Genomic DNA, 144,179 nt, shown 5'->3' with positions numbered 1-144,179 from the left:
TACACAAAAAGGGCATGTAGCTCATGCAAATCTTTATAACAGTTTGGCAGCACACCCAATACTGGCATGTGATATTATTGTTTCCCAGTACTCTCTCAGTTATCTTGCGGTTTGAGGCTTTTTGGTTAGTCTTTGCCATTGCTCTGCTTCAGGCTTCATCTTTTGTGGTAGGTATTGTGGAAACTTCAAACAATTGATTCTGGTTCATACCCAAGGCTCTGAGGTAATATTATAATTAAAATTAATGAGAAAGGGATGCAGTTCTAGCAATGGATTGATTCTGTGGTCTTTGTTTCACAAAGCAGGACCCCAAGAGTAAAAACTGTAAGTAATACCCTGTTCCAAATGTATCCTACTCGTACTCATCTATTACAGTTCTTATTACCCTGTTCAATGGTACTTTCTTGGGGAAAGAACCATTAGTGCACTTCCATCTGCAGCTTTCAGGATAATATCCTTTTGGAAAAGCAAAGGAATTCAGTCTTTTCCTTACCCTTTGTTTCCATCTACACAATTTAGCCTTAAAAAGCAGCTAAGATTCTATTGTTTTTCCATACTCTGATTACTTGCTATACCTAAAGAGTGAAGTCATTTCACATTTTGAAACCATTTTGTAGAGGTAAGAGGGCTCTGAACATCAGGTCTAACAAAAAGAAGTTACTTAAATCCATGACATTCTTCACCTCATCTAAGGTGAGAGAAGCTGCAGAGCACACAAAGCTTTTGCAACAGTAGATATCCCTGGTAGAGTCATAAGTTTAAAGCAAAAATTGGACATGTCCATGCTCCTCAGAATAACATACAGCACCAGTACATTCTCATACTGGTTCTGAGTTGTATGCAGGATAGAACTAAATATTACTGAAGCAAAACAGCTCCTTTACAGTCTTGGCTCCTTTGGGACCATCCTTTGCACAGTTCCATAGATTTAGCTCCAGGATGAGAGGCAGTGGCTGCTGACTTGTTTTCCCAAGGAGCTTCTCTTTGTTCACCCTCCAATACGGAAAGGGAAAAGTAGAATATCTGTCTCACAGGCATAAATACCAATCTCTGAATCAAGACTTCACATATTTACCATACGATTCTAACACCAACTCAGTACCCACTAAAATACTTTAAGAAATAATGACCGGTATTTAAATTCCTAACACTCTCACGGAATTAATTCATATAGTAAAGGAATAGCCTCTGCTAAAAAAAGGGAAAAAAAGTAGTAGTTTGTATTTGAGTAGTTTGAGCACAAATTTCACTTGACAAGAAAAAAATAATTAAGCAATTTTCCAGCTATTTAAGCACAAAGCACAGCTTCAAGCTAATTAATGCTTTACCAGACTAGCCAAACTCTAATAAATTTGTACGGTAGAGTGGAAGTAGCTTCCATAAAAACCACCACCAAGCTATTATGTGAACCTGTGCTGTAAAGTATAGCTTTATGAGGGAATCAGAACAAAATAAACCATCCAACAGTTTTACACTAATAGACAGGAAGCTCTGTTTCAGATGGAATATGGACATAGCTCATTACTCACATGTGAAAATTAACTTCAGTAAATTCCAGTGTCAGTAGCACAATAAGACTGTCCAACATGAATTATACACATGAAGAAAGGGTGCATTCATTGTAAAAGTAAGGAATTACGTCCCACAGAACAAAGAATTGCCAAAGCCCTTCTTTAAAATGGAACTTAACTGATACCATTATTCACTCTGACTATTTTATAGGTAATAGTACTATTCTCTAGAATGCCAAATTAAACTAATTTTATAGGCTTATAAAATCATAGAATGGCTTGTGTTGGAAGGGACCTCAAAGACCATCTAGTTCCAACCTCCCTACCACATACAGGGTTGCCAACCACTAAATTAGGCACTAGATCAGATTGCCCAGGACTTGAACACCTCCAGGGATGGGGCATCCACAGTTTCTCTGGGCAGCCTGTGCCAGCACCTCACCACTCTCTTCAGTGAAGAATTTCCCCCTAACATATAATCTACATCTTCCCTGTTTTAGTTTAAAACCATCCCTCCTTGTCCTGTCACAATCAGACCATGTAAAAAAGATGATCTCCTTCCTGTTTATAAGCTTCCTTAAAGCACTGGAAGGCCACAATGAGATCTCCTCAGAGTCTTCTCCTTTCTAGGCTAAACAAGCCCAGCTTCTTCAGCCTGTCTTCATAAGGGAGGTGCCCCAGCCCTCTGATCATCTTCGTGGCCCTCCACCAAACCCTCTCCAAAAGCACCACATCTTTCACGTGCTGGTGGGCCCAGACCTTGGTACACAGTAGTCCAGAGAGAGCCTCAAAAAGTAAGAGTAGAGAGGGACAATCACCTCCCTCACTCTGCTGACCACCCTTCTTCTGATGCAGCCCAGGGTAACTCTTGGCCTTCCAGGCTGCAAGCGTGCACTGCTGATTCATGTTGAGATTTTCATCTATCAAAACCCCAAGTTCTTCTTGGCAGGGCTGCTCTCTATGACTTGCTGAATTTATTTCTCAGTTTAATTCATTCTTTTGAAACAGCTGGCAATGACTGGCACCCAAGGCTATGAAAATCCACATTAACATCAGTGACACTTGCTTCTCAATGAGCAAATGAATCAAATAAGCCCAATACACAGTTTTTAAACAGATGTTGATTAACATCATTCTTTCCTTCTGGCAATCAATTTTCCCCACCAACACCACCCTGACTGATACATTTCTAACACCACCTTGGAATTCATAACATGGATCTTAAGACCAGTTTCCTTTCCATTTTGCTAAAACTGTGGTCCTAAACCCAAAGGACCCTTACTCACATAGGCAATCCCATATTCCAGTTTTCCCTTTGATCATCTTCATGTTGTTTTTCCCCTCTGCTTTTTATGAAGGAGGATTATCAAGTACACCCTCTTCTCAAAACTTCTGCATAAGAAGCTTTCCTTTGCTATGATATCTAAAGAACGCAAGTGAACAGTAATTGAACACTACTCAGAAGATCCGCTCCTTTGATGGCAACCTTATTCAGCATTACCCCTTTCTTCCTTTCACAAATTTGTGTTCTTCTGATCCTTTCATTACATCCTGACTCTGTAAGTCCTCTCATTCTGCGCTAAAGATGAAAACAGTAAGAAGTAACAAATTCTGTTACAACTTTAAATTGGCTCCCCAGCAGCTATATGACCATGTACTAGCTCACAAGTTTGCCTGAGGCACCCTGAGGCCAAGGAAACATGGAAGCAACAAGAAAACCACAGTTGTTTGCCTTTTATTTGCTTTGAACACAGCAAAAATCTGCACTTTTGACTTTACAGATAAAAACACCAGCTCAGTTATGCCTGCACACTAGTTAAATGCTTTCAGGCCTTCTACATCTTCATGTTTTATACTAAGAGCTACTGTCGACAAACATGAAAACAAATCCACTTCAGGCCGCAAGCACTTAAGATGCCAATGGACAAGGGAAAAAAATCTTTTTTCTCCTCTCTTGTTTCACTCTATTTGAATCAACCACCCCTGCTAAGCCACAGCTACAGCATTAGGCTCTGAAAGGTTGTCTACATTTATTCTACTCCATGACTGAAGGGAACTTCATTTATCATGTATTCCTTTGTAGAGAAAAGTTGGAGAGTTGACTTTACTATAAAGGTGAAAATATCCACTGACAAAACTTATAGAAGTGGGCACCACAGATCTTGTCATGTATGACTGACTAAACCACCATAGTTATTTTTCAACGTGCAAGTTCACAAGAAGGAGCAGAAGTGGCCTTTGAGAACTATGGCTATGAACAGAGGGCTTAAAAAACAAAAAGGGAAAACTCAGACACTGTCTTCAAGAGGGAAATAAGCAGCAAGGCAAGTATATTTCAAGGCACAATGTAAGAAATTCAAAGTCCTAGTTATACAACTGATGATCCTTTCTCCATCTGTAAGTACAATACCATTACCTACCCTCAAAAGATTTAACAGATTAAACAAACACTGACTCAAACAAAACTTTACAATTCCAGTTCTTATTGCTCACCTTCTACTAGCTGGTCCAAGGAGGAAATCTTCTTGGAGCCATCGATTGTGTAGATTGTTCTCACTCCCTGGGGCAGATTCACATTGTCAGACAGAGTTCGGGTCAGATCAGCCAGCAGAGCTTCAAAAGATCTAAAGCGGTCAGGGGAGATGGCGTATACAATCCCTTTGAAATACCGGTCTCCATTACGATAGAAACGAACTTTTTTGGCTTTCTTCTCAGAACTCAGGGTCTGTAGAGTACGGGTTCGGTAAAAGCTGCAGTGGGCACTGTGGGTAGGGCTGGGCAAACCATTTACCCGAGACCCTCGGCCATACCGCTGCGCTTTATCACGCTCATCAAAATGTTCCAGCTCCATATCTCTCCCAAACGACATCTTGAAGTTCAATCTAAGGGATATACAAGTAAAGAGGTTGAACAACTTACACATCTTAGGGGAGCTCACCTTTATACATCATGTTATATACAAGACAGATATAGATGACTACTTTCCCGACTGAGAAAAATGCTTGAATGGAGCCATGCTACATTCACATGTTCCTTTTACAGCCCTCCTGACATGCCATAAAAACTGGTTTATAAGTTAGGCTTTTATTTGCCACAGAAACACCACTCCGGAAACCAATTTCTGGGCATACACAAACGTTAAAGTTTATTCAGTAAGAGCACTGAAAATGAGGTGACAAAGCACAGCTACTGGAAAAAGAACAAACGGGTCAGCTTTCTACCTTTTCCTCATCTTATATTCAGGTGATATTTGAGTCCACTCTACCTTCTAGACCATTCGAGCCCACTATAATGTTTGTTCCACCCATGATCTCAAAAGGCGTCACTTAAAAACAGTAATTGCTCCCTGCTTGGCAACAAGTAAGAGCTCCTCAGAGGAAGACGTTGCAGGTTAGTGATTAGAATCAGAACTATCAATACTAGTAATGTGACTTGGTGGGTCAAGCCTGCTGTTAAAATGCTTTTGCTTATTCCAACCACTTATTTCAGTTGTTTTTGTACAAACACTTTGCACACTCTGAACCAACAGAAGTGCTCAGACATCATGAAATAAGGAAGAAAACTAATAAAAGATAGAAGGTAAAGAAGGAGTCACAAAGCTAGTATTATTCAAAGGGCAAGCTGCTTCTGTGCTGAACCATACTTGAAAGTTTTGTCTAAGTCCTAGCACCAGCATTCAAGCTCCTTGCTGGCAAGAAGTTCTTTTGCCACAGAGACTATCAATGGAGTGATAAATTCAGTGTTGATGAGCAAACCAGCAATTAGCATCACCCATGCTTGACAGTGGCAACGAGCTTTCTATCCTGGCCAAAATGGTCCCAGTAGTTCAATGTAAGTTCACTTTTTCAGAAGTGAAATCAAGGTTGCATTTACTTGCTTTCTTTTTTTTTATTATTTTAATAAGTGACACAATACAATATACTACAGATTGCACATTAATCTTCATAAAGAATTTTTAAGTATGAACAAAATTTAGAACAACCAAAAGATTATTAGGTTTGAAACACATCTATTTGAGTCACCTAATTTTACAGTTCCCTGCAGAACAGCAAAGCGCACCAAGTGTATTTATAGTGCAGATACAGAGACCTAATTTAGAAGTGGTCACTCTCATTGATTTCCAGTAAAAACAAAGCAAACTAACAAAAAAACCTCCAAGCCCAAGCTTTGTTTAAACCACTCGTAACTGTGTGTCCTTTAAAAAAATAAGGTAACATCCACAGAATCACTGAATGACCCGGGTTGGAAGGGACCTCAAGAATCATGTAATTCCAACCCCCCTGCCTGGCAGGGCCACCAAACATACACATTTACTAGATCAGGTTTCCCAGGGCCCCGTCTAACCTGGCCTTGAACACCTCCAAGGACGGGGCATCCACAACCTCCCTGGGCAGCCTGTTCCAGGGCCTAACCACTCTCTTAGTCCAGACCTGATGCAAAGCAGTAGGAGCAAACAGTGGGAGCAAACACAGACAGAATTACAGATGCTCTGAGCTTACACAAGCTTGCAATAAAACAGTGATTACAGACCTGGACTTTGATGCTGAAAAACTGTAGGAAATGTGCTCCATAACTTCTCTGAGCTGTTCACATGCATGACCAGAGCCAGTACCTAAAACAACCACTGTGAGCACAGGGTCTTGAAAACAACTTATCCTGGCTGGAGACAGCTTACTACTTACTCTGCTATGTACACACTGAATCATGTGCTCAGGCAAGATTCATATCTGCAACACTTTGAAAGCTACTGATAGTGCATGCGTGTGGGGGGGGGGGGGGGGGGGGGGGGGGGAGTAAACTCTTTGAAAGGGCTGACAATAGCAGGACAAGGGGAAATGGTTTTAAGTTAAAAGAGGGAAGATTTAGGTTGGATGTTAGGGGGAAGTTCTTCACTAGGAGAGTGGTTAGGTCCTGGAACAGGCTGCCCAGGGAGGTTGTGGATGCCCCGTCCTTGGAGGTGTTCAAGACCAGGTTGGACGGGGCCCTGGGCAACCTGATCTAGTAAAGGTGTATGTTTGGTGGCCCTGCCAGGCAGGGGGGTTGGAACTACATGATCCTTGAGGTCCCTTCCAACCCGGGTCATTCTGTGATTCTGTGATATACACACACTATAAATATATAGTGCATGTGTATATATACACAAATAAATCATCGCATGTATTGTATGTGCATGTAAATATGTGTGCATATATGTGCATACACAAAACCATACAGATATAAATAAGAATATACACATAGGCAGGAAAATAATCTACCTTTCCCCTCATCAGTATATACACACCAACCCACAGGGTAAGAAATTCACCATGGTATTTCATGGGCAGTTCCCTGAGCTAAATACTAAATTTAATGGACACAGTTTAGGATTGAGACCATTTGCCACAACGTTCAGATGTTAAATAAATAAATAAATAAACGAAAAGTTGTTTCACTCTATTTTTAATGTCAGAAAGAAACTGGTCAGGCAGATGTACACGATCTCAGAACTCGCAGTTCAAAACCTGTATCTAAGGAAGCAATGGCAGTGATGGGAGAAACAGGTTTTCCTTAGGGCTGCTGTTTCCATTCATCTCACACATGCACAAAATAGAAGGAAAAATAAGTTACACCAAGATATAGTTTTTTAAAAGACTCTCGGCTCTAATAATTATGGAGTATGGGGGAGAGAAGCGTGAGCCGCTGCCCTTCCTTCCACACGCTTATGCTTCAATCGATAATGGCTGTAATTCCCAATTACGTCCTTTAGAACAGAAATCGAGCTCCTGGAACGACACTGTGCTGCTAATTACGGCCAAGCGTGTGCAAGCCGCAAGGTCGGAGCAGACAAAGAAATTCTAAATAATCGGATCCGATGTCTCAGCGTGTGCACACACATCTACTGACACACGGAGATATAGGAATAGAGGGACACACCCGAGCACACCGCCGTGCCCAGCACTCACAGCATTGAGATCTACTAGCGAACCGCTTATGGAGCATCCAATGCAGGTGTGGGCGCTTCCATCCGTGCACACACACGGCGGAACACACACCGACGTGACAAGGACCGGCCAACCATCACCTCAAAGATGAGAGACCGACCTCTCAGTCGCCGCAAAAAGGATAGATATCGATAGATACAAACGGCAGCAGCTTAACAAATACAGATGCCCCGCAGCGCTGAGGAAACGCGTGTGAAACGCACTGAGGAAACCTCGTGAGAGACACGGAGCACGCAGCCCTGCCGCAACGTCAACCCCCGCTGACAGAATGGCACCGGGCAGCACCTGACGCGTTACCCAGCGCCGCTGCCCCGAGCCCCGCAGCGGGAAGCGCCGCTGCCCGCGATGCCGCCCAGCTCCGCGCCGCAGCCAGCGGAGGCCGCCGCCCCACACAATGGGCACAGGTGCACCGCGCCGCATAGGCAGCCCGACCAACGGCCGCGCCCCAGCGGCCGCCACTCCGCAGCCCCCGGGCCCCTACCTGCTGTGTGCAGCCCCCGGGCCCCTACCTGCTGTGTGCAGCCCCCGGGCTCTTACCTGCTGTCCGCAGCCCGGCGAGAGCTTCTCTCCCTCGAAGCTGGCGAGCTGGGAAGGCGGCGGCGGTGGGGCGAGCTGGGAAGCGGCTGAGGAGCGTCGGCGGCGGCTCCCTCCCTCCCCCCCCGGCGACCACCCGGCTGCGATGGCAGGAGCTGCCGCAGAAAGCGGCTCGGATGCCTTTGTTACGCCTCCCCCGGCTGGAGAGAGCTGCTGGGGAGCCCGGGATGCAGCTGCTTCGCCTTTCTGCTGCTGCTGCCGATTGCAGTGATTTGCATTAGCCCGGCCCTCATTGAAATGCGGCTCTTCACACCAGCCTCTCCCGGCTCTCTCTCCAGAGGGCGGCACCGCCGTCCTCTCCCCCCCTTTCTCTCTCACTCACTCCCTTCCTCCTGTTCTGCAGGGCTGGTCGGCAAGGGAGCTCGCTGAGCCGTTCGCTTTCGCTGCCCACCATCTGCCTCCCTTGCCCCCGGTGAGCTCGAGGGGTGAGCGCTGTGTCCCTGAGGCCCCGCACCCCAGAATGCCTTTAGGAAACATTTTATTCCATACATTTCAGTAGGTGTCTCCAAAGGGATCGCTTGATCCCAAAGTGCTGAGAGCCCAGGCAGTCACTGGAGCCCTGTGACCAGGACCTGTGTGCTCCAGGGGCAGGTTGGTGTGGAATGTGGGCACTAACGTTGGAGTTAGGTTTCCTCACGCTACCCACGTCTTTGCTGGCTGATCCCAGAGGTGATGGATCTCCACAGATCCTACAGTTCTAATGTTTAAGTTTCCCAGAGGATGTTTTTGCCCAAAGGTGTCTTAGACTTCATCTGACTGACTCTTCCTCTTATGCCCGATCCCCTCAGGTCTTGGGCTGCACAGCAAAATCAATTCACACAAAAATTCAGTTATAATTGATGCTTTCCCCACTAAGACTTGGGTATTCTTGGTGTTCATATGGAATAGTCTCATAGAATATCCTGAGCTGGAAGGGACGTGCAAGGTTCGTGGGGTCCAATACCTGACTTCACACAGGGCTACCTAGAAATTAAGCTCTATTTTTGACAGTGCTCTCCAAACTTCTTGAACTCTGTCAGTCTGGGGCCATGACCACTGCCTGGTGGAGCCTGTTCCTTGCCCACTGCTCTCTGGTGAGAAGCCTTTTCCTAACATCCAGCCTGACCCTGCCAGGTTGAAGCATTCATAAGGTGAAGAAGTCTATAAATATCTGATGTTTTGGGGGGCAAAGTGGCGAGGCCAGACTCTTTTCAGCAGTGTGTGGAGAAAGGACAAGGGGAAACAGCCAGAAACTGGAGCATAGGAAGTTCCACACGAATGTGTGTAAGAACTTCTTTACAGTGAGGGTGACAGAGCCCTGGAACAGGCTGCCCAGGGAGGTGGTGGAGTCTCCTTCTCTGGAGATATTCAAGACCCACCTGGATGCCTACCTGTGCGACCTGGTGTAGGAAGCCTGCTTTGGCAGGGGGTTGGACTCGATGATCTTTGGAGGTCCCTATCAACCCCTATGATTCTGTGATTCTGTGAAGGGCCTAGTTTGCCTTCCTCTATGCAACAATGAATTTAATTCTCTTCTGCTTGCCAGGTAAACAACACATAGTCCAGGGGGACATGGAAGGAAACAAAACACTGTCTGTCCCTTCTGTTTGAGCTGCTCCACTTTGCACTCTGAAAGAATTAAAAATGCATTAGAACGGAGAGAGGGAATTGGTCTGCAACCTAGTGGTTATGGCACTTGGTTAGGAAGGACAAAAGATGTCTTTGTGTGCTTGTATTGGGGACCTTTGTTGTGTCTTATATCTGTACATCCAGAAAAAAAAACAGTGGGTGGGGACTTCAGCCCAGGGTGCCTTCTCCCAGTGAAGGTCTTTGATCACAGCAGAGGCTCCTGCTTCACTTTTCTCTTTGGGTCAGCACTGGCAGGCTCTTGGGAGACAGGAGATTGCCTGATGGAGAAAAACTCATTGGTGTTCTGTCTTCATCTTGGAGGAGTTCTTTAATAACAAAAATAAAGCAGAGAGCAGAAGTAGCAGTGCCCTGGCTACACTTCCAGTTCCCCTAGTTTTTGAAAGATAGACGAGCACCTAAAACCTTCCGCAACACCTTTTCTTGAAGGAATATGAGCCACTAAATTCCTGAACATCAAAGCAGTTCGGAGCTGATTGTAGCACTCTGTCCTCAGCACTCTCCTACCACCTTGCTTTGTTTTAGTGCATCCTGGCACTTGACCCTCCCCATGCAGCCCACGGGGCACTATGACACTTAACTATGGACTGTCATTTTTCAGACACAAGTTCCCAAAAGCTGAGCACCCCAACGCTACATATTTCACCAACTATATTGCTTTCTTGTCTGTTGTTCTGAAGCTCTCCTGATCTGTGTTTCAATGTAAAAGGTTCAGTGATACCGGTAAACATTAGCGTACTTGATTGGAAAATATTTTTTAAAGTATTCTAGTAATCTCACATTAAAATTATATCCTTAAAACCCCACTTTTGTAGGTCAACAAATAAAATATTCATGGTGTTCTTAAATGATAAGAAGAAACAGGAGGTTGCAAAGATTACTGATGGCAAAGATGATCACGGTCCTGACAAAGGGCTGTTCTTTAACATTGTTCAGTGCTGATTTGTCTGACACTGTGGCTTCCCAAAGGAGACATCTCTTCTAAGTGGAATTCCTTCAATTATAAGGTTATTTATTTATTTATTTATTTCTGACAATCAGGTTAATGGAAAATTTCTTATGTTTCAGTTCATTACTTCCAGCTATTGTGCCCCGTGTTCACCGTACATCATTTATTTATCCCGTTGGTGTTTACTTCTCTCTGGCATGTATTATTTACGCCTAACCTAAGTGTGCAAAACACTTTGCAGATGTTCAAGAAAGATCCTCACTCTGATTACATTACACCTTAATATAAATTTAAACAAATACACAAAGGTTCAAATAACTCAGTATAAGTAACTGTTAACGTATAAGTCTAATAGGGAAATGAAATTAAAATGTGTTATATTTCATCCATTTTCAGTGTCATGTTTAACATAAAGATACAATACAATACCTTGTGGTCTGCTTCCCCTTGTTGCAGGTGTGTGTGTGTTTTGTGTTTTGAGAGATGCTTCTGCTTTGCACTTTTTGTCCACAGCTTGCATGAACCAACGCAATTGTAAATAGAAGCAAAGATGACACAGATTGTTTCACTGTCATTCTGTTAAATAAATGCACTCTTTTTTCTAACATGGAATTGTCTTCTTAACTTTCCTTTGGATAGAGTTAACCCGAGACTTCCTATCTCTGTCATTGTTAGTCAGGTTTTTCAGATCCAGTGGCATTCTTGTAGTGCTCTTCTGAGCTTTTCTAATTTTAAAGCCCTGCTTTGAAGGAACTGGATACCGTGGAATTGGATACAGTTATGTCACCACCCAACGTGTCTGTCTCTTCAGGCCCTGCCAACTGCCTTGGAACATTGTTCTGGGAGCTTCTCTTATCTGGCTAACCACTGTGACTCCTAAATCCCAGTTAGAGCCACTGCTTTCCAAGACACAGTCTCCAGACTTCTAAACGTGACCTACATTCTTTGTTCCTTCTGAATGACCTTTCATACAGCTGTCTCAAAAAGCGCATTCAAATAATCCTGCCTTACTAAAGGATGTCAAATTCCCTATAGAAAAAGTGTTTTTTCTTTGCATTATTTAGTGCTCTATGCATTTTAAGTCATCTGCAATTTTACTAGTCATGCCGTTAAATATTCCTTCAGATCACTCATAAATTTATGTAGTAGTAGAGGACAGCATTTTCCGATATATGGGGCTTGATTCCCTGAGGTAAGAGTGCCAAGGGTGTGTTTGGAAGTCATTCTACTTCATGTCAGAGTGGCACCTGGCTCTTGGGATGCCGACGCAGGCTGAGAGCTCGGCGTGGTTGTATGTGTTCTGTCAGCAATCAGCCTGTGCCAGCTCCCAGCAGGGACCCAAGCAGCTGGAGCAGCACCGGACAGCTTCCAAAGGGTTCTGAGGTGGGCAGCATGATCCTTGAGACTCCTGAGATATTTTGGAAAATAAAATAAAGATCAGAGTTCTACAAAGTGCTTGTGATTTACCCAAGGGAGAAGTATTTGCTCTTTATAGTCACTTTTGGAGACCTATCATTCAGCTGGTTTTTAAGTAATTATTATCTATTACACTGATTTTGTGTAACACTAATCACTTAATTAGATTGATGAGCTGCTGAGAGTCTGTTGCTTTACAGGAGCGTATGTCAATACAGTTACCTCCATCAATCATATCAATCACAGGCTCACCCAGAAGGCTAACAAATTTGATATGCTCATTGACACTAATTACACAATCATTATTTGTATTGATTATATCACATATCAGGCTTTCAGTTATCTTACCTGCTAATGATTCCAGGATAGATAGAATTTTATTCTGAATGTTATTTTGTATGTTATTTAAACACTAGCACAACCTTAGCTCTGAACGCATATTTAATACTTCCTTAATATTATTTATTTTCTTAAACAGTGACATTAATTGCTCAGACACTCCAGTCATAAATTATTTTTAGACTTAAAGTGCATTAGAAGTTATTTACATATTATAAAGCAGCTGCATATTATAAAGCATGCCACATTCATAACAAGAATGTGACTACGTTATTCAGAAACATCCATTGAATACTTCAGCCTGTTCTGCACTGGTTTCGACAATCTCAGCTGGTTCTAATAACAAACATATGATATTGCTAGTACTTATTTCATTCACAACAGAGGCTTTTTTAAATTTCTCTGTCATTAGTATGACTGACCGTCGAATTTCTTTCTGCTGATGTATAATGTTTATTGCTGAATGAGTAAAGAGAAGACTTATACCATGTTTTCTGTCCTTCCATATTTCCTCTCCAGTAAGGATATTTAGAACAAAGGATGACATCCTCTCTCACTACACAATTCAATTTTTTGTTTCTAGTAAAATTATTCACAGTTAAGAACCTTTTATCTTGTTTATTCTGCCACTAACTAATTTTATCAAGAAATTCATTCTTTTGAAACAGATTATAGATCAGGTCTAAACTTGGTTAGCTTACAACAGATGTAATTACATGCTGGTAATTGTGTAAGACATTCTTAAAGCTATTTATACCAATAAATATATACCATAAATTTATACCATACACATCCATTGGAAAGGAATCCCACTCTAAAGTGAATCTGTCTTGGATGTAACATTATTTTCTTTTGTCTCAGAAAATTTTGGTGCTTTGCTTTTTGATACTATATGGATATTTTAACTACATCAACAAAAGACCTCCAGTATGGTTTGTCACAATTCTGTCTCCTGTCTTTTTTCTTTCAGACACTGCTCAGATATTTTAGATGTTACAAAATACGTGCTTAAAGAGCTGCCTACCTGATTTTGTTTGCCTGTACCAGTTAACAGGTTGGTCCCCAAACCTTGTCATCTGGCATTACCCAGTAGAAACTGTCTACGCAGGTGGCAGACCAAGTCCTACCTGTGAAACAGCTCCATATATCTCCATAGCATGCTGTGCCATCATGTACTACAGCAAGATAATTATCTAAGTAAACTGCTACTATAATAATCATTCTCCTATCTACATTGCCAAGAAGCTGAATTAGAATGATTCTGAAATGCAGGATTTGAATTTTTGCTGGGCTTTGGTTCAATCTAATTAAAGCAAATTGATATTCTTTGCTGACTGCTCACATTTGGCAGAAGCATTTTTAATAATTTAGAATATGTACATTCACAATAAACCCCAGTCTCGGTAGTATTCACATGCTCTGAGAATATGGCAACTTTTTCTTTACGAGTGAAACCTGGAATGTTTTCTGAGTATAAATGCACAAATTATACACAGACCTTTTGGAACGACCCAAGAACAACATACGTGGTAGCCCAGCCTTAGAAAAATAAATTAGACAGGTTAGGATTGGGAGACATTTTCTATAAGTGCTATTTTTATAAAAATATTTTCTGTCTGGATGAGGTTTTGAATGCCATTCTCTTCCCTGTTTTTCACTCACAGATTGGGGGTGTTGCTTCGACTGAACTGCCATTTCTTTCCTCATGCAGCTGTAGAGGGTTCCTGATCTAATATAGTCTGAAGAGGCGCCTTTACAGGGTCTTTCTACTCATCCACTGCATGGATAAGCACAACACCCACTGGAGGTGATTTCAGAATGTTTAATTAAATAATAATCATTGAGATTAAATAAACTGCTAATAAGCAAAGAAGGTAAGTAATCATAATTGGCAGCTTTCTCCCCTTCCTCCAGAGAAAGAACTTAAATGCCTAAAACTGTATTCAGGCTTTAGATGTCCCAGTACAACTTGAAATCTGCCCAACACGCTTCCCTTCTAGATAGTTCTGGATACCTGCAATTCTACCACACCAAGCTAGGATTACACCAAAGTACATTAAAACCATGATCCTGAAAGCTCTCCAGATGTCTTTTAAAACTTTGAAATGACATTGATCTTGGACGATTCAAAATGAAACATCTTCGAGAGCTGCTGCTTAGCATTACTCTTTAGAAAAAGTGATGCAAAAGCTCTGAGCCGCAGTAGATGTCTTTTGGATTTTTAAAGCTTTGGAGACTGACAGCTCAATCATCCGATGAGAAATAGAGTATTTCCTGTCTCTACATGGCAATGATTTTGTGAGAGAACTTATGATGAAGAGAACTACAAGAACTAGAGGAGAACAAGGTAAAAAGCAGTTTTTCATCACTAAATAACTGCTTTTCTGCTTGTCCACATGGTTATATTTTCAAAGCACAGGTGCAGTCAAATGAAACATACTCCTATATAGCTTCAAACATGAATTTTTATCATAAAAACCTGTTATTGGTAATAACCAGGAAGAACTCAAATGTAAATCTTAAGATTACATTCAGACCATTGTTGATAGGAAGGAAAGTCGTATTAAGAAAGTTAATCCGCACGCACTTAGATATAACAAAGCAAAACTTAATTTGCCATGAAAGTGGGATTCAGAGTCTTGTGTCTTGACGAACTCATTAATTTGGATTTAGTATAGGAAAGTTTAGTGTAACAAATCCCTTCAAAATTCATGAACAGCTGTTTCACAGAGTTTTATATAGACCTTATGGAGTTACATCTCTTTATATCTTTAAAGAAAGTAACCTTAAATATACATGGTTTAAGTCTGGGAAGCTTTGGTAGTGCTTATCCTTGTGGATAAACTGCATTGTTTGAATTTAATAATTAACTGATGATATGGCACTAGATAGTGACATTAAAATCTCCCTTTTCATTCTTCCCTTTCGGTTGATTAAAGCCTAGAGGAGACTGCCTCCAAACTGTATTTATGTCTTCTTTCCTCAGTTCAATTTTACCAGGGTTATTATATTTAGAATGATCTGAACATCAGAAAACCCAATTGTCAAATGGCACAAATGCCTGGGATTTTTTATTCTCTGAAATGCCGCTGTGGAAGGAATCAGAGGTTAAATAGATGCAGAGCCAGCATGGGCTCAGAAGCTCTTGTGGAAGCCATTTTTCAATCTTGTTAGTTGCACAGGTATCAGAGAAGAGCAAGATCTTTTCTGTTCTTTCACATGTCAAGTTTCTTTTCAAGTCTAGTCCTTGCATAGAATTTCTTTTTCAGAGATCTTTCACACTGATGTCAGCATTTCCACAGTAAATCAAGGTTCCCCTGTAAGGCAAGGTGACAAACTTAAACACTCATTTCTCACTCCTTAACACTGCTGTAGTGTGATGTTAACACCTCATCTTTCCAAGTGGTAAGTTATTTTAGAGTTCAAAGAGCGACCAGTATGGTTACAGAGAAATCTTCAGCAAATATTATTATTATTATTTTGGTCACTCCAAGTCTGCCTCTATTTATCCTCTTTGGAGCCTTGCATTTCTCCTATCCCTCAAACAGTCTCAGAATTGAACTACTCCATTTATCACCCACAGTTTACCCAAGAAGCTGGTTGAATTGGTGTGCCTTTGGGATTCTGTATGCAGCAGAACCATCAAGTGTCACTTACTGAAACAAATCCTGCCTCTCCCCTTTAGCTCTGCCTGTACCTCATGCATTCATGCAGCACAGCACGTTGCTTTCCTCGTGCTCCTGAGATGGTGTCCTACCTCTGCAGTCCCTCCCTTCCTCCTCCTCACAAGCACATGCCATAAGGTGCCAGACACATCCCACACCATAGACCAGCCTGCAGTGCTCTCTCATGCACAGAAGAAAAAGATAATTAAGGAAAGAACAAAGATGTGAATGCTTTTTAAAAGCCAAGTATGGCTTACTTTGCAGAAGGAACAAAGCTTTTAGAGAAAATTACTTTAAAATGATCTAAAATGTGTTTGTATTACCTAAAGCCCTACAACATTTTCATGGCCAACTACAAAGTAGCAGTTTTAATGAAGTATCCCAGAAGTGCTCTCCATGCCTCAGTTTGGTTCTTGTTCCTTCTGTCTCATGAGGTCCTTTTCTGCCCTGCTATAATTCTTTTAGTCTATGTATTCACAGACCCTTTTGGTTTTGCCTGCTCAGCAGGAGCCTTTGGAGCCTATGGCTCTGGCTGTTGACCCTTAGCAGCATATATGTTTGTTAGAGTAGCTATATTGAGCAAATTTCTTCTTTACTGCCTGTTTCCTCTGGCATAGTACTGCCAGATCAGTCCTAATATAGCAAGCATCCCATACACATAATCTCTCTCAGAACAGCACTAAATTTAACACGGTCATTAAAAAAATGCTGTTAGGGATTCATCTCATAGACCTGTTACTATTCTGCTGCCTGCAAAATAAAAGACTAGCATGCCATCTTCATTGTGCCAAATATTTATGAGTTGCAATCAGAGACTCTTAAGATAAATTTACCTCAGCGACTGGGGGGAGTGCATGAAAAGGGGAAGGAATTAAAATGAAGTTGCTAATAAAGCTGAGAATTTCTGTGCTACAAGCGTTGCCATGTCAACCCCAGTTATGCAGCATCACATTTCAGTTCTATTCAAGCCCTCTTCAAAGGCTTAGCAACTAACCAGGATGTTATAGATGGATTTTTAGCTGATTATGGCATCTTTGCGTGATAAATCTTGCTTAACCACATTCTTTCTTTTCTGGGTAATATCAAATGAAACTGAGTGACAGAGTACATCCACGCAGATGGTTTATTATATAAGAGATAATTGTTTGTCCCACTTTTAAAGTACTACATCCTGCAGAAAACATGAGGCTCAATCGCTTTAAGATGGCAAGTAATTTAATATAAATTACTATTTCTTACACATAGCAGTGAGAAGCATGCAACCTCAGTATCCTGTGTTATGTATTAGTTTCAGATGCCATCCTTTTAAGCTAGTATGTAAATATTTCCTCTGCTCTAGCGACCCTCTTGAAGTCAGCATAGACTTCCACTGCTGTCTGGCAGAAGTCTAAAGGTCTTTATTGAAAACTGAAACAATGTAAAGTTTGTTAGATGAATTCTCAAAAGAAACTTGACTTTATTCTTAAACACTGACATACTATGGACTTTTGAATTATTAGTTTACCATTTAAAACTTTATAAAGAGTATTAATTCCACTTTCAGCATCATGTTTTTGAGGATTATATGCTGCTACTCAACAGAATCTGGTGAATAGCAGCTATTAAGGAGTTCCATTTTTACCACTTCTCATTTCAATTGAGTTTATAGCATTCCCATTTAAATATATTTCCAAGAACAAAAAAAAAGATGCTGGAAAAAATAATAATAATAAGACTCTGAAGCAAAACAAAAGTATCAGCAAACAATGACTTAAAATTGCATTCTTAGTAAAGATCTTAGGTGCTTTATTTTTCTTTTATTTTTGAGTAAAACTGTCCTAGATTGGTTAAGGGAAAAATGATAAATGAATTGCACGATACCATGGTAATTACTTAGCCAGCTGAAAGTCACCAATAATTTAAAAGTGATTAGAAACAATTTATTATAAGGTGCAGAAAGTTCCCATGCAGAGATGCTGCAAACATTATTCTTACAGCAGCAGAATGCACAGGGTTCACTCAGTAGCTCCTCTTGCCTGCACAGATCTTTTGAAGTCTGATGGTGAATGAGCTCTGTCTTTAGCCTGGATGAAAACACCCCGGCTTCACTAATTTCTCTCCTCTCCACCACTGAATTTCTTGACATTTTAAAGAATTCAGTACTTGAACCCAGTGTTTGAGCTCTTTTCTTTTGTCCAGTCCAAGCTGCCAGAGAGTGTTGAGGTAGCTGATAGACATGTCTTGCTCCTTGTTCGTTGTGCAGCCCAGCACATTCCTCAAACATCTGTAACCCATAGCAGGAAATCTTGTCTTCTAAGGTTAAGTTGCATTGCAGAACAAAAGCAGATAGATTAGAAAGAAAGCAAAGATAGTAATAATAGTAACCGAAGAATATAACTTAAGAAGAATAATTAGTTTTCAGGTACAGGAGTAGTATTGAAAAACATACTCAGAGAAAAATATCTGCTTTTAGCAGACTTAAAGGAATAAATAATGCTGATAGAAGTTGGTAGCTGTATTTCTGTGAGGGGTGAAGTGTGCCTGAGCAAGCTAAGGCAGAACTCCAAGAGATACTTGAGAACCCAGGTTAAAAAATGCTTCTTCCTCCTTTCTCATTAAATAGATATCGCCTCATTGTAGCTGGGGGTACTGTCAGCCCAGCTGAAGTCCTTCTGTTTCCCCACTGACATGTACTGTATAGTGCAAAGCCAGAAGATTTGCCCCAGATTCATCATCTTTTCTGTTCTGTCTGTGTGAGAAACCACAAAAAAAACCTGCAGGAAAGAAGATGTAATAGAGATTTTCCTGAACTCCCTGCTGAGTTTGTGCTCATTCTTTTTCATTCTGAGAATAGGCAGGAGACACAAAATTTCTGGATGAGAAAGGACAAAGCAAGCACCAAGCTGGGCAAAAAAAGAAGATGCAAGGCTAATACAGACCTTCACAAAGGATGCTGCATATTATAATATGGTATATATTATATAATTATATAATATGGTATATATAATATAATATTATGGTTGTCTAATGACAATATGCACATACAAAGTCACTGGTGTTATTAGTGGGAATACTCCCACATAGATCATCTATCAAATATCTATCAAATGCTCTTACAGTTAATGTGCAAGATGAAAGTTAACATTAAATGTTTTAAAAGGCACTAATTGCTTCCCACGTTTGGTCAGACTCACTTGTATTCCAGTGTGCTGACTGAAAACAGTGAAGTGTGGTACATCTTCCAGGCTGTAAGCAAAGCAAGCTTTTGTGGGGATACTCTCTACAAATAACGTGGCTGATTTTTTATTGTAAGACAACACAGCTTTATTTAGTGGCTACTTTTTCTTAGGCATATAAGGATTCCCAGCATACCCTCACCCAGCAGAACAAAAGCAGGATGGATATGTTCCTGAGTTTAAGAAAAGCTCTGTGAGTGTATATTCTGAGAACTGAAGGACTGCACATCCATATAGCAGAGAGGGATGATTGCCATGTGGGAGCTGAGTGGAAGAATCTGAGAAACAGGCTTCTGGGTGGAAAGCTGAGGGGGAGACTGGTTGCGTAACAACTAAGAGGAAGGATGAGGCACTGGCTACAAGCCAGATAGAAGATGATATTCTTTGAGGAGAATCAGTGGTAATCAAAGACAAACAGGAATAGGATATGTACATACCCATATACCCACATGAAACAGATGGCAAAACTGGATGAGAGAGGGTAACTTTCTAGATTGCACAGGCCCTCTTGTATTATATATCCTACCTTCTCTGTCCTCTTTTACCTGAATCTTAAGTATATACATTCTTTTTTAATTATTTTTTTCCTGAGATACAAGAATGAGCTAATCTGCAGGTAATCTAATTGCCTTGCTTTTAAAAAGTCAGAAATGTGTGTCACTGCTCTTGAAGGGAATTCAGCCTAGCCCAAACAATCATAAATCTGGCTCTCAGAAATCCAGGCATAAGCCTTTAATGTCTATAACACACCTGCTCTTTGAGAGGTGCATCCATTGGTTTCTAGGCCTTTCATTTGAAAACGCTTGTCATGGTGTGATCTCTGCAATGCTGGCACACGTGTCCTTCCTATCTTAGTGCTGCTAAAGAAAAGACTGCCATTTGTTTTATGAATCAGCACAGTGCATAGAGAGAAGGTCAGGTGGTGGCCATTTACATGTGACTGTAACACAGATGGTGCATAAGTAATCCTTAAATGTTGATGGGGAAAATAACGGGCCACTGGGTGTAAGATACCCCTTTTCTACTTAGTACCAATTTAGATCATAACCAAGAGTTTAATCTTGCAATTGTTAGATTACACATAGAATGTGAATGCGTTTAGAAATTTAACTATTCTGCTGTACAAACAATTAGAAACTGTTGGTAGTTGTCAATTAGACCAGAAGCCTGTAGAAATTTATACTGTGTAACAGTGGGAAAAAGAAGGTATATCTGCATATCTATCTATTCCTCTCCTTAGCAAGTACTTAGGGAATGCTGTGGAGACAAAACACTAAGTTTTTAGCACAGTTGTGTTTAGTGGAAGGCAAACCCATTGCCCTTCCAGTAATGCAGCTTGTATAGGGCTCCATGCAGAACTGTGATACCAGGTATGTCTTAAACAGAAGCAGACAACATGCTCAGCTTACGTTCTACCCTGCACCCTCATAAAGCCTTAATCCTTCAGTTTGTCCATCACCCTGCAGCACCTCTATGGTCCTTAGGCACTATCTAGACTCCTCTCTTCTGCCATACAGGTGCAACATGTCAGTGCAGGATTCCTTTGTTTCCTTGAATTTTCTAGTTGTTTTCTGAGGCTGATTTTAAAAGAGAGGTGAGGAGATACATTTTAATACTTCATGTTTAATCTTGACTGCAGCAGCAAAAAGGTATCAGGCTGAGAGCATCTGCAAATTAATTTTGCCACTGATGTGGTTTGTCATGATATATGTGATATATCATATAATCATGCTCATAAAAATTCAACTCAGTTCTTTTTAGATTTGAAGCATCTTCATCAGTAAGTACAGATGCTGATGTTTCAAATATATCTTGTGAAAACTTAGGTGAGACTTCTGTATCATCAGTAGATGAGGTTTTATTGTTGTTCTCTTAAAGAAAACGAAGTGATTCCTAAATCCCCAAAATAAAAATAGAAAAAAAAAAAATACCAAAGGGATGATATCACAGAATCATGGAATTGAAAGGCTTGGAAGGGGCCTCAATGGGTCATCGGGTCCAATCCCCATGTAAGAGATTATATGAAATTGAGCTGAGTGTAGGTGACCTGTGCTGAGAGATATAGGTCAGATAATGCAACTCCTATCAAACAAACCAAAACTATGCATGTGTTAATTGACATCCGCACATAACTTAACCTGTAAGAAATCAATAAACTTAAATACTCAGTGAAATCCCTTCCTTTTGATGGAAATTTTTATTTTGAAATAACACAAAATACTGTGCATGCCTGATATTTTTAAGGAAAAGGCTGGGGAATGAATTAAAACGTTATTACGTAGGAAAGATTACATCTCCACAAAGCTGTGAGAACAGCTCTCACAAATAAGAATGTGAAAAAAGCTCTCACCTTAGGTTTACATGTTGTTTGGGTCTAAAGAGAACCTCAAAGAACCTCAACCTGATTCAGTACATTGTTAACAGAGGAGGCAAAAACCTTCATCATTTCAAGGGCTGCAGGAGCAGTAGAACCCTGGGATGTGAATGAACGTTGGGGGTGGATTTAACAAAACTTAGTTTATGACTGGACATACTTTCCCGAGGTCAACAGAGCATCTGTTTTTTTTATGAATCATAGAATCATAGAATTACCCAGGTTGGAAAAGACCTTGAAGATCATTGAGTCCAACCGCAGCCTAACCATAGTACCCTAACTCTAACAACCCTCTGTTAAATAATATCCCTGAGCACCACATCCAAACGGCTCTTAAACACATCCAGGGATGGCGATTCAACCACCTCCCTGGGCAGCCTATTCCAGTACTTAACTATTTTTTCTGTAAGGAATTGTTTCCTAATATCCAACCTAATCTTGCCCTGGCGCAACTTGAGGCCATTTCCCCTCATCCTGTCACTTGTCACCAGAACATGAAGAGGTATAATGTACCCAAAGAGCTGACCTGTGGTCTTCCATGTCATTGGGCTACAGACATTTTTCTTCAGAAGACACAGCAAACAAGGTCTGTACAAAGTGGTATTGCTTGCTTAAACTCTGAGTACAGTTTGGGACCCTGCGCACACACTGAAGTGGGAGCCGAAGTCGGGTACACAGACTTATCTGAATGTTTTTTTGGAGTGATATATACTAATGTGTTTGGATGGCTCAAATTAAAATAAATAAATTAATTAATTACATGAAAGAAGTATAGGAACAATGCATGCATGTGCACATACTGGAGCCAGGATGCTGAGTGAGAGTTCTGATGGTTTAGTTTGTTGCTGCTAATGCAGCTGTGAGTTTGGCCATTGATTAGCTTGAATAAGTGTTTGTATCTTTGGCTGTACCTCCATTGCTAAATGCACTCACTCCAGAGGCACAGTTGCCTTGTGCCATGTGATGCAGAACAGCACATGTTCTCAGTGTCTGGGGCTTCCTCCTCCCAAACAGGTTGGCTGCATCCATGCCGCTGCCCAGCTCTGAATTTCCCCAGGGTCCTGTATGCTGTCCTGCTGCTTGGAGACATGATTAATTTGTTGTATGCTACAATTTTTCAAGTTGAAAATCCCTGAAAAACATAAGGAACTTGTTTTGCTCTCTCAAGATAAATATTTTTTCCGCATGAATCAGAAAGTATGTAGTACCTGGCCAGGGAAACATGTATGTTCCTTGAGGCTGTACAGTCTTCTGAGAGTGGGCTGGAGGAATGTAATGCAGGAGTTTAAAATGGAGCACACTCCTACAGATATCTTTGGAAAACTTTTCCTGGACTCAATGACCCCCAGAATGGTACCTCGATTTTGCTGGGAACCAAATATTTCAGTGTAAATTCTTCTGTCTGAACCACCATGGAAACTATTGATAGAGGAGACGAGACCCAGAGGACAGCTGGGAGGCCAAGATATCTGATAGTTCTGAAGTGCTTTTTGAGAGTAGATTATAAATACATTATTCCCCAGCTATTAATTTTAGTCTAATAACTCTCTGTAAAAATATAAACAAGTCAGTTGTTAAAAATGACAGGGTGAACCTTATTGCTCATTCCTTATTTCCTCTGACATTCACCTCCTGCCATACAAATTCCAAAGGTTTTACAATGTCTCAAATTCTTAAAATAAATGTATTCAGAATTATTTTTACTATCTCCAGTTATCAGTGGGCATGGCTGACTTTTAATAAGAAATATCATTTCATTCAATGGTTTGCTCTAAATTAATTATCCCTCAGGCTCAGCAACACATATACATTGATGTTTATGATAAAACTGATCTTATTAAAGTCGTTCTTAATTGTATAATAAGGATTATACATAGGTGAAAGTTTTGTGAATCAAGTCCATACAAAACAATCGCAGTTCACATATTTCAAAGTGTCAGAGTAATTCTTTCCTAATATAGGCTCTTGTTTTTCCAGTTGATTATTTAAGCAGAACGTCCCTCGGAGAATAAAAAACATTTTGTTCATAAAGCACAGCTCTGCTCCAGCTACTCCAGAAATCTTCAGCTACTATAAGAGGACTACAAGAAATCACCTATTTTAGAAACTAAAATGTATGTTATAAATGTATAAAACTATGCTGCATAGTGGGAAAAAAATACAAGAGATAATTGCTTTGTTCCAGTAGAAATCTAAAAAAAGTTCAATTTAATTGAGAAATATTTATGGTGAACAATATTTACAGAAATCCCAGTTTTAAGGTAAAAATGATTACACATTAAGTTGCACCCTGTGAACTGCCATGCTATTATCAACTGTTTGAACATTGTGGTTTCTGAAGATTAAACCTACAATAAGTGAGGCTGTGCTTTCATCGAGCTTGAAAAATAACTTCAAGATTTGAATACTGATGCTGTTTGAATATAATTTGGCCAGAAAATGAGATAAAGGTTTCTTTACTGAGTTATTGAATACCTTTGGGGGCTACAGTGGTCTCAAAGTCAGGAAGCTCAGGAAGAATATTGGGTAATAACATTTACGTTGTATATGATAGTACTCGTTGCCTAACCTTGTAACTAGATGTGACACCAGCAAAATAGCCCTATTTCAGACTGTTTCAGAACTGCGATAAAATGGCAAAGGTGCTAGCTCCACTGTAACTTTCCTTATGAAAAGCTTAGCATTGTTTCCCAATAACTCCTATCTATGCTCATGAGAACCCCACAGAGAGAAGAAAATTTTCATGTTTGAAAAGCAAGGTCTCTAAAAAAATGAAGAGTAGCATTTTTAAATGAGACATTTTATGCTTTGGACTGTAAAACGTACAGAACCATATACAACAATCCAGCTGAGCTTCATCAGTCTGAATTTGCCCTGCTGCTTTTATTTAATAATCTGAACATGTCTGGCTCTTTAACACACATTTTGGAGCTTATGGTCTAACAGGGACAGAAAAATAATGTGGCAACTAATTAACATTTGGAAAACATTTGGGCATTCCAAATGCTTTTGCTGTGAAGACCAATTAAAAAATTAATATTTCATGTAACAGGTTATTTGTCTGAATTAGGCATAAAATCACAAAAATCTTGATATCTCAGTAAATCTTGCACCACAGCAGTAATTGTGTATAGCATTTCCTCCACATAAATCTTTGAAAAGGAATGAAAATTAGGGAAAAGGCCTTGTGAAGGAGGACAAGTTCTCAGCCACGTTCTCTGAAGACAAAAAATTAATACAAAATAAATTTCAATGAAACTGCTCACTCAGTAATATGTGAGGTAACAGAGAACACGTCCTTTCTGTTATCTCAGGTTGGCAGCTGATTCAGAAGTAGTTTTTTAGATCATCCTCCTAATGCTGCTTTCTGATAGGGACTCCATGTAGCAGACATCAAACCAAATCTTGATATCTTTGACTGCAATATTGCAGCAATAAAAGATTAAAAAAAAAAAACAAAACTAAAAAAACCAAGAAAATGTCATAAGGCATAGATTTACTAAATGGTATTCAACCCATACAGCCTGGAATATGATAGATGCATATGCATGCTGTATATATGAGACTCCCACATTGCCTCTTTGACTGGTGCTGTCATACTGCATTGGTTACGTATCTTAAAAAAAGGAAAAAGAAAAGAAAAAGAAAAAAATAAATTTGCCCATCTGACTGTATTCATGACTTCAATGAACTGACTTTGAAATGCATGCAATGTTTGGAGCTTTCCATTCTGCATTCCAAACAGATTGCCTTCTGTGCTTTTCTAGCTTACGTGCCGATTTCCACAGAATTCACTGGTGACAATGCTGTATGTATTTGCAGACTGTTTTCATATTGTGCTTTAGTGAATCTACATCAGCCTATGCACGAAGCTGCAAAGACCTTACATCAGACTGACGGCCCACAGTCAACCTGCAAAGTCAAACTAGCTAGGAAAAGTGTTGTCCCAAAAATTCTTCACTTGGTTACTAAGTCTTTTTCAATACCTGATTGCCCAAGGCAGTTCACAATGTTCTCAGACAAAACATTTCTAACCAAATATTTGTCAGACATATAACTCTGCACGATTCACTTCATTCCATACACTTTCATCCGTTAACTGTGTTAGCCTCTTTATTAACCATACTTCCCACTTTGGCGATGCACAAGGACAACATGAAATTGTTTCAAATCAATACTGGGCTCAGTGTGTTGAACCGCTTATTGGTTTCCGGCACTGTGAGCTCAGTTGTTTTCCACTACATTATATGCATTATTTTACAGCAAGGCTTCAGAGGCTTTTCTGCTGCTGGAATCCTCTTGCAAATGCATTCTCTTTTGACCAGATGACAGGGTCTCAGCAAGGGATGAGTAAGAACAAGCAATAACCAAAAAAACCCTTTCACTCTAGGAGACCCAAACTCAGCTGGAATACAGCCTTCTTGTTGGATGGGAAGGAATTTTTAATTATGTAGAAAGCATAGCTGGATAAAGGAGAAAATGTAAATAATTAACAGCTGATTTCACCCAACAGCGGCAGGAATTTCTTTTGATTGTTTTTTTTAAAAGAATTATTTTAACATTTCAGAGTTTGAGAAAGGAACTACTTTTTCAGGTACTCTTTTCTGTTTCCTAAAACTCCCCAATGTGACTGCGTCACTCAAACATTTCTAAAGGGAAGAAAATCCTCTCTGTCTCTTTATGCATATTCTGATTAGCTCATGAAAATGTCAGTCTTCACATGCATAACTGGAGTGTGAAAGTTTTCAGCAGCTAGAGGAAGAGGGGGGAAAAAACCTACGTAGTCTGCCTTCATTGTAATTGAATAGATTTTGCAATCAAATAGTATCCTGATTTAGAGAAGTCAAAGTCCAGATTAGAAGCCGAGAGTAGAAACAGGTCAGTAGCTGTTAGAACTGAAGGAGTACTGAAGAACAGAACTAGATTATTACCACTGTACAACAAATTAACAGTGGAAAGCAATGCTGAACTTTGTCCTGGGCTAGCATGTGGTAGTAGGATTCCTTCAAGATAAATCAAACTGGGTAGACCACTGAGTAATCCAAAAAGTCCAAACTCAACAGCAAGAAAACCCTCCTCAGTGAGAACTAAGGATGCTTGGTACAAGGATGTGGCTGACACCTGAATTCCACGCTCCTGACATTAAGGATAGAGAAAGTGCAATAAATTCCATCGTACAGGATTCCTCTTTTCTCTGGGTCTGATATGCCCGTGTCCTTGTATTGAGGAGATGAAAACTCAACACAGTACTTTAGATATGGTCTCACAAGTGCCACCCACACTCAAGGGAAGAATTGCTGCTCTGGACAGGTTGGCTGATGCAGCCCAGGAAAGCTGTTGGTCTTCACTGATCAACGGGTGCACTGCTGGCAACATGTTCTCCGCCAGGACCCCACCATCCTTCTCTCCAAATCTGTTTTGCAGATGTTGTCCCCAGTCTGGGCTGGTGCATGAGGTTTTGTATTCCAGAGGCTGGAGTTTGTATTGGCTTTTGTTGAACATCATGAGATTCCTGGGGTTCTTTTAAATCCCTAAGTTCATTTACATTAAACTCTGAATGAACTGAATAATTCATAGATTAAAATAAAAAAAATGAAAATAAAAGCAATGAAAACAGCTTTTCATTCAGATGGTTCTTGGAAGTATTGCAAACCTTCAGGGCTGAATTCCATGTCCCACTATGTAATGTGTCGGTGAATCCAGTAAATAGGCAAATAACCTGTGGTGCTCTCCATGTAAGAAGTGTTTTCAACTATTAAAAGTTTGGTATCTCAGATAAAATTCTTCAGTTTATCTTCGGGCATGCTGCTTCACTTTGGCATGGCAGCAACATAAAGTTATTTTATCGTAGAGGGAGATATAGGACTGAACAAATCTCAGTTATTGTTTGAAACCTCAGGCTTCTCAGATCTGACATTTTCATACTGGACAAAGACATTCTTATTTATGAGCCTGATGTTTGTTTTACTTAGAGCTTTATATATTGTTTGTAGTCACAGGTAGCTAAAATTACTCCAGGAAGACAAGGTGTTAGCAGTATTTTTATTCAAATTTTGCAGTTATTGCCAGTGGAATATATTGCCTGTGAGTTCTCCATTGGCCACAAATGATGACAAAAGATGGCATGAATTTCATTCCTCTGCAAACTGGCAAAGCTCTGCTTGGGAAAAAAGAAAGGAAAAAAAAAAAAAAAAGAGGAAACGATCTTATTATTGCTATTATTACCTTCAGCAGTTTCTCCTGCTGACAGCAAGGGTAATCAAGGTGATGGAAACCCACACACTTAATTCTCTCTCAGTACATTAAAAAATGCCAAGAGACAAGACCTGAGCTCCTTAACATAGAAAAGCCTCCACAAAAAATCCAGTTGTATGAATGGTAATTTACACTTCAGAAATTCAGGCAGCCAATTGCCATTGCTTTAAGAAAAAATCAGTCTAATTTTTCATCTGTCTCTTGGTCTACGTTCAGGTTGGTAATGCCATGTATAAGCTGACTAAAATAAAGAAGGTAATATTTTACCCTACCCGGATAGCTACACATTTAAGGTGATGTATTTTTATGGTGAATCTAAAGATTTAATTCAGCAAATTGTAATATTTGCTTTGCCCTGACAAATTATCTGCATATACATACAAATATGTTTCAAGCTGTGTGGTAGGGTGCTTCAAAATGTTAACTGGGGAAAGACCCTTTAAATCTCAGTGAGAGGAAATATTCCCTGAGGAGAGCAAAGGGCCTTTCTGCACACACCCCAGCATGGCACAGACTGTAGCAGAGGTGTTATAACCCATCCAGAACATCATCTCACTTTCTCCTGAGAAACCCATCCCTTACATAAGACCATATATGTGGATTTTCTGCTACATCTACATCTGGGCTGTAGCCACTGGACAGGAGCTGAATCTGGTGGACCTCAGGGCTGAGGCCCCCTGCACCACAGGGCCTGTCCCATATGGCCTGTCCACTTCAGGCCCTGACCTGAGGCCCAGTGCAGGCACACTATGAAGATGCCACAAACAGCTTCCACATATGCAGGAAGAAAATAGATAATCAAATCCTGTTACTTGACAGATTAACTAGGCCCAAAGTTTGCTAGAAGCCCAGACTCCCACAGGTACAAACCTGCAGTACAGAGAGCATCCCCAGACAAGAAAATAGTTATGAGCGCTGTTTAAAAAGGACAGAGAGCAGCTTAGCCAGACCACCAGCTTATTTAGACATAGATGGCTCTTTTACTCACCCCTCCTCTTTTTCATGTGCTTGCTCCTTCTACATCCATTCCGGCCTCTCCTGAGATTACCTCGAATATCCTATAGTGTTACAGACTCACCAAGGTTGGAAAAGACCTACAAGATCATCCAGTCCAACCATCCACCCATCAACAATAGTTCTCACTAAACCATGTCCCTCAACACAGTGTCCAAACGTTCCTTGAACATCTCCAGGGTCAGTGACTCCATCACCTCCCTGGGCAGCCCATTCCACTGCCTGACCACCCTTTCTGAAAAGTTGTATTTCCTAACGTCCAGCCTGAACCTTCCCTGTCACAGCTTGAAGCCATTCCCTCTAGTCCTGTCACTAATGACACAAGAGGAGGCCAAGCCTCAGCTCACTACAACCTCCCTTCAGGAAGTTATAGAGAGCAATATGGTTTCCCCTGAGCCTCCTCTTCTCCGGACTGAACAATCCCAGCTCCTTCAGCCTCTCCTCATAAGGCCTGTGCTCCAGACCACTCACCAGCTTTGTACCCCTCCTTTGAACATGCTCCAGAGCCTCAATACCTTTCTTGCAGTGAGGGGCCCAAAACTGAACACAGTACTGGAGGTGCAGCCTCGCCAGAGCTGAGTACAGAGGGGCAATCACTGCGTTGTTCCTGCTGGCAACACTGTCTCTGATGCAAGCCAGGATGCCACTGGCCTTCTTGGCCACCTGGGCACACTGCTGGCTCATGTTCAGCTGAGCACCAATCAATACTCCCAGATCCATTTCCTCTACACAGTCTTCCAGCCACTCTGCCCCAAGCCTGTAGCGCTGCCTGAGTTTGCTGTGGCCAAAGTGCAGGACCCAGCATTTGGTCTTGTTGAACCTCATCCCATTGGCTTTAGTCCAGCTTTCCAGACTGTCCAGATCCCTCTGTAGGACCTCGCTACTCCTGCACTCAGTGCCCTTGTCTCGGTCATCAATAAAGATATTGAAGAGCACAGGCCCCAGCACTGACCCCTGGGGAACACCACTCGTGGCTGGTTGCCAGTTGGATTTATCTCCATTCACCACCACCACCATCATTCACCTCCAGCCAGTTCCTTACCCAGCCAAGAGTGTACCCGTCCAAACCACAGGCTACCAGCTTTCAGGAGAATACCGTGGGAGACAGTGTCAAAGGCTTTGCTGAAGTCTAGGTAAACCACATCAACAGCCTTTCCCTCATCCACCATTTGAGTCACACAATCATGGGAAGAGATCAGGTTGGTCAAGCAGGATCTGCCTCTTGTGAACCTGGCTGAGTTCGTGAATCAGGCTGGCTAAGCCTGATGCCCCAGTTGTCCCACACATGCTGAGTAGTCTCTCTCAAGACAATCTGCTCCATAACCTTCCTGGCACTGAGGTCAGTCTAACAGGCCTGTAGTTCTCTGTGTCCTCCTTACAACTCTTCTTGTAGACGGGAGTCACACTGGCAAGCCTCCAATCTTCTGGAGCGCTGATAGAAGATGGAAAGCAGCTCAGCTGTCACTTCCACCAGTTCACTCAGCACTCTCGGGTGAATCTCATCCAGCCCCATGGACTTGTGTCAGTCCAATTGATGCAGTAGGTCTCTGACTGTTTCCTCCTGAATCGTGGGGGGTTTTGTCTGCTTCTCAGCCGAAACTACCAGGTCAGAGAGTGGAGTACCCTGAGGATAACTGGCCTGACCTTTAAAGACAGGCGTAAAGAAGGCGTTCAGAACCTCTGCCTTTTCCTTACCCTCAGTGGACACATTCCCAGCCTCATCCAGTAAAGAATGGAGATTTTCCTTAGTCGTCCTCTCATGTATTTGTAATAGAGTTTCTTGTTCCTTTTGCCCCAGAGGCCAGGTTACATTCAAGCCGGGCTTTTGCCTTTCTGATTTTCTCTCTACACATCTTAACAACTTCTTTGTACTCTTTCTGAGTTGCCCATGCCTTCTTCCACAAGAGGTAGATCCTCTTTTTCTCCCAGAGCCTCAAGAATAGCTCCCTATTCATCCATGATGGTCTTCTTCCCCACCAGCTCATTTTGCAGCTCAGAGGGACAGCCTGCTCCTGCACCTTTAAGGCTTTTTTCTTGAAGAATGACCAGCAGTCTTGGACCCCTTTACTCTCTAAGACTGAATCCCAGGGGACTCCCCCTATTAGTCTTCTGAACAATTCAAAGCCTGCCCTCCAGAAGTCCAAGGTAGCAGCTTTGGTATTCCCCCTCCTGGCTCTACCAAGTGTCGAGTCAAAGGTGTCAGGGAAATTTCAGTGAAAAAATGCTCTTGCCTCAATACTGAATCAAATCCCAGGAGGAGCTCACTATCTTTCTGGTACTGAGAGGGAATTTTAAGACTATTGTCCCAAACTGAGGACTGTTTGCATCCTACATTTGAGATGATAAATTGGATTAATTGGATTATTTACTGAATATGGGAAAATTAAATCAATAAAATAAATTTCTACGTCTTTCGAAGCCTTCTGGAGATTCCCAAAGTAACATGTTATAAATAGTTTAACATAACAGGATTTAGTCAGAAAAGTTGACCAGATGGCAAAATGCTGAACAGATATCTTCCCTGTTTGGTATTTGTAGTGTCGGTCACTAAAGCCTGGCAGCTGGAAATTTCACAGTCCATTAATGCTCTTGATCCAGAATGCTTCTGCTCTTCTTGTATGTGCTCAAACAGTTTTTCTTCCATATTTTTTGCAACTCCACTCCTTCAAGATGTGTATCTCAAGCAGTCTTTCTCCTTTCTGACTCACATTGCAGCAGAAACCTATCAAGAGTTGGAAGCCAGTAGATTCAGACCAGGAAAACAGCCACCTTTGAGTGCTGAGCAGGCTTTGTGGCAGTGGGAAGTAGCATTCCCTCCACATTATGAAACAAACATTGACTCCAAACCCAATGGTACATACCTTCTTACAGAATTAATAAAGAAGAAACAAATCCTGAGCATTCAGATGTCGGCATTTTCTTGATGATTATGTCATCTTGCAGTCATACAATTCTTTCAGTCATGAAATCTTGTCTTAGTAAGGCTCAGCTTACAAATACAGAGAAATAAGATTCTGCTTTGTACTTCTGCATCCTGAATTTGAAACCTGTCAAGCAGGAGCAAGGGAAGTTAAGGACAGTCATTGAGGAGAATGAAATTCTGGCATGAAGAACAGGATCACAGCAACATGCGCTTGCCCACCACCAGAGGAAAGAGCAACTTGTGGTCTTTTTAACTGCAACTTCTCTTTGTTCTCAGGGAGCTCGGCTGCAGGCTTTCTGAGCTGACAAGGAAGGGATGATCGACACTCAAGTAAAGAAAGCACGACAGCAGTCCGCTGCCTCTAAACCAGCTCTGCCAAGGGCCTCAGAAAGATCCTCAGGACAACTGACAGCACAGACTAATGCTCAAAGCATCTTTACATTTGATTATACCTGCTTGTTCATGAATGAAAAGCTAAAGGTCACCTAAGTCAGATCTGGTTTAAGTCTCATGAAGTAACGTTGCAAACTACCTGCATTTCTTTGACTAGGACATTGATGCTACCTCACACTGCCTCTTGTGTTGGCACATAGATCCTTTGGCAGCTGGAATGGCGGAAAAAACAACAAGTTCAAACCCCTGGCCATGGGCAGGGCTGATCCACACCAGCTCAGGATGCCAGAGCCCCATCCAACCCAAGCACCTCCAGGGATGAGGCATCCACAGCTTCTCTGGGCATCACTGACTGTGCCTCACCGCCCTCTGAGTGAAAACTTTCCCCTTGACACATAATCTAAATCTCTCCCTTTTTAGTTGAAACCATTCCCCTTTGTCCTATTACTATCAGACCATATAATTCTGTCTCTCTCTTGATTATGAGTTCCATTTGAGTACTGAATGATGGATGACCCTGAGGCAGCAGTCTGGCCTGGCTTCCTGGAGAGAAAGCTCCATGCACACATAAATTCATGACTATCAGGACTACTCATGGGACAGCCTCCAGGTTACTCATAGCAAGATGCCAAGGAACTTAAAGAGCATCTGTGAGGGATCTACCTGTACCTGGTACCTTCACAATGGAATGTCATCTATAGATGTACAAGCAGCATGCAGAAAACCTGTTACCAAGGCATTGTAAGACTTAGAAAAAGTTTCTCTTGACAAGGAACAAGTTGTACATATGCCAAGATCACCTTCTTGCGCATGCTATGTACAGACAGTGTATTCACACTCATCTGCAAAGACAAATGACTGAAATACTGGTCCTGAAGGGAGCACTGTGTTGTGACAGGGGCTGGTGGTGACAGATGCTCAAACGTAGGCGCCTCTTATAAGACCTCCCATTGCTTTCAAAGGTTTATTCAGTGTAAATATGATAGAAGAAATCATTTAATCACATTTAAGTAGTCTTTTTAGGCAGGGTGTACAATACTACAAAACATCCTAGAAGGAGATCAGAGTACCCTAGAAATCCAGTCTTGAGAATAGCTCATATAATAAGTCTGAGAAGTGACTCTAACATAATTTCCCCTTTTATTTGCTGCAGATCAAAGAACTGCTCATGCTAATAACTTAATTTGTTCTCCAATTAAAATAATTAGGAGAATGGATGCTCCCCTTGCAAGCAAGCTGTACGAGAGTGGTTGCTTAATGCATTAACACTATAGCACTCACCCTCTTGGCTGCTTGCATTAGGAGAAAAGCAGTGCAAGATCTTCCCAAAGAACACAAGACCCATGTCAATGTGTGAGGGATGGCTTTGTACCATGGCAGAGGAGTGCATAGGGAAAACTGTTGTGTTCCTTGAAAACTAATGCTCAATTCTAACAATTTCTAATTGATCAGTCAGGGATCTTACCCTGTGATAATTCTTTTCTACAAGTCTTACTTACTGGAAGTTATTCAAGGTGCATTATCTCTTTCCCTGCCACAGTGAGGTCAAGTTTCAAACCATCACTGAGGGGTAACTATCCACATTGCAGTGGATAGTTATGGGGTTTTGCTCACAGGGATTTCTGCTTTCTGTCCTTCCAGAAGTAGGGAGAGAAAGAGTGTGCAACCATTAGGGTTATGCCAATTTTGTTTGCATCCAGGTGAATGTCAGCATTTTAAAATTGAGCACAAAGACCCACACGAACAGACTGTCAATGGCAGACTCTCAGGTGAGCAGAGGGCTGTGGGAAAGCAGATACTGACATAGAACCATAGAACTGTTAGAGTTGGAAGGGACCTTTGAAGGCCATCTGGTCCAACTTCTGCTTTTAGCAGGGACAGCCACAGCTCCATCAGGTGCTCAGAGCTCCATTCAGCCTGACTTTAGGTGTCTGCAGGGATGGGGCATCCACCACCTTTCTGGGCAACCTGTGCCAGTGCCTCGCCACCCTTATTGAGAAAAACTTCTTCCTTATATACAATCTAATCTCTTTTAGTTTAAATCCATTTCCCCTCGTCCTGTCACAACAGTCCCTGCTGAAGTGTCTGTCCCCTTCTTTCTTGTGGCCCCTTCTTTCTGTTTCCTTCTTTTTTATAGTTGCAAGCAGTGCCTTACAGACATGTTCATGCAGACAGCAGGAAGTTTGAAAACATCCTTCTGTGTCCACCACAACTAAAGTTCAAGAAAAGTTTAATCCCTCGTTTGTACTTTTGGTCTATTTTTGTCCTGGAATGAGGGGAAAGCTGGTTTCACCTTTCAGTTCTTATGTAACAGAGCAAATTTAGAAAAATGTTTACATTTCTTCCGACAGGCTTTGCTCTGACTGGGGCTATTATGAAAGCGCTGTATCAACAAGAGCTCAGAAGAAAATGTCTCATTTCTCTGATGCGCAAATGACAGCTCTGCGTGTTTACCCAGACTGTACTCAGCACAATTTAGAGAGTTATAAGCTGAACAACAGCCCCTTACAACTCATTGGGTTCTCCTTGTTTAATAATTGTGTTGTTCTAAAACTACAAGATAACAACAACAACATAATAATAATTCAAAGGGCCAAAGAGAAGGAAGGAGATAGAGGGTGCTGTGTACCACAGATAAGTTAAGTTCTTGTACCTTTAAGGAAGGATGCAGAAGGCTGCAATAGCACACCTGTGCCATAGAACTCATTACGTTTGCTTTGCTGTGGCTATTTGACCTCTAACAGACAGGAGCCTTAGTCATGTTTCAGCAAGTGACTTGTATGTATGAGTCTTTACTTTTAGGACTTTATTCCACAGTACATGGCAAGTGAAACTCTCCCTACTGAATTTCAAAACCACCTGACAAGGAGAACAGCAAGCTTCGTTCTCCTAAATTCTCTTTCTGAGGCTCTTCCACACATCATCTTTGTTGTGATCATGCCCTCTCGATGCATGTTGGTGCTTCTTGACCTTTAAATGTCAAAATCCATTTGACTGGTGTTAACTGTGAACTCTGCCACCATACACCTCCCGTGAATGGCTGATCTGCGTAAGAATCAAGAGATGCATTTCATCGTGCACAACTCAGTTTATGGATTCATTTTATTATTCCTATCACCTCCCCACTCCCATGGAAATAAATTTTCAACTAGCTATTGCTATTTAAAGAGGAGAGGAGGGGGAACACACACAGGCGAGCTGACTGACAGAAGTCAGCTAACTCTTCCAGCGAGAGGTCTGAGCCTGCAAGCTGTTTCTTGTGGGTGGATCTCTTGCTTAGACTGAGAAGCCTGCAGAATTTAAATTGAAATCAGCTACAGCTCAGCTATGAGGCATAAACTCTTATTTTAAAGGTTCAAAAGGAAAACCACTGAAAAACTGAAATCACTTTACAAGTTATTATTACCACTTTCCATTTGCTGCCGTCACTTTTAACATAGAAATAGTCTTTCTTTTAATGTTTTATATTTCCCTCACATTGGGCAACAAGAAGAGGTTTCTGTCACTACATCTGCTTGGGTGAAATCTGAAATCTGTACTGAATATCTCATCTTCTGCCTTCCAAAGAGATGAGCTGGTCAATAAGAGGAACTGAAAATAATCCCACTGCAGCCAACAGTTTCATTCAGGCTCATCTCTCTAACCCCAAACTGTTTTGGCAGTGATTCAGTCTTATTAGATGTTCCAAACCCATTTCAACTAAGACAGAACAGCATATTTTGTTCAGTTCTCATGTCAGTAAAAAAGGAAGATAAAGGGTCCCTATCCAGTTGGATGTCTGAACACAACAGATTCCAAGCCATTTATTCAAAATCATGCCCATTGCATGCTTAAGAAGACTGCATTTCCACTCGTCGCTGTCCTTCTGACTGCAAAGGTGGACCGTCCTGTTCTACTCATTTCTGCCTACACAAAAGAGATCTAATCTTCAGGAAGGGAGAATGAAGAATACTGATCAACTTACCACTGTTTCTCCCACTCTGTGAAACCCATTTGGTCTGTACCGTAAGAAATTCCTTTGAGAAGGAGATCAGGGCTCCGCTGTGCTGCAGAAACAGCCCACAGCCTAACAGCCCACAGGAAATCATTGTAAAAAACTTGGGGATTGCATCCCGCTGGATGACCAGACAATAAAGTCCAACAGCCTCACTTCTCTGGTGTACAAAATATGTGGGCACACACAGTTTCCACCACTCATTCAATTTTCTTGTTTCATCTGCTTGAGTTGGAAGGCACTGACTCATTTGCAGGCATTCACCAGTGATGCCTGTCACTTTGAGATGGAGACACCTCTAAGACATGACAGAGCTACAGTTCCTGCAACACCCACAGGAAACAGTTGTTATCCCACAGGCAAGTGAGAAATTGAGTCACCACACCACCGTTATCTCCCACAGTCTAGTGTCCTAATTATAATAGCATTCCCTATTCAGAATCATTGAAGTAAAATGAAGTCTTCAAGGTCAAGTGCCTCAGAGGTGATGCCAAGTCTCACTGCCATAACTGGCTGTTTCACACATGAATTACAGGCCAAAACCTATGTGATGACTTTGGGAATACGGTAGCTCCAAGCAAGGGATGCTCAGTGTTCAACTAGTGCCTTCTCCTACCTAAGAACTTTCTGCCCAGCTCCCTCCTGCTCATTCATCAGCACACATTGCTGTGTAGGTTTAAGAGCCTTCTTCCCAATCAGAGGAGCTAATTTGATTACTTAATAGCATTTAAAAGGCAAATTTAAAAGTGATAATCTATTTTTAGCTGAGCTATTCCTCCTTTCAAAGATGCTTTCCCCAGAGCTCAGGCCAGATGAATGGGATGATGCTCAGTGCTGTGCAGCCTTCCTGCAGCTTCCACTGACCACTCATCATTGTAATATGAGAAAATCCTCAGATTATTAACCCAAGAATCCTCCTCTGGTTAGATAGCAACCACACAACAATGACATTACAAGTACTGCAGTTTTTTGTGGTTTTGTCATATATTAGACTCAAGTCTTCTCATGCTGTTCAAGTCCCCTCCATGTGGGTCAGCATCCTGAATGCGCATTCCCACTGGGAATCACAGAATCACAGAATGACCCGGGTTGGAAGGGACCTCAAGGATCATGTAGTTCCAACCCCCCTGCCTGGCAGGGCCACCAAACATACACATTTACTAGATCAGGTTGCCCAGGGCCCCGTCCAACCTGGTCTTGAACACCTCCAAGGACGGGGCATCCACAACCTCCCTGGGCAGCCTGTTCCAGGGCCTAACCACTCTCCTAGTGAAGAACTTCCCCCTAACATCCAACCGAAATCTTTCTTCTTTTAACTTAAAACCATTTCCCCTAGTCCTGCTATTGTCAGCCCTTTCGAAGAGTTTACTCCCCTCCTGGGAGTAAGTTCCCTTCAGGTATTGAAAGGCTGCAGTGAGGTCACCCCGCAGCCTTCTCTTCTCTAGGCTGAACAAGCCCAACTCCCTCAGCCTGTCCTCATAGGGGAGGTGATCCAGCCCCCTGATCATCTTTGTGGCCCTCTTCTGGACCCTTTCCAAAATCTCCACGTTGTTACCTCTGATGGTAACAACTGTAGGAAACAAGACCTGTATTGCTAGTACTGACAACATTGCCTTCAGCACCTGAAATGGGGCCTTCCCCCTGAAAATTCCCCCTCAAAACCCACCTGCATTTTGTAGCTTTGTGAACAACCTGTGAAGATACAGGTGCATGAAAGTAACTTCAGCATTCAGCTTTAATACTGGCACCTTTAATGACACCAGAGTCTTAGTTTAAATATCATAGGATCACAGGATCAAAGAATGGCTTACTTTGGAAGGGACATTAAAGATCACTGAGCTCCATCCTCCTGCTATGGGCAGAGCTGCCACTCACCAATTCAGGCTGCCCAGGGCCCCATACAGAAACCTCCAGGAATGGGGCATCCCAGCTTCTCTGGGCAGCCTGTGCCACTGCCTCACTGCCCTCTAAGTAAAGAATTTATTCCTAACATCCAACCTAATCTCCCTTTCTTTAGTTTAAAGTCATTCCCCATTGTTTTATCACTGTTAGATCAGGTAAAAAGTCACTCCCACTTGCTTATAATCTCCCTTCAAATACTGGAAGGCAGCAGTGAGGTCTCTCTGGAGCCTCCTCTACTCCAAGCTAAACAAGCCCAACTCTCTCAGCCTTTCTTCTTCGGAGAGGTGCTCCAGCCCTCTGATCAACTTTGTGACCCTCCTTTGAACACACTCCAACAGTTCCACATCCCTCCTGTACTGGGCCCCCCAGGCCCAGATACAGCACTCCAGATGGGGCTTCATGAAGGCAGAGCAGAGTCACACCTGACTGATTGGCTCACAGACAGAATAATTTTGCTATCACCTGATAAAATCATCAAAATTGCAACTTCAGACTCTTTAAGTTGTGTTTAAGGTTAGTGAAAAAGCAGAATAGGGAGACTGACCTGTTCCATTTAAACAAATGCTGCATGAGCAGCAGCAAAGAAAAAAATGAACATGGATAGAGCATCGCTCCCAGGGACAAACATGTTAGAAACACTGACTGGCCACAGAGAGGGTAAAAAGGTTACAACAAATCCTCTGTGACGTTCCTTATTAAGGAGACCTTTTCATTCCACTCGACTATGATTACTCTCATATTTTTTTCTGTACAGATCTATCTCATAACATAAGGTAACATTCAACCCCCCCTCCTATTCTATTGAAACATTCTTGAAGAGCTTTCTGCGTTTGTGAAACCCCGTGGAATTCTAGATGGCAGCAGAAAGCACGCTCATGGCAATGGTACAGGTGATGACATCAGCATGGGCTTATTTCTGTATCGCGGATAACACCGTTAACAAGAAATCAGCCAAATTATGAAATGTTTGTAGGCTTTTGTGGGATTGGAAATGGAGCATGTCAAAGAATTTCTGGTTAAGCTGCACCTCATAACAAAGTAGTCAATCACTGAAAGTGGAGCTCTCCCCACAAATAACTTGCCTGCTTGATTTGGAAGATTAAGCAGATTTGAAGGGAGTTCTCCACCATTCCTGAATACAGTCCCAATAACTGCATTACTGAGTGGCTGCTTTCAGCTTTTCCCCTGTCAGCATCCGAGTGCTGCAAATCTCATCCTCTCATTTCTGACTTTTCCAAATCACTACACAGAGGACATTCAGCACCACAAATTCACATTCTGGGATTTAACTTTTAATCCTCGTATGATTTATTTCCTCTTTGAGTCTAATCTGTGAACTCCTTTGAAAATGTGGCTCACTGCAAACCTCAACAGAACATTGTGTACTACTGCTGCTGGAAACCTCTCTGGGAACCCACTGGAAGCTGATGGACATTCATTGCACGGATAGATCAGGCAAGCATCTCAGCTATGTTTACACTACCTCTCAACAGGAACACCAAAATCTTACAGATTTACTGGAGGACACCATCACTCTCTATTTTGTTTAAGCAAAAATTCAACCCATCCATTAAGTTTGTTGGCTTCATCTTTCTGAGTAAATACATAATGCCCTCAGAGAGCATCTTTTCTTCCATAGCAGAAAGATCTTCCTTGCCTCTGAGCACACTTCTAGGTTTAAAATAGTCCCTCAAAGGTATTTCTTCAGTAAACCTTCTAAAGGGTTTTATAGGGTGAGTTTCCTCCTCTTCCCCCGCTTTGTTACTGGTGCTTGTTTTAAATTGAAGTTGATATTGAGTTTAATACTACAGTGTTTTTATAAAAATGGCCCATTTTCCCTTAAAATACCTCAAGCTGAAGCTTTTATGGATCTATTTCATCTTCCATGGCATAAATCTATTGTTGAGATAGATTTGCACAATACAAATACAGGGTGCAGTTACACAAACCAGCCCGGAAGACGTGAAAGGCAACTTTTCAATTGCAGCCGCTTATAACTTTTATTTACATTGCTTCTCTACTTCTGCTATTGGATTTTTTTCCTTCTTTTCCCCCTCCTTTTTTTTTCCTAATGTTATTTTGCACATCACCAGAGCTCTGGATGGGAAGGAAGCAGGATCTGTCTGTTCTATGGAATGTCTAAGTGTTCTTTTCCTAATGTTCTGGTCTTTGGGCACAGACATCTCCTTATTTCATCCTTGGCAATTGATAATTATTGTGGGCACTTACTGCTGTTCCTTGATGTTCACTCCTTGACCAGACAAGTAGTCCACAGAGCTGTATTAAGTAGTACAATTCAAAGCACTTTTGGTTAATGCTTTGCTGGTTAGACCAGGGGAGGAGAGGCAGCTCCAGTGGGGCACAGCAGTGACCAGAGCTGGTGTCAGACAACAGATGGTGCCAGGAAGCCACCGGGCCAGCTCAGAGCAGCTGAGCTCTCCTGTGACTCAGGCTTCCATGTGGCCAGCTTTAATGTAATGCGATGAAGGAATGAGTTTGTGGTACTATGAAATGTTACGGTGAGAAATCACATGCTGCAGATAGCAGAGAACACAAGAGCAAGCATCCATGAGAAGGGAACTGGTAGGAATGTGCTGCATGCTGAAATGGTCGGCACTGGGCCGCCAGTAACAATCTGGGGCATGGTAATCTCTTAATGAGTAACAGCAGGTGCTAAAGTGCTTAAAGTAAATCACTCCTGCATTTTAGGGATCTGTTATTTGTGTCATTGTTATCAACAAGTGCAAATCTGACAGGACAGGCAGCAGCTGGAGACCTCCACTACTGAGGCAGTGCTGGTTGCTGGGTGCCCAGTGCTGTGGGGTTCTCTCCAGGGCCAGGACCAGAGGCCTTGAGCACAGAGTGGAGCACAGGAGGTTCCCTCCAAACACCAGGAGCATTTCTGTGTTGTATCGATGATGGAGCACAGGTTGCCCAGAGGTTGTGAGGTCTCTTCCTCAGGGATCTCCCAGAGCGGCCTGGACAAGGCCCTGGGCACCCCTCAGTGGTGTCCCTGCTGGGGCTGGGTTGGGCCAGGTGGCCTCCAGAAGTCCTTGCCATCTCCAACCATTCTGTGATCAGCACACGAGTGGCATTTGTCCCTTATTTTCATGTACCAATCAGAGACAAAAGGCTTGGCCTAAGGAAGGATCAATGACTTCTGATGGCAGATGATTTCATCCAAACACTTTAAGTGTATTTGGGCAAATTTTCTTTGGTGCAGAAATACATTATACTAATTAAGTTATGCTGCCAGCCACTGCAGGCCTGGCAGGACCTGCACAATATTTTAATCCTTCCAGAACAACTTTGCCCGGCCAATAATCTGACCTGTCATTAGTAAATTCCTAGCTCAGCTTTTTAAGAGACAGGAACACAAAAAATATTGATCTCTATGTTATTGATTCCTACCAAATGATTGCACCACATTTCTTCTGAGGCCTGTAGTGCATTGATCTATGGGCTGTACTTCCCCACCTGTGTCCTGGGGTTCCATACATTTTAGAAGGGCGTTTTAGAATAATGCACATGTTTGTTGCTTTCAATTCCAAATTGCACAGAGCTTGCCAAACCTCTTCAAAAGTAAGAAAAAAACGAGGTAATTTGCCCTTGTAAGTGCCAATGTAACTTGAGAATAGATCACCTCACACTGTAAATACAGCGTTTGAAGAACAGGACTTGTTGTGAGCTGACTTGTTGTTGTTCTTGATAGAACAAGAGAAACTTCTCTCTCGAAGTTTCTGTTCTTTCCATTGCCTACACATGGAACATACAAGGATTAGCTCAGACATAGATGTTTGACTTCTAAGCACTGGATTGGGCCACACAATTCCCAAATTTGTATTTCCTTCTTCTCTTTCTTTCAGGACATATCAGTATTCTATTCCTAACCAGCATGCCATGAGTCAAGGGGCACACCCTTCTTGCTTCATCCAGCTCCCCAAAATAACTCTTCAGCTGTGCATGACTCCTCTGCTCCCCAGCTCACAGTGCTCAGTCAAACCACATCATTCCTGAGCAGATTCTCCAAGAGAAACGTGTGAGAGGGCTCGGATCGCTGCAGGAGGCATCTGGTGCTGTGCTGCAGGGCAGTGGGGAACAAAGAATATGACCAGCCACACCTCAAGGTGAGCCCTTCTTTCCATCATTGAGGTTTTCCCTCAAAAACTGGAGTGTCACTGCTGGGCTCTGCTCATTGGAGAATAACATGACATGGATATTCACCAGTAATTATTTTCAATCAGATGTGGCGGCTGCAGCTGTTAAGAGTCTGCACCAACATAGCTGCAATGTCATCCTTCATCCCTGTAAGATAAAAGAAAATACCCATTTGAGTTAGGTTAGGCTTGTCTAGGCTCGCTGTATTTTTACCAGTGTGCTTGCTTTCATCACTGGTGTATTTATCTTCACATCACTTTTCAGCACCAGAAACATACTGTTCTCCTCGCTATAGAGCTGGGATGCTGAAGCAGGGTTGTCTTGATACAGACAAAAATAAAAGGGGTTAAAAAGTTACATGGGACCCAGTATGTAGGAATTTTACCAGCCTGGAAATGAAGTTCATCTCTGTCTGTATGATAAAAAGTGCACCAAGGAACCTAGTGATATTAAATCACAAAACCACAGGAAGGTGTGTGTTGGAACCTTAAAGCCCATCCAGTTCCAACTCCCTGCTGTGGGCTGATTGCCACCCACCAAATCAGGTTGCCCAGGGTCCCATTGACTGTCTCCAGGGATGGGGCACCCACAGCTTCTCTGTGCAGCCTGTGCCATTGCCTCACCACCCTCTGAATTAAGAATTTATTCCTAATAGCTAATCTGAATTTCCCATTTTAGTTTAAAGCCATTAGCCCTTGTCCTGTCACTAGTAGACCATATAAAAAGTTGCTCCACAACTAAGTCATCTCATCATCTGTGTCACTGATAAAGATGTTGAGGAGCATCAGCCACAAGACAGACCCTCAAGGAAATCCCTTATCACTGACCTCCAACTAGATAGAGAGCCACTGACCACAAGCCTCTGTCTGCGACCATCCACCCAGTTCCTTATCCACTTAACAGTCCACCCTTCAAATCAGTACCTTTCCAATTCAGAAAAGAAAGTGCTGTGGGACCACATCAAGGGCCTTGCGCAAGTCTAGGTAGATGACATCAGTTGCCCTTCCTTTGTCCACTGATGTCATCACTCCATTGTAGAAGGCCACCACATTGGTCAGGCACGATCTACACCTGGTGAAGCTGTGTACAAATGTAGTCCGGGAGAACGGGGTTCCAGGCTGTAACCTGTAAGAAACCACATAAGATGTTTGTATCCTTGGACAAAAGGGTTGAAGTATAATATACCGCCACCTTTGAAAAGCTTCCTTACCCAATCTAGAGATGTCTGCCATTTGTGCAACACTTGCTTGTACAGAGATAAAACTGTTGCAATTAGATGTGATTTTCATCTGTGTAGTTTACTTTGTTTCCAACCAAATTGCTGCTTGACACTGTTTGACACTGCTCTGGTGGTAACAGCAGAAGCTTTAATAGCACAGGGGTTCATTTCATTATTTATTTATTGGTTAGTTGTTGTGTCCATATCACATTTTCTAATAATGCCTGTGCAGCATCTTCCACTGCTGGAAATGTTTTAAGAGGAAACCATGCATCTCATCTGTACCAGTAGAAATCACCAGTAGGTATTACCAGTGGAAATGGAGTATCGTAGGCATCAGGGAAGCTGTGAACTGCACCACCTAATCAGTTATCTATATGAGGAAATCATTAAACAAAGCATTTAGGCAATAAAACACTCTTTTACTGTTAATGATGAGGAAACCTATCACCCAAGTTCTCTGGAGACCATGGTTATGCTGACTAAATCATCCACACATTCAATGTCTATCCAGTAAGCATTTTCATTTCATTCTGCCACAGATGAATACCATGCCATTATACTGAAAACAAAAATCATGTTTTAATACCATCTACATCATGAGAATTAAAAACTTTGGTCATTTGTGAAATACTGTTTGCTTATCAGCGCTTGAGTTTGTAGTTCATATTTTCCAGCAGCAACAGGCTTCAGTACTTCAAAAGACACAGTTCCTTCAAAGTCAGAGTCATGACTTGCCTGAAATCAGTGCAGTTACATGAGCAACCACGTAAGGTAAGTGTACCCTCAAGTCTCAAGAGTTTGGAGATCAAATTTATTGGTCCATCCATTATAGACACACTACAACCAGTACGCTCAAATTCTAATTACATTCTGCACTGCAGCAATGAGTTTGGCCAGATTAAAACCCCCACATCTAATCCTATCTTCCTCTGACGTTTAGCTCCATTCACTCACTGACCGCAACTATCAGCAATTCAATTTTCCACTTTTGTATTCAGATTCATCCACTGTTTAGAAGAGAGATAAAACTTACCTTACAGTGACTTAGCAAAGCTAACAAAGGTCACCCTGTCAGGAAAACAGGAGAAAAAATAGACTTCACTAGACTCCCGTTTACTTTAAGTTCAGTCTCCTAGGCCTAAAATGAGAATAACAGTACATACTGTTCATTGAAGGATTAATGACTCCAAAGTGTGCTGAAATCTTTCATGTAGAAGATATTGTGTAAAGATATGGAATTGTTCATCATTGGAAAGTAAACACGAACCATTTCACATTGCAGCAGAATAATGAGAAAAGTCCTTGAAGGATAAATGCACGTATTTTAAAACACCTTTCCTCCTCCAAAGCCCAACACAAGTACCTAAAAACTCCTACATGGTTTTCAAAAGCTCTTAGAAAACAAACAAACAAACAAGTAGAAAAGTAACAGTGTAGATGTTTTATTTGGGTCCAAAGATGTAACAAAACACTTCTGAGACCAAGGATTACCTTTTTCCTGTTGCAAAGAATCTCAACTCATCAAAGTCATCAGCCTACCATTATGTTCAGAAAGACAGGAGGGAAATGAAGTGCCAAGTAATTTCTACAGTAAAGAGCACTATAACCACACTGCAAGGCAAATGGTACAGCTGGACACATAATTAGAATGGTGAAACACATGTTTCAGGGCTTAATTACCATACTGCTGAGTTTCAAATCCTGATCTTGCTCCTGGCATGCTGAAACAGAGACTAAGAGGACACAGACTGCTCCTGTCCTCAGGTCATTATTGCACCAACAATATCAACAAATGTCTCCAGTTAAGCTTCAGAATTCTTACCTCAGTAAGAACTACCCGTGAGGGGAGTAATTCCCTCTCCAGCTGTGAACAAAAGCTGTTGTGTCATGCTGGTGCAAAGTTTCCAATCCTTGTGGAACGTTACAAGTACCACAGTCAACAGCACTGACTAACATTTGATTTAGAGACAGCAGTAATGTCTGCTGCGTGAATCCAAGAACTGGATATTCTTTGCTACTGCAGATGTCCTTGTCTCTTATGCCAACAGAACCATTATGGTGATTTTTTCCCTCTTTCCCCAATGACAAAATCTGGAAACTTTCCATGTAAAAACAGGAACAGAAGAGTGCTACCCTCATCAGCTGTGCTATGCAGACAAGCCTGCTTAGGACAGAATTACACCAGGTGCGTCAGACTAACATTAGCAATACCTGTAATAAATCTCACACAATGTAAGAGAAAAACGAGTTCTGCATACTGAATATGCTGTGCAATACTGTAGGTCTTCTTCCCCTGGATATTATAATGGCATCATTGATCTTTTTGTAAGAGTTTAATTACAGCCTCGCTTTAATGCTGCCAGTAAAAAGGAACTATTTGTACTGCTCTTAGAGAGGCAAAAAGCTTTTCTAGATACTGCGAAGAGCTGGGGATGCTCTTAAAAATCATAAAGGGCAGTCAATCAATCATACTTGCTTTGCCAAGAACTTTTATGATGTAACCCAGAAGCTTGAAGCTTCATTACAGAAACATTTTTTTTTTGTTGCTTCTTAAAAGAATTCTGCCAAAGTTTAATGACTAAAATGCTGTAGGTAATGAAACTACAACAATTGCATTCCTAAGAATGAAGAGACAAAGTAGTCCTACTGTTCATTGAAGAGATCATTTTAAAGACTGGAATGATTTTGTGCCCTAAGCATATATGGATCAGCGCCACTGAGCAATACATAAACAATAGAGTCAGGCACTGGAATAGCCTGCCCAGGGAGGTGGTGGAGTCGCCATCCCTGGCAGTGTTCAAGAAGCGTCTGGATAGGGAGCTAGGAAATACAGTTTAGTGGTTTTCTGTAGATATGGAAGAGGGAGGATGGTTGAACTAGATGGTCCTTTTCAACCTCATGATTCTATGATTCTATGCTAAAGATTTTTATGGAACCCACGGTGGATAAAAACTTACGCAGAATTCAAACTGCAAATAGCAACATACCAATATCAGGAAATGTAATGTGTGTATAACGTTTAAAAGAAACAGCCCCCCTCTCAAGAACACGTTCTGAAGTCTCCCTAATTAAAAACGCTGACTTTTCCTTTCATTTCTCTCTGTAATAGCGCTGACAATAGCTGAGCATGACAGTGTGCTTCTAAACCATGCAAACAAAATGCTCTACAGCAAGCCCACTTTTAAAAAAGTTGAAATTGAAGGTGTTTTGTCTTTCTGCTGGAATAATAAAGGTCATGGGAAAAAGAACTTTATGTTGGAAAGGAACAGAACTCTGTTGTAAGGTATTGGCCATGTGCTGGTCTTCTTAGAAGTGAAATGAAAGTCACGTTCAGATGTACGAACATCAGACAACTTGGATGTTTTCTTTGCTGCTGTACCAGATGCTTTTGGATGGAATTTCTGCAGAGATTTACTGTTTTGGGTAGAGAGATTACATTTCAGGTTATATCACTCTGCATTTGTTTTTGTCCTTGGTTGAGATGTCAAAAATAGTACAGACTCAACAGTACTACCTACCAGTTCCACCAGATCGACTAAATGCTCTCCAAAGCTCCCAACTCCCAGATCCCCAGAATAACTGATGAGAACCAGAATGAAAGCAGTCAGAGATCACCAGAACAAAAATGGCTACTACCTTAAAACTACCATAAAACTACCATAACAATTTCACCAGGCAGAAAGAAACTTACACTACGGCTGCCAGGAAGATGTGCTGGTCTGGGTTTGGTGCAGTAAAGCATAAATACGTTCATTTTCAATTCAGAAAATTTCAGTTAAACAGAAAGTATAATAAATCAGGGGTTTAGTTTTGGAAGCTGCTTCACTCCTGCAGTCTTTTTAATTGGTCCTTTTTGGGGATTAACCATCTTCAAGCTATGCGGAATGTTGCATCTCCCTCTGAAATAAAATGGATGAAGTTAGTCATCAAATGTCACATTTCCTGTAAGCTTCCACTGCTCAAAATTTGCATGCTTTTTATATTAACATAACTGATTATTATGGTGAATTAATAACCCTGAGAGGAAAAAGCAAGTACATTTCTAGGTTGGAGGGTTAGCAGAGCATTTAATTATTCTGCATTCTAAAACAATCCTCATCTCATGATTCCTGACTACTTCCTGTTATCTAAATGATGGCATTCAAAGAACATGAACGGAATACTAAACATCTGCACAAGGAGAAAGCTAATGAGACATCTTCATCAGTTACATAATCCCAGTCAAGAAATGGAAAACCACTCCATGGAGGCACAGTTTCAGCTCTCCGCAGGTGTGTCAGTCTGTTGATCATTCTCTTGAGCGCATGATCTTACATAGAAAATGCTGTTAGCAGACTTCTGAAGTGTTCTTGTCATGGATACATACACCGCCTACATGAAGCCTACTGGAGCTGTTCTCATTTGATCTAAGAGAAGTTGGTGAGAATGTAAACAAACCTCCAGGGGGGAAATGGTGAATCCACAAACTGGAAGGCTCATTCTCCCCATCAAGCAGCATCTCTACACTTACACAGAGTATCTTTGTTCTTCTCCCTGTTCATCACTACACCAGGTAGACAGCACTGTATATCTGCCCTAATTGCCAGAATGGTTTCAGTGTCTCTCTCAAATAATAAGCATTCGGAAGGAAAACATGTCACAAAGCCATATTTTAACATTCATGACAGCCAAAGAAGTGTTTTGTTATGTGGTAGGAGTTGCGATGGCATGATCTGCACAAGCTTCAAATCTCTGGGCAAACAGCCAGTAAAGCTCTCCCGAAGATTCCTTAGTCTTCTTGAGACTGACGCATCCACATAAAGGGAGAGCTGGTCCCACAGGAACATGGAGCTGTATCCATTTAGAACTTGGATGATCAGAACCATTGGCCTCAGCATGCAAAGTAACCAACTGGTTACTCAAATTCAGATTACTTACAATCAAAGAGCCACTGCAGAACTGGACCAAGCAGACAGCATATGTCTGTGTGGAATTCTGCACACAGCTCGACCTACGCCAGATGCAAACTAATAACTAGGCAGTTGCAGCCAGTGCAGTGCTGAAACTGCTAATAAGCCCTGCTATATGCCTCAGTACAGCAGTGAGGGCTCAGAATGACATTAAATTGGCTCCTCAGACTACATCAGAGACATGAGTCATCAACACATCCATGCTTTTTTCCCCAGTTGTCAGCTACTCTATTTTTTTTTTGTGTGCTGTGAAATAACACAGAAAAGGATCTCTACTGAACTTGTCCTCTGTGTTTAGATAGCCAGGAATGGGAACATGACAAAAGTTAGTATTCATAATTACAACACAAAAATGTCACAGTATTCTTTTAATAGATGGATTGGGCTTCTACTGTGTCTCTACCTAAGGTTAAAACAAACATGAAACACTGTTTTATAGTATGGTTTCAAATCCAGTGACTGCAGGTGGTTTTTGAAAGGCTAACAGAACAACCCTGGACAGGAAAAAAAAAGAAATTATTCTCAAGAACAATTGATTTTCAATCACACAGGTCTCCTCTTAACTGGAGTGAAATTGTTTCTCATTAATGTCAGATTGAATGAACAACCTTCAGGTAGTAAATCAAAACATAATGAAAAGTAAATAACAAAACAGCAGCTGTGATAAATTTGTCATGATCAAGGGACATTTGCCTGTCTCTAGTACTTAAAATACAAACTATAGAGAAGTCTCATTCTTATCTCCACGTTGTCTACCAACACCAAAATTTGAGGTGAAAACTGTAAGCTGCTGGTAATAAAAGCCAATGCTTTGAGAACCAGGTCCCTTGCTACTAAGGACAACTAAAAGAAAAAAATCCTTTGAGGTGAAGTGGGTAGAAAGGGGTATTTCGTTACAATGCCTACTTTGTGAGACTGGTGGTTTAACATTGACATGCACTAACACAGCGCCATACTACTCTCTCACTCCCAGGGAACATGGGAAGAAAATATGATGCTGTTTTTCTATATTGGGAAACTTCAGTTAGAGACACTAATTCATATTCTATTAAAATCCTCTGGAGCATCCCAGTTTCTGAAATCCTATGATTTGATGCTTACACAGAGCAAAAGGATAAAGCAGGTAAGCAAATGTGTACACATTTCCTGTTTATAAATTATTCATTATGTTTGTGGATGTTCCTAGTATGTATTATGGATGCTAGTATTAATAATATAGGTAAGTGGATTCATAGAAGAGTATTTATTGTGAGATACTGAACACACAGAAACCGTATTAGCTCAGGAAGTATCCAAATACTTGGGAGAGTCCCAAAAGCAAACACTGTATCTGTCTGCCCTTTTGTAGGCACCTACTTATCTCAACTGGAGGCGGGATACTGGGTTCAACACAAATTTTTGTGTGATCCCCTATATTCTTTCTATATTATATTATTAACATTTTTGGTTCAGTTAAAAAATACATCTCCAGTTTCAAGCAATTTCACATGCACTTCAATCAGAAATTAATTGTATTTCTCTGTAGTTTGGAACAGGTGGGCTCTTCTCACATTTAAGTTTCTAACCCATGTAATTAAACAGAAATGCATTGAATAATGAAGACCTTCTGTGTTGCTAGCTAGGAGTTGGACTCAACAGTCCTTATGGGTCCCTTTAAGCTTGCGGTATTCTATGGTCCTATGATCTAAAATCACTCACATTGTCATTCTAAGAATCCTTACAATCTCTACTCAATGAAAAGTATCAAGCTAAGCAATTATTTAAAATAATTACTCTTAATGGGCCAAAGGGGACATTTGTTGCCCCCAACTCCACAGTAAAACAGAAGAAAAGATCCCTCTTTAACAAAACACATTGAAAAGGAAGAACACAGAGAGATGGTAGATTTCAAAAAGGCTGCTTAAAACATTTGTATTTCTAACCATGCAATTTGCTAATAATCAAGCAAAACTGATTGAAAAGCAGTATAAAAAATGATGTTATTAGCATGTTTCCATAGGATTGTGTTTAGTGATATTTAACATGAACAGAGAGTTGCAGTATTCAAAAAAAAAAAAAAACAAAACAAAAAACAAAAAACAAAAACAAAACAAAACAAAAAAAAACCCAAAAAACATATATAGTTAAAGAGTAAACCAGAAAAAAAAGGAATATAAACAAAAACATACCTCAGCCTCAGTGTCTGATTTTCTCCCTTGCTTGTCAGAGCATCTGGTTTTTGCCTTTCAGCAGTTTTAAGCATAGCTGAGGTCTGCAACAGCAGAAATTTTACATTTGACAGAATTTGGACAGGATCAAACCAGTTGCTTCTGCTGTACCTTAGTTTGCAGTGCTCACTCCTCACCCAGCACTTGCTTGCTCATCTAGATGTTTTTACTAGCACGACCTTTCAGAGGGTCAGCTATGCCATGGACAGAAAACCAGAAAATGAATCAGGTGTAGGGCTTGTCTGGCTGTTGTGTCATTCAGGGAACTCCAGTGAAGACAGTGGTTACTATCATTTACTACCTTTCCGAGCAGTGTTGCTGTGACAAAACCACAGAGTCCTAGAATCATAGAATGGCCTGGGCTGAAAAGGACCTCAGTGATCATCTCATTTCAATCCCCCTGCTATGCGCAGGGTTGCCAACCACCAGACCAGGCTGCCCAGAGCCACATCCAGCCTGGCCTTGAAGCCTCCAGGGATGGGGCATCCACAACCTCCTTGGGCAACATGTTCCAGAGATAACAATCAAGTGCTGATCGTTTTTCAAGTTGCTTTTTATTTATATGAATACAGACTGTTAGTGTATAAGATTACTGTTCCTAGCACTTTTTTTGCTGGCACAGTTTACTCCAGGCTCATCCTAACTAAACTGAGCCCGAGCTGTGCAAGCAGCTTTCCAGCTGTTCCTATCTATTATATTGACTTTTTAATGCAAAGAGATTCCAATCACAAGTCAGCTTGTTATATGTTACTATAAGTTTGCAGTAAAAATCTGGCCTGAGAGAATGGTTTTTATGAAGATTCACAATTGTTCATCCTTGCTCACTTCTCTAACAGATTTCTGAATACTACCAGAAAGCACTTTGGTATTTGAGGAATCCAAATCAAAATCCAACATTTTGTCAGATTGGAATAAAACATAAAAAAGAAAACCAGAACACACTGCAGAACAGCAGTGCTTTTAGCTTGAATTCTACAATTGGCGAAGTCTTCAACTTTTTCAATAATATAATTTTAAATCAACTGTATGCTTATGGATTCAGCCAACTCAAACAACAAAGGCAGTCAGATAACACGTGCTTAAAAAAAACCCCAAAACAGTAGAAAAGCCAATGATAATAAAAGGCAAATTAAAGAAATTGCTGCTCAGAAGCACTTCTCTCTTTTGTTTCTGCTGAAGGCTGCAGGAGGGATCCAAAACAAAGCAGAAAGGAAACCAAAGCTTTCAGCATCTTCTCATTTTTAGTATCTATCAGTAAAACCTCCATTGTATTTGTGTTGTTTTGTTGGTTTTTTTCTTTCTTTTTTTTTTTTTTTCATTTATTTTTGCTGTTAGCTAAAGAAAAGCATTAAAATAATGAGGAAAGAAGGCCTAATGAGAAATTATATCCATTCTCTGTAATCAAGTGTGTGTTACTGGAATATGCTGTAGTCACAAGATAACAATGTCTTGTGGTATATTGTTATCCTTCTAACTGTACTGCTGCCAGCATTGCAGCACAGACTCAAACAGGGAGATCTTCATACAACTGAAAAAGTCTAGGCTGAATGCAAATTTGCTTCTGTCTCTGATGATAAAATGAACTGTTAACTAGGAGTGCAAGCCTACACTGATTTGAAAACAGTCTAAGAGCAACAATGAAATTAAGGTCATGGCAGTGAAGTGTCGGAAAGAACCAGACGAGCCAGTAATTATTTTGCATCCATGATGAGGACGACTATCCTGTTCAGATTACCAATGTAAAATGTCCAATCTAAACTGCTCACTAGGCTCCCCTTATAGCGCGAATATACAGACAGGGAAGTGCCCAGGACATCCACTTCATACAAAACAAACGTGATGTTCTGCACTTTAAATATCCTTCTAGCTCCACAGATTACAGAGGATCCCTCTACAATTATTTAAGACAATGTTTGACTGCCAGAAAATTGGAGATTGGCAGATTAATAAAAAAAAATGATTATTTTGCCCCCAAATTATTCTGAAATCAGGCAACTGACTACTGAAAATATAGTACACACTAGTCCTCAGTGTCCTGCTTAAGCAATGTGCCAGTGCAGACACCTCACTTCGAACAATATTCTATGTAGGTTTAAGTGCTTTTCTAGGCAACCAAACATAGGTATTGCTCCTGCTAGTAGTATAGTAATGTATATGTAATAGTATGTATAGTAATGTATAGTAAAGAAATCACCTTTTTATGTCCTAACATCTTCCTCCAACAGTTCGCAGCTTCAGTGTTTAATATAAAGATACTAATTGTTATTATTCACATTTCCTGGGCTATTTATGTCTTTAATGCCGGAAGGCTAGCTTGAGAAATTCTTATAGATTTCCCAAAGCAGCAATGAACCACATCACTTGCCCACTGAGCAAACACATGGAAACACTGCTAATTACAGCCCTTCACTCTATTTACATATGACATCGAGTATGTGACAATCATTCTTGAGTACAATACTAAGCTGTTTTACGTTATTCAGGAATCAAAAGTTCTTTCGCAACAAGAAGTAAGAAAAATCTTTACAGGTTCCCTTCAGTTTATACTATCAACCTTTATGTGTTACATAATTTTCAGTAATAAAGTTTAACCTCCGAGTTCATAAAAACAAGGTACCTTGTCCCTTATCTTGTAAATTTAATTGTATTGCCAATTTCAGCTGACTGGCTCCCTTGTCTTTAAAAGACAAAAAGTGGGAAATGTAAAAAAGATGAATTTTCTTAAGGTGTCGATGCCATTAATAATTTGGTTCTGCTCTTTTCAGCTGAAACATTGAACTGCAGCACAGTAGTCTTGTCACTACTGGACAGGCCAGCAAGCATCAGAAAACTGCTTCAGCTTTCCTCAGTTAAGGGTACTGACCATCTTGGTGAGCAATGAAATTCCAACTGATACAAAAACAGCCTGTTCCAGTGCTCTGTGACTCTCAAAGTAAAGATTTTTTTCCTCGTGTTGCATGGAACTTCCCATATTTCAGTTTCTGCCCACTGCCCTTTTTCTGTCACTGGGTACTGCTGAGTAGAGCCTGAGAAGAATCCATCCACTTGACTCTCGTCCTTTAGATATTTGTAAGCAGTGACAAGATCCTCTTCCAGTCTTTGCTTCCCCAGGCTGAGCAGTCCCAGGTCCTATAGCCATTCCTCACAAGAGAGATGCTCCAGCTCCTATCGAGTCACACAAGTTTTTTCTTACCTGCAAAATCTCTGAAAGGTACATGCGCCGCTCATCGTTAGCTTTGTGGTAAGCCTGTGTTTAAAATAAATAGCACAGGATACCATTAAGCAAACTATTCTATTGTGTGTCCTACACACCTTGTCTGTCTGTCAGACAATGTAACAGCTTTTATAGATGAGATGCATACAGTGATTTACAAACCTTTGCCTCTTGTTCCAGTCTTAGTTCATAATCTTTTAGCTGATTCTGGAGACTTTTCTTCTCTTCTTTTAGTTGTTCGAGAACCTCCTTTAAGGAGCCCTGTGGTTACAGTAAATAAAACAAATATTTCCATTCTGAACAAAGACATCACTACCACATTCCTTTTCCCTTCAGGCACTGATGTGTTTGTCACTCTGTTTGCTTCTTGTGCACGTTTTGTTTACAAGGTTCAGGCTGGCACACCATGGAGACAAAAGCAATTAAACACATGCTAGAAGTATCAGTTGTGAACTACACATTTCCACTGTGTTAATATGATACAAATACAGTCTTCCATACTCACGTGACTTGTTAGATAAGCAAAGTCACTTTGTTGTGACCAGACAGAACTGCTCCTTACTTCTAAAAAAAATTCACTCTCCCTGCTGCTTGTTATTTTTTTGTAGGAAGATTTCAGATCCCATCTGCGCATCCATTTTCAAATCTCTTGGAAAGGGAGCTGCTGGACTTGCTAATGAGGCACATGGGCACAGTGGCAAAGCCTAAGAACTTGGCTAGAACACAGTACTTTGGGGCGATCTGTTTTACATCTGAAGCCATTTACTTTGTGTACAACTGAGCTGAGATAAAGTAACCACTGCAGAGTCCATTTTTGGCTGCTAGTGCTGGCCAGTTCTTTGCAGTGCAATCAGAACATACATCCAAGTACCAGAGGAAACTGCTTCTCGTAATCCCTTTCACAAATTGATCCCCTCTGTCTAGTAGATACATTCTTATTAGGAAGCTCTAATAGCAGACTATATGATGTAATTCCCTGCCTCAGATTATTTAAAGTCAGTTTTGACCTGCTTGTTATTGTATTTAAGATAACTGCTCTTCTTCTTCCCTGGTGTTACATACAGAAGCCAGGAATGTCTTTTTTCAACATTCATTTTACTAGGATAAACAATCTGAGCTTTTAACAACAGCCTCTCACAGAGTAGGCTGTCCTTTCACCTAACCATCTTGGTAGCCCATTTATAACCCACCCGGAGCCCATTCCCACAGCTGGAGAGCAGAACTATACTGGAGCATGAAGTACTTCAGAAGCTATCACACTGCCTTGACCAATGTCAGTAAAGTTCTTTCACAGCTGCATGGCGATGGCTCACAGTCAACATGGAACCAAACAGAATTCCAGGAGATCAGCTCTCAATTTGTAACGATTTTTTAACTTCTTCCTCAATATTTTGGTCTGTGTTACTATATTTTAATGCCATTTTTAGTAATCTCATCTTCAGTGTAATTCTTTTTCTGAACATCCAAATCTCTATTTTATTATGTAATCAACGTAAGGAGAAAAAACCATAATCTATTTCTACATTGTGTATAAAGATTATGCATAACATGTTAAGATTAGTTCTAAACCTGGTCCTGGAAGAACTCTGCTTGTACTCTCCCAGCAATCTCCTATTCAGTCTTACATTTCATTTGCCAGCTATTTTCTCCTTCAGCAAATCTACTAGCTTTCATTCTCTATGAACTATCAGCTACTTCTCTTGTGACATGGTATCTTTATTAGAAGTTACATACAGAATTACTGTACTCATCCTGGCAACAAAAACTATCACTTAATCACAGAAATCAACATATTTGCCTATCATGAACAACTTTTAATAAATTAATATTTCAGAAATGTTAGCAGTAATCATCTAATAGCATAACTTTCAAATTCATATCCATTAAAATATCATACAAATATTTGACAGTATGGATGAGATTCACTCTGAGGTGAGAATCTCTACATTTGAGTGTCCATGTGTGAACTAAGCTCCTACTAAGAGTCATAGTCAATGCCATCAACGATGCTTAGAGTCATTCAACTGAACAGCCACAGAGGGCTCAATTCAGCTGTCATCTGAAACACTCCAGGACGTCTAAGACATCTTACGTGGCAGATATTTCACATGGGGTACAGGAGACACATATACTTCAGGAGCAGAAGCAGGTTATTCTGTACCGAAATGTCTGCAAGTCTCTGTTGACACAACTGTTCTACCAAAGATGCATACTGAGATGAATTTAGATATGAATCTATACGCTCAGCAGACAGTATTGACAAGGTTTCCACTGCCTGTAGTAAGAATCAAAGATTCAGCTAAGAGGTAAACAATACATACAAACAAGAAAAACTACTCAATATTATTGTGATAAATTTTTTTTCTATCCTTCCTCACCATGATTTCACCCAAGCAGATGATAAAGAAATAACTTTAAAGCATGTAAAGTCCCTTTTATCTGCTGTGCACCACATCTATCTCTGTTTTGATTGCTTCTGCAAATTTTCTATCTTTAATACTCATTATCCAACCATTTCAGTCTCGTCAGGCTCGTCAGGCTCTTTCCATTTGCCTGCTTAGGCCCTCAGAGTAAAAAAAGAAGTATCTGTTTCAGTATTTTATTTTTTTATTTCTAAATCAAGCATCTTCTTACCCAGAATAATCAAATTCTTTCAGTTTCAGAACCATCTGACCACCTTCCTAGCAACACCAGTTAATTTTTCTCAGTGACTGTAAGCCCATGCAAAGCTGCAGACATAGAATAGAGCAGCCGCCCAGTGGAAAAGAACCTGGAGATAATGGCTGATAGTTGGCTGAATATGAGCCAGCAGTGTGCTCAGATGGCCAAGAAGGCATTCCAATGGCATCCTGGCTTGTATCAGAAAACTTGTCAGCAGGTGTGGGGAAATGATTGCCCTCCTCACACCTCAAGTACTTTGTTCAGTTCTGGGCTCCTCACTTCAAAAACGACATCAAGATGTTGGAACATGTGTGAAGAAGGAAAACAAAGATGAATGGTCTATAAAGAACAAGTCTTACAAGGAACAGCTAAGGGAACCCTGATTGTTTAGCCTAGTAAAAAAGAAGCTCAGGGGACATGTTATCACCCTCTATAACTACCTGAAAGGAGTTGGTCACTCCTTCCAAGCAACATGTAAGAGGACAAGAAAAAGTGGTCTCAAGAAGCAGCAGGGGAAGTTTAGGTTTCCAACCTATCAGGAAAAAAAATATTCTTCAAAGAGAGGGTTGAGAAGCATTAGAGCAGGCTGCCCAGGGAAGCAGTTGAGTCACCATTCCTGGAGGTCTTTAAAAGAGATAGAATCATCGAATTACCAAGGTTGGAAAAGACCTAAAAGATCATCCAGTCCAACCGTTCCCCTATTACCAATAGCTCCCACTAAATCACGTCCCTCAACACAACACCTAGTCGTTCCTTGGACACTCCTAGGGTCAGTGACTCCACCACCTCCCTGGGCAGTCCATTCTAGTGCCTCACCACCCTTTCTGAAAAGTAATATTTCCTAATGTCCAGCCTGAATCTCCCCTGCACAGCTTGAAACCATTCCCTCTAGTCCTATCACTAATGACACTATATCTACACATGTAGATATAAAGCTTAGGGACAAGTTTAAGGACTTGGCAGTGCTAGGTTAATGGTTTCACCTGATGACCATAGAGGTCTTTTCCAAAAATAAATGATTTTATGATTCTGTTAACTAGATTCCTATGCATTAAATATTGAAAAAAAGATAATAGGAATCTCTCCAAATGTTGACCTCTCTCCTAATAATTTTTCCCTATTGATCATAGAATGGTTTGGTTTGGAAGGTACCTCAAAGATCACCTAATTCCAATCCTCCTGCAATGGCCAGAGCTGCAAGCATTGTATAAGTATTAGATTCAGAAAGCCAGTATCTGTGTATAGCCCAGGTCCATAGCTTACATCCTCATCTTTGGACATTAAAACATCCTATTTCTAGATCTACAAAGTGATATATCTACTAATGGCTTCTAGCAGATACCCACCAAACATGTGAATCTGTCTCTTGCATCTGCCTGCTCCAAATCTCCAGTCTTCTTTCTAGTATGTGCAGATCATTCCATCTTTTATTCTCTTTCACACATTTTTCTGTACATTATGTTATTTATTCATCTCTACACTTTATTTTTCACAAAATCACTTCTGCTGTTACTGATTTCCCTAGGAGTGATTTCCATTAAATTCAAGATTTTGCAGGAGCATGGCAGAAGACACAGTGCCTTTAAAATACATTGCCAAGAGAATAACTCCTCACACTGTCCAAAAGGAAAAAAAAAATAAAAAAATAAAAAGAAAAAAAGAAAAAAAGAAAAAAGGAAAAAAAAAGAAAGTAAGTCATACAGAAGAGCTGTATCTTTCAAGAATGTTTCACACATGACTGAACTGTTACTATCTTTAATCTGTTATAACAGACACACTGGAGACATGAAAAGAATTGAGTTTTTGGTTTTTCCCTAATTAAAGCTGAAGGATCTTGGATGCAGATGAAACCTTTGTCCTAATACAGAAAGCTCCTATATTCAATGCAGTTCATGTTCTCCAATTCAAGGACAGAAAGAAAAACCAGTAAACCACAGATTAAAGATCTGGCTAAATTCCACTTGGATCATGTGCTCTTTCACTGCTTCAGTGTCTGTACAGTATAAAAAGTCAGATAAAGAAGGTTTCTAATTTTTGACCTGATTACATTGAAGATCACAATCATATGACTACTTATTTTGTGCCACCACAGTAAGCTGAAACACAGTAAACACAAAAATTCATGCTGTTCTCAAGATTTCTTCTGTTAATTCTGCACTCTGCTACTTATTTACCCTTATTTACTGTCCACCAGTTCTTGAAGACAGCAAGTCCTGGTGCTGCAGCTGTTAATCACAACAGAGCAATTGGATATATCCTCACTGATGGTTTAATTTCTTCTAGTTCTTTCACCTCAAGAGCAGACTACTTTCAGGTCTTTTTTAAAATTATTATTATTTTCCTTTCACCTTTTCAGAAGTGTTGTCTATATTTTGCTGCCAACGCAGCTGGTGTTGTGCAGATGTCTGGGCAGTGATTCAGCTCTGGATCAAGAATGATATCCAGCTGTAAGCAAATGTACTGCACACTACACCACCGCTTTTGATGAGCAAGCAGACAGAAATAAGTTGATAATATGGTAATAAAATATCATCTGTGTGCCTCCAGAGAAGTAAGAAATTGAAATCACTCCCAATGTATAGATTGGGAGAACATCCAAAAAAATCAAAATTAAATGAATAAATAAATTAATTTAAAAAAATCAGAAAGAGACCAGAGTCTAAATGACACTTCAAGCAAAATTCAACACCCTGAAGTGAATTATGCAGTATCTTTCATTCTTCACATTGGTTTTTGCTGTAAAACTTAGATAGGCATCTGATTTTTTTTTTCTTTGACCTTCCATAAGAACACGCTTAGTCAACTTGCTTGATCTTCTGCAGAAAGCCCTTATGGAGCTTGAAAGAAAAGCAGTCATGGTGGTCCTGGTTGTGCATTGATGAAACACAACCAGATAAGCATATTCTAGCCATATTATACTAGAAATTCAATCTCTTCTGCCTAGCAGACTAAAACTTAACTAACAAATTATATTTCATTTTAGTCCTCTGCCACTGAACAAGCTTTAATTCACAGTATATCACATCTTGAGATTGCCCTTACTCTCTAACGCTGAAATAATTCTTGAGGTCAGACAAGAAAACAAAATATAAAGGGATGAAGAAAACAAAATATAAAGGGATGGAGAAGGAAGAAGTCACAGTTGCTGCCAGGTCATGTATACTTCTGGAAAGGAGAGAGGATTTCAGACAATTCTTTGTACCTTTCTCACCAATTTCCCAATGGTTTTCTATCACTATTATGCACTCTGTTGTGAATTTCAGTTTAGCTTTTCTTCTCCCACTGAATACCCAGGAAATTCACACAGCAAACTCAGTTTCTAATTTCTGCTTCTGGGTTCAGGCATCTAACAGATGCTGCAGAGCTCAGAATAGGAATGCTGAAGTTCTGATGTGAATCCTGCCAGACAGATGTTCCTACTTAACTAACAAAATTTTCCAAGTCCCCACACTTTACAGAAGGCAAATCCAAAAACAGAATGAGAAAATTCCCAGTGGTAAAACTTCAGAGAGGTCCTAGAGACCCACGTTAGTAAAGACTGGTTATAAGTTACCTCTCATCCCTACTGTCAAAGCAATGACTGAAGAACTAGCTGAGACCTTCTATATATATACCTTCTATATATACCTTCTATAACTGAAGTCTTGCTGAAAAACAATACAAATCCAGAAGAGGGAAACACCAGCATATGAGCTCAGCTGAACCATTAAGGACTAGGTTTGCCCTTCCTGAATTCTACGGGAAGCAAGCAGAGAAAAAACTCTCTGAATGAGATTCAGTTATTGATGCTCATAGTTCCACAATCAGCTTGGCGCTTAAAAGAGCAAAATAACACAAATAAATGGCTTACATTAAAAAAAATACTTAAAACATATAGTAACCCTGTATAGTAGCAGAGCTCCAGGAGCTCAGAAACAAAATGTACAAAGCAAGGACCAGTGAGAGATCAAGAAAAACAGGAGACCTTCAAGCAATGCAGCAATCACCCAGGAGAAACTGTCAACAAGACTTCAAGATGAGCCAGTTAGATACATTCTGAAAATGATTTTTAGAAGCCAAATGAATTTATTAATGCTATTGGCTTAGCTGGATACTGAAATATAGTCTAGGTCAGGTTTATAGCAGGTTCTTCTACTAAGCCTTGAATAGCTAGACAATGTACTCCTAAAAAAGGAGACATAAGCTGACTAAGGGATTTAACCTGAATTTAAGATTCTTAGTTTTCATTAAGTTGCCCATGTCAAGCCACTCTCAGCATGCTGGTAAGCCAAAAGACACACTGAGATTTTAACTGAATACTTTCTTTATGTAATGGAATGCTGCAAGGCTTAGCAAGATTCCCTCTCAGAGCAATGATACATTAAGTTTTGTGTCCAGCAGTGGAAAAAGTCCAGAGTTTCACAAAGGGAACATCAATTCTGGAGTTCTTTTCTTCACATAATTTTCTTTTCATTTGTCTGAAGTTACATACTTGGCTCAGCACTTGCCAGAAAATGAATTTATAGAGAAGGGAACTGCAGCCGAATTTTAAAGCCACCCACATGAGTTATTCTCATTCCAGATTTTTCCTTGCCCTGCTACCAGTGGCAACAGAGGTGACAATTTCTATTAATCACTCTACAACAGACAAGGTGACAAATACATGACATCGTCAAGAGGCTGAAATTTGCTTTCATCAGAGCTCGTGAAGACTATTGATCTGTAAGGCAATTTGCTTCAGCTTTGATCCTCTAATTTTTCCCCATAAATTAGAACAGAATAAATACATCTGTCAGTTGTGTAGGAAAATCACCACCGACAAAATGACATAAGAAAGATAATTCTGCAATTCACTGTACTCAACTTTTTAAATCAAATTAATTTTGGCACAGTAAATGAACTCCCCTCCTTCCAACACTTGCAGCTAAGGATCAGCAGGTGATTTATCTGAATCTTTGAACCTATTTTAAACTCACTAAGAGCAAAAAGCAACACCACATCTTTAGCTTTACTGTAACTGAAATTCATTTTAAGTTGATATCAATACACTTATTTAACCATATATTGTAGCAGCTACTGAAAAAGACGCATTAAAAATTACCTAGCATAGCACATTCCTATGTAAAATATGCAACCAGTGTGCATGCAATAGATGCTGGAAAGGCTTCAATACAGGTGAAGAAAAAATCACTGCACTTGTTTAAATGCCAAGTGCCCCCTTGTGGTTAGCATGCTCTTTGTATTCAAAATAAAACAGTTGAAACACATGAATCACAGATAACATTTGAGAATGCAGAGTCCTGTTCGCATCACATATTGCCAAGAACCAGGGTGAGGGAATCTGTCTGGAGATCTGTTGGAAAGTTCTGGTTCCTCCAGCTAAAGAGGTGTAGGGAGGTGCTACCCAAATCTTTCTATTAGTGATGCCCACAGCATTAGCATCTGCTGAAGTGGGAGGAGGAAGATAAAACCCAGACCTCCATTGCTGTGCTTGAGATTGAAAACAAAAGATGATGTCGAATCCAAGCTGTTTTACTTCATATCTCTACTGTGAGGCCTGGGAAAGGCCTTAAAATTCATTACAAATCTTTCTTGGGAGAAATCCAAGTGTCCCAGACAATTGCTAAGCAATTCCTGGAATTCCTGAACAGGCGGCAATCTGGAGAATGGCCAGCTAATAATGTCAGCAGACTGCAAGTTTTTCCCTGATTGTTTTCTTTGAAATTCAAAGTGCATTCTGCCTCTGGGAACACACAAAGTGATTGGTGAGAAACAGTCTGCTGGTTTGTGCAAGGCTGCCAGGAGGAACAACTAAAGTAACGTGACAAGGAAAGGGAAAAACTGCGAGTCAAAAAGGTCTCTTGGAGACACCCAAAACACTTGTCCTAAGACAGATGAAAGGAGTCTGGTAGGAGGCAGGACGCAGCTCAGGGCTGTGAGATGGGCTACAAAACTTTATCCAACATACTTCCAGTGTTGACAGTGAAGACCAGATACCAGACCTGCCTGTCACAGAGCGATGGGTGATGTAATCCAGCAAGAGCAACAAGATTCATTTAACACTGACTTGTTGAAAGAATTGTCAACATTTCCTGTGCCATTAGGAAGTGATGATGTTCCCTATAGGCAGTTAACAACACCTACTGCAGTACAACTTTGTGTTTTTATAAGCACTGGATGCCTCTCCTGTTATGTTGCCAACACCCTCTCCAGTATGACACTGCCACAGGTTCCACTTATTGTTTAAAAGATATAGAAAAAACCCTGAGGTCGATCTGCTAGGATTGCTGCACGCAGTCACTCTGGTCTCAGAATGGAAGTGCTTTAAAGCAAGTATCTGGCTGATACTGTGAGAATTTTCTCAGCTATGGTGCTGGGCAGTGCTGAAAACAGTGATTTATCACAGAAACCTTTGTTCCTTGGCTAATTTTAACTAGAGCGTTGCTAGGGCAATGCTATCAGGAGTGTGCTCTTCTGAACTGATTTTGTAGTATGCTTTCTGTATTTGCATACTAAAGCTGCTATCTAGGGATCCTCTCCAGCAGAAACGGTGAGAGAGAATAAAATCATTTTCCTCCCACTTACACAGGAAACCAGCAGACAACACGTATGTCAGCAAAACAAACCTAATGGAAAAATGAGAACAAAGAATGCTTAATATGTTTAAGAGTTTTATGTTTAACATTCATACCATGTTAAGCTTTGGAGAGAAGGCACTCTTTCTGTGGTTATTCCTGTAGTGGTGTATGACATTTGTATTATTCTTTGGGATATAAAAGAAAGAACTGACTAAACAGTTTTCAGTGTTGCAGCTCCTGTGTGCTTGTCACCATTTAGGTTATTTTTAATCAACCCTCAGCACATAAACATGGTTTTCTAAATCCTGGCTATTCTGATTTGTGTGTTGAAGGTAATGGATCTGCATTTACTGTCCTGTGATACCTTCATGATATATTTGAAATAAAACACAAGGAATACATCAAGAACTGTATTTTTAAAGGATTTAGGGGTGTTTTTAACAGTAAGGAATCATTCATCAGTGGGATTCTAATTCTGAAATGAAAACAGTGCAAGCCATCTGCAACAATTATTGCAATTTATGAAGACTGAAAATCCTTGTGCTTCCTTCTTCATGGCTCCAGAATTTGCATTTGTATTCTCCTCTTTCAGTTTTTTTATAGCTCGCTCACTGCCAGGGTCCCTGATGACTAATCTTTATTTTCCCTGTTGTGCTTGAAATCAAGGAAGTGCTTTATCCTACCTATGTCTAAATGAGATGAATTACTCTATGGATATGCTTTTCTCCTTCTATTGACTACATAAGACCCTAAATGACAAGCTGAGTGAGACAAATATCCTTAATGCCTTTGAGAAATCTGCTCTGTTAAACGTGGCTGAAATTGGTAATGAAATAAAGAATTATTAGAGGTGCCTCTAATAACTCAAACCATGTAACCAACTTCTTTGGGAACACAGGTTTTAACTTGCAATTGCTATTTCATTTTCTAAGCATGTTGCCCAAAATCTACTGTCTGTTGTTGCCATATGTTTGAAATGGTATCATCTTGCTAGAAGAATCACCTTGCTATCTTTCCTCTTCATATGCAACACCAAGCCTAGGATGAATATCACAGTGCACTTCTCATTTAATGCACTATTTTTATATACACACTCCCAGCATTTTTACTCTGAGTGAATGTAGATGGATGATCGGCTGCTCTCTGCTTTTCTACACCCATTCACCACATCTGTTCTTTATTCTCATCTGCAGAGAAGCTAAATATTCCCCGATGCTCCCCTGAACAATTCCCAAAAACATAAAAATGATTTGGATAAGTCTTTATGCTTACACACCACAAACTGATCTGTGCATTTTTTACAGATGTTTTATCTGCCAAAATTGAAAAGAAAAATGAGCTCTGCATCCTACAAGGGTAACTATAAAAACACAGGAACTTTCCTGATAGCTTCATTGAAAATAAAAGAACAGCAAAGCCCCACAAACACATCCATTTTCTTTCTCTTTCCATCTCAAGTCAAAATGAAGTTTTTTTCCTAAATTCCAAAGCATTTTTTTCCACTCTTGGGTAACAGACAAATGTATTCACTCTGAACTGGAAGGGGGGAAAACTGCAGGACAAAAATCTACGGTGTGGTACATGAGCTCCAGAGTTCCCTAAGTGTCACTGAGAAAGTGTAGGACTCTCCAAATTGTTTCCTAGGCTCCATTTGGCAGAATGAATCTTACTGTTCCACTGTCATTCTTTCATTCAACTTGAAGTCTTACGGCCTCAAGTTGCGCCAGGGCAAGTTTAGGCTGGATATTAGGAAGAACTTCTTTACGGAAAGGGTGGTTAAGTACTGGAATAGGCTCCCCAGAGAGGTGGTTGAATCGCCATCCCTGGATGTGTTCAAGAGCCGTTTGGATGTGGTGCTCAGGGATATGATTTAGCAGAGGGTTGTCAGAGTTAGGGTACTGGTTAGGCTGCGGTTGGACTTGATGATCTTCAAGGTCTTTTCCAACCTGGGTAATTCTATGATTCTATGATTCATTTACATGAACAGTAATCAAATCTTTTAGAATGACAGCTCATAGGTGAGGAGGGCAAAGCAAAATTTAGTATGGATTAGAAACATACTGGATTGGTGCAGCACAGCTTCTGATAATGCTTACAGATTATCTAGCCAGTAGTGGCTCTCTGGGTGCCTGGCAAAGGTGTAATTGGATTGGTTAAGAGAACATTGGAAATCTGATAGAAATAAACACTTTTAATACTGTCAGTGTGCACGCCAGTCCATGCTTTACAGGCTGATGGGAATAACCCTGTCTGAGGCAGACTGCTGTAAATTTTCTAGCTTGATGTCCTGTGCTCAAGACTTCTTTTCAAACATAATTCCAGCTGTATTTTTAAATCAAGTCTCTGAAACAGGCAAATGGGATGGGAAGGACTTTCTTCTGTCATTACTTTTAATTGGCTGTTTGAAAAAAAATAAAATTCTAGCCATCTAGAAAACACCATGGAGTCTAGGACAGTACTAAACCTAAAAAGAATATTTACTATCCAAAAGCCATGAATTAGATCAGAATAAGCAATCAATTATTCACACTCTGCTTAAAATGGGTAATAATTCCCACTAACACAGCACGCAGACTCCTCCAGGCTCAGTGAACTCCCATTAATCTTCAGAATCTGAAGCCTGGGAGTCAGATGGAGCCACTTCTACTTGTGTGAGTGCATAAGAAGTTGTTTTCTGCTTTGTTGAAATGCAGCTGGTGAAATAAAAGCACATTAAGCAATAAAACCTAAAAAACATATATAAAAACCCAATTTGTCCTGTGTTGCAAAAATGGAGTACTTACAATACAGCGGGGAATTTTCCTGGGACTGCATTACACAAAATGTAACAGCGATTGTTAATATTTATTGTCACATATGCTAGAAAGCTGGGAGTAGTGCTAGATACACTGGAGGATTGTGCTGAGGAAAACCTCTTGGAGTTCAATTAAACAAGCAAAAATTTGAAGTCTTCATGCTGGTGTGGAAAACTCCATGCACTGGGATATGTGGGGAGGCTGAGAGATGGGTTGTTCACTGTGGAGAAAAGAAGGCTCAGGGGATCTTATCCATGTGTATAAAATCTGAATAGCCAGGCTATTCTCAGTGTTGCTCAGTGACCAGACAAGAGCTAATAGGCACAGTCTAAAACATATGAAATTCCATCTAAACCAAGAAAACCCATCAAACAGTGAAACGCACTGCCCAGAGAAGTTGAGAATGTTCCATCTATGGGGATACTCAAAATCTCACTGGGCATGATGCCAAGCAACCTGTTACAGCTGACCTGCCTTGAGCAGGTGTGTTGGACTATGAAATAACAAAGCAGTTCCTTCCCAGCTTAAGTGATTCCATCCTTTTTTGATCAAGGTTTTATATTTTTTCAGTTACTGACAGCAATATTCCAGCTTCTCCATCTCACAGAATCACAGAATTGTAGGGGTTGGAAGGGACCTCTAGAGATCATCAAGTCCAACCCCCCTGCCAAAGCAGGCTCCCTACACCATGTCACACAGGTAGGCGTCCAGTAGGGTCCTGAATATCTCCAGGGAAGGAGACTCCACCACCTCCCTGGGCAGCCTGTTCCAGTGCTCCGTCACCCTCACTGTAAAGAAGTTCTTCCGCACGTTCATGTGGAACTTCCTATTCTGTACTTTCATCCCATTACCCCTAGTCCTGTCCCCACACACTACTGAAAAGAGACCAGCCTCACCACTATGGCTCCCACACCTCAGGTATTTATAAACCTGGATCAAGTCCCCTCTCAGCCTTCTTTTCTCAAGGCTAAAGGCTATCTCAAGGCTATCTTATACTCCTCACTACAGGTGATGTAGAATCTTCACTCAATCAAAACATCTACCACATTTAGATCTTATGTTCCCACATCATTATTTTGTTCTATGCCTTATAAATTTATAAGCAACCGCCTAACTGATACAATTAAAAAAGTGGGACTGTTTGCTTTGGTTTCTCCACAGGATCTCTGACATTTTTTTTGTCAAGGAACAATAACAACAACAACAAAAACTGTACTATGTATTTAATTTAATCTCTTCCATGGTTTTGAAGCTTAAGCAACTAAATTCCACTGTACTCACCACAGGCATTTGATCAAAGATGCGAACAATGGCCAGTTTATCTACAAATAAGCAGAAGGTGAAACTCACTGATTTCATTCAACATACGATCACTAGTTTTATTGAAAAACAATTATGAATACCCATTTCTACCTGTTGGATTTCCACGAATAAGCTCCACCTTGTCTTTAAGAATATTAATTTGCCTTTGCAGCTGCCTGTTCAATTCTACTTGCATCTCGTATCTGGTTTTCCACTCATTACCTTAAAAACAAACACAGGGTTATTCTGTTTCCCAGATTATTTCATGCTGTTTCAAGTAGAAGCCAACATTTTTTTTCCAAACAGTTCTTACTTTTTTTTTTTTTTTTCCAAGAGACTGAGAAGGTCTCCAGTTACTCATCCTCATAATGAGGAAGTATTCATTTGAATTACAAAAGAGCTCGAAAATATAGATCAAGGGATTCTTTTTTTTTCCACAGGGCTCAGTGTGGCCGGAATATTAACCAACTACCTCTATGAATTCATGTCATCCATTATATCTTTAATAGCTAACAGAAATAAAAAAAAGCTAACATGCAGCATTTAATACTCCACAACTTCACATCTTTCATTTCATATTGATTTCATTTTTCACGTTTCACAACTAGAACAAGTCAGTTTTGAAAAGGAAAAACTGATATTCCAAAATAATAATAATAAAAAACCCAACAATTAATTTGCTATGTTTCCTATTCAATTAGTAAGACACTGTTGTAATTCACTTACCTTCATCTTCAACACTGCTAAGCTTCTTCTCCAGTTCTGTTACTGTTTTTCTCAATTCAGATATTGAATTTTCAAGCATTTGCCTGTGGTATTTAGAAAAGTCAATATGATGGCTTAGCATTCATCTATTTATTAAAAAAAAAAAAAAAAAAAAGGACTAAATCAAATATATTTTCAACCCAGCCCCAAACAAAATGCAGAAAAACACATTACAAAAGCAGTTTCTGTTTATTTCATATCAGGTTGTTTGGATGATTTCCTAAGCCAACCAAGGCTCTTGAATGCATCCATTTGCGAATGTCAACTTGAGATCTTTCAAAAGATCTGAGAACACAACTGTGTAAACTAGAATATGGTCTACGGTACAAACATGTAAGTAATTTATGACATAAATTAGATGTATTTTAAATCTTAGTGTAGATCACTAAAACATGCAAGAGAGAAAACCATTCTGTGTCCTATTTGGTGTGTTTTTTAAGGGAAGCTTTCACATCAATGTAAATCTTCCCATTCCGAACACATTCATAAGAAGTGTTCTTCAAGAAACAGGTTAGCTCTATTAGAAATAAAGTTTTAGATGTCTGCTCTGGCATCAGAACGGTATCATCTATTGCTCATCCCATGATCACACTCAATTAGCAGCATTTTATTTTCCATAGCTTGGAACATCAGTTCCAACTGAAAGCTACAGAAACCAGGCCAATCATGATTGCAGATGCCTGGAATGGGGAGGGAGAGGGAATGAAGAACTAGAACAGCATAGAAGTTTAAAGAAAATAAAATAAGCAGAAGAGTAATTAAAGGTAATTCAGGTAGGTTTTCAGTGCAAGAAACATGCTGAGTCACAATTAGAGAGAAATCTCCCATGACCAAAGGAAACTGGATCTTCCAGTCTCTCTTTGCTCTAATGCTGTTCTTTCTTACCAGCTTTAAATTAGAGGGGGAACAGAGGTGAAGAAATAATGAAATTACAGGCAGCATAGTGGAGACAAACAAGGTTGTGGTGAAAGTCTCACCAAAGATACAGTTGAAGCACAGGAGTCAAAAAGCTTAGATCCAGGAAAACTGGAGGAAATCATTGCTGCTTATTTGTTCCCACTCCAAATGGCAGAGGCAGATAGCTAAAGAGGAAGACAAAATCTTATTACATCACTGGCATATTCTCAATATGAATATTTCCTGACATCAGATTTCTATCAACATTTCAGTGCTTGTAAAAGAGGAAATTGTGATGAAGGCAAGTGTTAAAGTAGCTTTTTGGGAAGGAAATAACAGCTGGAGTTGGACACCAGCACAGATGTAAATAGAACTGAGCTATTTCCAAACGAACTTAATTATTCCCCTTAAAGAAAATTCAGTGTGCTTAGATGGATGGAGACGAATAGCATGGTAAGAATCACTCCTTCAAATGGTGTTTTCAGCTTTTAACTTCCGTCACCATTTCAAAACCACACATAATATCTCTTACAGTACATTAGATGTTATTCCTTGTGCATCACTAGCAAAGCTGCTAACCAGCTTCCAATTATACCCCTTCATGAATAAAATGCATACTGAAATGATACAGTGTGAGCTATCAGGCTGAAATTGCTGAGGAAAATCTTATTTTCATTTGGAAATGAAAGCCATTCTTGTTAAAAAATTAATTAATAGTAAACACCTAGTATTCCAATAGCAACTAGAAAGTAGCCAGGGTTGTAACTCTCTATTTATTTAGTGTATGTACAGTAATATACGCTCTCCGTATTGACAGGAGTGTAGAAATAAATGACTGACCAACTTGCTAAATACTTCAGCTTACTATTGCATTGAGAATACTTGGCATCTATGGAGGTATTTCTAACTGTGGTAGGAAACAACAGGCCAAACCACTTGTCTGTTACCATGAATATAAAAAAAAGCCCTGTACAGCTGCTTGCCCACAGCCTTGGGCTGTATTTAAAGGGACACTGACACTGGTGCAGTTTTACCAATAGCTTCACATTTATTAAAAGCCAGACATGTTCAAGGCCCATGATCTTTTCCTGTATTGTTACATACAGATACAGCTTAAAGACCTCTGTCTATTAAGAAGTATAATGCAGTATTATGATTTCTCTCTAGCTTAGGAACATTTGTCATGGCAGTTCCCAAAAAGAACCTGTGCTAAATCTCAATTACAGTAATTCAGCGTCAGATTAAGCTACTGACTTTCATTAATGCCTTTCACAATATTATATCCACAATCACTGAGAATCAGTAGGTACTTTGGTAAAGACCCCTCACTGACACAGATGATTCAATTTACTCTTTGAATTAGAAATCCCTTCTTAAAAGAGAGTGGTAGGCGGGCTGTTACCAAACTGCATGGTACAATAATCAAATAAACCAGCAAAAGGGTGAGACTGCACTTAGGAATGCTGACATCTATCTGCAAGCCAGTCATCCTCAGCTTTCTTTATATCCAATGGAGAGAAAACTTCTCAGGGTGTGAGTCACCTCCTTCTGAAGCAGCCAACCAAAGTAGGTCAGATGAATCACACCTTAAAGCCTTCTGTATTCACTGACAACACAGGCGCCTGGTTCAGATGTTGATTACTAACAATCCTGGTTGCCAACAGTTGAATAAATAACAATACAATAATGGCACTGCCTGTTTGTACACACAAGATAAACATGGGACATGGCTGCAGAATCCGCCAAGAGCAGCAGGCTTTTCACTGTGTTTCTGTCATGCTATAGAAACAGAGACTTTTGTTAAATACATTTGTTTTTAGTTTGGTCAGCACAGAAGAAGCAGATTCTTCATGTGACCTGGGCTTTGGGCCATGGCTGCAGAACATTCTCAGGGATATCAGAAAGAACTTTTAGGTGCGTAAAATACCCAGATTTTTCATTAGTTAAAACAATAATAAATCACAAGCAGTGAAACAAAGTCAGTACCAGCCAGCTTTTTATTTGAGCACCACCAACAAAATGGTTCACCTGGTAAATAAGAGTCAGTGTTTGCCTCAGATAATTTCTGTCTTACACTACACCATTTTGAGCACAGATGCTGCCCAGCCACACTGACTCTGTGATAAACCCCAGTTTCCCCTTCCCGCAGATAAACATTTCATAAAGTACAACTGCAGAATAGCTTGCACAGAACCCTCAGCATGGAGACTGAAATAAACACTGTCCTGGGGGAAAACAGACATGGAACTGAATGTTTGGAAACCATATACAAAGTAAGGGGAGCACCTCAAGGAGGCTAATATCAAGCTGTTTAGTCTGAACCCTGGAATGTTTGTCCCTTAAAGCAGTCACACACTGCAGAACTACACTAGGAAGATGTCTCAGGGATAGTTACAGTGAAATCTGGTTTTCCAGATTTCCACACTGGATAGAACTGTGTATTGCCATCAGCTCATCACCCACTCCCGTCTCCCCACTAAACATCACCCCTCCAAGCCCTTATCTGTCCCACAAACCAGTCCTTACCCCTCTCCAGCTCCCTCTCCCATCCCCATTCCCCTGCCCGTTCGCTGCTATCTTCGTTCTGACTGCAATTATTCACCCACTTCCTCAGGCTCCTCACACCATCCCCAGCCCCATGACCTACCACAGCCCACCGCGGCCCTACACTTCTCCCTGCAATCCCAGATTTTCACCAAGCACCGCACCCTGCCAGCCCACAAAGCACTCCTCAATCCCCACAGATGCAGAGAACACTGCGGGACCCCCCGACAGATACCCGTGAAGTACCACCACCCTCCATTTTGCCGCTCCCCCCTGCCCGCAGACCACTCCTTCGTGCCCAGCCCCGTCACTCACTGCCTCCGCCTCTCCCGCCCCAGCTCCATCTCCAGCCCTTCGGAGTCGCCGCGCTCCCCCATGGCGCCGGGAAACGGCCTCTGTGTTTCTGGCGGCCGCCTGAGGGAGCGGCGGGGCCCGCCCTGCCCCGCGGTGGTGGTTCTAGCCGTACTTCGAGTTTTTAAGGCAAAGCTTTCTCGAGGCCGACCGTGTTAATCGCACAGCTCAGTGCTGCATGGCGGCACCTCTGTCTCCCTGTCACTTTCTCTGGCTGCTTCAGTGCCAGCTCTGACATTCAAGTGACTACTCAACAAGCCCATAAAGCCCAGAAATTTCAGGGGGTTTGTGTCCTGAAATGCTTCACCATCTGCTCAGAAAAGCGCCGCTTGGTGCAAGAGACAGCATGATACTGGGAGAGTCAACATGTCGTGGACCGGGTGCTGACTGGAGACATGATCTCTGCCCTTTCTCAGGAAGATGGGCTGCAGTTTTGCCTTACTGGCACGCTATGAAATTAACAAAGGCTCTAGTTTTTCATTTACTTCTGTTGTGTGAGGGAGGTTGTGGATGCCCCGTCCTTGGAGGTGTTCAAGACCAGGTTGGACGGGGCCCTGGGCAACCTGATCTAGTAAAGGTGTATGTTTGGTGGCCCTGCCAGGCAGGGGGGTTGGAACTATATGATCCTTGAGGTCCCTTCCAACCCAGGTCATTCTGTGATTCTGTGTGATTCTGTGTGATCAGCAAGCCATATGTAACAGCCCTCAAGCTTGCTAGGTAAGACAGACTGCTTCCCAAATTTCAAACGAGTTACGTTTTATCATTACTTTAATGTAGCCAAAGCCAGCACTGGCATCCAAAAGTCATGTGCGAAATTATGTGAATTTTGGCTTTAAGACTTGTGACATTGGGATGGGCCAATCTGCTTCCTTGCTGATACTGAAATGGCAGGGTCCTGATCCTCATGTTTAGCTGCACACGTCTGCTGCTTACCTTATGCCAGTTCTGGAAGCTGTCAATCTTCTCTTTGAGCCAATTCCATTTGCTAATTAACTCAGCAGAAAACCAGGAGGCGAAGAGCCAAGCAGTCTGATTCCTGTTAGATCCAGTAGGATCTGACGTATGAGGGTAGAACAATAGGATACAGTATGAAACCTTACCATATGGACAAAAAGTCATTTTAATTTGTCTGATATATATTAGGACAGGTGATTTTTGAGTTTGATCTTAGAACTGATGCTGTTAATCAGTGAATTATCACTTGATTCATGGACTGAATGCAAAATTACCTGCTATGAGCTATTTCAAGAACGTTTTCAAGAATGTAATCAGCCTACTGAACAGTTGTCAAACTAGAGGCTGTATGCAGACAGCTCAGAAAGAGACACAGAATTACATCTCTGAAGATGTATCCTGGCCTCAGCATACCATCTGCCCTAGGAGACAGTTCTTTGGCCTCCTCCCCAGGAAGCCTTCAGGTCCCATCCTCCACTCAGGGATTAATAGGTGCCCTAACAAGGTGAGATCTCAGGAACTGGGTCATGGAGTGCATGTGAGGATGAGCCCAGACCACACTAGTTGGCTGGGTTGGCAAAGGACAGCAAATCTAAATACGTGCCTCACCAGATGGTTTGGAAGCTGGAGTGGGAGCACAGCAAAAATATCTTGCAGACCAAGGTCATGTGTGAGTAGGTCAAAACTTCAGACCATCAAGATTATTACCAGTTACTTCAGGAACAGTAGTGACTATGCAGAACGTGGGAGTTTCCTCCATTTCTTCCATTTCTTTATTCCACACAAAGAGATACATGGACAGCTATAAATGTATTTTTGTTGTTTTCAGGCTTTTAATTTCTTTTCAGACTAATATTTTCAGTGACTATAAGAAAAGTTAGAAAACTTGATCATAACACGATGTGGTTTAAAATAAAAGTGAAAGATATATCTTCAGATTATGTGAAGGCAGTAGATGGCAAGGGTTGCTTAAAAACAAGGTAGACCAATAAACATTTGGATTACAAAAAAAAAATAACTTTGACAGGGAATTAAATTTATTTATTTCAGTAGCACCAATGCATTAGGGTATGATGATATGACTGGCTACATAGACAAGGGGAAACAAGGGAGATTGTTGTGTGCTTTGATTTCACCAAGGCCTTTGATATAATCTCCCATAATACCTTTATAGACAAATTACTGAGATTGGATGCATTGGATAACTGGGAAGTAACCGTGAAGGAGGCTTCCATTCAGAGAGGACTGGAGAGACAAACTGCTGTAAGAAACCTAATGAAATCCAGCAAGAACCTCAGTCAGAGTCCTACAAAGTGCAGGGTAGGGGCACTGACCAGAATGCAGATTCATAGGAAAAGACATGACAGTTCCTGGCAAACAAGCTGATCACAAGCCACTGATGAATCTTCCAGCAAAGGCAGCCAACTGCTATATGGGCTACACCATCAAGAAACATAGCCAGCAGATTAGTGGAGGCCATTCTTCTGTTCAGCATTCATGGGACCACATGCTGGAGTGCTTAGCTTTGGGTTCTGAAACAAGTCCTAGAGGCTGTTAAAGGGTGGCAGGCATGATCTATTTTCTGCCTGAAGAAGAGGAGGCATAAGTAGATCTTGGTGCTGTCAACAGCTTTCTTAAAGAAAAGTGTAGAGAAGAGAGAGCATCCAGACTCTTCTGAAATGTAAGCATGAATAGCAGCACAGACAAATGCATATGAAAAAGTCTTGACTCAATCCAAGGGAGAAATATTTACTTTTAACATCGTTAAGCATAGTAAAGGTTACATAGTTTGTTAATTTCAACCTTGAAGATATGCAAAATGTGGGATGATGTGATCTGCCCCAACTGAACCAGCAGGAAGTTGGACTACAGACCACTGGAGGTTCCTTCCAACCTACACTACTCTATGGTGATGGGTGACAGGACAAGGGGAAATGGCCTCAAGTTGCGCCAAGGTAAGTTCAGGTTGGATGTTAGAAAACACTTCCTTACAGAAAGGGTAGTTAAGTGCTGGAATAGGCTCCTCAGGGAGGTGGTTGAGTTGCCACCCCTGCTTGTGTTTAAGAGCCATTTAGATGTGGTGCTCAGGGATATGATTTAGCAGAGGGTTCTTAGAGTTAGGGTACTATGGGTAGGCTACGGTTGGACTTAATGATCTTTGAGGTCTTTTCCAACCTGAGTAATTCTGTGGTGATCCAAATAACTAAGCTTCATCAGCTTGTTTTACTGGAAGGTAGGATTGCGTGCTCTTTTTGAAAGATGACAGATTTAGTTGAGGGCTTAACAGTGGTTTATACCTACAGAATGGTGAAGATACCAGAGGCTGCAGTAACTTGGAACGACATAGGGATCATTAAGAGTAATCTTCTCAATACAGGATTTGAGAGCAATACTGCAGCAGAAAAGTTTTGAATACATAAATTTGGAAACAACAGTGCATTAGAAAAACCAGTTGCAGTGCACTCAGTAAACAGCATTAAGGAGAGTACTACAAGGATTACCATACATCAAAAGATGGCCAAAGTAAAAACCATACCAAGCCAAGAATAGAAAATAAACCTAAGATACAAGGCTTAGGGAGCTGATAAAGCGTATAAAAGGATGGGCTGAGATAACACAGCAAACATGTGAAAGCTTTTCTGTATGGCAGAAGAACTGGAGAGAAGCCTAAGGATTTGCTACTCAGGGCTTAAGTAGAGACAGCTGAAGCTGGATATGTTCAGCAGACAAACAGACTCAGTAATGAGAGTGATTAAAGTCTGTAATAATGTGGAAAAAAAAGCTTTAATTTTTAGACAAATTTGAAAGGCTGAGCTAATGTGAAGAGGACAGCGAGAGTGGGTTGAACAGCACAACAATGTGTGGCCTAACTCTGATAGTATTTCAGTCTTTTTCCAGCTCAGTGTGTTACAAGTTGGTCTCCTGAAAACAGTAACAGTTCAATTTCAACTGCTGGTTTTAATACAGTGAGTTGGTTTTAATAGTTTATCAATGGAACTGTATACACTATATATAGTGTATGTACATATAACACTATATATGAAACCCAAATGACAGGGAGAAGGAAAATACAAACATTTCTGTTGCAAAACTGATTGATGACAACAAAGATCCTTTTGGCCAGTACAGAAATCTGTATTTGCTTTAAAACAGTTACACTTACTGACAAGTGATAGACCACAGTAACAGAAATTGTTATGATGTGCTTCTGATGGGCCTTTTTAGTTTGAAATAGTTTAAGCTCTTGCTGGTGAGCATATTTCTATTGTAGACATATTCCTAGACTGTACTTCAAAAGTCCTGTTTGTTTTCCAGTCACTTCACATTAACTTCATATCATAAGAAGGCCAAGCACCATTTGACCAACTTTAGTTTTATTTTCATAAATCAAAGTTACACATCAAGTGATCAGTTCCTTTGTTTCACTTTTTTTTCCACCCCAAGTGCACATCTTTAGTACCTACCATAAATGTGCACTTATTATGAGTCTAAGATGTTTTTTATAACTGTGATAACTTGCTGATGACCATTTACAGTTATTTTCTCTGATTACTTAAAATGGAGACAAGTTGTAAATTCATGGTGTTCTTTTTGCTGCAGGTCCAGCCAAGATTAGAATGTAGAATAGCTTTAAAACTCAATAATGAACTGTTAAATAAGTAGCAGTCTAAAAGCATCTCAAGAGTTCTACATTTGTAATAGGAATAAGTTACATGAGGAACAAAATGAAAAATCTACATAAAAGTATCTGTTCTATTCCACACACCTCTCCTAACTAGCAATGCTTGTTATACGCTTTGGAGATGTCCCTTGTGCAACTAGGAATTCAGTAGAATAAAGATGCTGAGTTAGATCTACCTGCTGAAATAAATACCTACTGCCTTCCATCAGGTTACCTGAATCTTTCTGGACAGGTGAAAAGTACAGAATGCATAGAAGTTTCCAGTGATCTCAGTAGAATGTTTTTAAAGAAAAATATTTTCATTTATGCAAAAACAAACATTGTCTCTCTATAAAAAAAATCTCAATTTTATAGAATCTTTAAATATTCCTTATGGACTCTCCTGGAAAATACATTTTTTTTTCTAGAGCTGTAAATACTAGAGCTATTAAAATAAATACCTAAAAATCTTTGGTTTGCTCATGTGCTGAGGGGAAAAAAAACAAAGTTTTAAAAGAAATGACTATCAAGTTACCTGAGGCTCATCTTTCATTTCTTCTAAAATGAAATTTGAGTTAGACTAGCTGCTTAGTAGCTGAGAAGAGAAATTCTCTACATAGGAAAGAATGAGACACAACACTTAAATTAAGTCCTTATTAAATACGAAAGTTTGCTTTAGTTAAATTAACTTAAGGACAGCTAAAAACAAAAAAAACCCCAATGAACTAGTAACCCTATTTCTGTGATAATTAGCAATCGTATTTGTTCAGTATCACCGCCTTCTTTACAAATATAGTGTATTACAAAAACATCTATAGTAACATTTCTGTGTTAATCTCTTATTCCATATTATGTTTTGAGAAAGTGCTTATAGAGGCAAGTTGATTAACTGAAGACTCATCAATAAAGAATGAGGAATTAAGAATACTTTCCTTTTTCCTTCTAGGAATAACCATTCTGTATTTTCCCATGGCAAATTAAATAACAGTTGCTCGAAGAGCACAATATGATTTGCAGTAAATCACAGGTTAGCAGTGTGGTTACTTCTAAATGTGAAGTCTCATGTTGAATATAAGGCTTGGAGGAATACTTCACTGTTTTCATTTTTTATCCTTTTTCTCCTTATCCAGTACTTTATATTCATCTAATACAGCGTGGCCAGTTTCCTTTGCAGTTTTCTTTACAACGGCTTTGATACCAATATGGTCAATGTTAAATGCTGTAACACCAACATTGATTGCAGAGCTCATAGCATTGTCAGTAGCACGGCCAGCATCATCTCCATACCTTTAAGAAAGACAACACATTTGTAAATGTATACTTAATATTTTTCTCCTCACCATTATTATTAATTAAGAATTAAATACATACAAAGATAAGCAGACAGGTAAACGTCTAAGGATTGAAATGAGAAATTACAAAATAATTTGAGTAAAGGCTGCTCTTCCAGTATGTAGATTTTTCTTTAAAGACACCACAGAATCACACAGAATCACAGAATGACCCAGGTTGGAAGGGACCTCAAGGATCATGTAGTTCCAACCCCCTGCCTGGCAGGGCCACCAAACATACACATTTATTAGATCAGGTTGCCCAGGGCCCCGTCCAACCTGGTCTTGAACACCTCCAAGGACGGGGCATCCACAACCTCCCTGGGCAGCCTGTTCCAGGGCCTAACCACTCTCCTAGTGAAGAACTTCCCCCTAACATCCAACCTAAATCTTCCCTCTTTCAACTTAAAACCATTTCCCCGTGTCCTGCTATTGTCAGCCCTTAAGAAGCACCACTGTGCTTCTGTCCTTCTATCTAAAAAACTCCAGTGTTTGCTAGCAGCCAGACATTTCCTGAGGTAGCACTGTAAGCAGACAATCCAGGCCAAAGGGAAGTATTTCTTGCAACATTAGAATCTCAGCAGTTAGTGGAGTTAATTTTCCCTGTGCTTTTTATGACCAGAGATTCTCAGAGGACCTCAAAATAAGGCCAAAGTGAAACACAGAATATCAGAGGATCCAAAAAAATCTGTCATGTTCTCAGAACAGCAGCCATGGTACAATGGTGGGAGCCAACAACAAAGCAATTAAAAGAATCAGCGTTTTTGTTTTGTACCCATTTTTAATTGTCTGATACCAGTGACATCCTTGAATCACCACTGTCTGATTTGCAGATCCCAGAATCGATGTCACAGCAAAGGAGCACTATTTGTCAGCTTAATTTTTTTTATTCTTTTCACTTCAGGAATATCATAAGTCATTTTTCTGTAATATCACTAAAGTAGGGGGTTTTACTTTGTTAAGACTATAGGTTATCCAACACAAATCATTTCTTAGATATTTGATAACTGATTTTTACCTTTGCCTGTTTGAATCTCGTTGCTTGTACAAAAGAAAAGAAGCTGGGGAGATGCACACACTGCAGATGTTCATCCCTCTGCAAAAACCCAGCAGATCAACAGCCAGGTACTTTTGCAGAGCTGTTACTTCTGAAACTTACGTTCTCTCCCAGCTCTGATTATCACACTCATATTACAAGCATCTCTTCCATCAGCAAAGGCAATGCAGCTACATTTTAGCTGAGTTTTTTGATGACTTTAGAGAGACTATAATAATGCTCCTTTCGCTTTGTTTCCATTAAGGGGAATTTAGAAAGTTCACCACTCAGAATGGAATTATGTCTTTCTCTCATTGACACAAAAACCAGTACACAAAAGATATACAGAATTTTAGCACAGTTTAGTAATAGGATAATCTAAACATAGAGGAAATCCTCAATTACCAAATATTTTAATTGTATTATAATAACTTGTAATTACTTTTTGTCTTTCACTTAGTGGCTGTTGCCTGCTGATCTCCGTATTTCCTATTTTTATATCTAAAAGAAAACATTAGTGTGAATTTATGTGAAAAAGCACCAATGAAATACCTCCTGACATCTCTACTGAAAACAAATAGTAGGGAGAAAGCACCACTGTTAGCTTGCCATCTAGCCTATTTAAAATACATCAGAATAGAACCCCGACTGCCAGCCAACCCAGCACTATCTCCTGCTGTTTACCCTCTGCTAGTAGCCTGGATGCACTTTCAGCAATCCTTGTTAGCATCTCATTTGCTTACTATTATTGCTCATTTCCTTATCGTTGTCACCACTCAACCTACATGCTTTTGCTTACTCTCTGTATTCAACTATACCTACTGCACATCTTTTTGGAGGGGTGCATTTCATACATGTTGCATGTATTTCAGTGTCTTCCCTTATTCTCTAGAGCATCTTTCAGTACAAACATTTACCAGCTTAGTTCTCTGCATCATCTTAGTAACACAAATCACACAATCTAACACATATATTTTGCAAGTCCAGCCTACTTGGTTTCATTTTATCATTGCCATTTATGCCTTAGACTTCCTTACATACTTTTCCTTTTGTACATCCTTGCTTTAATGCAACCTGCTGATAGTTCTTTCATTTTTTGAGGTCCAGTTAATTTTACAGAAAATCAGGATCACATGTGAGAGGTTTAAAATGGCTGCTTTATGTCATCCATAATGACACACTGTAGAACGATATAAATCTGAACATTATGTCTTAACACTGCCAGAATCTGTAATAGTTCCAGAAAAGAATACATATATATATTTAACCAGAAGCACTCATTCATTACATATTTTCACTCACAGGAGATGCTCATTGCTGTGGACTCAGCAGCTTATCATATGCTGTATGATTAGGGTATTTTAGTAGCTTTCCTACACTTTCATCAGCTTTTTTTTGCTAGTATTCATTCACAATGACAATATGCTGTAGAAGATGAAACCCATCAAGAAACATAACTTACTTGTGCTTCACAGTTTTTACGGTCTCGGTTGAAACACTTTTAGCAATGCACTTAGCTGCACTTTCTAAACCTTGCCACACTGTTGAAAAGCCTGTAAAAATGAAGAGTTTAATTGAGATCACAGCACTGAAAAGTATGCCATTAAAAAAAAGCAGAAGGAATTTTTGTTACCTTGAACTCCACTTGCTGCTACCACCAGGGCACCATCGAGAGCAGATTTGCCATCTTTGTCTTTCTTAAGGGATTCTGGAACTAATTTGCTGCCATGCTTCTTCACATGAGGAGCCAGCTCCTTTCCAACACAGCTTGCTATTGAACATACTCCCTCAACTGACATAAGAGAATTGCATGGATGTTACTTAGTTAGAACACAGAGTATCTTTAAGAGTCTTTACTCCTAAATCAGAAGTACATTTCACTGAAGTTCTGAATGTTACTTGTATTTAAATATGCTTATTCTGAAGAGAAACTTGAATCCATGCTTAAGTAACTGAACTCATATAGAAGCAAAGCTTGTTTTCAGATTCTGCTCACTTCAATTTCCTAAGAATCAAGTAGGGCTGATCTAGAAGCACTAGAAAATAAACAGGTACTTGTCATGCACTTCATTTTCAAAGAAGTGCTTCCATTGCTTAGTTATCCCCAACTAGTAAATGGAGAAGAAAATGTCTTTCTTTCCTTTCGCATCTTCTGGAGAACACTTAGAATCATTCAGGTTCTTCAAAGTAGTTAGGCACCATCGAGCACAGTTTAAAAGTAAACTTAGATGAGTCACTAGACACTAAACATAAACATTAATACAAATAAACAACAGAATGAAGTTCCTGAGAGCTCTTACGATTCCCATGAACCTTTGAACATCAAGTGGTTACTATCTGGAAGTCTACACATAGTCTAACAGATTTGCTTTGCAGGTGCATGTATCAACAAATGTGCATATACATTCTGTACTGATAAGATATAAGTTAATAGTCAGTGACAATACAGCTTTTAAAATACGTGGTGATTAATGTAGAAAGAGACACCGTTCTAAACTGCTGAAAACTTTTAAAATGTGTATAAATACATTAACCTTCAAACCACAGAAATACTTTGCTACCTACACTGTTACTTCAGTCAAGAAAAGGATGCATCAAGGCCATACAATATATAAATTATTCCTCATTTCTCTCACATAGCAGATAACCAGGTACAAACATTAAGTGTCTGAATTTCATCAAATCAGTCCTTCCTCAAATTCCCTGGCTAAATAAACCAGGTAAGGCAAAAATACAGTATGCTGTGATGGAACATCTTACCTAAGAACTGGCTGACTTTCACAGCTCCTCCAGTAGCCTGTTTTGCTACATGAAGGCCCTTTGCTACAGTTGGGTTGACTTCCAGAGGTTTTTCTTCTGGCTGAATGTGTTCACGCAGTTTAGAAGCTCCTTTGTGAATAGCTTTCCCAGTAAATTCCGCTCCTTTTACGAGGCCCCAGCTTACCCAAGATGCACCTACAGGGCATAAATTGTTTTTCTTAAAACACGTGGAGTTTTAGAGACTAGAATTCCTACAGCTTTCCCTCCTCTGCTCCAACACAGATCTCAGAAACATTCCCAATTACATTCTGCAATTATATTATTTCCTGGCTGTGCCAGCATGAATTCCTGCATTGAATTCTGCTCCTACACCACCTACATTTTAGCAGTTCATTTTATTGAAGTCCAGCGTACAGTAATTCTTTGTCCAAATGTCAGCTTAATACAGAAACTTGATTGTTTGTGGTAGTTTTTATTGGTTTGACTTTTTTTTTAATATCCGGGTCCCAGCAGGGTCAAAAGTGATAGAAATGATCATCTCAATGCTGTTAACATTCTGAAAACATACAACCTAACCTCTCTGCCCTTCTAGCAGATTCATATTTACTCCAATCTTTTGCGCACTTGTGTACTCCACAGCTTCTCAGAGGAAAAACTGTTAATCAACAGATGCAGCAACAGAAGGTTGCGGGGTGACCTCATTGCAGCCTTTCAATACCTGAAGGGAACTTACACCCAGAAGGGGAGTAAACCCTTCAAAAGGGCTGACAGTAGCAGGACACGGGGAAATGGTTTTAAGTTGAAAGAGGGAAGATTTCGGTTGGATGTCAGGGGGAAGTTCTTCAGTAGGAGAGTGGTTAGGCCCTGGAACAGGCTGCCCAGGGAGGTTGTGGATGCCCCGTCCTTGGAGGTGTTCAAGACCAGGTTGGATGGGGCCCTGGGCAACCTGATCTAGTAAATGTGTATGTTTGGTGGCCCTGCCAGGCAGGGGGGTTGGAACTACATGATCCTTGAGGTCCCTTCCAACCCGGATCATTCTGTGATTCTGTGATCTCCTTCAATATAACTGCTTAAACAAGAGTAGAACTGTGGTATCACAGTGGTTTGAATCACATGGGACAACAGCTAACTTACGCAGTCAAATTAGGAGTCTAACCCATTTGCAGTGAGCAAGAATGTTGGCAGGGGATTCAAACTCTGCGCTGTTTTCATAAAACACAGAAAAGTATCCTTCATGTTATTAGAAATGGAGCTAGTGAACAATCATTTCTGACTACTCATCTAACTGTGTGCTCGTAGAAGCTAAAAATATTGTTCGACTTGCAGAGGTTTATATTTAATGTAATCCTTTTATTACAGTAGTACCTGACAAGATTCCGCGGGCAACTTTCTCACTCCATTCCGGCAACTCTTTCTGATTTTCATCTTCTTGAGGACGTGGTTGGATATGTACAGTCTGAGGCAAATTAATCGCATCACTGGAGGCTTCCGGAGGCTAACAAGTGAAAATAAATATCTGAAAATCCACTTCCAAGATATCCATTATCAAAAAAAGCCAGTCCTGTGTATTCCTCCAAATTCAATTACTTTTGCTCACTGTACACTTTCTTCATACAGTTACAAGATTTGCTTGCCAGTAAGGCCATATGGTCAACTAAGCAGGCAGAACCTACAGCACAAGTTAACTAGCAATAAAGGACTTATCCATTTATCATTCTTATCTCCTCAAAGAGAAGCCAACTCCCAACTTCCAGCATGGGAACTGCAGTCTTTGCTCAGAGAATCCAGCTGCGCTAAAACAATGCAGCTGTTGTCATTTGCACCCCACCCTTTCCTCTCAAATCCAAAAATAAAGACATTATTCATTCCCTGTGCTGTTGATGCTTTTTGCTGACTGGCACAGCCAAGGAACATGCCAAACTATTCATGATAACTGCTCCACATTTAAAGCTGGGCAGATAGGTTCTGTGCAATTTCATGTCAAGCTCTAGAGTTTCTTTAGACGTTAATCATTCAAAAGCAGCAATCATCACCAACAGTCTGCTTTGTGTTTCTAAAGTGTAACATCACACAGTTCACAGACAATGTACAATTGAACTTTCACTAGAAAAGGCAGAAAAAAAATGTAATGGATTTAGGTTTTACTTAGGATTCTCTTTTTAGTACTTTTGCAAGGTAAAAATGTAAAAATAAAAGAACAATAAACATTTCAGAGATTGAAAATGATGCTTATTAGTGAGGGATAGAAAGAAAATTGTTTTGCCTGGGAGAGCCTACATGAAATCAATCATAAATGAAACCTATCAACAGAATAGAATACATAATATGGAGCAGTATTTGATATTGCATGGAATTCTTAGATTCACCTGCAGTGTTAGCAGGACGTAACACTGAGGCCCAAATATGAATGTTACAGTAAAATACAAATGAGAACACTAACAGGAAAGACCAAGTTAAGTCTCAGTTAGTTGCTATCCAAAAGATTAACAAAGTATCTTGCAGGATATCATCAATTACTGTTTGATCACAGTGTGAAATCCTAATTTTCCTGTAATGCTTTTAGCAGGTGAGCAAAACACAAGTGCGGGGCAGGAAAAATAACCTTAATATATATATCTACAATTAAAGGAAACCTTTAAACCTGTTCAAACAAACACCAAGTTATGCTCCAGGTATCATTTTTTTTGCTGCAGTCTGGGTCCCCATGTGGAAAAAAATTAAAAGACTCTTCTATGGGCTTTGCTAAAGTGCAGAAACGGTTTGCCTAAGACTCTTAACTATAGTTACATTAAACATAAGTTGCTAGTTAGACCTTTGTGACTACTATGTAAAACATACATAAAACAGCCAGCAGATTAGGCTTTGAAATAATCTGTCAAAAGGAAATGATATCTGAATGCTACTCCAAAGTTATTAAAAATCCAGAAATCTGCTACTGAATTGCAAAGCAGGACAGTCTGCAGCAATTGAACCAGCTCTTAACAGGTAATACATAAACAAACAAATAAAACCACAGGACACACCATGGGAGAATACATTGCTGTGGTCAAACAGGTCTGGAATCAAAGCAGTTTTAAGGTGTTCTTAAGTGATGACTTTTCTTTCGTTACTATAACATTTTAGAATCACTGTCCTGGAATTTACCTGGACTTTGTGGCCAGACATCTGTTTTAATTTATCTTCAAAATGCGCTCTCTCTGTTGCTGGGAGCTGTGATGGTAACCCTACTCTCTCATGGGATCCTGGCACCTGTGATATCATATCAGGGAATATTAACAATTAGGACAATTAAGGGACTAGATTGACATCCAATTGGAACTACTTCTACGCAGGAAAGACTACAGATTTATCCAGTAAGTCCTGCACTGAAACATTACACAGTTCTATAGTACTTTTCCCTTTTATAGATATATATTACCACTTTCACCTTTCATCGTTGGCTTAGAAAAGGTAGTTGGGCAGTTTACCTGAAGTCGAAGGTCAGACATCTGCTTTAACAGATCCTCAAAGAGCTCCCTGTCAGCTGCTGGAAGTTCTGAAGACAACACAACTCCCACATAGGATCCCGGTACCTGGGACATCATGTCAGGGAACATGTAGACCCCTGTATTGCAGCACAGAACAGGAGACTGGTTGCACATTAGGGGATACAACCAGTCACAAACCTGGAAAAGATATACACACAAAGGAATTAAAGGATCTTTTTAAAAAGAAAAGATCAAATGCTCAGATTAGCAGTAGAAATTTAATTTTTCAGACAGTTCAGTAAGAAAAAAAGCCTTAGATATCTAGGAAAATAAATACAAAATCAAACCAATAACCAACTCAAAAAACCTTTGTGACTGTGGAGATAGCAGTCTTGATTAGGGCTGACAGAGAAAATACTGATTTCCACAGGACCATAATTCAGCCTGGTAGCCTCTTAACTAAAGCCTAGTCTTGAGGCCTAGTCACAGAAGGAGATGAAGTGCACTGCCAAACAAATCAGGACTCACAGTGTCTCTGACTTTCTATAGATCCCAGGACACATCTACATAACTGGATAAAGAGAATGTATGGCTGTCAATGGCCTGCTAAAGATTCCTAACCAATGGAGCCAATAACAGGAATAGGTATTTTTTTGTTCACCGAAGTTTCTCCTTCATTGTTGAGACAGTTCCATCAAAGAGATCTCCAACAAGGAGACCCCAAGTTGGAAACAGGATCAGAAATACAATGTGCAGTACAGAAGGTGCCCACAAGAAGTAAGCACTAAAATAAATAAATAAATAAATATAAATATATATATATATGTCCAAATAACCCATCTTTCTTATTTGTGGCTCACAGCCTGGATTAACACGGGCTCTGAAGTTCTTCATTAAGACTCTGTAATTTGACCACAAGACCTTATCACTGGTTGTGACTAATGGGGTACTACATAAATCTATTTTATACTGGACATTTAAATGCTACAACATATGAACCAACATTTCTTCTCAATGTTGAAGAAAGGGAATTTGGTTTTATGAAATGACAAAGAAATATTAACTAATTCCTTTAGAAAGTGGAATTCATCATAACAGCACTCAGCCTTGGGAAGACACTGAGGGCGTTTTCTCAGAAAAGCCATAAAACTGTTTATTTGCAGAAAATCACCTTTTCCAAAGGGTATTAAATCCCTCATATCATCACAAAGACAAGAAAAGCAAGAACATAAGATTTCTGCTTAAAACTTTGACATAGATATATATGTAATTAAAGACAATTGTTTTCTTGTTACCTGAAGAAACGCAGGTGGACGATTCTGGGCCATCTCACTGTCTGTATCCAAGAACTTCACAATGCGCAGATATCCAGGATATGAAGGAGCACTGACCTGCCCATCAGGAGTCACAAAGAATATCTGTACGCCTTGGGGAATCAAGATCAGCTCATCTGCATCCACTCCCAGGTTCTGAAGGGGAGGTGGCTGAGTACACTTTCTGTAATAGTCCTCACTGACAGAAGAAAACTCCCCTGAGTCCGTGCCGTAAGACACAGTAAAATGGCCATTGGTAGCTTGAGGAGTATAGGCAGGAGGTGCTTCGTTTGGCAGACACAGAGGTTTTGCAGATGATGGGCTCATAGACGGAAGCTGCCCTGGGCTTGCAGCTGCAACGCTTCCATCTAGTGCAGGTGGCTGACTCGGTACAAACAGAGCATTAGGTGGGGGGGGCCTTTCTGGCTTTTCTGTGGAAGGAATGGTTGGGTACAACCTGGACGCTCCAGCAGAGGCATCCATTGCAGCAGGGCTTGATCCTGCAGGTGGAGTGTTTTGTTCTAGAATATCAAGTCGAGTGCGCACGTTTTGGAGGGTCTCCTTCATCTTCTGTTGCATTTGTCTGGCAGACTCCCACTGGGGTCCCACACATGCAGGATCCTGTGATGGAATACTAACTCCTTGGAGCAAGTGCTGAAGTCCTTGCTTGTAGTAACTTCTTGCCTCTTCCTTCTGACCCAGTTCATCTGCATGTAGTCCTTTATTGATAAAAATAAAGGCTTTTGTGTACGCTTCGTTAATAGCTTTAATATTTGCATCTTCTTGCGTAGCTGGATCCCGTAGTTGTTCCATTGCTGCACACTGGAATACAAGTTGATAAGGGTACACATAGATTAAACCAAATAAAGTTTACATTACAATGAAGTAGCCTATCTAAAGGTGATCATACTGTATTACCAGGAAGCTATCTCGATGCTTGGTACAAATTCTGATGTTTCAGTTATCTATTAACCTTTAGAATGTATGACTTCCAGTCAGCAACTCAGTAACCATCACCTGTAATTACACCAGACATTTATTTCTTAAGAAGTATCAAAAAAATATTACTTGTCAACAGTCTATTAATATTTTATTATTCAATACTTCTTTACTTCTTATTATTATTTTAAGAGAGTGTTTCAGGGATTAAAAAACAAGGCAAAAGAGCTCTCTGCTGTAAGCCGGGTAGAATGGAGAAAAATCTAGAGATGCTTTTCAGCCACAGTGACAATTAACTACAAACAGGCAAGTAAAAAAATCAGTAGTGAAAAAACAAGAGTATTTCTGTTACACACTGTAGCATTAATACCATCGTATAAGCACAGGTGAGACTCCCCACACAGTGCTGCCCCACATTTAATAAAGCTGCACCAGAACAGAAAGAGCAATGAAGGTTACTGAAGCTTCTGATGCACCAATTACCTCTCTCTAGGGAAATAAGTTTGACTCATCAAGCCAGTAAAACAAAAGCTAAGAGATTGGATTAGCCTCTATAAATATACTGAGTGCGATATTAAAAGGAAGGAAGAAAAGAAGCCAGGAAGGAAGAAAAGAACTATGGACATTCAAACTCAGATTAAAACCCTCAAACACCAGCTCTTCTTGGTTTATGCCACTGCAAAGCGAAAGAAATTAATATCTTTCTCCTCCTTCAATAAAACCAGACTAACTTCAGAAGTGAAGAACGTTTTAGAGGCAAAGACTGAATGCTGTGCTCTACTCCCACACTCTTTATTATCAAAAAGCAGATGGCATTTGTGTGAGTGATGCATCTGCAGTCAGATACCAGAAGCGTCACACAGTTTATACTGCACCTGTTCCTGCATGACGTGTCACAGCTCTACTGCATGCAGGAGACAAGCTGCGAGCATTTCAGCCCAGCAGCAGACGTGTTGTTAGCAACACAAGAGGGATGGCTGGAGAACAGGTCACAAGCCCCTGAAGTCACCAGCCCTGCTGCCCATTCTGCATTCCACAGCAGAAAAAATGAATTCATTGCTGGAGGTGATTCTTTGGCTGACTGACTTGCTGCCAATAGGTTTGGTATCTTTGATTTAGGCTGAAGAACACTGGCATATGAATCACAGAATCACAGAATTGTCAAGGTTCGAAAAGACCTAGAAGATCATCTAGTCCAACCATTACCAATACTTCCCAGCTAAATCATATTCCTCAACACAAAATCCAAACATTTCTTGAACACCCCCATGGTCTGTGACTCCACCACCTCCCTGGGCAGTGCATTCCAATGCCTGACTACCCTTTCCAAGAAGTAATACTTCCTAATGTCCAGCCTGAATCTCCCCTGGCACAGCTTAAAACCATTCCCTCTAGTTCTATCACTAAGATAGATATGAGAAAATATATAGTTAGTAACAATTAAACATAAAGATTAGAAGCTATGAGCATGTGCCCAACTAACACAACAGCAAACAACTAGAAAGAAAGCAACCTGAAGGAGCAAACATTGTGGTAGACACCGCTTCATCCCTATATGAAAGATTATACACCATGGTGAAGATTTTATGGTCTAGGAGAACCTTTGTTTTGTCCTTACATCACTCATAGAAAGTGCACTAAGTTTCCTCATAATAAAAAATGATGGATGTTAACTAAGCATATGGAGTCATTGAAGATATACGCGTCAAGTAATTTGCTGGCAAAAAAAACAACCTAGGGACTCCTAAACCACTTCATCTTGCATCAACACTCGCATTTACTGAAAATCATTTTTCTTTTAAAGAGGACATAAAGACAGCTCAACAGTGAAGAACACTGATCTAAAAATTATTTGAAGCTTCTAAAACAGAAAAGATTTAAAAGAGCAATAAAGAAGGTCAGAGTTTAACCCAACATCACAGTTAATTTCTTTATGAGCAACACTCTGCATTTTGACATTTTTAGAGCCTGTGAATTTAAACAAGTCCCTGCTTAGGGCAGTAACTACTTGCCTGTGTGAACAAACACTGCAGCATCATCACCTGCTTTGCCCTGTGTGTTTTGATTTGGTTTTGTTAGGACAGCTAAGGCAAAGATACTATCCAGATTTTAAGTAATTACTTTTCCTAACAATTAATACCTTGTCTTCTTTTACAGTGACAAGTGAAATGCAAAAGTAACAGCTGTATTTCTGCTTAAGAGTGAGCAATAGTAAAGTACCACTCTATATGCTCGCTGCACTGTCAACAGCACTGTTCTCACTAAAGCAAAATCTTTGTTAACTCGAAATAAAAGACGTGTCAGGAAACTGAGATGTCAGCAGGTCCAGTGCATACAAGGCAGCACTGCATGGCCATGTGTGACGGAGATACAAAAACAGGCTTAGCAGCTCAGAAGAGTGGGAGCATTGTTAACTCATCTCTGATTGTCTGAAACATCCCAAATTTGTGCTGCGTGTACAGCAGTCAGCGCCAAACTATTCATTTGTGGGACAATGCACTTAGGAACAGAGGAAGGGATTCACAGTTGATTTTAATACAGGAAAACTAAAAGTCAGCCCAAGTGTATAAATTTAATAAATAAAAATGACTTTCAATCAATACAAAATAATGGTGGGTATACTGAAGTAAATAAGCCAGCTGGGTTGCTCCCTCAGAATACAAGAGGAAACATTCCCTGAAATCAAAGTAGTGTCTTGATCATATGCAAGGAATATCAGTTGTCATTATCTTTTTCAGTGATTTTAAATACTGTATTTAAGTGTCCAGTATGTTGTAATCTATTTCTGTACATTGTTATTTCCTATGTTTTAAAGCTAGGATAAATGGCCAAGTGCATACTGTTAAATACAAGAGCTCCAAAATTGAGCCTTTGGTTCTGGATGTACAAACTGGGCCAGATATTTTCTTAGTGCTCAGTAAGACTCACAGGAACTTGTCTTTGAGAAAGCTGATTCAAAAGAGAGCTAAGAAAAGAGCTGATGAACACGGTAGATAATCACAGATCAAACCAGCACTTGACTCATTCCTCAGCCCCCTTCCAACATCATTACAGATATACTGTCTGGTGCCAAGTGACTTGGCCAAGGGATGCTAGAGGGCAGTGGGGCAATGTGGGCCAGCTTACAATATCAGATTCCATTTGATATTGTAAGCTGGCACCTCAGCTTTCTGGCTGACCACCCTTCTTCTAATGCAGCAAACTCCATTAAAATAATAAAAAAGTTTAAAAATCCAGTTTGGTTGTGGTTCTAACTGTGAAAACGTAAACAAGACGCCTAATGCTTATTAAGGGGATTAAATATCCTGACTGACGGAGGTAGAACATGCCATCCAGCTCCCTGTATTTGTAGGTGCGGATATGGGAGAACAAAACCAACCCCTTAATCCAGAGATCGTCCGATATGTCACCTGTTTATCTGTCAGCTGCTGATTTCAAAGATGAAGACAGTGAAGGAGAACTACAACACAGACAGAACTATTTAAGCCTCAATCTTAATAAAAAGCAATTAAGGCATCAGTAACTTTTGAGAACATACTGATCCAGAGCAACTATTATAAAGGATTCAATTGAACATAGCAGATACTAGCTGATCAACTTCATCTCTTTTATTTTCCCCCCCCTTTTAGCTTATTTAAATTAGTCTCTTCAGAGTAGCGCTTAAATTTTTCATTAAGTGGTGGCCTACAGCTGATATTTAAGCACTGAGGGCTGGGTAATACGAAAGCCAGCGATCTGACCCGACACGGTCATTCCTACCCTCCTCTCAGCTCTGCAGTCTCAAGCCTATTTTCTCCTCATAAACCAACTTTCTTCCTGACGCCGTGCATAGTGTGAGCTCCCATCACAGGGTGTCAGGGCAGAGCTGTCAGCTCTCAAGTGCCAACCCAGCACATCTCCGGAACGGAAAGTGAGCACACGGCGGGGCAGCTGGCGGCCCGGACTGCGTACAAAGGCACCATCACTATCTCGTGTTCTCCGGGAAAGGGAAATGATTCCAATAAGGTCCGCAGTTACGCAAGACTGTTATTTAACGCTTTTAATTACGAGCAGGCCTACCAGCTCCCAACGCCATCACCAACAGGTTTCTCACCAGCAGATAAAAATAACACAAGGCCACCCCGATCCGAACCTCTCAAAGCAGGCGGCACACACGGAGCAGGGAATTCTACTAAACAACCCCTCAACTTCCGTACCGAGCCGCTTACAGGATACCTGCTTCTCAGCGACACTTTAACCCGGAATGATCCGGCCCCGTCGCTCCCTTTAAGCAGCACCAGCCGGTACCCGACCCGGCTCAGCCCGCAGCACCACCACGACCAGCCCCGGGCCCAACCCGGGGGGCAGCCCCGCCTCCCCACGGCCGCCCTCCCACCGCTCGCAGCCGAACGAGCCGCCTCACCTCAGCCCGCCGGGCCGGCTACAGCCGAGCCTCTCCGAAAGGACCCGGCCCCCAGTCGCGCTTACCGAGGCAGTTAACAGCCGGACAACCCCACCGCGGCCTGTAGTCAGGCGGCGGCAGCCGCTCCGCCCTCGGCTCGGGGCGGGGCCTTGCCCGGGCTGTGCCCCAAGTCCATGCCCCGCCGCCGGACGGCCCCGCCTGGGCTGTCCATGGGACTTGCTTGGGGGCGAGGCTGTGTGCCCGAAAGCGGCTATTCTCTGTGAAAGGGACGTAGTGTGCTTGCTGCATCTCCACGACACCAAAAATATCAGTGAAACTGCGGCTGATGTTTGAATATCTGATGGGAGGAGTGGTCCTTGAGAGCAGCTCGGCAGAGAAAGACCTGGGGGTCCTGATGGACTAAAGACTCAACATGAGCCAGCAGTGCGCTCTGGAAGCCCGGAAAGCAAATGGGATCCTGGGCTCCATCAGGAGAGGGGTGGTCAGCAGGGATAGGGAGGTGATCGTTCCTCTCTACTCTGCTCTTGTGAGGCCCCATCTGTTGTACTGTGTCCAGGTGTGGAGCCCTCAGTACAAAAAAGACACGGAGATTTTGGAAAGGGTCCAGAGGAGGGCCACAAAGATGATCAGGGGGCTGGAGCACCTCCCCTATGAGGACAGGCTGAGGGAGTTGTGTTTGTTCAGCCTAGAGAAGAGAAGGTTGCGGGGTGACCTCATTGCAGCTTTTCAATACCTGAAGGGAACCTACTCCCAGGAGGGGAGTAAACTCTTCAAAAGGGCTGACAATAGCAGGACACGGAGAGATGGTTTTAAGTTGAAAGAGGGAAGATTTAGGTTGGATGTTAGGGGGAAGTTCTTCAGTAGGAGAGTGGTTAGGCCCTGGAACAGGCTGCCCAGTGAGGTTGTGGATGCCCCGTCCTTGGAGGTGTTCAAGGCCAGGTTGGACGGGGCCCTGGGCAACCTGATCTAGTAAATGTGTATGTTTGGTGGCCCTGCTGGGCAGGGGGGTTGGAACTACATGATCCTTGAGGTCCCTTCCAACCCGGGTCATTCTGTGATTCTGTGATTCTGTGAATATAATCCGGCAGCTCGTTGTTTATGTGTCACTGACCATCATGTTAAAAGTTTTGTGCAGCTGGACTTTTCCACACTGAAGATTTCAGGCCTAGTTGAACCTAGTACAGGTGCTCTCCTGGTGGGCAGCAGTGAGCCAGCAGTGTGCCCTTATGGCCAAGAAGGCCAAGGAGAACCTAAGGTGCATCATACGTGGCATGGCTTACAGATCGAGGGAGGTGATCCTCCGCTCTGCCCTGCCCTTGTAAGGCCACATCTGGAGTGCTGTGTGCAGTTCTGGGCTCCTCAGTTCAGAAAAGATAGCGGTCTTCTGGAGACAGTCCAGCAGAGGGCCCAAAGGTGATGAGGGGCCTGTAGTATCTCCTGTATGTGGAAGGCTGAGTAATCTGAATCTGTTGAGCTTAGAAAAGAGAAAAGCAGAGCGGGAATTTCATCCCTGTTTATAAATATCTAAAGTGCAGGAGTGAAGTGCATGGGCTGTTTTCAGTGGCATACAGCAACAGGACAAAGGACAGTGGGCAGAAATTGGAGCACAAGAAGTTTTATCTGAACATGATGAAGAACTTCTTTACTATTAGTGTGACAGAGCACTGGAACAGGCTGACCAGAGAGGCTGTGGAGTCTCCTTCTCTGGAGATATTCAAGACCCTTCTGGATGCTTTCCTGCTCAACCTAGTGTTGTAGGGAACCTGCTTTAGCAGGGGGTTGAACTCAAGAGCTCCCTTTCAACCCCTACAATTCTGTGATTTCATGTGTGCGCTTGTGCAAGGTTCTCCCTGTGCTGGTGCTTCCAGAGGTGCTTTGGGACTGTAAGCTGCTGTCTGAAGGCTGTGCCTGCTTTTAACTGACTCTGCTGAGTGTTAATCAACCTTTGGCACCCTCAGGTCCACAAAACATATGAGGTTTGTGGTGAACTATGTATTTAGTAGGTGGCAGCCCCATCCAGTTGCGTCCAGGACCCCAGTCCTGGATGATGAGTTTATCTCTATGCCCCATTTAGGTCTGGGTTGTCTCTAGAAATGTGTCACACTGTAGTTTCCAGTGCAAAAAATGACCCAGGAATTCTGTGAAAAGGGTAGATATGGCACTGAGAGACATGACTTAGTAGGCATTGTAGTAATGGGTCAGCAGTTGGACCTGATGATCTTAGAGGTCTTTTCAAACCTTGATGATTCCGTGATTCTGTTCTATGATTCCAGGTGACACTAAGATATTTTTCAGTCAGTATAGGCTTTCTTATTTTTAACTATGCAAGTATTCAGACACTGGCAGTTTGTCCTCCAGCCCTGTGGTGTTGTCAGCTCAGCTGGACAAGACCCTGAGCAACATGGTGAAGCTTCATTGCTGGTTGTGCTCTGAGCAGAGGGTCAGATTAGACAACCTTCAGAGATCCCTTCGAGCCTGATCTTTTTTTTCTGTGATTCAGTGAAATGAAAACTGGTCTCTAAATAGAAAAAAAAGTATCGAAGTAGTGGCCATAAATGGATTTCTAGGGAAGTGTAAGATCAATGTATAATTCTTCATCTCAGAACTCACCCACTTCCATTTTGTTATTTCTTTAATACACGGTTTGCTCAGAAAATAGAAATAAGTCATTTGAAAGATGACTGAAACACAGATCAGTCTCAAAAACTTGTAAGTGATGAGACTGGTTTTTTATATGCCTGTAAGTGCATAAGCTGCAAGCAGTTTACATAGATCACTTGAAAGGATTCCTCCTCAAGAGAAAAAAAGTATTATTTAGCATTCATTTCAGTCAGTAGAGAGAACTCAGCATTTTCACTAGTTCAGCTTTTTCTAGAAACAGGCATAGTCTCTTCTATAGAATCACAGAATCATAGAATATCTTGAGTTGGAAGAGATCCATAAGGATTATTGTTTTCAACACCTGACTCTACATACCACGCAAAAATCAAGCCTGGAGCAGTGTCCAAAAGCTTCTTGAAAGCCAGCAGCTTAGGGCAATGCCTGCTGCCCTGGGCAGCCTGTTCCATGCCCACCGCCCTCTAGTGCAGAACTTTTCCTTAACCTGCCCCTCCCCTGATATAGCAATAGATTGTCTTGTGGGAACAGCCCTTGTTAGGCCAAAAATTGGTAAAGGACACAGCAGCATCAGCAGTGAGAGGAGAATAAACAGAGCAGATGCACATCAAGGCCACCTGGCTGCATGTTCTCAGTTATCAGAAACACGCAGGCACATCCATTGTGACAAAGTCTCCATCTGTGCAGGTGCTGCTCTGCCATATCAGACACTTATCACAAAGTGAACTGTATCTGCAGGAAGTGGATGTAAGCACTTGCATTTCTGCTTTTAAGTCAGGATTTGCATAGATAGAGGGATGAACCTCACCTGTTGCAGTAGAAATAAGCTGCTTCTGCCTGACCTGAATCTGCGAAAATTTGACAGTGTGTTTATTCTGGTGACAGTCTTCATCCTCATTTGCAAATGGTTGGTTTGTGGCAAGCTGTATCTTCAGTGATTTTAAACAAAGCAACCACAGTGTGCTTGCTTAATTTTTGTATACACTTTCACAAAAATCAGTTTCCCCAAATCTCACTTTTTAATGCTTTAATAGTACACAAATGTTTACATGAGATAGGCAACATGTATGCTTATGTGTCTGTGCGTATGTCCAAGTTATTTAAAACCTCGTTCAAACAGTAAAGTCATTGTGGCATGCCAAAACAACCTGTGAAAGTTAGCGAATGTGGGGGTTGTGAGGCTGTGAATAGAACATGCAAGGATTCTCCAAAACCACTTACTGGTTTACAAATCAACTTCATTGCCTTACACCAAGTGGCAGTATGACAGAGACCTGGTTAAACATCTCATGGGATACATGCTGTGCAGACTAAGTGCTTGTTGTCAGTAGCCCCCAAAACACTGATGGAAACATACTAACGCTGTCTAATCATTGTATGGCTTATAATAGTTAAAAATATATGTGGTAGAAAAGTAGAAATTCTTACCTATGTATGTTCATCAGCTTTTTTCCTGCCTTCAAGCCCTAAGTCATTAGTAGACAAATTGTCCTGCAGCAGAGTGAAGAAATGGAAATAATGTCAGCCAAAGGCCTTTAAAATGGTGTGACTACTGAACTCAGGGTGAACCAGCAGCTTGTTAAGGTGCAAGAACCATCCTCAGTGTGAATGCACAATGTTGATAGGCTTGAACTACAAGCAGAGGTAATGCACATTGCAACCCAGACAGCAGATGAGCATGAAACATCTGGAAAGGGCAGCGGGCCCCCGAGGAGACCTCATCTGAAACTCCACATGGCCCAGAAGGCACTGGATTAACCTGGCTGTTATCAGTATGGTCCAGGAAGGGAAGAGGCTCAAGCCTTTTGGAAAAATAAAAATAAACATAGAGAGATTCAGATATCAGCTGCAATTTGCATTTGGTCATTTGCCAGCCATCTCAAGTGTGAAGTCCTTCCCTGTGAGCAACTGTGCAGTTGTGAAACATTAACTGCCTAAATCTGCAGTATTCCTGTGTTGAATGAGGGTACCCACAGAGTAAGCACATAAAACCTAGTTCATGTTAGGTGACCCCAGGTTTAATGTTTCTTGCCTTCAGAGATGCTGCAAGTGTGGTCCTCAAATCAAGCCTAAGCTTTCTGGAGAGCCGTCAGAGTGACATTGAAGGCTGTGCTGCAGCAGGGTCTGCTGCAATGGAGACAGGTGTGCTCAGATTAGGCAGATAGGGGACAGACTAACTTCACTTTGACTGACAGTTCGATTTGTTAATTCAGCAGTACAAAAGGAAGTTGGCAACAATGGTCAGAAAAGAATTACCAGGAAAATGTCTGGCTCCTTAAAGACTAGCAGAAACAATGCTTTTCTCTTGGGTAGCATGTAGCTAAACTTGAACCTGCTGTGGAAGATGACAGCAGAGTACTCTGGTTACTCACACATTGCTGACAATATTGGGATGTTGCTTGTTCAGAGGAAAAATAAATTAAAATGCTAATGTGTTATTCTGTTGTGCCCCTCTGTAGCACTTGGAATAGCTTTGTGAGATAGCAGCTCTATGTTTTCCAGAATCAGAAGAAAGATTTGACATACTGTCAGACTGCAGAAAGTAACTGAAATGTATTTCTTTTTTTCTTTTTTTTTTTTTTCTTTTTCTCCCACACCAAAAGTGCAAAATACATTGTTGACACAGAATGAAATAAAATCATAGAATCATAGAATTACCCAGGTTGGAAAAGACCTTGAAGATCATCAAGTCCAACCACAACCTAACCATAGTACCCTAACTCTAACAACCCTCTGCTAAGTTACATCCCTGAGCACCACATCCAAATGGTTCTTAAAAACATCCAGGGATCATGACTCAACCACCTCCCTGAGGAGCCTATTCCAGTACTTAACCACCCTTTCTGTAAAGAAGTGTTTCCTAACGTCCAACCTAAACTTACCTTGGCGCAACTTGAGGCCATGAAAATGGCCAAAACGAAATAAGAAGGAAATTTACACTTAACAAGTCTGGGAGTGAAACTTTATGCGATGATTAAGTAATTGCGACTTATGCAATGTATCCAGTTGTTGGATCGTTTGATTTTAGAGCTTGTGGCCACACAGAAAATTAAAAATGCAGAATTAGGAAGCAGCATTTCTCATACTGTACCCATAATAAAACATTTTCTTACTGCTCCTGATATTTAGGAGAAACAGATGTCCACATGCTTTTTTTCACATCGCCAACAATGAATTTTTTTCAGGCAATGTGAAAGATAACTCAGTGTTTCTTGTAGCTCACACCACCATCAAGCAGTGATGTGTAAAACGGAAAAATAAGTATAGCTCTAGTGATAGGAAGCGTTGCTTTTGCTATTGCTTCTTAATGGCTGAGTGGTTCAGCATCTGTGATCAATCGACTTAGTCATTTTATGGTATGTAGTCCCTTCATCTTGTAACAGGAAGCTGTGATTTTCAGTCAACTCTGTGTGTGTGTGTGTCTATATGTGTACAAAAGCACTACACTTCAAAGTATGCTTTTCCAAAAATACTGGCAGAATTAGGGCCTTGTGATATACTACATGTCAGAACAACTGTCATCAGGATTTGGGTACAGAAGACATGGGGGAACATCTGCTTTCCTAATGATTTCAGTGAAGCAGTCTGGAGCCCTGCATGTGGCAGTTCTGCCTTGTGTTGTCTTAACCCTTCATAATTTGAAATCGAGGCAAATCTTTTGCTTGAATTAAGGATCTGTGGGCTGTTGTTCCATAAGTTGCAATGTATGTTTTTGTATTTTCCTTTGATGAATCTGGTGTTGGTCAGTTTTCAGACCAGACAATTCTATGAAGTAGTCCTGTGCAAGGTTATATGTCGTTTTGTGTTTTAAATTTGGTAAGGATGTAGGAAACATGAGCTGTGAGATGTGGAAGTCTGGTGGCCCTGCCAGGCAGGGGAGTTGAAACTTCATGATCCTTGAGGCCCCTTCCAACCCAAGTCATTCTATGATTCTATGATTCTATGATATCTGCTTATGTAGATTTCCTGGCTTTTAGATTTAAGATTTGTCTGTCTTTGCATAGATTTTGCTTCTAGTCCCATTGTGTGTGCACTGGTTTTTGTAGGCTTTTTCTTCTTCAGGTGGGAAGTGGACAGCTTTGCTCATACTTACCTCCATACTAAAAAGTGAGACTGATTGTTTAATTAGGTGACATGTCATGCCATGTAATGAAACAAGCTTTCATCAGTCTAGGGAGGAAAGTTGAAGGAATCACAAGACACAGTTTGTTTTGAAATACAAATGAACTCCTCAAACCAATGTGCAGGAGCTCAGCCAGATAGAACATAGATATCCCTTGAGTAATCTCATACAACAATCTGGTGTTGCGCTACTCTGTGTATTATGCTCTGTATGGCATGTTGAAATGTGCTGTGGAAATAACTCTGCTGGTTCCAAGTCTTTGTGTTCAGCCATCAATGGCTCATTCTCTCTCTGGGCAAGTCCTGAGCATACGAATCCAACTTTCAATTACCCAAAGAGGTACTGGGTAGGGAGCTTGCTGGGTAAACATCTTGAATATGCAGTGATGTGCATTCAAAAGTGCCTCCATTTGGTTTAGACTAGATATCAGGAAGAAATTCTTTACTGTGAGGTGGTGAGACACTGGAACAGGTTGCACGGAGAGGTTGTGGATGCCTCCTCCTTGGAAGCACTCAAGGCCAGGCTGGATGGGGCTTTGGGCAACCTGGTCTAGAGGGAGGTGTCCCTGCCTATAGCAGGGGGTTGGAACTGGATGGTCTTCAAGGTCCCTTCCAACCCAAACCATTCTATGATTCTACAATCCTATGAATAGCTTGTTCACCTTCTGGTGCAGCAATTTGAAGCTTTGAATTGTTCTTCTTTTCACTTTGCTGTCCAAATAGAATTTTATAATTTTATATTACTCTAGCAATGAATGGTGCCTGTATCTTTTTCAATTAACATTCCAAACCATTCCAAACTAAAACATAAGAACTACGTTTAACAGGGCCGGACAAAGTATATACTGCTATTGAAACGTTAGATGGCAGTATTCACATTGCTTTGAAACAAGCAATCTTCTTTAAAAGATGCTCTGAAAAGCCTGTCTGCTATGTAACAAATAAATGACGTGCTCCTGTTTTGAAGTGTGCTGCATAAGAATGCCTGAACACCCGATAAACATGAAAGTCTGTCCACCAGGTTTAGGTGTCCAAATCAGTGCTGTTTGATTTGGCTGTAGTGATAATGAGTATGATATGTATGACTTAACTCTTTTTTTTTAATCTGATAATATATATACATTTTTCAAGGCAGGTTGCTATTATATATGGTTCTTTGAGTCTGAGAATTTTGTAAAGAAGATATTTCAATAAAATAAAGTAATAGAATTCTTATGCATAAATACATATATTCAATTTCCTTTAAATTTGAGTCAATGTAAAAAAGAATTTTTGCCGTTGAGTCATCAGGCCTTGACTCTTATATTGAATTATTGCATTTTACACTTTTCAGTAGAAAGCCTTCCAAACCTCATTCATTTGATTAAAAAAGCAATTGAATATAAATGTACAACTGTAATTGAATGTAAAATTCGAATGCTATTGAACTTCTCTATGATAATAGGCTGATCTGTAAACACAGTGAATAGCAAAAGAGATTTGGCATCAAATCACAGGAAGTTTCTTCAGACTGTACTAGAGGGAAATATACATTAATGGTGGTGTCGTGAAATGCAACTATGAGCTTGTTTTGGTGATGCAGAAATTTTATTCCCTTAAGAAACGTAACAAAACATTTCTCCAACAATGTATTTATGAACAGTAACAAAGTCCTTCACAAGGACACCTTTCAGGACAATATCACATTTTTTTCTCTCCTCTCTGCAGGTGTTTGTTTGGCCAGTCCAGGCTACTGAGCACAGTGATCCAAGCTTTCCTGTCCTAATGTCAACCCATGTGCAGGTGAGCTTGGGAAGGTCTGGGACAGGGAAGTTCTCTCCTCTGGCTCACTGAGGCTCACAATCTTGCAGTGTGAGCTTCTTGCTGTAGGTTGGCTCTATGTGGTCCTGTCAGCTTTCTGTGCCATGTCCAATATCCCAAAGGCTTGTTTACAAACAAGTCTGCATTGTAACTATGTGCAGCTTTGGATGCCTAATGTTTTATTAAAAAAAAGGGTTTGCCTGGACTCAGCTGAAGATCAGAACTGCAAGGAGCTGTGAGGCAATAAGCACAGAGAAGTGAGACAGGGAGGTATGGGAATGAGAAAGAAGGGTACAAAGCAGGTTTGGGCTGTGAATTTTATATATCATGGGAAATGTTTTGTATATTAGTAAATTCCACCTCAGTCAGACTTGTTAATATTTTTCTTATCTACTCATTGTACAAAAGATAGAGTGAGCATGGCTGTGAATTCATCTAAAAGGGGTAACGAAGGGCAGGCAGGTCAACAGATGTGCTGCTTTCCCCAGTTGACTTTCTGTTGGTGTGAATCAGGCACTGATCACAGGTATTGTAAGGGATCTTTCCACATTGAGACCATCACTTTGTAAGAAGTGGACTTTGGTGGAGTGCGAGTGGGATCTGTGTGGGCTGGAGAAAGGTAGTGGCTTTGGTTGTAAATCTGATGAACTATGGCAGGAACTAAGTAACTCAGATGAAGGAGATGTGCTATTTATGCTGCTGAGTTTATGCACGTGGAGTTGTGCTGAACTGATTCCTCTCTGTCAGGAGAGACAGTCATCTGTGCTATGCAGCTTTATGGGATATTTACTGTTGGATGTAAGATGCTGCCTAAATGACCAGTGACATCTCTGGATCATTTAAGACATTTGAGGGAGCATTTTGGAAGCTGAGTACTCTGAACACTTTTCTGTTCCCTCAGAAGATACTCTAGGAGCTAGAATAGATGCATTCTTGAGTTATTTAGTCTTGAGAGTGTTGGCTGGTGCATGGACAGAATCACAAATTCTTTACTTACTCTCAGTCTTATAAAATTATATATTCATTTACTAGTGAGATGGTATTTCCTAAAATCCCCCCACCTGTGACCTTTGTGTGCTAAGGGCTGTGTAGACATAGAGAACAAAGAGCAAGCTCACCCACTGGAAGGATTTGCCTTTTGTATGGAGACTAAAGGCAGCAGGGAATAGAGATGAGTAGTCCTAGAAAACTATGGAACTGTTCAGAGCCACATTCAAACCTTTAGACATGTTGTCTTTTCTGCTAAGCTGTTGCTGTGGCCTCAGCATTAAAGCAGGGCTGAGTTTAGTACTACTATCATAGTTCAATTATTTATGAATTTCAGTTTCAGTGTCCTTGGAGGCACCATTGATAAAACCTTTTCTGCTGCTCTTTGTACTTTCTTATCTCCAGCACGTAGACTAAACTGCAGAAAGCAAAGCAGTCTAGCTATGTGGTATGCAGAGGTGTCAGCTTGAAATCAAATAATACTGCACTGAAAATCAGGCGATGCTCAGGGTCCATCTACACTGCACACAATAGCACACAGAGATATTTATACTTATATTCAGGATTTTTTGGGTACCAGACCTAGTTCGGTTTGCTTCTTAAAATAAGTTAGGCTGAGTGGAACTCTGTGATGCTGGTATGCTAGATGCATTCTTTAAACATATTTTTAGTATTTCTGCATAACACTGAAGTTTATATTGGAGATATCCAAGAAGTATTCAACACCTAGAGGTGTTAAAGATCAGATTGGATGGGGCCCTGGGCAACTTGGTGTAGTACCTGCTCAGGAAGTTGGTGGCCCTGCCTGCTGCAAGAGGGTTGGAACGTGATTATCCTTGGGGTCCCTTCCAATCCAATCCATTCTGATTCTATGAATCTGTGATACTATGGACATATCTACTTGAAATGATAATGTTGAGTTCTGAAGAAGGATTTTATTAACAAAAATGTACCATTAAGTTTATTGTCAATAATTCTACTCTTACAGCCCAATTCTGACTGCACTGCTTGCTAATCAATAGACTAAGAGCTTTCTGAATTTTCTTTATTTTTGTAAGTTGTAAATTTTCTGTAATTGTCTACTACAGGCCACCTGATCAGGGGTTGATGACTCAGCACAGATTTTTATGTGCATAGTTCTCAATAGTTCTCAATATGTACTGTTAGGGAATTAATCTTGTTTGAAATCTGTACTTGTAGGATAAAAATACCTTTTCATTTTCCTTCTTGCAAGTTCACAGAATCACAGAATTTCCAAGGTTGGAAAAGACTTTCAAGATCATCCAGTCCAACTATCCACCCATCACCAATAGTTCTCACTAAACCATGTCCTTCAACACAGTGTCCAAACATTCCTTGAACACCTCTAGGGTTGGTGACTCCACCACCTCCCTGGGCGGCCCATTCCACTGCCTGACCACTCTTTCAGAGAAGGTGTATTTCCTAATGTCCAGCCTGAACCTTCCCTGTCACATCTTGAAAGCCATTCCCTCTAGTCCTGTCACTAATGACACGAGAGAAGAGGCCAACCCCCAGCTCACTACAGCCTCCCTTCAGGTAGTTACACAGAGCAGTAAGGTCTCCCCTGAGTCATCTCTTCTCCAGTCTGAACAATCCTCAGCTGCTCCTCATAAGGCCTGTGCTCCACACCCCTCACCAGCTTTGCTGCCCTTCTTTGAACATGCTCCAGGGACCTAAAACTGGACGCAGTACTGGAGGTGCAGCCGTGGAGCAGTGGGAACAAGTGGGGTGGGGAGTGCAGGAATTTCTTAAAACAACCTTGTTTGCCAACACCCTACCAATCTTATGTGCACTCTCTAAACTATTTCTGTTGTGTGTAGTGGATTTCCTTTCTTTGTAATCTTATACAGGCAGTGGGGCTGGAACAACATTCTTCACTGAGAACAGAGGGCCTGCAAAACTAAGGTGTAGTGAGAAAGGTACACTTCTGTGCAAAATGAAGGACAAGCATTTGTAAAATGGTGGTTTACATCTTCCAGGAAAATGACATCTCCACACAAGGTCAGCTGTAGCAGTGAAAGCTGAATTAGCTTTCCTCACAATATGCCATGTTCCATCATGGAGTGTTCAAATGATTACTTAGTTATAATTTAAATGATTACTTAGTTATAATTTAAATAAAACATATATTTGAAGACATTAATTCTCTCCAACTTGTTTTTACGTGTAAAACATTTTTAGTTCAATATATATTCAATACATATTTACTCAAGTGGAAGTTGTTCATGTCTGCTGCATTCATTTTACGAACATTTCCAAAAGACAACTGAGTAACAATACAGGTGTTCAAGAGCAGAGTGGCTTTCTCTAGGTTTCAAGGATGGGTAGTTATGTGTTTTATGCAGTTTTCTTGTTTCATTTGAAATATTTTAAAACAAAATTGTCCCTGTAGATATTTTTAACTGACAGGTGTGAGAACAGTGAGTGTGGAAAAATGATTTTGGACTGAAATTAACATCCCAAATTCAACCTAAATTTGAGTTAAGTTCTACGGAACTGAATTGTGTATTAACTGGATTATGTATATCTGAGGTGAGACAAACTCTAGTTCTTTGCCAAGTCTGATTTGAAACACACAGGATAAGTGAGCTTACATCATCTCCCACCATCTCTCTTGATTTCTTGTATTAGAATCTTTGACCTCAGCTTTTGATCTTTTGGCAGACCAGCATTCTTCAGTATTGTCAACATTTGCCTTCTGTACAGAACTATGGTCAAAAACATTTGGAAAGAGTTGATATTCTTGTATGACCTTCCCCTCTTCCATGTGGTTTTAAGCCTGGTGCATCAAGTCCTCCAGTGCCATTTTGTCTTCAAAGTCACCATGGATTTTCAATTTTTTCCTCTGATTCACGTATGTACCATTTAATTCAAGCTGAAACATCCTTCTGTAAATGGCAGTTTTACACCACTGTGTAATGCAGGTATTGACAATATTCATTTCAGGATGGGGTGTTAAAGCTCTGCTCCTGCAGTATAACTTGGAAGCTATTAAAACACTATTCTTGCATTAAATAAGGGCCAATTGCTTCTTCATCAGTAGTAGACAAATTATACTCTTGTCAAAATAAGTAGACATCAACAAAATAAGAAAGTGCTGATGTCCATCCATTGACTGATGATTTTTGTCTGTCTCATTCAAGTTCACAGATTCAGTTTCTCCATGGCTTACATTTTTCTGGCTGAATTAAGTCTGCCACCACTCTGCCTGCGTTGACAAGCTAGTGACTATGTAGCTTCTGACCCTGAGTGATTTGTGTCATGCTGTGCTTCTCTGTCACCAGTCCTTTAAAATATTGCTTAATGTTCAAGGCACGGCATGGCAGAGCAGGGACAATAATTACATGTTTAAAGCATGTACATAAACAAACCAGATCAAAATGCACTAAATCAGCTGTTAGTCACTTTTTGTTCATTGACTGATGTTACTTGGTTAGACTTAGGACAGGTCTTTTTCACAGGCAACATTATCCAAATGCTGCCTGTGACTGGTGACTGATGTACTGCAGTACAGAAAGTACTTCAAAGAGTAAAGTTTCCTTTGGTTAACCAATTTTTTGCAGAATGCCTTTGCCTTCTTATTGTTTTGCCCCTGGAGCACCTGATATGCAGGGTCACAACCCTCCAAAGCTGGGAGCCTCATGGAAGAAGATCAAGTAATGTGGAAGGAAACTTCAAAAGACCTCAAAATTTAATCTGATGTGGAGGACAACTGGATGGCACAACACCAAGCTGCTCAGAAGTATTTTGAGCCTGGGAGTAAGCTTTCCAGACAAAGAATTAGAAACTAGTAGATATATGCCAGATTTGTGTCACAGCCCTTAGCACATATAAGTGCTCTGCAACTTCTTCCCCTATATCCTCTCCATGGCTCTGTCTGTTCAAGGCCATCTCTGGCACGATGGAGCTGTAACCTTAAGTCCAGCTGCTTGGTAGGAGCTGTGTGAGAAAGATCCTTGAGGAACCTTGCTGGGTGCCTCCTCCTCAGTTCAGGGGCTGCATGTGAGCCCTGTCTGAGCTGCACTGTAGGGATGTACCTGTGTCCTGCACCCAGACTTGTGCTGCACTGGCCCTGGCTCTGCTCCATTCACTTACCCTCCTGGCTTGACACTGGACACTGGACTGTTGCCACAGACCTTTCTGGTGATCAAGGCCTTTGGTTGATCATGGTTGCCATTCCTGGACCTGCTCTGATCCTCTTTGGTACAATGGGATATGGTCCTAGTTCATGGATCTCTACCCTTCCTGCCTCATTGCCAGCCTTATCTTGCAGTTCATCTCTCCTCACAGAACTGCTCATCTCTTGCAGCATATCACTGTCAGCAAAAGAGTGGGCCCAGTCAATGGAGTACATGTACATGTTAACAGCTTAGAGGGATGCGTCTTAGCAGTTATGACACAAATTTTGGTGGTTTTGCTGAAATCACTTGTTGAATGTTATAGAGCTTTTGGTAACATTGGAAACATGATATGTGCTCCTAATTCTTGATGCAAAGCTCAGCATGGCCTTTATCTAATAATTGCCTTGACAGTCCAATAAGCAGCTTTCAGTAGCACACTTCTTTTGGAGAGGCATTGAAAGGGTGAAGATTAATCATTTGCTTTAAACTAGTTTATATGACACTTGATTTTAGGTAAATGAAAGGCAAGGAATACTTGATCAGTCTACAGATAACACCCAAATAAGAACTCATACTATCAGGAAATTCTGTAGTAGAGGCTTATAGTTACCCTTATGTTGTAAATTATCACAGAACACAGAATTGCTGAGGCTGGAAAGGACCTCTGGAGACTGCCTAATCCAAGACCCCTGCAAAGAGCAGGGCCAGCCAGAGCTGTTGCTCAGGGCCACGTTCAGTTTGGTTATGAATATCTCTAAGGATAAAGACTGCACAACCCATTTGGGTGTCCTGCTCCAGTGTTTAATTACCCTAGCAACAACAACAAAAACAAGCTTTATTTTCGTGCTTAAAAAGAGTTTCTTGTATTCAGTTTGTGGCTGCATTGATGTATAGGTTTATCCTTACCCAGGTGCAGGGCTTTGGATTTCCTTTTGCTGAGATAAACAAGATTCTTGTTGCCCCATTTCTTCAGTCTATCAAAGTCCCTTGTCTTCTTGATTCTGATACACCTGCAGAAGCCCTTCTTATTGCCTTGCATGTCCCTCACCAAATTCGAATCTTCATGGTCATTCACTTTTCTAATCTTACCCCTGCACAGACAAAAAAAAGCACAAAACTGTATATCAAAAATGCTTCTCAGGAAGAGTTTGAATGGATGGCCAAGTGAATGAATTATTTTGCGCTTTGTTGTCAGTGTTTTCCATCTGCGCTGAGAGAGGACAATTTACAGACGTTACCTTAACTAAATCAGATACTTTAATCCTGATTAAGGACCACAAAATTTAGCAACAGTGCCTCTAGGGCTATTCACAGTGTAGTTGCTTCAAGGGCATTCAATACTAATAAACTCCTATAAAGTGTCAGGTGAGGCAAGTACTGTATTTCTCTATGCAAACAGAGAGGATGTTCCCTTCTAAGACTATTCATCCACCTATAGCCTCCCAGATTCTGTTCACTTATTAGCCAGCATTGATTACCCTTCCTTGTATAACTTACACCTGATGACAACATGCACGGATGATCCTAGACTTTATTCTATATACAGCAGACTTCATTCTATATTAAATAAAATTAATATGCCTAGGTAGCCGAGAAGGCCAAGGGCATTTTGACTGGTATGCCAGCCAAATTAGTGTTGCCAGCAGAAGCAGGAAAGTGATCATCCAAAAAGCATTCATGTTCATCTTAGTCAATCTAAAGTTAGCACCTTGGGCAACCAATTAGTATAATTAAATCAGTTTGGTCAATTATGCTGGAAATACGTGCATCAAAGCAGAGATGATTCAGAAGTTTCTTGGATTAATTTTGTCATTATTGCAGAAAAATCTAGCTTTTTATGATATATACTGTTTAAACGTGTAGATGTGCTGATCTTTCTTTCTAACTCCTTTAGAGTTGGAACTGCCACAGGAGAATGCCTGCAATGTGCCACACTTGCAAGGTGGTTGCAAAGTGCACTAGCATGTATGGTATTAAAAAGAAAATTAAAGGACACATTTCCTGTAGGATTGCTAGGGCTTCTGCCTCAGAAATGAAAGAGTTTTGTGATTCCTTTTTCTAGTGCCTTCAATTAACTAAAAATCTCTGGGTGAGAAGCTCTACTGAATGAAATGTTCTGTAGAAATATTTTATTATCACTGTCAAAAGCGATTTCAAAACCCTGCTTATTTCTGGTTGTTTTGTTGTTTTTTTTTTTCCCCTAGTTTGGTTCCTTTAGAAAAAAGGCATAATACTACTGACAGGCAAAGTAATACTGAATAATGTGACACGATACCATCTTTTTCCATTGCTTTAGTTTCTGGATGTGTATTATCTTTCTCAGCAGTCATCATTGCACTAAGCAGATATAAGCTCTTATTAGGAGACTGCATTACAGCTTAAATTGCACATTGCAATCACCTTGAATTTGCTTGTCTGCCCTTCAAGCAAATTCCAAGCCAGAAAATCATTAATAATACCTCACTGCTCCTAATACAGACCTTTTTACAAACAATTCATGTGTTAAAAAATTAAATTCACTCAAAGAAATAGTGTCTCATGCTCTTGGAAATGAAAACAAAGCCTGTCACTTTACCGACCTCTAATTAAAGCTGGACAAACACACAGTTTCTACTTTGGAGGCAGCAAGTAAAGAAGCAGCACCCATTACTCATCTGTTCTTCCCTTCTGAGGCCAGTATCATTTGGAAGCTGCAAGTAAACATTCTGCGCTGTTCAATAAACAAATGTCAATAGATGTATGAAGAAGACATCTCTTGTTAAACAGTCTTTTATTAGTCTGCTTACACAAACTGTTACCAATGGAAGAGAGTGGCCTCCCGTGTGTTTGCTTTTGCTATCTATGAGTTTGTACAAGTCATTGCGTGCACCAGCCCCAGTTGGCATGGCTGCACATCACAGCAGCAGTGCTACATCAGCTGTGTGACCCAGCAGTGTGTGGCAGTTACCACTGTGCTGCTCCATCACAGTCATGCAGGTATTGCAAAAGAGTTTGTGTCTGGAGGACCAGATCAGTGCTTTGGATCTTAAAGCAGTAGGGTCAAAATTTACATCGACCAACAGGTACATGAATTATGCCTTGAAAGACACTTTGGTTCAGTTTTTTGGCTGTGTGCTTCAGCATTCCTTTGAACCTTCACATCCTGTGGTTTGTCTTTTTTTTGTTCATCAAAAGGAGATAAAAGGAATCAAAATCTTTGTTCCAATGGTGATAAAAGCATGCAAAGGAGAGATGACATCCTGCATCTTCCTTCAAACCAGCAAAATTCAGTTTGATAGAATGCTTTGTTTTCAGGCTGTGGGTTATAAGCCAGTGCAGGAGGGGAATGTGATGCCAGGACAGTTTGCTTCCTCAACCTGTAAACTAGCAGTAAGAATTTGCAGAAAGAAAATTACTGTTTCCAGTGACTCACATATATTTCTGTGAAAAGCATACATCACTCTGTGGGAAGACAAACAGCGCCAAATGGTTTAAAGTCTTTAGCAGACAAAAAATCCTGACTCCTGTGAGTTGAACACCAATATCTCCACTTGGATGTGGCCCTGGTCTATCTGCTCTGAGAGTCACGGTTTTAGCAGGGGTTGGCCCAGGTGACCTCCAGAGGTCCCTTCCAACCCCAACCATCCTGTGACTGTGTACAGAAATTAAGGTGTATATTAGTTCTGATCAGAAGCCTGAAGTATGTTTTATGTAAATATATTTTTTGCTCTGCTCAAAAACTGAAATGATTATATTTGCCAGTGTCATGGTCAATTTACATTTTAATTCTTCTGCTGGAAGATATTCTCACAAAGACCTGCCCTGACTACTGCTCTGGAGATGTAGTGATGAGGGCACAGAGGCAAGGTAAGATTTCCATCATCTTTCTCAGGGAAATGACATGAAATTTCCTTCCATCTTACTTTGGGACACTCATTGATTGGATCATCGGGTCCAACCCATGGCTTCACACAGCACCTCCCAAAATCCAAACTCTAGGTCTGAAAGCTCAGGGGAGACCTCATTGCACTCTACAATGTCCTGAAGGGAGGTTGTGATGAGGAGGGGCTTGGTCTCTTCTGCCAGGCAACAGGACCCGATGAAATGGCCATAAGTTGTATCAGATGAGGTTTAGACTGGGCACAAGAAAGAACTTTTTCTCTCAGAGAGTGTTCAGGCACTGGAATGGCTGCCCAGGGAGGTGGTGAAGTCGCCATCCCTGACAGTGTTCAAGAAGTGTCTGGATAGGGAGCTAGGAGATATGGGTTAGGGATTTTCTGTAGGTATGATAAAGGGAAGACGGTTGGACCAGATGATCTTGTAGGTCCTTTCAAACCTTGTGATTCTATGATTCTATGACTCTCCAAACACTCACTGAACTCCATCACTCAGGGCTGTGCCCACTGCCCTGTGCAGGCTGTTCCATGCCCACCACCTTCTGGTGCAGACCCTTTCCCGCACCCCCAGCTGCCCGTCCCCTGATGCAGCTCCATGCTGTTCCCTCTTGCCCTGTCCCTGTCACACAGAGCAGAGCTCAGCGCTGCCCCTCTGCTTCCCTCGGGAGAAACTTGGCCCACTATTGGCCCAATCCTAACCTGCATCACCATGAAGCATCAGATACAAGGGGGTTTATTACTGTAAGAGTGGGGTAATGGAGCTCACTGTCAGCCCATGGTGAGACTCTCTGGCAGTATATTCAGCTGAATCCAAGGCAAGGCAGTTAATATGGCTCTCTCTACAGAGAGTGATTTTTATTTTTTCCTTGAAAATGTCTTGATTTCTCCTTACTCATAACCTGTGAGCACTCTTTTCTTCCACGTAGGAGGCTGGATCCCTGCTGCGATTTCTTTATCATGGATTAAATTAAGTAATGTCAGAAATGACAGACCAATTATAATTAAGTTGCATCAGGGATAAATTAGGACAAATTATTTCAGATCTGTAGGTGCTTTTAACACTGTTTGAGTATAAATAATAAGAAAAGAAGTTTATAAGCACCATCCATTATCCAGGTTTGAATGTGTCATTTAGTTCTCACAGTTACGGCAGTCCTTCAACTTTAGCTGTCTAAGTGGGCTGATTTTTCTTAACATCTTAACACTTTCACTGATCTGTGTCTCATTCAGTTATTACTTTCAATTGCCAACAAGCCACCTCGCTTTATTTCAAGCTACATTCTTCTCAAAGCCATTGCCAAAGGTAGGAAAAATTCTTTTTCCTTAAGTAAGTTTAGTGCAGCTTATTTTTCTTACTATGATCTTTCTTTGCAGTGCTTTTCTTCTACAGAAAAGGTTGTACAAGGTACATACATGATGGCATTGCTGCAAAGTCAATTAAGCAAGTTGCAAGGAGCAGGAACAACAACCAAGAGGCAAGAAAGAGGGAAGAAGATAAAAAGTCTTTCCAAGAGGCCTTCCCTCCTCTTTCACCAATGAAACAGTAGGAACTGTGCAAGGCAAAACCTTGTGAGGTGATGTTCTCATTAACAGGAACAAGAGTCTCCTGGGAACATCCCAGCTTTCAAGACACTCAACTTTGATTTCCTCTCAAGAGGATACTGAAGAACACCCAAGGAAGTTCGGCATGTAATCACACAGCTGGCACTTATTGGAGGTGGTAGAGTCATCGTCCCTGGAGGTGTTCAAGAACCGTAGAGATGTGGCACTGAGGGATGTGGTTAGTGGGTGTGGTGGGGATGGGCTGGTGATCGGAGTATATGATCTTAGTGGTGTTTTTCTACCTCAGTCATACTCTGATGGCAGCATCGATGGAACGAAGGCAGCATCGCTGGAACGAGTTCTTTGCAAATGGCTGCGTGTTAGCTCACCTGCAGCTCTGTACTATTGCTACTACAGGCACTGCAGGGCAAATCAGCTAGAAGTTATGAATGCACTAATAAAGAATAATTTTTAGTGCTTATTGGACAGGTCTGTGCTGAACTTCAGTAAAAAGTTGCTGCAGGTGGCCATAGGGGTTATCGATTTTGAACGTGGATGTATGTGTTTGATTTCTCACTGCCCTGGATTTTTGATAATCAAATGCAAATGAAAACACAAAATATATATATACATATATATATATATAAAGCTGGAAGCATGTGTCAAATCAGACTGGTAGTTATGGGCAGTTGTTAGTGACTACATGGCTGAAGAATCAGACCCTTCTGTGAAGGCACTGAGCAGAGACCAGGCTCCAAAGGCTCCCTGGTGCAGTCAGAGATAGGAATAACTTTGCTGCCATTCAATACATGTTAGTGCGTTCATTCTATATTGTAGTTGCTGTGGTGGGTTCCAAATGTGTTATTTTAGCAGTCTTTTTTTTTTTTTTTTTTTTTTGTTACTGAGACTCAACAGATCATGCACAAAACCAAATTGTGACTTGGCAGTCACAACATTAGTCTGCTGCACATTGAAACAGACTGTTGAAAGAGAATTCTTTAACAGCAAAAATCCAGCACCTGGCAAGCAGAATGTTTTGTCAGGAGATTGGTTTATTTCAGTTGACAGTTTTATTAAAGTTTAATCACCTTCTCAATGCTTGCACTGTCTGATACTCACTGTTCCTATTGCCTAAATCAGGGATTTTTAGAAGGATGAATACTTATTTTTCTGATTTTCAAACACAGTGCATTTCTGCTGTCTTTCATTATTAACAGTAAATCAGAGAAAGAAATTGGTGAGATAAAATGAGGCAATAAAGCAAAATTAAAGTGCTGTCAACTCTAGACTTGTCAGGAATTTAATGAGCTTTGCAATAATGGGCGCTGATTACAGGCAGTATTTCACAGTTCCATTTATCGCTCAACAAAATGATACACTTCTAGGAGACAACTGAAACTGGTCTGATATGAGGGAGGTGCTTACTGACAGGACAGAAAGCTGCGGCAGGCAGGTGCCTTTCCCACTGTGCTCCAATTAAAGGCTGTGTGAGTCGTACGAGGTTAAAGCCCTCTCATTCACAGGAAAAGCTTCAACAGCAGTTAACAGAACACCTGTTTCTCTGCTAGCCATTCCTATGGTTTTATGCAGATCCCTGGATCCTCCCATTTCTCATGAAGGTCAAAGATTCTCCCATGCAGAAGGAATGCAGCACCGCATGGTAAGGGTCGGTAGCCATATGTTTAGTAGGATAAGGCTGCTGTGTATCCCTTGCCCCACTGAGCAGACACCCTTTGGCAGCCAGCTGTCCTGGGGACAGCCTTCAGGGCAAACACTGCTTGAAGTTCAAATTTCTGTCATAGGGATCGTAGTGAAACATTTTAATTGCTCTGTTACTGCCCCACTACCTGGGACACTCACCATTCAGTTGCACTGTGAAAATCATCTAGATCATATGTAGGAACTTAAAGGTGGGTTTTCCAGCTTGGTCTCACTTGTTTACCTTTGCTGTGGGGTTTTTTTCCCAGCCATAAATCTAGTAATTTCTGTAGGTTGCTTTCACTTCGTGGTCATGAAGATGAGAAAATGAGGTCAGTCAGATCTGACGGATGTCATTCACTGCTTATTTGCACTTGTGTAACTTAACTTAGTTGCCAAGCAGTGAAAACAAGAGAGAAATGAGGATCTATCAGCACAGTGACTCACACCTGGTGGGTGTGTACAAGCTGCATCCTAAGTGTCTTCCTTGGTAGGGAATGCGCTTAGAAACTGGTCCTTTGTGGACAGGAAGGAAAGACAGGCTGAATAACTAAGCAAGTGACTTCAACATGGACACAGGTACTTAGAGCTCCTAAAGCTGAAAACCGTTTCAATTGCAGCTGCACCTTTATGCTGTGTGTTATTTTCAGCTGCAGTCATGGAAGAAAACATTGGCTGGTTTTCTTGTTATTAGCAGAGCTTGAGAAGATTATATCAAAGCTAAACAAAAAGGCAGTCTTAGAGCTTAAAGCTATGCCATGACAATCCAAGTCTTGAAAATTCTTATTCATCCTGGTAGCCTGACTCACACAACCGCTTCCTCCTTATCAGAGCCCTGCCAAAGAGAGAGAAAATCTGTATTACCTAGAGCTGGCTCAGTACAGCTGTAAGATTCAACACATCTGCGTTTCTCAAACACAGTCATTTATATGCAGGAAGATTTTAAGTGATACCTGGAAAAATAATATGCAGTATTAATTAAATATGTACTCATTACTTTGTTTTAACCACATTTTGTCACCCACATGCTGTCAAGACATCAGGACATCAAGGCATATGTATCGTAGGCTTGGGAGTATGGACTCCTGGGCACCCTGCTCTGAGTCCCCTGCTTGATCAGAGCCTGGGCCAGATGGACCCACGTCTCTTCCCACCTCTGCCATTACGTGATGCTGTGAATATTATGCAAGGCTACGTCAGACATTCTGTGTAATCTAATATAGGCAGAGGGGGAAAAAAAAACAAATCCAGAGTTAAACACGACCATTATCAACAGTTCATACCTTGAAGTGTACACAGAACTGGACTTGGCATTGACGTGTAAATTACTCATCCCTGAATAGGTTAGGGCAAGCCAGATAGCTCTGAGATGTTTTCTGGTATCCTTGTAAATGTCAGCCAAGGCATATAAAGCATCATTTTGCTTTTTTATGCATGCCAAATTGCTTCTGGATTGAGATTTATAGAAATGATTTTCTTTCCCTTGGGTGCTCTCTGGAAAATACTGTTAAGGATGCGCTACTTCTACATACTGCTTCTTTAATAAAGTAAACCCAGTAACTGCTGGAGAAAATAAGAAAACTCCTTTTGTCTCTGGTTATGGCTGGGTAAAGAAGACCCAAATCTTCTGGAATTCATCACAAAATGCAACAGCCTGAAAGCTGTCTGATCAATAAGCAGGGAGTTTCTGGGCTGGCAGTTTCCTTTGGATCATCACAGTCCACAGATATTATCTTTCATGTTCCTCTTATTTCCCAGGTAGGAGATCCAACCAACACATACACACAACCCAAGACACCTTCAGCCCAGCATCACCTGCATCACCCCATGATGCACTTTGGGACTGAGAGAGCATTTGAACCAACCACATTGTCAGTGGCAATGTTCCTTGGTAACCCCCTCTTCTGAAAACACTGTTATTCAGGGCCTATTTCCCTTATGTCAGTTGCTTCAGTCTGGTTTTATTGACTGGGTAAATAATTCTTGATTACAGTGGCTACAGTTTTCCCTGTGGTTATGTTTGGCAATAAGCTGCTTTCCCTTCTTTAACTGCACTGTTAATTGGGAGATCTATGTTTCCCTTCTTGTCAAAAGCAACCAGACTCCCTGTCACTGGCATTCCCTTCTCCTTCCTTCTCCCGGGGTGAGGGAACAGAGCTTGTTTGCTTTTCTATGCCTTCAATCCTTTAATAAAATCTGTAATTAATACTTTGGGAGGCATTTTATTTCCTTGTGGCAGCACACGTCTTGAGTATAGTTTTTAATGACAGTAAACAAAAATGGGGAATACTTAATTGTGCTCCCTGCATGACTGGCATTTCTCAAGCTGTTGCAAGAGCCTTGGGTGGCAGTGTATATGGAAAAAAAATCTTTTCTTTATTCAAATTGTAACAACCTGACTTCATTAACTAATCAAGCATTACAGGAAAAAAAATACACTGCTGTCTTTGGCAGTGCTAAAATCCAGTGCTAAATGACACTGGCTGCTTAGGGAAAACAGAGTGAGCCATTAGTGTCCTTCTAGGTTGCAGAAGAAAGCAGCAATAATGTTTGATATGTAAAAATGTATAAAGAGTATGAAAAACCCTGAAGTGACTCCAGCAGAAACCAAAGAAAAATGAGATAACCTAAGCTGAAATTAAACAAAACATTGTCCACACATGGGAAACTGATAATGGTATTATTGCTAATTGCAGTGTATACACTACTTATTGCCATCAGATACGGCAAACTGAGAGTTTAGTTTTAGGCTTTGAAAAAACTTAGGCAATAATATGCTTCTAGTTATAAAATAACCATGAAAGATTGTGCTCATCTTGCATAACTTGCTGAGACAGCAGGGAGCCAGTGGAGGGAGAAAAGTGCCTCCTGACGTTGATGCAGATCCTCAGTGTTAGATCTCAGTTTGAAACGAGCTGTGTCCTTGTCTTGTGAGAGAACATCAATTTCTAATTTACCTTCAAGAGAAGATAAATTTTCAAGTAAAACAAATGTTTTTTAGCACACCTAGACTACAAGAAAATCGTCTCTGATGTATATGCTGCTGACATCTACCAAGGCCAGAAATGTGGAATATAATGAAGATGCAGCACTTTCTGTACTCACACAAACTGCACATAAAACGAGTTTTGTATTTTTATGAAAAAATAAAGTGTTGGTCCATGCCTGAGGTGGGCTGTACAACTACATAAACCACAGGTCTTATGGGAAGAATGTCATCCTTACAGCTACTCATATATGATAAATATTGCTTATTTTCAAATTCTTTGAACAGCCTTATGTTTTAAATCCTCAACTGTTTATCCAAAAAAAGGCCATATATTTGAAGCCATTGAATGAAAAACATGTTTATCACAGAATCATAGAATCACCAAGGTTGGAAAAGACGTCTAAGATCATCTAGTCCGACCATCCACCTTCCACCAACATCTGAAATTATTTTTACAAGTTCTAAAATGAAGTTTTGCTTATTATTTTTTACACACGGGAAACTAAAATGTGTGTCAGACTCATATGATGTTTCAGGAAGTTTTAATTTCCAGCCGGCTCAGAATTCTGTTTCAATTCTCTCACTTTCTCCAGTTTAAGAGTGTTTTGTTCATCCACTTCAGATGCAGCAACCAAGGAAAGACATCTAATGAAAAGAGGAGGATCTCTACCCTTGGGATGCTATGCTTATAATATAAATGAGCTGAAATTCTCCCACAACCAAAGGAGAGTTTCTTGTGTCATGTAAGTAGGAATGAGAGGAGAACTGCGTATGGAGATAACCAGTAGAATAATTAAATACTAATCAACCTTTCCAAAACTTCACTACAGGGAGAAGAAACTTTTCTGGGCATTTCCAGCCTGGTGCTGAGAAGCCTCAGTCCTCCTGAAATGTTTACACATATTAATGATGCTCAGCAGTGACCCAGTCTGGATCTAGATTGTCTCCAGTGAATGATATAGAAACAGCCACCAGTACCCAAATCATATATACAAGAGAAAAGGACCACCAGGGAAATTTTTAATGGTCTTAAAGTGTTTTTATGCATTGTCATCCAAAACTGAGATCTGAAACCCTGACAAGCTCGTGAAAGGGTAAAAGCTTTGTACTCTCTTGATACTAGGCAAAAAAACCATATGCTAGGCACTGAAAGGAAATCTGAATTCAGTAAGTTAAGCAGTTCTGTAGGTACTATCTCTGATGGTATATATTGGCTTGAGAAAGGATATTTGTTTCCATCTTATCAGTACCACAGTGCTATCCTGTAAGATGGAGATGAGTAGAAACTACTTTTTATCCTCGCTGGCACATGCGTATTTCCAGGCTTGGGCTGTTTTACAGATAAAAACTTCTAAAGTGGCTGCATTTCCTTCACCTCTCAGATGGTGGAAGGTATGAGAAGCAAAGATTATGTTCAAGGCAACCTGCAGATCACGTCTCTATCAGAGGTCAGGACATGGTTGGATTCTGGGTGGAAAGTAGGGAACGATGACAGCATGAAGAAACCAGCACCCGGAGGACAGAGGAATGTGGCACCAAGCGCTTGACTCTCCAAACAAGAAGGGATGAAAAGGTTTGTAGTTCTCTTACTGTATTTTCTGGGGGAAAAAGACAGCTTCCCACACAGGGAACTAACTGGGCAAGTATAAACACACAGGAGAAAGCTTCTGTGGTCATCATTCTGTGGCAAGGGTTGCTATAGCCCAAATGCAACTCTACAGGAAATGACTGTCAGACAAGTGTAGCACTGATCTTATAGGCCGCAGGGCCCATCAAGTCATCTCATTGAGCTTTCTATTGATTTGTGTATCACAGGTTTTTTCCTGTTGCTCCAGTATACAGCCAGGAAATAGATATATCATTTAGACAATGTATGTCTTAAGTATAGGTATGCTGGACATGTCAAAAGACATCCTGTTCCCCTGGGGTTTGCTGGAAGGGTCAATCAATGTCATTGTTACAAACATTTGCTGTAAGTGTCTAAGTGGAATTTGACTGTTTTGAGGTACCTGACATTGGTTCTTTTTATCACAGTGTCTTCTAGATTAAGTGGACCTTTTAGGTTTGGTATCTTCTTCCCTTGGAGTACTGTTCCAATCCTGTCATCTTTCAGTCTTCTGCTTTATCAGATGTTGAGATACTTAAATCTCTTCCTGTAAGGCTTTTAAAAAAAACAGTAAAACAGCACGTTTAATTTTTTAATAATTTCTGCTATATTATCTATTTTTTTCCTGACGATGGTTTGATCTGTTAAAGTCATCGGTCATGTTTTATAAATTATACATCTCACAAGCTCTTGTTCACCACCAGATTCAATCTGGAAATTCCAGCTCTGGTTTCAAAGCTCTCTGCCTTCCTAAGACACAGTCAGAATGCATGTCAGCAAGGCAAAGAGCACAGATAACAATCTGAACAGTTCTGCTCCGATTTTAAAGAAAGTGAATTAGACGTGCTGGATTTTCCCCTCCTTTTTAAGCATTAGAGGGGGTAATTAGAAAGGGAAAATAAACGGATTTGCTTTCTATTTAGTAATTGGATTATCCTATTGTTAGTATTTCTTTTATTCATCCTAGGCTTTGAATATCTCTCCCTCCCACAAGGTCGTTTTTTTTCCAGCTACATACTGCATTTTCATGAGAGGTATACACTTGCAGTTACAGGTGCTCTATAAATCATCATTGTGAACCACGGGCATAAATAAACAAGGCTGATAAAAGACCTTTTACTGCCATCAGTTATAAAATGGGTTCCACAGACAAGCTGTGACCTGTGAGATCAGATTGGTATCTAGAGTTTTAATCTCTGTTCTTGACTTCAGGGAAGAAAAATGGCTGTCATTTAACACAGCAAAGCATGCAGTAAGCATTAAGAATGTGTGAACTCAACTCCATTACACAGTAGCTGCTGTGTACCTACAAGAGCAGTGCTGAACCATACATCTTCTACAGACATTTGTTAGCAATGTGCTGCATTTATGAGCAGAAATTAATTATGGACAAAGCAGAATCCAGATAATTGCAATGGGAAAGTTTAATTGCAACGAGCAAGCATCATTAACTAATTTACTTGGATAATCAAGGGCCAACTTATCTTACATTGTGGAGAAACCATACAACATTCTAATTAAAATACCTAAGCTGAAGAAAAAGGCTGGGGAACTCTCCAAGTAATGACGGAGTTTGGCTGCTTCTGTTTCCTCTTTAACTCTCCTGGCCAAAGGGCTAATAATCCTGGCATACAGTTTGTGATGAACCAAGCATTGTTGCAAGCAGCCATATATTTGTATTGTTGTTTAGTCTGAAAAAGGCAAGCCTGCAATGCTCCAGCTCTGTTCCATACACTACAGCCCGTTTGCTTCACAGGTCACTCAAATTCATGCTGATATCTAAGGAATTCATTTTACACTCCTGGAGAATCTTATCAATGACTTCTATGGGAAACAGGCATCAGGGACACAAAACCACCAGGCAATGGCTCTCATAGCCCACTCTCTGTTCGAGCACCAGTACCTCCCTTCACCACCTGCAGGGTAGCATGAAGTATAATACACTGAGGATATGTTCAGAGGACAAACCAGTTCAGGTAAAACCATTGTCAGACTCAAAGCAGAAATTTGTTTTGCAGAGCTAGCTGGAAAACAACTTGTTTTTCATGACTAATTCAGATAAATAGTTGTCATTCTGATTGTTCCTGCAAAAAAAAAAACATGCCTTGCTTTTGTTCAGAGATTATTCCTGCCTTCAACAGAGAATAAATGCCTGTAATAGCAAAAAGCGATAAAATTTAAGGAAATATTTGGTATTTGTTTCTTCTTATTACACAACATAATGCCATAGCAATCTACTGTTCTATTAATAATACTACAAAAAAGCCTTCAAATCCTGTGACCACATCTGCTCTCATCCTTTAGTTTAACTGCAACAAAGCAATACAACATACATTTTAGCATATGAAAAGTCATAGAAAAGTCACCACCTTATCGACATCCAACACAAAGCTGTGGGCTCAGCCTTTGCCTTCGCAGCACTCTGCATGTTGTTCCCTGCACCTCCCTTTCAGAACAACAAGGATAAAAAACTACTTTCTATAATTACTGCTGCTATATTTTTCTCTCCCGTTTTGTTACAGGTAGTTGATCTTCACCGAAATATCACCAATCATGCATACAAAACTCATCTGTTTGAACGCCTACTATCTCTGTTTGATTTACTAACAAGAGCACAAAAAAGCGATAGCAGCAAATTATAAATAACTGCTCTTTTAATGTCCAGATGCTGCAACTTGTCTGTACCCTGAGAAACAGAGCTAAAAAGGCAGCCTCCATAGGATCAATGAGTCAAAACAGCAACTCTGAAAGTTTTCAATGATCACTGTCTGAGCAGAGATGAACAGCAGCTGCCAGAAATGGCTGAGTAACAGATGCTGTGAATACAGGAACCATAAGATAGGGGTCTGATAAAGAAAGCACTTGGCATAGAGCAAAGGCATTTTAGCATGCACTTCAGTAAGCTCAGATGGAAAAGCCTATGCATTAGTCAGGTACTTATTGAACAGAGAGTTATGAGTGTTCTTCTGTGTTGTTTTGAAATGAAAAGCAGGTTTCAGATATTAACGCCGTGTGAAGGACATTCATTTAAAACATGCACAGCGCTGAAGTGTGCTGTTTGCTGTTTCGAGGTACAGCAAAGTTTGTAAGGAATACAGTAAAGATGGAAAGGATGTTTGATTTTAAGTTCAGAATTTTCCCTTTATGTTTAACAAAAGTTTAGTTTTATGATTGTTTTGATATCAAAAGACCTCGTAGTCTCGTCCTTCTGGGGTGAATAGTGTGTAAATGCAATGCAATGCTGTTGCATTGTGCCTACACTGCCACAAAGCTATAGGCAGCAGCCCCTGCCTGCTGTGAGGAAGCCCCAAAGCTCTCAATGTTTGAGGCACTGCAGTGCAAGGCACTGGGGCTAAGGGAACCTTGTGATTCCAGTAGGAAAGGAATTTGAATTTCATAAGCTATTGCTTCATTTACAGATTATTGGAGGTAATGAAGGAAAGAAAAAGAAAACAGGTAATGTTATATGTCCTTCTGGATGCTGGGAACCACAAGTGGTACAGGAAGCATCCACAGCCTCCTTGGGCAACCTGTTCCAGTGCATCACCACCCTCTGTGTGAAAATACCTTCCAGATAAAGGCAAGGCTATACAGTTGGTGCTGTTGCCAGCACCGAGTGGGACCTGCCTACAAGCTCTGGTACCATCAGCTGTTCAGTGGATCTGCAGAGCACATTACCAAAGGACAAGCTGTATGTGCTGCCTTTGCCTGCCCAGAATCACTTCAAGTCAGATACAACAGTCTTCTGCTAAGGATCATTATAGCCCCTAAGGGGAAAATGTGCACTTGCTCAAGGCTTTAGATTTTCCTTCCCTGTGGTATATATAATTCAGCTGCTCTTTGATGGCAGTTTGGTAGCTTCCACCTCTCTCTGTGCTTGCAGTCAGACATGAGACAAGGTGTCCAAGTATAATTTTTGGAAGGCGTCTTTATCATGCAGCAGGAGGATGAGAGGGATTTGCAGACAGGCTGTGCTCCAAGGTCAACTTGCCTAGAGATCATAAAGATATGCAGTGCATCGGGCTGCTCTCAGCACCAGCCAGGCCACTTTCACAGGGTGATTCTGCTCTGTACAGCAAGTGAAGGATGAGTATGTTCACCATCAAGGCAAATCTTGCAGTCTTACCTATCTATGGTGCAGATAACTGAACTGCCTGGTGGTGTACATTTTTTGTCCCTTTTTAATGTGTTAACATATATAAGGCAATGTAGGCTGTGTTTGTGACTGCCCACACTGCCAGCTGTAAGTAATTTTGTGTTAAGTTTTTGGGTGCACAGAGGTTTTACCCATTAGGTTGCAGAACCTGTCCAACTCAAGGTTCACTGTGAGCTTTTATGCACTGGTATACCGGAGGAGTCTGGATTTAAGTGGTGGTTTCCATTAAATATTCGGTAGAAGCCCAAATGCTTTATTCTGTACATGTGGAGATCTGGGGTCTGAAACAAGGCTGAGTCTTGGACTTGTTTTTATTCCTTGGCCAACAACTCCTGAACCTCAGATTCATGTTTTAATTGTTGGCCATTTTTCTCTGATTCAGCTCAGAAAAACACAGGAAGGAGAGGAGAGGAGAGGAGAAGAGAGGAGAGGAGAGGAGAGGAGAGGAGAGGAGAGGAGAGGAGAGGAGAGGAGAGGAGAGGAGAGGAGAGGAGAGGAGAGGAGAGGAGAGGAGAGGAGAGGAGAGGAGAGGAGAGGAGAGGAGAGGAGAGGAGAGGAGAGGAGAGGAGAGGAGAGGAAGGTCAATTTAAAAAATATGAGAAATGAGGGAAGAAAAAAACATAGACTTTAATACAGCTTGGATGACAAGAAGTGTATAAAATAGATTTGGCTTTGCTTGATGGGTCCAAAATCTTTATCTGAGCTCCTTCGCTTTAATTATCCTGGAGAACTTCTCTCAAAGCAGAGACATTCCTGATGACAAGTTCTCTGACTTGATCTTACAGATCAGCAAAGGGGTAAATCCTACAAACCTCCTGTGCCATCTCTTCTGGAGCATCACAGTTGTGATGCCTAATCTAAACCTCATGGTGTAAAGCCCTTATGCTGCTTGCTCTTGCCATTGCAAATAAAGAGGTTAATTTCTTTTGTAGTCTCTATGGACTTTCAGAGGGCTCATGTGCCACTCAAGCTATGTTCCTGCTTGTTCATGGCTGTCTAGCGTAAACATGGAGACTCATGCTCCACTGGAGGTTCCTGTAAAGCTGCTGTTGTCATTTTACATCCTTTTCTTATACTCTAAATGTTTAGTTCTTAGTGATTATTTGTTCACTGAACTCTTATGGGAGCTCAAGGTAACCTCTCTCTTGATTCCTGACTCTCTCAAGGTAACCTCTCTTGATTCCTGTCTCCTTTTGAGCCTGGTGGCATTCCTCTTATAACTTGGAAACCTGTCAGAGCTCACAAGGAGATGGAGCACATCTGCCCAAGCCTTCTATCAGCACCAGGCAGAAACGACCTGCTTCCTTCATACCTGGTTGTTCATTATTTAGTGACCTTATTTTGGTCTTACTAGTGGTGACCTCCTCAGTGGGAACCAAAGCCAGAAGACGGAATGCTTCTATGGGCTCAGTGCTGCTCGAATCTAACCCTCCCCTGGCCGTTTTCTCTGTTGACCTTGTAATCGTGGATCTCTTGTTATTGCCTGCTAGCTCTATCTTGTTTGGTCTTCGTTCCTTCTGCCTGCTCCCACTTCCCACACATCCCCCTTGCTTTCGCTAATCCCTCTAGCTTCCCCTCTCCCTACAAACACCTTATCTCTGGGACACCGCGTACAAACTCATCCCGTTATTCATATTAATGCTTTAAAACCGCTCTGCTATTGCCCGAACGGCTCCTTCATCAGGGTTCGGGGTTCAAAAAACCGAGAAACCGCCGCTGGCCGCCACCGGCCGCGGGGCTGAGGCGGCTCCAACCACCGGCCCGAGCGGACCCGGCGCGGGGCGGAGGCGGGCCTGCACTTCCCCGCCCCGCGCCCCGCTCGGCCCGCGTCGGTCCCTGCTGGGTCAGCCCGGCTCTGGTGGAGTCTCCACGGCGACTCGAGACCGCTTGGGTTACCAGGGCGGCGGCACGGGTGGTTGCGGCCCCGGCCTCCAACTGGCCGCGACCAACAGCCGCCGCCGCGCCCATAGGCCGCCGCCTATATAGGGAGCGGCGGGTGGCAGCAGCGAGCGGCTCTGCGTTGGGAGGGGGTAGCGTAGCTGAATCCATCGCCACGTCCGAGGCAGGTGCGGGGCTCCGTAAGCAGGTACGTTTTGTTAAGTGTTTTTAATTAATTAATTTATTTTTTTAAGTGCTGTTATTTTTTTTTCCTCTCGTCCGGAAGGTGCCGAAGTCGCGGTGATGCGCCGCACGGGGGAGATGAGCCAAGCGGGGCGGAGGGAGCCTCTCCCCGCTGCGCCCCGAGGCGGGCGGACCGTGCTGGGGGTACTGGTGGAGAACGGGCAGCAGCGGCCCAGCGCCCAGGTGAGACCCGGAAAGCCCCAATGAGCCGTGGGACCGGGGTGGGCTTTGTGGTCGGCCTGGGGAATGCCGTGCCGGCTGCGTTTACTGGGAGTAAGGGGAATTAGCGAGGCTTTCCCAAGCCCTCTCTCTCTGGTCCCTAATTGGGGATGGCTGGTGTGGCAGGGAGAAAGCAGCTGTGCTGGCTTACAGGACATCACCCAGCTGTGTGTGCCTGTGGAATGCTTGGTTTTGGTGGTGTGAAGCCCATAGCTCAGTCAGTAGATGGTCGATGATGGGAAGAATTGTAACCTGAAATCTTATGGATTGTGGTGTTTAAGTTCAGAAGTTCAAAGTTTGCTTTGTAACTCAACTTATTTTGGCCCATAATGTCCTTTGTTAAGCCTGTGATGGTGCCTGAATGCTTCCTTTCATCGCCATGACGTGCTGTAGCACCTTCTCCTTGCTAGAAGTGAATATGGAGCAGACCCTGCACATGCCAGGAGGTTGGAGTCAGGCAGTGTCCTTGCCTTACTCTGTGGGAGTGAGGCTGCGCTCCTGGTTTCTGGCTTGCACTGCCCATCGCCTCCTGTAAGGTCTCTGTTGCCGAAGCAAGCAGTATTTCTTGAGTAACAACTGTAGCTGCTGGCTTTCCCAGCAAACTTGTAATTATTTGTCCGTTAACCAAGGAAAGTGATATACCTTCTCTAAAACAAATGATACTGCTGTTTTCTTCTTGAATTATCTTGCCACAGCCTTATTGTGTACTCTGTTTCAGAATACTGCTATTACCAGACACTTATCTGGCTCTGAGAATGCCTTCCCTCCAGCTGGAAAAGATGAAATATCCAACTGTGTGGTCAGTACTACATCAAAACAGGACTTTGCTATTTACACTGATGAACCAGAAGAGAAAGAAAACTTCAGCTGCCAAGAGGATGAAGAACTGGAGTCAAGCCTGTGTGAACTGGATACTAGTGCAATGACATCCAGCATTCACCTACTGTTGGATCTGAGTACAGGTAACTCCTGTTAATGTTCACATGGTATCACAGGTACTTGCAATGTGGTTATGAATCATGCTGGCAGTGAGCTAGTGAGTAGCCTATCTTAAAATAATTACCACTTCATGATAACTTTAATTGAGTCAGTGTGATGCACAACACTTCTATGCTAGAAATGGACAGAGGTAGTGAAGAGACTAATCAACTAAATGCCTTCCTGGCTTCTCTTTCCTGTTAGCATCTCCCATGCTTGTGGACACATCCTTCCGGTCCCGGCCTGAGGATCAGATGGGAGATCCTATAACTCTAATGACTGTGGGAGAGTATGCAGAAGACATTCATCAGTACCTCAGAGAAGCTGAAGTGAGTATATTTTAACAAATGTAAAGATGTGTAGGATCTTCCTTAAAGGCTGCAATGCTGCAAAGCCATATGGCTGTCACACACTAACTCTAGGCTGTCACTTTACTGCTAGAGAGCAGTAAAGGCTCTCTAGCCATTACTGGAGCTTAGTTCTTAGAAATCTTCTAGACAGTGATGATGTTTTTCAGGCATTACTCCACATTCTGAAGATGGGATGTGAGTAGATTATTGCAAAATACTAACGCATGTGACTTCAATGGCTGTTCTGTTTCTTAAATTGTCTTTCTAAACAGGTGAAATACAGGCCCAAGCCCTACTACATGAGGAAGCAACCAGATATCACAACAGAAATGCGTGCCATCTTAGTAGACTGGCTGGTGGAAGTAGGGGAAGAATATAAACTTCGAACAGAGACACTGTACTTGGCAGTGAACTACCTGGACAGGTTTCTCTCTTGTATGTCTGTTCTCAGAGGGAAGCTGCAGCTTGTAGGAACAGCGGCAATTCTTCTGGCAGCGTGAGTGTTTATCTCATGAAATCTTAGTGAGATAAACTTATTTTTGGACTTTTAGTTTAATTTGAAGGACTTTAAGCTTGTGGTGGTAGGTAGGTTTTCATGCTGTCCTAAGATGGTGCCCCATCCCTTGAGGCTTTCAAGGTAAGGCTGGATTCAGGCCCTGGGCAACCTGTGTGTGTCCCTGCTTATTGCAGGGACTTGAACCAGATGATCTTTAAAGGTTCCTTCTAACTGTAAGGATTCTAGGGTTCTGTCATTAGCCACTTAACATACTTTAACACTTGCAAAACTAAGAATTTAATATTCTTTATTAAGGAACTGTAGAGGGAGAACCTTGTAATCATAATACCAGAAGCAAAAACAGTGCTGTATTAAGCCACTAGACCATAGTAGGTTAAAAGTTGCAATCTGCAACTAAACTTAAACTGCTTTAAATAGTCAGGGTATCCAGCAAAGCCTAAGGGTGCGTGGATTTTTGTCTAGAGTGCATGATGTTACTGACATTTTTTCCTTAAGAGTTTTCTTATTCGTCAAGAGTGCTAGTATGAGTGTATGACTATTTAGGCTGATGACTTAGAGAACATCTTTGCCTTCCCACCAATCTGATCATCAAGTCTCTCCTATTCTGGAGAAATCTTAAACTAAGACCTCTAAGCCTGTCTTAGAAATGTCATATGCTCACCTTGATGTGGGCCCAGCAGAAAGTTCTGTTACTTTAACTTTTAAGCTCACAAAAATCTGGCTTTTCTATTTTTTTTCCCAGGAAATATGAAGAAATCTACCCTCCAGAAGTGGATGAATTTGTGTATATAACAGATGATACATATACAAAGAGGCAGCTGCTAAGAATGGAACACCTGCTTCTCAAGGTTTTGGCTTTTGATCTCACAGTGCCAACCATCAACCAGTTCCTACTTCAGTATATTCACAAGCATGGAGTCTGTTTCAGGACAGAGAATTTTGCAAGGGTATGAATTACCATTCTTTTAGGATAGATTTGTAGGCTGCTACCATCAAAATGCAGGCTTCCGTGCTTCTTTATTTCTGGATAAATGCCTGGGAATGCTGAGCTTAGCCTGTGTCTGGTCAACTAGACTATCTTGGCAGCAAGGTCTTAGGAATCCTTTCTTCCAATGAATATGCATGGGAAGCCTGACCTGGACATGATGATTCTTCATGTTGCTGCCCAATGACACAGCATATTCCCACAGAATGTTTGGGAAAACAGTGCTTCAAAATGGTGTGTCACACAAGCTTATAACAAAACCTCTGACTTGCTGCTTAGCTCAAAACATCTGAGATTTGTACAGTGCTTATTCAAACAGACCAGATTTGTTTCTTAGGTGCTCATTTAGCCCAGGTCACCAATTAAGTGAGGTTCACCTATGTGAGCAAAATCCTTACGGGAGGGGATAATGGTGGTAGTGTGTTTTTTGTGTTTTTTTTTTTTTTGTAGATAGGTTTAGAAGATTTGATTGGAATTTATGCGAGTCTTGGTTATTTAGGCTTTGACAGATGTGTGATCTTCTTGCTCCTGCTGGATGATGCTGAAAGTCCTGTAAGATCAACAGGACTGGAATGCTACCTACCACTACCTACCAGATATGTAGCTCATGTTTCTTACATAGAACTGAGGACCAACCAATTCAAGTGCTCAGTATATTGGCATGGTTCTACCTGATAGAGCCACTCTATTTGAAAGACTTGTGCTTTTTCTTTTTTTTTTTGGTTAAGTATCTTGCAGAGCTGAGTCTCCTTGAAGCCGATCCTTTTCTGAAGTACCTTCCTTCACAAACTGCTGCAGCAGCCTACTGTCTAGCAAACTATACAGTGAACAAATCATTCTGGGTAAGAATAACTGCATACTGATGTTTAGCTCAATTGTTTTATAACTAGAGATCTGCTGAGAAGTAGGAGTGGCTTCAAATCACGTTATTGTAAAGTCTGAAATGCAAGGATGAGCAGCTTTATCCAAGCTAATGGCTGTATGTAATTAATGAATGTTAAACTAATCTGAATTATCTTGCCTTCTCCCTGAAATGGGAAGGTCCTTTCTGTTTTCACTTAAGTGTGCACCTTAGGCCTTGTCAGTAGGTAGTCTCAAGTTTCTACCCTAGATAGAATTCAGGGGCTTTTTGGGAGGGGAAGAGAGAGCTGAATGCCACTACACTGCGTGGCAGCTGTAATAGAAATCTTGATAGGCCTGTCAGGTATCTGTGCTTTAGCAGGAAGCAGAATCCAGAAGAAACATAATGAATGCAGTGGACTTAAAGCAGGAGGAGGTTCTTCTCAGACCTGACACCAAGGAAGACTTAAAGTAAATCTGATGGTGGATCTCAAATCTAGAGTGAAAACAGTTCTTGCTTCTATAGAAGCATCTTACCTAAAGTAGAATAACATGTTTTTTTCCTCCCCTTACCAGCCAGAAACACTTGCTTCATTCACTGGATATTCATTAAGTGAGATTGTGCCTTGCCTGACTGACCTGCATAAGACATGCCTTGATGCTCCGCATTGCCAACTGCAAGCAATTAAGGAGAAATATAAACATCCTAAGTAAGTAACCAAGAAACTAGCATTTCCTCACTTGGGGGTTGTAGGCACAGAATGATTCTGCTTGAGCAACTTGAGTAGTAACTCTTATAGTTCATAAATTTCTTATACTGGACATATTTTGTTGCTGACTTTGGAGCCTTCCTCAGCATCTTGAGGGGAATACTCTTCTGGACAGGAAAGAAGTTGATTCACAGATAGAATCGTGATCCACTATATTTGTCTATTGCAGTATGGCTTGATGGCTTCTTTCCTACTGTGCTTCATCAGAAGGCTCCTTGCAGTACTTTTACATCTGTCACCTAAGCTATTAGTTTCATTGGTTGTATTTCTATTCCAGGTACCTGCAGGTATCTCTTCTGGAGCCCCCAGCAGTTCTTCCTCTACGCTAGAGATGGTGGATCCTCGACTTAGGTTTATTTTGTCTCAATGAACAAAGCTGGTCTAACATCTCATAGAGCACTGCTGGTCATGCGTCTGTGATCAGAAGTATTTTTAGCTAGTATTTTTTAATTAGATGTCTTTTTAAAAAAGTATATTAGAACATAGCTCTTAATATAATTGACAGCACTTTTAATAAATGTCTTATTACACTTCTTCTGAATCTTTTGATTCCAGTTAATATATGCAGTAATGGTGCGTGGAAAGGTTTACTTACAAAATCACTGAGATGGGCCTTTAATAGAGCTGGAATGGGTCAAGTGGTAGGTCCTTCAATCCAATACATTCTACGCAGATATGGTTGACTACTTCTTATTCTATGACAAGATGATGTGCCCATGAACAGAAACTACTTTCTGGGACTTGTCTGCGGGTGCAAGAACAAGTGGGCTATGAATACTGATGACTGTTGATGCTCAGCTAAAAATTCAACTCCCATTACAGTGTGATAACATAGGATTTTCTCTGGGGAGGTGGGTGAAAGGGGAAACTGAGGCTTTCTAGAGAAACCATCACTCTTAACAGAAAGGAACAGGCAAGGGGTAGGAAGCTTTCCTTCCCAGTTCTTAACTATCTTATCCTGAGCTCTGTTATCTGTACAGAGAATTATGTTTTGAAGCAAGGATATGCTGAATGCTTGACACTGACATGCAGTTCAGCAGTTGAAATACTAGTTAACAAGCCTATTGCTTTATAAAACCTGATCATACCAGTGTCTGTGTCATGGAGCTGTTAGCTTCAAGCATTTCACTTTCTTTGATAGGCACACAAACTTTCTCCTGCCTCCTCCTCCTCACCAATCCTGCTAGGGATGTAGACTATACTGTATGTCCCCAAAATGGGGTAGGGGTAATAACTTGATTTACTTAAACAAAATAATTTGTAAGGGAGGGGAGCACTCAGTTTTGAGCCTGCCCTGTGCAGTTTTTAGTTTCATTGCAAAGCTTGCTAGTAGAGTGCGTGCATCTGTGTCACACTGACAGATGTGACCAGGTATCCCTTACTGACATCTCTGGTACGCATGTTATGATTGGAGTTAATACTACCAACCTTTTTGCTGCAATAAATTTCACAGCTTATGGGTGAATGGTCTGAAAGGTGGGCTATCTACTGTGCCCATGCATTCAGGCAACTCCTTTAAAGTAGATGGCTAAGGAAAATGGCCAGAAGCAGCAATGTCTAGCTACAGTGTGGAGTGGAGGGTTCCTTGATTCATTGTTTCATAATGGAAAAATAAGCGTACTGTATAGTCCTTCTAAATCTGCCAGCTATGAGTACTGGCTTTTTTAATGGTGTTTTAGGCTGACTATGAACTATCCTGAAACCTCATGTTAATAAGCCTTAATTCCCGTATGAGGTACTGTTGCTTACTGAATTGCAAGCGCTATAGAGCTGGGTATTTTGGAAGCACTAATGAATGCCTCAAGTGTGAAATTGTTTTCCTAGTGCTCTAGCAGTTGCAGGTATTCATACAGTCATATCAAGCATAACAATGAGGAAGAGTTTCAGTCTTAGGAATTCTGCTACCACGGTCACATCTGATCTTCGTGGGCCAACAGACTTGGTGCATCTAGAGCAACCGGAGCCGAATTCCCCATCTAACTTAGCTGAACGTTTTACCATATGGTGTCTTCCTAGAGGACAAGTTTTCCTTTGGTTTTTCTTTTCAGATTTATGTAAATAGAGAAAAGGTGCCATAATTGCATTTAATTTCCCTGAATATTTAATTATCTGGTATATTAACCCAACTGTCTGATCAAAACAAGACAAAACACACAGTGATGTCTGAAATACACTGTGCTGTACCTTATTGGCTTAAGTGCTTCCATTTTTTATTTGTTTTTAATCTAAAGGCTAATGGAGGCAAATGTTTAAAAACAAGCAGCAAAAGGTAGCTGAGATGAAGAATCCCTTAATCATGTAGTGTGAATGCAAGCAGGTTGGTATGAGGTAGATTAAATCTGGGGGACAGAAGAATCTGATCTTTGTTATCACCTGTGATATGAGGGCAACTTGAAGGTTTGTGTTCCATTTTCAGCTTTTTTTCTTTGAATTTACCTGGCTTATTCTTGTACAAATGAGCCTTCTAAGGTGAAAGCTGGATGCTTTCATTCATGTATGTCATGGCCCTTAACCCTGTCCTGCATCTCCTCTGAAGCTTGTGTTTAAGAAAAGCACAACAGCTGTTTCTGTTGGGCATTCTATGATGAAGGTGGCATAATGCTGCTTTAAAAAATACTTAAATACAGGTAATATAATAATACTTAAATACAGATGCAAAACACTTAATAATGCTTAAAACATAACCAAGTGTACGGAAATCTGTATTTGTAAGGTGGGAGATAAAAGCAACCTAAAAATAAAGTCTGTGTTGATGTAATACCTCTGCGACACAGAAAAAACAAAGCCTGTGAAGATCACAGCTGTGTGTTAGGTTTGAAACTAACAGAACCAGACTCTGTCACTTCAATTGCAGCAGTATCCTGTAACTGAAATAAGGGGGAATTAGCATTAAATAAAGGAAGATGATTTTTGACTATCCTATTTATTGGCTAATAGCAGCCAAAAATAAGATCTCATTTTCTTTGCTCAATAAATGTTTAAGCTGTTGCAGGCTCCGAATTGTCAGGCTTGATCTTGCTCAACTCCACTGCAAAGGAGCTCAGTACCCCCGGAGTCTCAGCTTATGTACAACGAAGGCTGAAAGCTGACTTCTATGAAGGCCACAGTCTCTTCCCCCTCCAGTTTAAAATGTATTGGGCTGGAATGATGAGAGTAAAATTTACTGGTAAGGCAGCAACGTGAGCACATTTAAGGAGCTTTGAATGATCATTCAGTAATCCAAAGCGAGGTAGGGTGAAAATTGTAAAGTTAAAGACTTTAATTTTGGTTCATGCTAATTAGTACAAGAGCTCTTTGTTAACTTTTGAACAAGAAGCTCATTAACCTTTTCTAGCAGTTTCCATGCTACAGCACTGAGCCATTCCAGAGGACTCAGATACATTGTGGTTGCCTGGTCCAGATTCTTCCTTGTTGTAGTTGTGAGTTGTTGGTCAAAAAATTAAATATTACGAATGAATCTGGTATTCTTGAGTTGCCAATGATAAGCTGTTATTTTAGCTGGGGATGTTTTTAATCCATTGATCTCTTGAGATTAATACAAGCAAGCTGAATTCAAAACCGTGCTCTGTGGGAAGGTACAGTTTCAACAACTAGAGTCTGTCTTACTCTCTTTTTCTTTGAAGTGAGTTAAGGATGTCTGAGGGATAAACGGGTGATTAGGGAGAATGATTTAACCGTAGTCAGGACAGTTAATCTGTTAATTCATGACTGAAAGGTGTCTGCAATGCTGGGAGTTCTGGCTGTGTGATTACTCTGTGTGCACACCTACATGTTGTCGGTTCCATAAATGACTAGAATTAGCTCTGATAACTGCAATTGGTACTTACTTTGCCAGTGACCTTGAAACAGCTTCAGTGGCTGCTTTTAAGGATGAGAAAGGGGCCGGCAGCATCACAGATTGTTTCCTGGAATTAAGGTCTTCTTTTTCTTGCAGTTTTTCTAAACTTCCCCATAGAGAAATCATCTTATTTTGAAGTGCTGCACAGACTCTGCTGGGTAGATGTGAGCCAGAGGAAACAAAAACCTATCCTGTATCACCCAGAATTTGAATAATAGGATTGTTAAGGTTGGAAGAGACCTCTAAGTTCATCTAGTCCAGCCACCAGCCCATCACCACCATGCCCGCTGAACGTGTCCCTCAGTGCTACATCTCTGTGGTTCTTGAACACCTCCAAGAACAGGGTCCTAATATCCAACCTGAATCTCTCCTGGCTTAACTTAAAGCCATTGCCTCTTATCCTAGAGCCCTGGAAAGTGTAATGTTTTACAGACTTTAGTAGGTGTTCTGCTGATTATAGTGGATAAGTGCATTTTTCCATTGCATCAGACAATCAACAATATCATTGATTTTTTTTGTTTGTTTGTTTTTAATCGTTCTTTTAGATCTTGTTTGATTTATAGTTCTTGTATGGTTTGGACTTTCTCTTGGATGCTTGTTTGTCGTGGATCTGCTTAATATAAAAATATACAAAGCTCTTTGAAAGGTCTGTGTGATGATTTCCTAATATAACCAGTTGTATCCATTCAGTGCTCTGCTTGTGATTTGTTAATGTATATGGCAACAGTGCAAACGTTTAAGGGAATGAGCTCAGGAAAAACTTCCAGGACAGCCCATAGAAAAATATAGAGCATGTGACTGAATTCATCCTGAAGTTTGTGCTCAATTCTCATTGAATTAAGTAGTGTCCAAACAAAACCACGACAAGAAAGACCAATTGGTCAAGATGGCCTTAATCCCTGTGAAGAAATCCTAAACCATGGCTCCGTTTCCTGGAGTTCTGTGCTGGTACTGGGAAATAATGGTCATCTGATCAAGGACTGCTTCCTGGCTGAATGTCTGTCTCCATTTAGCTTGTTTCCACGATGCTTAGATCTAGCAGGTTTGGAGCAGAACACAGCAGCCTGTATGAACCATCAGGCTGTGTGGGTGGTTGTGTTGAGTGCTTGTGCTTTCTGTCTGCGTGTCTTTTGTCTTAGCAACATGCCCAGAATGACCAAGTGTCCCTATTGCTAATACCAGTAAATACCTAGATAAACTGTAAATGAGTCTTAGCTCTAGACTTTCAGATGTTCAGGCTCTATTTGAACACAGAGAAGCATTACTGGAGCGAAGTGCTGGAAGAACAGGTTTATAAAGCAGTGAGTTTTGGCAAGAAATAAGTCTTCTCTCTCCACCATCTGCAGCCAAGCTGCTTTTTCTGTTTGTTTATTATTGTTTTTGTTTTGATGCATAACAACTTGAAAAAAAAAAAAATAGGGGAAAGAGAGCCCTAGTGCCCACAGTATTATTCATTAGGCAGCAACAGATTAGGTATTTGGTTCTAATCAGTGAGCTGAATACTATTAGCATTAGGCAGAAACTGGACAGTCTTGCATCTCAAACCCAAATCATCTTCCATTTCATTCTTTGTCCTTCATAAGAAGGCTAGAAATATCTGAATTTAGCAAAAGGGAGAAAGCAAAAAGGACTGCAGAAGAGCAGCCACAGCAGAGATGCTGTTCCCTCTGATACAGTGAGACGTTGAGGTGGCAGAACTAGGTTCTCCCACATTACATGTACTTAAGAACAGTACAACTGCCCCAGTGCCCTAAGCATAAATATACTCCATTATTACTGAAGAGCCACATAAAGGCATTCTCGGGCTTAGCCAGATCGAAAAAGAATGTGACCTCTTTCTAGTGTCCAGAAGCAAGTAGTGAATTTGCTTAGAGTAAAAAAGACCACCGATACTGTGTGCTGATGGTGTCCAATGAATACAGCCAGGAGAGGGCACCAACGTCCTTGTTCCGTGGCATGAGGGGCCCTCACCCTAAACGCTTCCCAAAAGGATGCTGGCTCAGAGCTCAAGAGGGCAGCTCGATCTTGGACTCGTTTTTACATATTTTTGGGGTCAAAGTAGCAACACACAAAACACACTGTAACAACAATATCATTATTTTCCATTAAATGAAACAAGAATTTCTTGAAGCTGCAGTGTGGACTCAGCAAGGCTGTCTAACTTTCATGTAGTGTTTCAGGGATGCTTGGAGGAAAATAATAATAATAACAATTAATAATAATAATAATCTTATTTTCACAGTTGTGTACTCTGGAGTTTGACTTTTTTTCCCCCCAGTATTTAATCCAACACTTTCAGCTAGATCTGTTTTTCCTGGCTATACAAACCAGAATACTTGATGTAAACTTAAATATCAAACCTTCTGCAGATATGGGGAAAGTATCATAGAATCACAAGGTTGGAAAGGACCTACAAGATCACCTAGTCCAACCGTCCTCCCTTTACCATACCTACACAAAACCACTAAGCTAGATCTCCTAGCTCCTTATCCAGACGCCAATGATGGAAGACTTCCATATGATGAAAGCAGTTCATGTTCATGGCAGGTTTGTGTTCTGTTGAAGCAGGTCTGGTGGGAGAGCATCTTGTTATATTGCAAGCTGGGCAGATGAAGCACTTGTAACATGACAGAGCTTGTGTGGTTTGTGCAGAAAAAGAAGGAATTCCTGTGAGATTCCTCTCATTTAGCAAAAGGAAAATAGACAATTAATGATAGCCTTTACCTTAGAATAAGCTCCTCGTTCTCATTGAAAACTTCAGTGTCAATTTTTCTTTCAAGGTAATTAGCTAGATGGAGAACTGGTATTTAGGACAGTAATGTAGTTATTGCCTAGCCTATGGTGTCTGTTTTTCCCCTGGTCTTAGTCATATTTTCATTCTTCTGTTCTTCAATAGAGTTTTTATTTTCACCCATACAAATCTACGCTTCATTCTTTGTCTGCAGCTGTTTCTAAAACGTATTCATTCTCAGCTTCGGCATCTAAATGAGAGGGCAGGAGGTGCGCTGGCAGTCAGTGAAAAGCTTGCATCCAGGCCAGTCATCAATGGGTGTTAAATTGTTGGAATTGTTAAATACAGAATTTATCACTGGTAAGTTCTGAGTCACATGGAAGCATTTCCTCCTTGGTCAGTTACATTGATAGGCTGTGACTGGGCCCAGCTTCCTTGTTCTTTTTGGACTCTTGTAGAAATCTGCACAGGTGTATTTTAGGATGGTTGCTGAGCCAGTTTTCTTGTGCACAGATGCATGAAGGGCTAACATGGACACTGGCTAGATGAAATGCTTTGTTCTGGCTGTAATAGTAGCAACTTTGGGGATGTGTTCCTATTCTTGAGTAGCAGAGATATGAAGGAAAGGAGAGGAAATTCATTTGTGTGTGTATTTGAATTTGTATTATTTGGCTCTTAATCTTTTTTAGCTGATAATCCTGTGTACTATGTCACCGGTTAGAAAAGATATAAGCCTTCTAAAGAGAAAAGAGACTCTGATGGTTTTATTTCTGCAGCAAGCAGGATGGAAAGCTCTGTTGCACTTTGCCAGCTTGTGTATCTTAAAACTGTATTTTCTGTAAATGATTTTGTTTCTTACTGAATGAACATTAACCTGTCGTGAAAATTACAGTACAACTACTGCCAATGCTCTCAGTCTTTCATAAACTGCTGAGTAGGGATGTGTGTAAGGGATGCACCAATAGATTCTGCTGTTTAATATGGCTCTCTGAGACAGATCAGATGTTATGCTTTTACAATTTTACACTTGTAAGATACATCCCTATCTACACTGTGTAACCTAGTTTGATGGTGATGATGGATTGTGGGCCCACGGGAACCTCATGAGGTTCAACTACACCAAGTGCAAGAACTTGCACCTGGGTCATGGCAATCCCCACTATCAGTACAATCTGGGGGATGTAAGAATGAATCACAGCCATGCCAAAAAGAACCTGGAAGTACTGGTAGATTGGAAGTTAGATGTAAGCCTTTGCAGCCCAGAAAGCCAGCTGTATCCTGGCAGCATCAAAAGAAGTGTGGTCAGTAGGGCGAGGGAGATGATCTGGCACCTCTGTCCTGTGAGACTTCATCTGGAGTACAGTGTCCAGATGTGGAGTCCTCAGTACAGGAGAGATATGGATCTGCTGGAGCAACGTGCAGAGGAGGGCCACAAAAACAATCCAAAGGATGGAACACCTCTCCTACAAGGACAGTGTGGAAGACCTGGGGACTGTTCAGCCTGGAGAAGAGAAGGCTTCCAGGAGACCTGAGAGTGGCCTGTCAATATAGAAAGTGGGGCTATAAGAAGGGGACAGACTCGGATGTAAAGAAGAAGATTTTTATAAGGATGCTGAGTCACTGGCACAGGTTTCTCAGAGATGTGATGGATGCTACATCCTTGGTTACACTTGAGGTCAGGCTGGACAGGGCTCTAAGCACTTGGTGCTGTAGGTATCTCTGTTCACTGTAGGGAGTTGGACCTGGTGACCTTTAAGGGTCCCTTCCACATGTGATTTCTCAAAGACCATTAATCCATTAATAAAATGAATGCTGATCCTCACTATTTGGTAAAAGGCACAATTCCTTTAATGTCTCTGTTCTAAAGAAAAGTTCTTCTCTTCGATACAGAAAGCCAAGTGAACAAACTTATTAAAACTCCAGTACTTGTTGGCAAATGCTTGGACAAAAATACACGGGTGATTTCCATTTGGCTGATCCCATCCTGCAGGAGCTGAATTCCTGTTTTACCTTTTATCCAGTGGACAGGACTAGGGGTAATGGGATGAAACTACAGCATAGGAAGTTCCGCACGAATGTGCGCAAGAACTTCTTTACGGTGAGGGTGACGGAGCACTGGAACAGGCTGCCCAGGGAGGTGGTGGAGTCTCCTTCACTGGAGATATTCAAGACCCGCCTGGACGCCTACTTGTGTGACATGGTGTAGGGAGCCTGCTTTCGCAGGGGGGTTGAATTCGATGATCTCTAGAGGTACCTTCCAGCCCCTACAATTCTGTGACCCCCTAATGTGATCACCTTCTTTCTTAATTTGGATTAATTCTATCTTTGATTATGAAATGTTTTGTATGGTCCTCCTTAGCAGAATGCTTCTTATGTGCTTGACCAGTAGCTCTGTTTTCTGGAGTTTTAAGTTACTCTGTGTGAACAATCTCATGTTGTACTTCCTCCATTAAAAAAAAAAAAAATGTGTATCACTTGAGACAAGCACCGTGTCAAGATAGTTGTGGGCAATAGTTAATGAGATAGCCAGCTGCAGTGCAGAGCTTTGGCAATAAAAGCTTGTTTTATCTCTTATTATAATATCAGAGGCCTTCTTCAATATGTATGCATACATTTTGGAGGGAATATAGAGGCTTTATTTGGCACTTGTCTACACAGATGCAAAGATTTTTAAGGTCAAGAGAGATTACCATATTTTCTGATGGCCTTATGCATCTTTAACTATATTTGATGGTTGCTAAGTCACCCTTGCAATTAGAAACTTTGTGTTTATAACTTATATGCAGCTGACTTTAATTTTGTGTCCTTTCATTTTTCCTTTTTCCAACTTGGTTAAAAAGCCCTTCACTAACTGCATTTTCTTCCCATGTGAGGATGTAACCGCAATGATTAAATTATCCCTTTTTTATTTCCTTGTAAACAAAATGAAGTTTCTATGTTTTCCACAGGGAAAAAATATTTCCAGGTTGTATGTTTATAGCACTCCTCTCGAGTTTCTGAACATCCTCTTAAGCAAAGGCATCTGAGGATGGGATGCAACCCTTGTCGTGTCTCCTGTATGCTGTATGTGTTCCGAGTAAGACTCTGAGGAAAGTAACTTCTAAATTAATATTTTAAGTGCTGGCAGCTAAAGCACTGCTGAAGATATGATTCTTCCTGAAGCCTACTTGTAATGGAAGCTGATTCACCAGCTTTTTATTTTCCCAGTGTATACAAACCGAAGGCAGCCGATCTGCCTCCTGGCAAGTTACCAAAACCATCATTTAGGCAGGAGTTGTCCAGATGTCTTCTACACTGAGAAGCACTGCTAATATATACTAATTGCACTGATTATGCCAGTATTAAATATCACCATCTGTTTTCATCTGAGGTCAATGCCACTGAAGGATTTTAACCTCTTCAAGATATGTCTTTATACTTCAGAGTTGGTGGTGTGGATTTCAGGCCCTATTTTGCTTCTAGGAAAACCTACCTCAGTGGTGCTTGGATGGTCAAACATGGCCGGGCCTTCTTAACTCTTCTTTTTTTGTTGAGGAATTAAGGTAAAGTAGAATAGGCAGCTTGTGTATGTAACAATCCAAATTGGGCAGGTGAAGGAAACAGCAAAGCCTGAGGTGTGTAGGGGCAACTTTCCTGTCCAGATTGTGCCGAGGCCTCCTGTGTCTCTGAGGGCTTTGTTGGGAAAAGGACTCATAGCTGGTGATGACAGAGTTAGGAATCATCTAACTGAAGTAGTGTTTTGAGTATCCATGGTCAGGCTGTGGCAGTGGGGGGCTTTCAGGTCTGCTCTGTGAGGGGGAAGTCCCATGCCACACAGAGCTGACTTTAGATGGCCCCAGCAGCCCCACAGCAGCACGTGGGATAAAATGTATTAAAGAAAGGGAAGAAAGTACATGTTGGAAGTGGACAAAACATTGGGAAAATGAATGTTACAGCAGGAGGAGGTGCCTCAGAGCTGACATCCCTGAAGCCCACTCCTTGCCAGAGCAGAGAGAAGATTGAGGAGGAGGGAGCAGCAGAGAAGAGCCATCCTGGGATGACCGTGCTCCACTTAAGAGCAGGAGAGGAGCCCTAAGGCAAAGCTGAGCCTGAGGAAGGTGGAACAGAACGCTGTTGTTTGGAAGTTTGTCTCTGTTTCCTACTACCTGACTACCAGTTATTGTTTATTTTTATTGGTGATAAATTAGGTTATTCTTCTCCAACTCAAGTCTGTGTTGCCTGCAACTGAGGAAGCAGGGTTTGTTTAGAAGAGAAGAAAAAACTAAGGAAAATGTAATTGTTTTCAACTGCCAAAAGGAAACCCTTTAGAAAGGCAGGGTGGGATTTTTCTCAGAGGCATAGCCGACATTCAGAGGCAGTTGCCAGAAATGGCAGCAAGGGAGGCTTAGCGGGTACATGAAGAAAAATGGGACACTGTGAGACTGGCAAAGAACTGGCAGAGTTTATCCAGAGAGGTGGTGGAGGCATCCACCTTGTCCCTGGAGACATCCAACACTGGAGATGCTCAACATGACAGCCCTGAGCATCTGCTCTGGCTCTGAGGTTAGCCCTGCTCAAGGCTGGTGGCCTCCAGGGACAGTCCCACCTCAGTCCTGTTTATCCCACAGGATGTGTGAGTGGAATAAGGAAATTTAATCTAAGAGTGGCCTGTTTTGCCCTATGGCAAATAACCTTTTGGTTATTTTTATACTTTTATTGTATATGCTTGCACACACTGAGGAATAATGATGAAGAACTGTTCTCAGCTTGCCCGTGGTCAGGACATCATGACATCCAAGGCTGAGCAAATGTTGGGCACCTGTTTCTGAGATACAGTCCAAGTAAGAGTTAAGCTTGAACAGTAACCAGTCTTCACAGGATTGAATGATAGGATGCACATCGCTGCTTGGAATACGTTCAGTAGAGCCTAGATCAGAGCAGAGGTTTAGCAGTTGTTGTCTTGCTCGGCTTTGAATAGTAAATAAGTTGCTTTGCTGCCATACCTTCCCGGGGAACAGGTTTTTCCTAATCAAATTTATTTGATACACACATCTTCTGCAATCTAGTAGCCTGGTCCTCAGAAATGTGAAGCAGGGGATGGATGGGTAAACTATTTTAATGGTAAAAATTCTCCACTGTTGGAGTTTGTATACACTTGTGCACACTAACACTCTCCTGTTGGTTTGAATGCTCTTATTCAGCTCTTAACAGAGCTGGCACCCTCTGTTAATTTTGACCTGCTGCTCAGTGCTTCAGTGTGAGATCTGCTAGCTATGGCCTTCAGCTCCATTACAGCCATCTCTGTCATAACTGATGACAGAGATGTTACCTGTGGCCATAACTGTTTTCATGCCCATTGCATCCATTGTGCAATCTTCTACTCTGATGGACAGCCATTTCTTAGTTTTGACTTTAGTAACCCAGAAAAAAAATAAAACCAACTTCCTTGGAGTTATTCATAATTGTTAGGGAAAAAAAAAATAAGAATGTGCTAAGGCTGAACTTGCTCATTAGATGTGAATGGCCCCAGTGGATGACCCAGACCATGGTGAAGGTTGTCAGAAGTGTCTGATTACCCAGAAACCTGTGTCTTCTTGACTCTGAGAGACTTACACACCTGAATTATTTAGGGATTCTGAAAATGCACACACACTAGACAAGCTCAGAGGGAAATATTTAAGGACAGCCTGCAAGTACTTTTTCTTACCTGAGCTTCTGAACTGAGTTGTGGTCTGCCAGCTGTCAGCTCTGTGCTGAGGGCCTGGGATTTTGAACAGTACAGGGTTTGGTGGTTACATTTCACCAGAGCTCACTACACATCATGTTTTCGTTTTGAACTGCACTACGAAGCCAATTGATTCACACACCCCTAATTTATTTCAGCTGATTGCAGCTGCTACTGTGGTGATAGGTTGCTGTAAATCATGGCAATGTTTCTTCTGTGCTATTTAGGAAAATCTTATTAGTGTGGCAGAAACTGAAATGTTGTTAGGTACCGTGAGCAGTGACGTGGTGCTGTGAAAGCTCAGTGAAGGTTTGCAGGGAAGCAGTGCTGAAATCAATTGCTGGCACCTTCTAAGCTGGACTCACACTGTACTGTTCCAATCAGCTAATGATTCACTCGATGCTGTGAGGATTGACCTTGGTTATGGAAGCAATTTGAAATACTCTTAAAAGTCATTTTAGTTTTGAAATAACAGTATAAACACATTTACACAAAATTCCACAGAAACCAGAACTGTAGAAGTGTCTCAACAGTAACCTAACAAGAAACGTCTGTTCTGTTCACCCCAGGGTTCTGCGTATTTACATACTGCCTCTACATCATTAATAATTCTAGTTTGATTTCCATTTCTGGAAAAGACTGAATATCGCACTAGATGCGTTGATCAGATTAGCAGCAGCAGTGTTTGTAATCTTTGTTTTGCCATGTGTTTAATAGGGAACAGCTTCAAATCCGTGTTGGTATGACTTACATCTCAGGAATTTTTGTTTGGTTTCTTTATTTTTCCTGAAATTCGATGCAACTGTTCTTTAAAATGTTTTGTTTATATCTTCCTAGAAACAGATGTAATATTTACTGACTTAGAGTAGTGTGGGAGTTAGGTTTATACTGCTTTGAGGCAGCAGACTAGGGTCAGATTTTTCAAGGACACTCAGTTTTGACCTCATCTTTTATTCCTCTTGAAGTGGATGGGAGTGTCAGAACTCTTAGGCTCGCTCTCAGGAACAATGTGCAGCTTTCCACAGTTGTTTTAGTTTGTGTTCCTTGCAGTTTCTCTGTCTGCAGTCATGAAGGCAGTGATAATCTGCTACAGCCATGTCAGTTAATGTCTGGTAAGAAGAACAACAAAAATTTTCTTCATATAGAAGGAAAAAACGGTGTACTGGTAGAATCATAGGATCGTAGAATCCTTAGAGTTGGAAGGGACCTTTAAAGGTGATCTAGTCCAACTCCCCTCCACTGAACAGGGACATCCATAGTTAGATCAGGCTGCTCAGAACCTGATCCAGCCTCTACCTGAAAGTCTCCAGGGACAGGGCATCCACCATATCTGTGGGCAACCTGTTCCAGTGCCTCAGCACCCTCACTGTAAAAGACTTCTTCCTTATATTTAACCTAAACCTATCCTCTTTAAGCCTGAAACCATTTCCCCTTGTTTTTACCACCACAGACCCTGCTAAAGAGTCTGTCTCCTTTTCTGTATCTCCCCTTTTGATACTGACAGGCCACTGTCAGGTTTCAGTCTTCTCCATGCTGAACAGCCCCAGCTCTCTCAGCCTGTCCTTATAGGAGAGGTGTTCCATCCCTTGGATCATTTCTGTGGCCCTCCTCTGGATGTGCTCCAACAGCCCCAAGTCTCTCCTGGTCTGAGGACTCTACGTCTAGACTCTGTACTCCAGGTGAGGTCTCACCAGCACAGAACAGAGAGCCAGGATCACTCCCTTGACTTGCTGGCCACACTTCTTTTGGTGCAACCAGGGATATGGTTGTCTTTCTGGGCTGCAAGGGCACATTATTGGCTCATGTCCATCTTGCCATTCACCAGTACCCTTAGGTCTTTTTCAGCAGGGTTATGCTCAATCCTTTCATCCCCCAGCTTGTATTGGTAATTCAGATTTATTTCTGGTTTGATGTTAAAACAACCTGATTTTGCTGTCTCATCTTCCCTGAAGAGAGACAGGGATTGGTGTGACTGTGCAGGCATCTGGGACTGGTGGCACCTGGTCAGAAAAGGCATGTGGTTAAGAACAGAAGCAGCTAACAACATGTGAAGGACAAGGTGCAAAGAGAAGTTGTCACTTGGATCTTGCAGAGAATGAAATTCTTTGTAGCCTAGGATTTGATGTGCTCAAAGGGATGAGCGTGGAGAGGATGTAAGAGTCTGAATCTCATTAAATAAGCTCTGTAATCTACCCTTCCTCTCCACAGAAGCCCTTACTCATGTGTGTCAGAGCTTTCAAAAGTGCTTATACAATCAGACAAATAAGGAGGTGGAAGATATTGGAAGAAAGTAAAACCTTGCAACTTGTTTGGGCTGGATGCCAGTGCCATCTGACTTCTGCAAGTAATTGTTGAGGAAAAGAGGTGGATGAAAAGAGACTATTTCCAGCCTGCAGTACTGGGACATCTTGCCCTGGGGCATCTCTGGATTAAAGCTGTGGGGCAGAGGCACTGGCTGTTGCTGGTTTACATGCTCCAAGCTCCTGAATTCAATCCCATCCCTTCTAGGGTAGGTTTAGCCTCTTCAGTTTTTCACAGTAATTATGACAAATGGGAGCCCAAAGGCTCAGCACTTTTCCTCTGAAAATCAGGTTTTCTGTGTGGGTGGTCAATAAATTGAAGCCTTGAAACTTAAAATGTCTGCCTTCTGCTCTTCTCTATCAATTTCTCTCACCTGTGAAGGTAAATCCTTCCAGTTTTCTTAAGATATTTGGATCCTTTTTTTCAGAGCAATTTAGCTGGAGCAAAATTGTCTATGATATATGAAAACAAATGCATTAGTAGTAAGAGTATGAACATGATAACATTTCTGAGGGCGCCCAAAGGAATGTAAAAGCAATCTAGTCATTAGTGACATTGGGAAGGTGGAAGTATTAAATGCCTTTTCTGTTTTCACAGAATCACAGAATCACAGAATGACCCGGGTTGGAAGGGACCTCAAGGATCATGTAGTTCCAACGCCCCTGCCTGGCAGGGCCACCAAACATACACCTTTACTAGATCAGGTTGCCCAGAGCCCTGTCCAACCTGGTCTTGAAGGCTAACCTGTTTTAGCCTTCTCTAAAAGAGTGCCTGGATTGTTAGCTGTTGTCAGTGATGAGAATTTGGCTGTGATAGATTAGATGTAATGCTGAAAGAGAGAACCAATAGCAGTTACCTCAGAGAAGTGGAGGGAAGGTGAAGTTTCAGAAAGCAGTAAAGGACAAATGTAGGGCTCCTTGAGAGGAAAACAGAAGAAAGAAAGGAGGTGCTGTTTTTGTCTCAGAAACACAACAGAAGCAGCAGCAATATTCAAAATCAAGTGATTTCTAACCAGATAAACAACCACTAAGGTAAATGACAACTACCACTGTCAGATGGGACATAAACATATCACATCTGCCTGATGTCCTCCTTTATGGGTGTTGTGTGTAAAGAGAAAGAAAAGTTGTTATATTTTGTTGATTTTGGTAAAGCTTTTTGTCTGTCATGACACTCACACACTCACATAAGTGAGGAAAACCTGGATATAATCCAAATGGATAGTCGTTAATGGAAAATCACTTTTCCTAATGACTGAGATGAAGTCGAGAGCACACTTATGAAAGCGTAGGTGAGAAGGGAAGCAGATTATTTGGGACATTGCCTCATTGTTCCAATGGTCCTGCCAAGCTGAAGAAGTGGTCTGAGTGGAGGACATGCTTTGATTAGGAGACACACTTTGACTCAAGCAGGAGCAACAAAGCTGGGTAATAGAGAATGTCTGCTGGGGAAGAGATGAATTTCAGGCAGGGGCCAGCAGTGACAGGCTGGGAGGTACAAATTCAGTCCCTATGTGTTACCGAGAGTGGTAAGAGAGGATCTGAAAGGCTCTGGGGAAAGCACAGCAGATGAATGATTCAGGCCTTCGGATAATAATAAGACAGGAAAAATTACAGGAGCAATTTAGAATAATGGGCTTGCATTACAGCAGCAGAA

General features: G+C 41.1%; 4 protein-coding genes across 27 annotated transcripts in view; 1 reads left to right on the top strand and 3 right to left on the bottom strand.

Moving 5' to 3' along the window:
- The window catches only part of DCLK1 (doublecortin like kinase 1), a 228,275-nt gene extending 219,980 nt beyond the window's left edge, over window positions 1-8,295 (bottom strand). For all 4 annotated transcript variants that reach the window (XM_015851967.3, XM_085555165.1, XM_085555157.1 and 1 more), the window contains exons 1-2: window positions 8,030-8,295; window positions 4,005-4,393 (exon numbers count right to left, since the gene is read on the bottom strand). In XM_015851967.3, coding sequence (XP_015707453.2) covers window positions 4,005-4,380 — 376 coding nt within the window. In that variant the 5' untranslated portion in view covers window positions 4,381-4,393; window positions 8,030-8,295. The remainder of the gene's footprint in view (window positions 1-4,004; window positions 4,394-8,029) is intronic.
- A 31,830-nt stretch (window positions 8,296-40,125) lies between these two features.
- On the bottom strand, window positions 40,126-72,021 carry CCDC169 (coiled-coil domain containing 169). 12 transcript variants are annotated; one of them, XR_014948879.1, is made up of 11 exons: window positions 71,738-71,861; window positions 68,959-69,063; window positions 67,943-68,025; window positions 67,328-67,438; window positions 67,196-67,236; window positions 54,064-54,162; window positions 53,881-53,934; window positions 50,649-50,731; window positions 47,223-47,430; window positions 43,233-43,434; window positions 40,133-42,456 (listed from the first exon to the last, which is right to left on the bottom strand). XR_014948879.1 is itself a non-coding variant. In XM_085555099.1 (9 exons), the coding sequence occupies exons 3-9, from the start codon at window positions 68,019-68,021 to the stop codon at window positions 47,328-47,330; spliced, it is 570 nt and encodes a 189-aa protein (XP_085411225.1). In that variant the 5' UTR covers window positions 68,022-68,025; window positions 68,959-69,063; window positions 71,738-72,021; the 3' UTR covers window positions 44,958-47,327. The 12 variants fall into 12 exon arrangements, 9 of the variants coding, with proteins under 9 accessions (XP_085411225.1, XP_085411233.1, XP_015707449.2 ...); XR_001552694.3 differs by lacking the exon at window positions 68,959-69,063 and having other exon boundaries at window positions 40,861-42,456; window positions 71,738-71,932; XR_014948881.1 differs by lacking the exons at window positions 53,881-53,934; window positions 54,064-54,162 and having other exon boundaries at window positions 40,126-42,456; window positions 71,738-71,846.
- A 3,659-nt stretch (window positions 72,022-75,680) lies between these two features.
- On the bottom strand, window positions 75,681-91,769 carry SPART (spartin). 9 transcript variants are annotated; one of them, XM_015851962.2, is made up of 10 exons: window positions 91,702-91,769; window positions 86,278-87,117; window positions 84,983-85,180; window positions 84,660-84,764; window positions 82,881-83,010; window positions 81,516-81,710; window positions 80,389-80,547; window positions 80,218-80,308; window positions 79,198-79,256; window positions 76,406-77,675 (listed from the first exon to the last, which is right to left on the bottom strand). In XM_015851962.2, the coding sequence occupies exons 2-9, from the start codon at window positions 87,106-87,108 to the stop codon at window positions 79,208-79,210; spliced, it is 1,758 nt and encodes a 585-aa protein (XP_015707448.2). In that variant the 5' UTR covers window positions 87,109-87,117; window positions 91,702-91,769; the 3' UTR covers window positions 76,406-77,675; window positions 79,198-79,207. The 9 variants fall into 9 exon arrangements, with proteins under 9 accessions (XP_015707447.2, XP_085411197.1, XP_085411176.1 ...); XM_015851961.2 differs by lacking the exon at window positions 79,198-79,256 and having other exon boundaries at window positions 75,681-77,675; XM_085555050.1 differs by lacking the exon at window positions 79,198-79,256 and having other exon boundaries at window positions 76,085-77,675; window positions 91,637-91,769.
- A 30,921-nt stretch (window positions 91,770-122,690) lies between these two features.
- On the top strand, window positions 122,691-128,490 carry CCNA1 (cyclin A1). Of its 2 annotated transcripts, none has more exons than XM_015851959.3 (9): window positions 122,691-123,255; window positions 123,334-123,473; window positions 124,228-124,471; window positions 124,692-124,816; window positions 125,110-125,333; window positions 126,097-126,301; window positions 127,068-127,181; window positions 127,756-127,889; window positions 128,227-128,490. In XM_015851959.3, the coding sequence occupies exons 2-9, from the start codon at window positions 123,351-123,353 to the stop codon at window positions 128,276-128,278; spliced, it is 1,221 nt and encodes a 406-aa protein (XP_015707445.1). In that variant the 5' UTR covers window positions 122,691-123,255; window positions 123,334-123,350; the 3' UTR covers window positions 128,279-128,490. The 2 variants fall into 2 exon arrangements, with proteins under 2 accessions (XP_015707445.1, XP_015707446.1); XM_015851960.3 differs by having other exon boundaries at window positions 122,964-123,235.
- The last annotated feature ends 15,689 nt before the right edge of the window (window positions 128,491-144,179 follow it).

This window comes from Coturnix japonica, chromosome 1 (genome assembly GCF_054131305.1).
Source record: "Coturnix japonica strain WE chromosome 1, WE-NBRP24, whole genome shotgun sequence".
NCBI lineage: Eukaryota > Metazoa > Chordata > Aves > Galliformes > Phasianidae > Coturnix > Coturnix japonica.
This window is presented reverse-complemented; position numbering and strand designations above follow the sequence as displayed.

Excerpts from the sequence above, each read along its gene's own strand:
- CCDC169 (XM_015851963.3), bottom strand. The coding sequence starts at position 71,799 with ATGGGGGAGCGCGGCGACTCCGAAGGGCTGGAGATGGAGCTGGGGCGG. Across the intron at positions 67,439-67,942 it reads TAGCAGTGTTGAAGATGAAG|GTAATGAGTGGAAAACCAGA; the intron begins GTAAGTGAATTA and ends TTTGTTTTTAAG. Across the intron at positions 50,732-53,880 it reads ACCTTTCAGAGATTTTGCAG|ACCTCAGCTATGCTTAAAAC; the intron begins GTAAGAAAAAAC and ends CTGCTGTTGCAG.
- SPART (XM_015851961.2), bottom strand. The coding sequence starts at position 87,108 with ATGGAACAACTACGGGATCCAGCTACGCAAGAAGATGCAAATATTAAA. Across the intron at positions 81,711-82,880 it reads TGCCCGCGGAATCTTGTCAG|GTGCATCTTGGGTAAGCTGG; the intron begins GTACTACTGTAA and ends TATGCCCTGTAG. Across the intron at positions 80,548-81,515 it reads GAAAGTCAGCCAGTTCTTAG|TTGAGGGAGTATGTTCAATA; the intron begins GTAAGATGTTCC and ends CTCTTATGTCAG.
- CCNA1 (XM_015851959.3), top strand. The coding sequence starts at position 123,351 with ATGCGCCGCACGGGGGAGATGAGCCAAGCGGGGCGGAGGGAGCCTCTC. Across the intron at positions 124,472-124,691 it reads ACTGTTGGATCTGAGTACAG|CATCTCCCATGCTTGTGGAC; the intron begins GTAACTCCTGTT and ends CTTTCCTGTTAG. Across the intron at positions 127,182-127,755 it reads CAGTGAACAAATCATTCTGG|CCAGAAACACTTGCTTCATT; the intron begins GTAAGAATAACT and ends TCCCCTTACCAG.